Genomic DNA, 127229 nt, shown 5'->3' on the forward strand with positions numbered 1-127229 from the left:
ATATAGATATATAGATATATCCATATAGATATATAGATATATCCATATAGATATATAGATATATCCATATAGATATATAGATATATCCATATAGATATATAGATATATCCATATAGATATATAGATATATCCATATAGATATATAGATATATCCATATAGATATATAGATATATCCATATAGATATATAGATATATCCATATAGATATATAGATATATCCATATAGATATATACATATAGATATATAGATATATCTATAGATATATCTATAGATATAGATATATCTATAGATATAGATATATCTATAGATATAGATATCTATATATATAGATACATCTATAGACATCTATAGACATCTATAGACATCTATATAGATATCTATCCATCTATCTATATAGTTATCTATCCATCTATCTCTATCTATATAGATATCTATCCATCTATCTATCTAGATATCTATCCATCTATCTATATAGATATCTATCCATCTATCTATATAGATATCTATCCATCTATCTATATAGATATCTATCCATCTATCTATCTATATAGATCCATCTATCTATATAGATATCTATCCATCTATCTATATAGATATCTATCCATCTATCTATCTATATAGATATCTATCCATCTATCTATCTATATAGATATCTATCCATCTATCTATATAGATATATCTATCTATCTATCTATATAGATAGATATCTATCCATCTATCTCTATCTATCTATATAGATATCTATCCATCTATCTAGATATCTATCTAGATATCTAGTTATCTATCTAGATATCTATCTATCTAGATATCTATCTATCTATCTAGATATCTATCTATCTATATCTATCTATCTATATCTATCTATATATCTATCTATCTATATCTATCTATATATATATATATATATATCTATATCTATCTATATATATATATATATAGATATATATAGATATATATATATAGATATCTATCTATATCTATCTATTATATATATATATAATCTATATATATCTTTACATATCTATATATAGCTATATCTAAATATATAATCTATATATATCTATATATAGATATATCTATATCTATATCACACACACACACACACACACACACACACACACACACACACACACACACACACACACACACACACGGAGAAATACATCATTGCTTTGCCCTTGGGGGAAACTGGCACAATACAGAGAGTAATCCACACTACTCTGGGACAAAGCAAAGCAAGCACAGATTATGAAAATCCTTATGGGGAATACTCAAGGTATGCAATTAACTTTCACAAAGCTTTTATTATCAGACTTGAGGTCTGACATTAGCTAATTCAGTTGCTGCTTTTAAGGAAGGATAAAACCCCCTAGAGAGTACTTCCACGACTTCTGAAACGAACCCAGCTGACTGACCCCATCAAGCATGCACTTCGCAATTGTTGGCTGACCCCTTTTATGCCAGTGACATCCTTTATGCAGCTGTAGAAGGATGCTGGGATAACTCCCTAGTCACAGCAGCCAACCAAGCTACCTGCAGGCAGGAATCTGACAAATTAGGACTAATTGTGAATATTATGATGAGCATCTTCTCATATGAAAATTATGGGTTTATCATTCTCAACTATCTTACCTCTCTCTTTGGTGGTAGTGGTGGGGGTGAACGTGTCTTTTAGATTCAAGTAGTTAGCCTCTGACATGGAAATTGTGAGCAACATGTTAACACTACATGGCAGGCAGCGATAGCGATGACCTGCCTGGGAAAGTTTGGTTTGCCAAGCAGTTGTAATGCCTGCAGCCTTACTTCTAAAAGTTACTATGGATGATCCCACTCATCTGTTTTCTCATCTGTATTATACCAACACACCAGAAAAACACAGAACCGTGCACATCTGCAAATATACACCAAGTAATTACTTTCTTTTTTCACACTTTCACACGTCTCAGATATAAATTAAATTATACATACAGTCAGGTTGTCCCGTAGTAGCTGCATAATAAGGGTACTGTCTTTGTACGAATCTTCATTCAGTGTGTCCAGCTCAGCAATAGCTTCATCAAATGCCTAAAAAAAATAAACATACTTAGCAGGATTTGAACTACAGAATCTCTGTATATTTGATCACCTATTTAGGTTACATACACTTTAAACACTGCACTTATTTCTCACCCTTCAAAATCTTAGTACACAACTGGCATCAATGTAAAAATTTGTTACAGCTGGCATGCAGTTTGGTAAACATTTACAATCATAATCAACTCCCCTTCAAGTACCAGGAACCACCACCTTTGTTTAAACAGAGGTAAATAATTAAGAACCTACTACTACACAACCTGTATTATCAGGGATAGTTCTAAGTTTAAGGATGCAACAGCTGACATTTAAACCAGGGACAGATGCAAACAAAAATATGGAGACATTCGCCATAGGAGTACAGCTCTGTGTCAAATGTACATCTAAGAGTGTACATTAGTTAAGCTACAGGATACACATCACAAGTATTCTACTCTTCCAGAAAAGTACAGTTGTGCACACTTACCATAAATGTAGATGTTGAGTGTATTCACTGTTTCAGCCATCACCTGTGGGTTATCCCTGCTGTGGTAGTCCTCGGCCAGGCCAAATACCAGTCAATGTTTTTCTGTATCAGTGGTTGTCGTCTGTAGACTGACGTCAGGTCGTCCGTGCTATAAAGCAAGGCAGCGGACACCATTACATCAATTTTTCTTGCCCTAACCAGTCAGAAGCCCCAGGAAACATGGCACAGTGGTCCTGGTGGTCAACAACCACTCCAAGGAGCTTATGTCTCCCTAAGGAAAAAGGATAAAAGGGGGAAGGAGGGAGGGAAACCAGGACTGCAACAGTGAATACACTGAAACATCTACATTTGTTATATTAAGTATTCACAACTGTACTATGCTCCTTGTGTTTCACTGTTGCAGTAATCACCTGTGGGAGGATTCCCAAAGCTAAGGAGAGGTGTGGAAGGATTAGTCAGAGACCTAGTCAAGGGGAAGCAAGCCCTGCAGCATTGCAGAGGCAAACCCTGCCCTAGCCTTAGAGAAGAGGAAGGTGGTAATGCTTTGTAAAGGTATGGACTGAGGTCTAGGTGACAGCTTCCAAGATGTCCCTGGTGGGAACTCCTCAGAAAAACAGTGTAAGTGGAGGCTGCCGTAGTATAATGAGTCCGAATAGACTTAGGGGGAGGTTTCCCATGAAATCTGCAGCAGAAATGAATACAGTGTGATATCCATTAGGAAATAGTTTGCGTGGAAATGGGCTTCCCCTCTGCCCCTTGGGCAAAACGGACAATAAGCTGGTCCATTTTTCCTGAAGGGTTTAGTATGGTCCAGGTAGTACCAGAGTTGTCTGTGCATGTCTAGAGTGCAGAATTCTTTCCCTCTTGCTTTGAGGGTTCGGGAAGTAGGTGGGCAGATGAATGGCCTGGTTGAGAGTCACATTAGCTACCACCTTGGGCATAAAGAAGGGGTTAGTCCCAAGGGAAACGCTGTCTGCATGGAAAATGATGAAGGGCTCAATTGCCATCATTGCCTGAAATTCAGAAACCCTTTTGGCTGAGATTATAGCTAGCAAAAAAAAAAAAAAAAAAATTTCTTCCAGGAGAGGTATTTCAGTTCTGCTGAAGCAGCAGGTTCGAAGGGTGGTAAGGTTCGTTTTTCCAAAACGAAGTCCAGGTCCCAGGCTGGTGTGGGTGGCCTTCTGGGAGGTCTGACATTATAAGCCCCTCTGAGGAATTATTTAATCATAGGATGAGAACAGGGGCTGGTCTGTATTACAATGAGCTGAAATGGCTGAGTCGTGGATTTTAAAACAGGAGGAGAGGCCACTATTCAGTAATTCAGCTAGACAAGTCCAGTACAAGTGGGAAAGAAAGTTCTGAGAAACTGGTCCCTCTGGACTGGCTACAGGAGCAGAATAGTTTCCATTTCCCAGATTAAGACTTTCTGGTGCTGGGCCTTCTGGTCTTTGTGAGAATGTCTAGGACCCGTTTGCTTACCATGGGCGTATCCGCCATACTGACCGGTTGTGAGTCTGCAAGTCTGGGACCAACATTTCCCCCCTGTTTGAGGTCAAGATGCCGGGATCTGGGAAAGCTGCCTAGTAGGCTGTGATGTCAGGCTGCACAGGAAGGGGTACCAATGCTGTTTGGGCCAATCTGGAGTAGAGGATGGCCTTTGGTCTCCTTCCTTATTCTTATCAGTACCTTGGGAATAAGGGGCAGAGGAGGGAATGCATACATAGAGGGTGTTCTAGGGGAAGGTCAAAGCATCCACCTTCCACGCTAGGTGGTGATACTCCATGGTACAAATTTTTTTTCAGCTGATGGCTGAGAGGCGAAGCAAAGAGATCCCCACCTCCGGAGTTCCCCACACCCAAGTGACAAGTAAAAAGATTTTTGTGTATCTACCATTTCAGGGGTCCAGGGTGTTATTGATCCCTATTAGGCTATCAGATGTAGTCCCATGGAAGAGGCCGCCAGCCAGAGATTCATGGCTAGCCTGCACAGAGGATAAGATTGGGTCCCTCCCTGTTTATGTACCACATTACTGTGTCTGTTTTGATAAGGAAAACCCCTGGCTTGAGATGGGGTTTGAAGGAGGTCAGAGCCTTCTGTACTGCTATCACTTCCTTCTGATTGACGTGTAAGGGAAGGTGCTGGGCATCCCAAAGACCTTGGATGCACCTGCCTTCTAGGTGAGTGCCCCAAGCTATGCCTGAGGTGTTGGTGGTAATGGTCTGCATGGTTGGGCAGAGGGTGAAGGAAAGACCCTTGTGTTGGGCACAGGCCCCTGCCCACCAGAGAAACTTGGCCCTTATACAGGGGATCAGGGGTGGAGAGGTCTCTAGAGGTTGAGAGTGCTGACACCAAACGTTCTTTAGGTACCACTGAAGTTTTCTAATGTGAAGCCTGGCCAGAGGCATTAGAAGGATGCAAGATGTCATGTACCAAGGCTTGCAGGAACCTCCTCGCAGTGAGGTGATTTCTGGAAGCCAACTGGATAATAGAGAGACAGGAAGCTCTGCATTTCTGGGGATAGGAAGGTCATTTGGGATGCTGTGTCCACCAGTGCTCCCAAGGAAATCATCTTCCTGGAGGGTGTTTGCCTTGATTTCTTCTTGACAGTGTACCCTAAAGGAGGTTAGGAGGGTTTTGGAAAAGAGGAGGTCCTTGAGGAGCTTTTCTTTGCAATCTGCCTGAATGACGCAGTTATCCAGATAAGGGTAAATTTGCATATTTTTCTGTCTGCAAAAGGCTATGGCCGGGTCTAAGCTTTTGGTGAATACCCTAGGAGCAGTAGATAAGCCAAAGGGTAGCGCAGAGAACTGAAAGTGTTGTGAGCTTGCTCTGAAGAGAAGAAAGTTACTGCAGAATTCACTTGTGGGGATGTGGGGGTAAGGCATCTTAGATCTAGGGTAACTAACCAGGCATTTTGGCAGCATAGCAGCAGCTGCTGCAAAGTTAGCATTTTGAATTTGGGGACAACCAGGAAGGTGTTCAGAATGGATAGACCCAGGATGGGGCACAAGTGCCCTGTTTTCTGGAACCAAGTAACAGTCTGGAATAAAAGCGTTTGCCTGTTTGATCTGAAGGGATAGGTTCTACTGCCCCTTGGGATATGAGAGACTTGTTACAATGCCTCTGACCAATGATTTAGAGGCAAGTCTGGTTATCTTCTTTCAGCTTGGAGTTTGTTGAAGGACAATTTGCATCCCTGAAAAATGGTCCTTTGTTACAGAAAGGCAATTTTCTTTGCTGAGGGAGAGCTTTCCTCCTAGTTTTTGGTGAGTGAAAAAGGGGTCGGGGGGGGGGTCAGTTTTTGCCATAGACGGATGGCTTAGAATTCCCTGCCTTTGGAGTGGAAGTGGTCCACTGTTTGGTTCTCTGCTGTCCCTAGGAAAGGAGTCTGGGTGCTCTGTCCCTGCAGGGCTTAACTTGCCCCCTGTGTGCTAGGTGCAGGAAAGGACCAGTGGTTTGAGGGAAAATTCCTGCTGAACCTAGGAGGTTGTACGTGAAGGAAATCTTACTATTTGCATAGCTTGGTCTTCATCTTTTTAAGCACCTCTTCTGCTTTTACTTCAAACAACCGGCCCTTATTCAAGGGTGCATCAAGTAATTTAGATGTGACATGATCAGGGAGTGGTTATTCCTTCAACCATGCATGTCCCCTAATGACACATCCTGACACTGCTGCCCTGCTTGAGGTTTCTAGGGTGTCACATTCAGCGTAATGAGTGTTTAGCCACTTAACAAGTAGAGTGGAGTAAATCTGCTAAATCTTTCAAATTGGCAGTCAGGAAAGTTTGAAATCTTTTGTTTTAATAGTTTCAAAGTGTGTTGTTGATATTTTAACATGTACAACTGATAGAGTGCTCTGACAGCAAAGGTTGCACAGGTGTATACTTTTTCACCCTATCTGTCCAGGGCTCTGGAGTTCATCAGAAGGAATAGGACTTTTTACAAAACTAACCTTAGCTCCTTTTGGTCCCCGTGTAATGACCTCCGGGTCTGCCGCAGGATTTCTGTACAGGTATTTGAAAGGATCTGGTACTCTAACACCAGTCAGGTTTTCTGGGAGCAGGTGGGAAGGTGTCAGGAATTAGGCTGGATTCATGGAAGACATCAACCACCTCTACAATTGGAGGGATGGCCAAGGGTCTGTGCTGAGGCAGGTCGAGAAACTTAGTCTTTTCTTACAGAGGGATGTCCTTGATTCCCAGTGGAAATGTTCCCAGAGGGTGTGAAGGCCTTTCCCAAAAGGAAGATCTTCTGGTGGGGAGGCAGAAGGAATGAACTCCTCTGCATTTGAATCCTCATAAGCAATCAGAGGTTGTTCCTCTTTAAAATGTGAATAATCAGACTCCTCAGAATCCTGCTCTCAGTACTTCAGGAGAAAGGTCTCTTCCTTTTAGAAGGTGTGGCCTGACTACCCCTGATAAGGGTGATAAGATCCTATGCCATTTTAAGCATTTGAGCTTGTGGTGGTGCAGCAGGAGTAAAATGGTGGCTAGAGTAGTTTTCCTAGGAGAGGCCTTGCCTCTACACTTAAGAGTATCCATGGGTCTGAGAGAAACAGTAGTCTGAGAAGACGTCTTTTCTGTCTAGATTCGCTAGTGCGAAAAACCTCCTCAGAAGATTGTGCCTGCGTCGCGGCTCTGGATAGAACCAAGGCAGAGACCACCAAAGGCTCGGAAGACAAGATTTCAGAGGCCTGCAAAGGTATCAAAATGGGCATCAGGGGCTGCGAAGGTGCCTCACTGAAATTCAGAGAAGTGACTACCTGCTGAGTCGTTGGAAGGCTTAGCCTTGTGTGGTCTTGTCTTTATCCTTATGTTTTTTTCAGAATGTCTGACTGCTGGCTGACTGATGCCATTTCAGAATGCGAAGACAGAAGAAAATACCTGGCTTCAATACGAGCTCTACGAATGGTTCTCACATTAAAGAGAGCACAAAACTGGCAACGGGGGACGTCATGGGCTGTGCCTAAACAAGTGACTCAATATGAATGCAAGTCTGTGTGGTATTTGCTTTCCACAGGCAAGACAATTAACTTTTTTGGACATGGTTTACTGCAAGAAAAAAGGATCCCCAACTTACTTAGCTTTAGACGTTTTCAGCTGTAATTCAAACTCTGGTAGCAACAGACCGGCACACTTGCGAAAGTACAGTTGTGTACACTTACCATAAATGTAGATGTTAAGAGTATATTCACTGTTGCAGTCATTACATTTGGATAATCTGCTGGCAGGTTGCCCTCAGTCGGCCTGATTAACAAAGTCTTGGGTCCTGCGTCGGTTGCTGTCCCTTCTTCCATGACGTCAGGGGTATAAAACATGCAGCAGATGCCATTACATCAGTTTTTCTTGCCCCAGATGTCAAGTGCCCCCCTAATGGGGAGCAAATAAACAAAAACAGAAAGTATACCTCCAACCAAAAGCAAAAACACCAAAAAGGCTTTTAATCATAGTAAAGGAAAGTAGAGGTATTGCCGGAAAAGGACTAGGGGGCTGGAGGGAGGGTAACCAAGACTGCAACAGTGAATGCACTTGAACATCTACATTTATGGTAAGTTTACACAACTGTACTATGTTCTTCGTGTTTCACTGTTGCAGTCATTACATTTGGGTAGATTCCCAAAGCTATGGTTGGGAGGAGGAGTTTATACAGCATTAGGGCCAGCTATAAGGCCCTGCAAGACAGCAGTGGCAAAACAAGCTCTGGATTGAGAAAATTGGTAAATAATGCTTGGTGAAAGTAGAGAACTCCAGGTAGCAGCTTCTAGGATATCCCTGGTAGGAACACCTCTGAGAAAGGCTGCAGAAGTATTTGCAGCCCTGGTGGAGTGAGATCTGATCCCCTGGGAATAGGTTTTCCATGGTGCTTATAGCAGAAATGAATGCAATGGCTTATCCATTTAGAAACTGTTTTGAAATAGCCTTTCCCTCTGCCCCTGCAGCAAATGCTACCAGCAATTGTTCAGATTTTCTTAGAGATTTAGAACCGTCCATGTAGAATCTAAGATGTCTGTGCACATGCAAGGAATGCAGAATCCATTCCCCTTTGTTCTGTGGATTGGGAAAGAAGGTTGGCAAATGAATGGACTGATTAAGAGCCACACTGGAAACCACCTTGGGCATGAAGGATGGATTGGTCCCGAGAGATACCCTGTCTGCATGAAAGATGATAAAAGGCTCCACTGCCATAAGGGCCTGTAATTCAGATATCCTTCTAGCTGAAGTGATTGATAAAAGGAAAGCTGTTTTCCAGGAAAGAAATTTTAAGTCTGCAGTAGCAGCTGGCTCGAAAGGAGGAAAAGGGAGTTTCTCCAAAACAAAGTTAAGGTCCCAAGGCAGGGGTAGGAGCTCTCATGGGTGGTCTTAAGTTTTTTGCCCCTCTGAGACGCTGCCCGAGCAGAGGATGAGAAGAGGGGTGGTTCTGTGTTATAGTGAGCTGAAATTAGCGGAGGCGTGGATTTTAATAGAGGAAAAAGACAGGCCCTTGTGAAGCATCTCAGTTAAGTATTGCAAAATCTGAGGTAAAACGGGTGCTACTGTGCTCATCCCTAAAGATTGGTTCCAGGCACAGAATCTTTTCCATTTGTCAGCATAAGATTTTCTAGTACTAGATCTTCCCGCCTCCAAGATGACATCCATCACAGGTTTGCTGAGGGATAAAGGTGAATTTAAGTGAATAGCCAGGCTGCAAGGTTCAATGTTTGAAGCTCAGGGTGCAGAATTTGGTTCTCCTGCTGAATCAGCAGGAAAGGGGTCTGAGGCAGGTGCCAGGGAGATATTTGCAACACACTGTGCAGGAGGGGGTACCAGTGTTGGCTCGGCCAGTCTGGAGCAATCAAAATCATCCTTGGTTTGTCCTGTGACTTTCAGTAGAACTTTGCTCCAAAGGCATAGACTGATAGGTTTTTCCAGCTGAAGGACAGAGGATCCACTTTCCAGGCTTGTTTGTGGGGGGTCCTTGTGCAAAACTTGCCCAACTGGTAGCTCTGGGGGGAGGCAAATAGATCTATGTCTGGGCTCCCCCATTCTTTTGTCAACATGTTGAAAATACGTGGTCCCAGTTTCCACTCGTGTGGGTCTATGAGGTTTCTGCTTAGTCTGCCAATCTATTCAATTCTCCTGGCAGGAGTTGAGCTTGTAGGTGCACTTGGTAGCTTAAGCCTGTGTTCCACAATGCCATGGCTAGTCTGCAGAGGGGGTAGGAATGCGTAACCCTGCTTGTTTATGTACCACATAACCATGGTGTTGTCCTGGGAGAATGTAGTCCTTGAAGGCTGTCCGAGCATTCTGTAGAACTAACATTTCTTTTTGATTGATATATAGGGGCATTGATTTGGGATCCATTTGCCCTGAATGCACTTCCCTGCCAGGTGAGCGCCCCATACATAGTCTGATGCATCTGTAGTTAGGGTTTGGGTGGCAGGGGTAGTGTGAATGGTAGTCCTTTGTTTTGGTGGCATGCCTCTGCCCACCAGAGGAACTCTAGGCAAGGTATGATGGGGATCATTGTTTCCAGGCTGTGACAATGTTGACTCCATAGACTTTTTATAGATACCACTGTAGTTTCCTCATATGCAGTCTTGCATATGGAATTAGAACGCAGGAGGCCATGAACCCCAAGGCTTGCAGTATTTGTCTTGCAGATAAAGGGTTTTTGTGGCCACTTTGAAGTAAGTTACCAAATGAATTTGCTTCTCTGGCGTGAGGAAAGCCATCTGGGCAGTTGTATTCAAACTTGCACCCAGGAATGTAATCTGTTGACAAGGTACCAGTTGTGATTTCTTTTCGTTTATGGTGTACCCCACACAAGTTAGAACCCTTTTTACAAATGCCAGATGATTTAGAAGTATGCCCTGGTTTTCTGCCTGAATTAGACAATTGTCCAGGTATGGATATATTTGAATATTTCTTTGCCTGCAAAAAGCAATAACTGGAGCCAAGCACTTTGTGAATACCCTGGGTGCAGTAGACAAGCCAAAGGGCAGTGCAGAGAACTGATACTGAAAGTAGCCTGCTTTGAAGCATAGGTATCTTCTGCAAGATTCCCTGATTGGGATGTGCAGGAATGCTTCTTTTAAATCTAGAGTTGCCAACCAGGCGTCTTTGCCAAGCATAAGTAGTAAGTGGTACAGAGTCAAGCATGTTGAATTTTGGAATTTCTAGAAAGGTGTTTAGAGTAGACAGGTCCAGGATTGGACACCATGATTTGTCTTTTCTGGGTACCAGAAATAGCCTTGAATAGAAACCTTGTCCCTTTTCCTCTTCTGGTACCAGTTGAATAGCCCCCATGCTTAAGAGGGAAAGTACTTGTTTTTGAGCCTCTGCCCACTGATTTGAGGGCAGGTTTGGCCACCCGTTTGGTGTTGGCATTGTGTGGAAATTTAATCTATATCCCTGGGACACTATTTAAAAACCATTTGTCCTGGCTTAGGAGTTCCCAGTTCTTTGCATGAAGAGCAATCGTTCCCCCCCAAAGGAGTGATTAAAAGGTAAGTTGCTTGGTAATTTTAAAAGGAAGCCATTGAGACTGTTCAGCACAGGGGGTGTGTCTTGTTATTTCCACATTTCGAAGTGGAGGCCCCCACTGCTTAGTTCGGAGAGTCCCCTGGGACTGAAACCTGGGGTTTTTGCTGTGTCTGGGTTTGGCATGAGAGGATCTGGAAGGGGCTGGAAAGGACCAATTCTTAGTAGGCCAGTGCCTACTAAATCCTGGAGGTTGCACTTGAAAGAAATCTTTAACAGTTTGCATAGATTTAGCTTTATCTTTCATCTTTTTTAAAACTTCTTATAGGCTCATAGGTTGGTACTAGGCTATCGGCCCTAGGGCCTATAGAAGTCTAGCCATAACAATTCCCTGGCCATTTCTTCCCACACTATTTACTTCCCTGAACCTCTGTCTGGCAGGGCAACTGACATGATCCCTGGGGTGAATTTCCTTTCTTCCATCCAATCAAGGTTCCTTTTGAAGAGGGGCCAAAGAGGTGCGCTGCTCGACATGTATGGTCAATCTATTCCAGAGTCTGGGGAGTCTCTGGGTCAGGAACCTATCCCTCTAGCATGTTTTGTTTATTGTGAAAAGATTTAGATCCCTGGAGTGTGTGGCTGAGGGATTGGGATTTCTTTAAGTGTAGCATGTCCAAGAGCTCTGGGCTTGACACGGCCTTAAGCAGAGATCGCCTCGGAGTAGATATGCGACAGAGTATAGCTGGCGGTCAGCATAGGGCATCTGCTTTAGGCCTATGACTTAGTGAGGTATTTCTCCGGCCTTTCCAGTTGTTGCAGATGTCTTGAGAGGTACATACCAAATGGGGTGTTGGATTCAATAATGGGTCTAATGAGGGATGAGTACAGTGGGACAATGACCTCCTTTTTTCTGGATGAAAAGCCCTTAGTGATGAGGTGTGTGGATTTCCTGACTGTTGTGGCGATGTGGTTATTGAAGGTGAGACCACTGTCCACCTGTGTCCCTAAGTCTCTTATCACACTTTTGGTGTTTAGTGTACTGCCAACTATGTGGTAATTCACGGGTACATGTTTTTTCCCAAAGGGGATAACTATACATTTCTTGGCATTGAGCTTGAGCCCATGGCTCTGGCACCAAGCATCTGTTTCTGTAAGGCCCTTCTGTAGAGTAGACATCATTTGGGGATTCAATAATGGCTTCCAGTTTGCAGTCATCTGTGAACTTTGTTAGCCAGAGTCCCTTAGTGTTGGCCTGTACTTCTGAGTAGTAGATGCCAAACGAGAGGTCCCAGGACTGAACCCTTAGGTAACTCCACTTGTCACTTGTCTGGAGCTGGATTTGGAGTTGGCTACAGTGTGGGTTCTGTCAGTAAGCCAGTTGGCAAACCATCGTGCGACGTAGGGATTAATGCCCAGCTTAGTAAGTTCATCTATTATTCCAGAGTGGGGGGTGGTGCCAAAGGCCTTGGCGAGGTCCAGATAGGCTGCGTGGACTGCCTTACCCTCGTCCACAGCTCTGGAGACTGATTTGAAGAAGTCAATCAGGTTCAGGAGACAAGATCGGCCCTTTACGAACCCAAACTGGGTGGGGTCCAGTGTTTTAAGTTTGCCAATGTCTTTGTTTACAAGTTCCATGATAATACGTTCCATGGCCTTGCAGATCAGGCTCGTCAGACTGATGGGGTGTTAGTTCCCGGGGTCCAAGGTGGATCCCCCTTGTGGAGTGGGATAAAGTACAGTTTTGTACCTACCATAAATGTAGATGATAGAGTGCTCATACAGCTGCAGTCATAACAGATGGGTTATCCTGCCGTCAGGCGGGTCCTCAGTCGGCCGAATTCCAAAGTCTAGGTCCGGCGTCTGTTGTCGTCACTTCTTCCCTGACGTCAGTGCGGCAGGGGTATAAAAGAGGCAGCCGACGCCATTTTCTTCAGTTTTTCTTGCCCCAAATGTCAGGTGCCCCCAGAAGGAAGGCAATTAGAAGTTATGTACTTACCATAACGTTCCATCTGAGTAGGTGGATTCATTTGTCTGCAACCTGTGGGTTATGGATCCGATATCTGATCCAAACCGGCATAGTTTATCCAGCTATGGATCCAAGCTCTTAGCTCCTCCCCTCACCCATAATGCCCTGCTCTCCCTACATGACCTCAGATAGAGTTTGGCCTGAATCAAAATACCCTCGAAAGGGGTAACACATAATATGCAGGAAACTGACAAGGCCAGGGGGATAGGAGGGCGGGATGGTTGCAGACAAATGAATCCACCTACTCAGATGGAACATTATGGTAAGTATATAACTTCTAAATCTGAAGTAGGAGATTCATTTGTCTGCAACCTGTGGGACAGAGTCCCCAGCTACCTGAATCTTGGGCGGCCGTCATGGAAGGATATTCCGGAGCACCGCGGAGCCAAAGGATGCTCTACCCCTAGATGTGATATCTAGCTTGTAATGAGAAATAAAGGTATGAGATGAAGTGGCTGCTGAACAAATGTCATCCAGAGGAGTCCTAGCCTTAAAGGCCGCCGAGGTAGAAACTGACCGGGTCGAATGGGCGTGGACTCCCTCCGGTGCGGGCCTCCCAGAGGCTTGATAAGCTAGAAGAATACACTGCGAAATCCAGTGTGACAAGGAGACTTTGGAAATTGGCTTACCCAGATTGAATTTGGCAAAGGAAATGAACAACTGGTCGGATTGCCTATGACCAGCTGTCCTGTTAAGATAAAAACGAAGCTGCCTGTGAACATCCAAGGAATGCAGCTTGTATTCACCCTTGTTCTGATATTTAGGAAAGAAAACAGGGAGGTTAATGGACTGATTAATGTTTGCTTCTGAAGCTACCTTAGGAAGAAAGGAGGGATTGGTCCTGAGGTATACGCGGTCTGGAAGGAAGACCAAGTAAGGAGGCTTTATGGATAAGCCTTGAAGCTCCGAAACTCTTTTGGCCGAAGTAATGGCTACTAAAAAAGCAGTCTTGAGGGATAAAAAATTAAGATCTACTGAGGCCGCAGGCTCGAAGGGGGGCACGGTCAAGGCCTGAAGAACCAAAGAAAGATCCCATGGAGGAACCGCTTGCTTGACAGGGGGTCTAAGGAGAAAGGTGCCTTTCAGGAAGATTTTACACAATTTGGCAGACATAAGTGGTCCAGAGTCATGACCAACATGATAGTGAGAAATGGCCGCAAGCTGCACTTTGACCGTGGAACTACTGGCACCATCATTAAAGAGTGGTTAGGAAGTCTAGCACCAGGGGAAGGGGAACCGTGAAGGGATCTAGACCTTGCCGCTCCGCCCAAATGGAGAATCGTTTCCATTTACTGCTGTAAACTTTCCTGATAGATGGTTTAGGAGCCGCTAACCAGGATGGCCTTAACGGGGGACGTACCGGGAGTCCTAATTAGGAGTGGAACTGGAGCAGCCAAGCAGTTAGCTTCAGGTTGTCCAGATTCGGAGTTGGTAGGTTCGATGGGTGCGATATCAGATCCGGAAAGGGATCTAGAATCCAAGGTGGATTCACCGAGTGAGACCTTAGGTAAGGGAACCAGATCTGTCGAGGCCAGAATGTGGCAATGAGGATCATTTTGCACCCCAACCGAGAGGCTTTCTGAAGAACTTGGAGCATCAGAGGCAACGGGGGTAAGCGTAAAGAAGACCGGGAGGCCAAGCATGCACCAGAGCGTCTCTCGGGGAATCCCCTGGAGGGATTAGAGTGAAAAAACTGTCGCACTTGGTGTTTAAGGGAGACGCAAAGAGATCGCAACAAGGAGTTCCCCACCATGCGAAGATACATTTCGCTACTTGAACATTGAGAGACCACTCGTACGGGGATAGAATGGTGCGACTGAGCTTGTCCGCAAGGATGTTGGACCGACCCGGAATGTGCGTTGCAATGAGAAAGCGGTTAGTGGAGATCGCCCATTCCCACACTCTTATGGCTTCTCGACATAAAGGATAACACCTGGTTCCCCCCTGTTTGTTGATGTACCAGACAACAGACATGTTGTCTGACTGAATCGCAATTGTTCCCAGGGGAAGAAAGGCCTGAAGTGCTCGCAACGCCAAGAGCACTGCTCTCATCTCTAGAAGATTGATATGCAGGGAGGTCTGAGTCGTTCCACGTGCCTTGGACCGTCCAGCCTGCAAAATGCCCCCCCTCCCCACCCGAGGCGGGACGCGTCCATGGTCACCGTGGCGAGAGGGGGAGAAGCACAAAAGGGGCGGCCTCCGTGGAGATCCTGTGAGTGGAGCCACCACAAGAGGGACCGCTTGCAAGCCTTGCTGATCGCAATGGGATGATGCAGAGGTAGAGCAAGATAAGACCACTGAACTTTAAGTGTCCACTGAAGGACCCGCATGTTGAACCTGGCGAATGGAAGAGATATAGCTGCCGCCATGGACCCTAGAGCCCTCAGGACCAATTCCGCCGGAACTGAGCTGGAGTGGAGGATGGCCCGCACCTGGAGTCGCAGATTCTGAACTCTGTCGGCTGTGAGGAAGGCTCTTAACTCCCTCCTGTCTAACCTGGCACCTATAAAATCTATCAACTGAGTAGGGGCCGGGTTGGATTTTGCTACATTTATCGTGATGCCCAGGCGGGGAGCTACATGAAGAAAGGAGTCTCGCGCCAATGATAGTAGATGCCTTGTTGGGGCGGTAAGAAGCCAGTCGTCCAGGTACGGGAAGACCTGCACCCCCTGAAGCCTCAGGTGGGCCGCAACCACCGCTAATACTTTGGTGAACACCCTGGGGCTGTGGTGAGACCAAAGGGAAGGACCCTGAATTGGTAGTGACTGGCTCCCAGCCGGAAGCGAAGAAACCTCCTGGAATGTCTGTCCATGAGTATGTGGTAGTACGCATCCTTGAGGTCTATAGAGCACATCCAGTGATTCTCTCCCAGAAGGGGGAGGATGGATTGCAAGGTGACCATCCGGAACTTCTCCTTGGGAACTGCCAGGTTAAACAGGGACAGGTCTAAAATTGGTCTTGGGTACCCCGTCTTTTTTGGCACTAAAAAGAACCTGGAGTAGAACCCTGATCTGGTCTGGGGGGGGACGGGCTGGATCCCCAGCAGATGGACAATTTCTGCCGAAGCGGCCTCCCACTGACCGGGTGAAACGTCGGGGAGGGATTTTAAGGGGATCTTGTATCCTCTGGATATAACGCGGAGGACACAGCGGTCTGATGTTATGGACTCCCATGCCGCTAGGTGCTCCGAAAAACGTCCCCCGACTTCCTCCAGAATGGAGCAGTCGGGCAACCCTTCAGGGCTGCTGCGCGGGCCGTTCAGAAAAAGGTTCTCTGGACCCGAAGTTCCTGGGAGTCCCTCTGCCCCTGGGGCGGTGTCCTCCCTGTCCTCCTCTGCCACGGAAGGACTGGTTGTTCGGAGCGGGTTGGGATTGCTGCGACTTCCGGAACCACATCTTCTTCTGGCCCTTTTGGTTCCTAGAGTAGGACCTCTGGGGCACAGAAAAGCGGATTCCGACGGCAGACAGAGTCTTCCCGTCCTTTCCGCTCTGGGTCAAGGTATCGCGAACAGTCTTGCCAAAAAGGGCAGAACCATCAAGGGGGCGTTCGCGAAGGATGCCTTGAAGGGCTCCGTGAAATCGCAATGGCGGAGCCAGGCCTGGCGTCTCGTGACTAGGCCTACTCCTGCAGCTCTAGCTCAGTAGCATGGGACAGCAACCGCATAGAGGTATTCATCACGGACCGAAGAGTGGCCATACGGGTGGAGTGCAAAAGTTTGTCCTCCTCCGACATGGATTCAGGGGGGATGCAGCGTATTCTTTAATAAGATCGCGCTGCATCCTGATAACATGTGCCAGGTAGTTGAGCGCCCTCACTGAGAAGGTCGCTGAACTAAACATTCGCTTCCCCAAGCGGTCCATCATCCGAGACTCCTTGCTCGGAGGATGGACTGAGGGACTCTCCTGGGCGAGTTCCCTCTTGGTGGCTGCTGCCGTCAACATGGCATCTACCGGAGGCCCCTTACTCCAGTGGGCACGGTCTGCAGGGGGGCTAAGGATACAGTCTGGCCTTTTGGGGATTGGCTCCACGGTGTCCGGTTCCTTCCACGCCCTGGTGGTAATAAGGTCCACCAGGGGGTCGGCAGGAGGGGACACCCAAGAGGTAGACGGGCCCGCTTCGAATGCCTCCAAGAACACGGACCACCCTCCCCTTATGCGAAGCATTTCCATGATGTCTCCAAAGGAGACATCCTTGGGGGGCGATCTTGGGGAGCCTTCCCCTTCCTCCAAATCAGTGTCTTCTGTTAAAGACTCGGGGGAGTCTATGTGCCTCCTTTTACACGTATGCTTGCGAGGTGCTTCCTCGGGGGGGCTGTCAGAGGAGCCCTCGCAAGCAGTGTCTTGTTCCAATGGAACAGCTTGGGGCATTGGAGCGGGCTGCCCCGTGGCCGGATGGTGGAAGCCTGACCCAGTGCAGATGGAACGCGGGAAGGAGCCGAAGCAAGTGCCGGGGGTCCGGAAGCCCTCAACAGGGCCCTCTCTACTACATCAAAAGCCGAGGGGGAGCCAGCCTCGACCAAAGGATCCGAAAGTCGGCTCCCCCTCGGATCCGAAGAGTGGATCGGAGCCGGCCCCGAGACACTCGGATCCGAGGGGCCAGTGCGCTCCGAGACAGACTGTGCTAAAGGCACAGTGAGTCCCCAGGATCCGAAGCTCGGAGCCAGGCTCCGAGAGGTCGGAGCCGAAACACTCGAGGGCAGGGTCAGATCCGAAGTACCTAATACTATCGGAGCCGACCCACCCCCGGCTCCGAAGCTGCCCAGCTCCGAACCCGGGTAGCAGGTCGGAGAAGGAGCTATAGGCTTGAAAAATGGGGTCGAGCTCCCCCCCAAGGGGGGGGGGGGAGGAAGGAGCACTCCCATCTGCATCTGGGCCTGGATGAACCTTATTATCCGGTCCAGATCGGCGTCGGAAAGGCTATACGTAGATCTCGAAGAGGCTACAGAGGTAGGCCTTGAGTGCCTCCTCGATAGCCTCGACGGAGATCGGGTCTCCTCCTCCTCAGGCCCTGGTGAAAAGCAGACCGGAGCAGAGGAGGGGAAGAACCAGCAGCCAAAGAGGCTGGAGGAGAAGCCCGCTTAGCTGGCGGGGCCGAAACGGAGGTCTCGGCCCGCCGCTTGTGGTGCTTCTCCCTCCGGTCCTTTTTTCTTGCCTTCCTCTCCTCCAACCCAGCAGCGGGAGGTTGAGTCCCAGGTGGAGGAGGTGGAGCAGGCGAGGAGGGGACCGTAGAAACAGTACCCACTGCAGGAGCGGGAGCCGAAGCAGAGTCCGGGGGCAGAAGTCCCGCCAGGACCAGCTTCGACCTCCGCTCCTTCAATGCCCTGGGGTTGAACCCTGCACAGAGTGTGGCCATCAGCAGGGGAAAGCTTATGGCCACACTCGGAGCACTTCGAAAAAATTGCCTTAGGGGCCATTTCAGACATAACTAGTCTTTTCTTAAAAAAAAAAAAAAAAAACAAACAATAAGTGCTAACTAGCACACACACAGGCCCCAAACAGCACACACAAACAAAACTCCGAACCAGCGAGGGGAGGGAATTAAAATAAAGTTTTAAAATTAAGAATTTTAAACCAAAACTATCAAAACACTAAAGGGAACCTAATACAATCACTCAAAACTAACTACAAAAATGTAATAAAACGCTTTATGAAGGATTTATAAAGACTTGGCTGAAGAGCTCAGACGATCCAATCTGGTTACCAGCGTGGCAAACTAGATCTGAGGTCATGTAGGGAGAGCAGGGCATTATGGGTGAGGGGAGGAGCTAAGAGCTCGGATCCATAGCTGGATAAACCATGCCGGTTCGGATCCGATATCGGATCCATAACCCACAAGTTGCAGACAAATGAATCTCCTACTTCAGATACAATGTTATGCAAAGATGCAATGTTGATAAATCAAACACAGTAGTTGCAAGCAAATACACCATAAAAGAATACCCCAAAAAGGTTATATGAAAAGTGCTTGTCATCAGGCCTGTCCTAAGAGGGGATGGAGGGAGGGAAACCTGGACTGCAGCTGTACGAGCACTCTAACATCTACATTTATGGCAGGTACAAAATTGTACTATGTTCATCGTGCATACAGCTGCAGTCATAACAGATGGGTAGAATCCCAAAGCTAAGTAAGGGTGGTAGGCACTAAGTGAAACTAGGAGGGGCTAGGATGCCCTGCAGGACTGCTGTGGCAAAGCCCGCTCTAGATTGAGTATAGTGGGAGGTGATAGTGCTTGGAGAAAGTGTGCACTGAACTCCAGGTGGCTGCTTCCAAAATGTCCTTGGTAGGGACCCCCCTGAGGAAGGCTGCAGAGGTAGCTGTGGCTCTGGTGGAGTGGGATCTGATGCATGCAGGCACAGTTTTTCCATGAAATGAGTAACAAAAGCGTATGCAGTGGGCTATCCATTTTGAAATTGTCGGAAATGGCCTTTCCTTGAGCACCTGCAGCATAGGACACAGAGTTGCTCAGATTTCCTGAATGACTTTGTCCTGTCCAAATAGTAACGAAGTTGTCTGTGAATGTCCAAGGAATGTAGTAGTCTTTCCCCTTTGTTTTGTGGATTAGGATAAAAGGTAGGCAAGTGGATAGTCTGATTCAAAGCTACACTGGATACTACCTTTGGCATAAAGGTAGGGTTGGTTCGTAAGGAAACTCTGTCCTGATGGAAAATGATGAATGGTTGCACAGCCATGAGGGCCTGTAGCTCCGAAACCCTGCGCGCTGAGGTGATAGTCAGAAGAAAGGCCGTTATCCATGACAAGTACTGTAACTCTGTTGAAGAAGCTGGCTCGAAGGGAGGAAGGGTCAGCTTTTCCAATATGAAGTTGAGGTCCCAAGCAGGGACTGGTTGTTTCCTTGGGAGTTTTATATTCTTTGCCCCTCTGAGGAACTGCCTTAGAGTATGAGAGAATAAAGGATCGGTGCTGTATTGTGCAGAAATGGCTGAAGCATGGATCTTGGAGAAGGAAAGTCCATTGTTTAACATCTCAGCTAGGTACTGTAAAATTTGAGGTATATTTATTACCCAAGGATTCTGGCCCTTTTCTTGATTCCAGGCACAAAATCGTTTCTATTTGGCAGAGTAGGCCTTTCTAGTAGAAGGTCTTCTGGCCTCCAATATGACATCCTGCACCTCCTTGGAGAGGAGAAACTGTTGGGAAATAAAGGAATTCTCCATGCAGCTAGATTTAGAGTTTTGAGATGGCTGTGAAGGGTTTTGTAGTTGTGCTGGGACAACAGAAGAGGGACTAGAGGTAGGATCCATGGTGGGGAATGTGACCAGCTCTTCAGGAGCGGATACCAGTGTTGTCTTGGCCAGTTTGGAGCAATAAGAATAATTTTCGGCCTCTCTGCTCTGGCTTTTAATAGAACTTTGGGCAGCAGAGGAAGAGGCGGGAAGGCATAGACTGTCAATGTTGCCCAATTGAAGGAAAGTGAGTCCACTTTCCAGGCCTGTGGAGGATAGGTCCTTGAACAAAATTTTTTCAACTGGCAATTTCTGTGGGTAACAGATCTAGGTCTGGCTGTCCCCATGCCTGAGTTACCTTTGTGAAAACTTGAGGATGCAACTTCCATTCGTGTGGATCTGTCATATTTCTGCTTAGGTTGTCTGCCAGTGTGTTTTCCTTCCCTGGCAGGAAATGTGCCTGTAGTTGAATTTGCAATTCCAGTGCTGTGTTCCATAGGGTCATGGCTTGATTGCACAGGGGGTATGAATGAGTTCCCCCCTGTTTATGTACCACATCACTGTGGTGGTGTCTGTCCTTATCAATAGCTGGCCTGGATGCAGTAGGTCTTTGAAGGTCATAATAGCCTTTTGCACGGCTAGCATTTCCTTATGGTTGATGTGAAGGTGCTTCTCTTTTCGGGTCCATTTTTCCTGAATGCACTGATCTGTCATGTGTGCACCCCAGGCGTAGTCTGAGGCATCTGTTGTGATGATTTGAGTTGCTTGAGGTACACAGAAAGGAAGACCTGTTTCTCTTTGGCAAGCTTGAGCCCACCACAAATTCCTTTTGAAGGCATGGAATGAGTGATACAATTGCTTCCAAGCTGTGGCTGTGTTGAGACCATAAGTTTAGGTACCATTGAAGTTTCCTCGTATGCAGCTTTGCACATGGGATTAGTAGGATGCAAGATGCCATGAATCCCAGAGCCTGCAGGACTTTCCTTGCAGTTAGCCTGGTGTAAGTTGCCATTTTTCTGAAGTATTGAGACAGTTGCCCTTGCTTGTCTGGCGTGAGGTAGGCCATCTGGGTGGTTGTATCCAAGCTGGCCACCCAGGAAAATTATTTGAGAGGGTATTAGTTTTGATTTCTTTTTGTTGACTGTGTATCCCAGGAAGTTCAACAGTTTTATTACAAACGCCAGGTGCTGCAGTAGTATGTCCTTGCTGTCCGCTTGGATCAGGCAGTCGTCCAGATATGGGTAGATTTGTATCCCTTGCAGTCTGCAGAAGGCGATTACTGATGCCAGGCATTTCGTAAACACTCTGGGCGCAGTAGATAAGCCAAAGGGCAATGCAGAGAATTGGTAATGGGTTGAACCTGCAAGAAATCTGAGGTATCTTCTGCAATCTTGTCTGATAGGGACATGCAGGTATGCCTCCTTGAGGTCCAATGTTACCAGCCAAGACTCCTTGCCCAGCATGGGAGAAGCTGCTGTAATGTGAGCATCTTGAATTTTGGCACCTGTAGATATGTGTTCGGAATGGATTGGTCTAAGATAGGTCCCCAATCTTTGTCTTTCCTTGGTACCAGGAATAGTCTGGAATAAAACCTGTGACCTTGTTCTTTTGCATGTACCTCAAATTGCTTTCATGTCCATGAGAGCTGAAATTTGTTTTTGTGCCTCTGCCCTTTGATTTTGTGGCAGGTTTGGCATGCCTCTCATTTTTGGAAGGGTGTGAAAGTGGAACCTGTAGCCTCTGTCTATAATGTCCAGAATCCATTTGTCTTTTGTAACAATATGCCAATTTTTTGAGAATGTCAGTTTTCTGCCCAAAGGTGCTGCCATTAAAGCTTTGCTTGGCAGGTGTAGGGGGAAGTCATTGTGTCTGTTTTCTAAAAGACTGATCTATCTTCTCCACCTCTTGGGGTTGGTGCTTGCCACTGTCTGGCTCTGAAAGATCCCTGAGGTTGCCCTCTACCCCTTGGACGCCTGTATCTTCCCCTTTGAGGTCTGTCTGTGGCTGGAAAGGACCAATTTTTTGAAGGCCAGTTTCTGCTGAAACGTGGAGGCTGTACCTGCAGGAAATCTTTCGCCGTTTGCATTGATTTCGCTTTTTCCTCCATTTTCTTTAGCACCTCCTCAGCTTTAACACCAAACAATACATCTTTTTGAAGAGGTGCATCTAATAATTTAGCTTTGACATGATCTGGTAAGGTCTGCTCTTTGAGCCAAGCATGCCTACGTATAACAGACCCCGCAACAGCAGCTCTACATGAGGCCTCTAAAGCATCAAAACCACACTGCAAGGTATGTTTACCCACTTGCTCTGCACCATGCAACAAATCCTGCAACTCTTAAATCTGGTTCTGGTTGTGTCATCTTGCTTTTCAGCTGAGATCAAAAACTGTTGATACTTTAACATGTGGAACTGACAGTTTAATGCCCTCATGGTAAGTGGCAGAGGTGTACACCTTTTCCCCCCACCTTTCTAAAGCTCTGGAATCTCTCTGAAGGTAATGGGTTTTTAGCAGTAGAGGACTTAATTCCCTTGGGACCCTGTGAAATTGTTTCTGGGTCAGCAGTATGGCTTTTATATAGGAACTGGTGAGAATCAGGAACCCGTTAATACCGGTCTGGTTTAACAGGAGCTAGAGGCAAAGAATCTGGATTAAGGCTGGCTTCTGTGTACACATCATCCAATATATCTAAAACAGGAGAGATAGCTGGGGGAGCAGAAGAAATTCCCTGAGCCTTTTCTTGGAATCTGAGTAATCTTGGCCTTCCCAGTGAAAGTGTTCCCTCAATGTATGCAGGGTTTCCCCAAAAGAGAAGTCCTCGGGGAGAGGAATAGACTCCTCTGCATCAGAGTCTTCAAATGGAGAATAGGCATAATCCTGGTCCTCGGATAGTTCTGAGGTAATAGAAGCTTGATCTGAGGAAGGGTAGTCTTCCTCTAATCTGGGCCTTTTGTCAGGGGGGATTGAGAACCCCTGATAAGAGTAATCAAATCCTCAGCCATTTTAAGCATCTGTTTTTTAGGCATGGTGCCTTGAGAGGGGGTCTGAGGAACCTGTTTTTTTGTTTTCGTGGCTGCTTTAGATTTAGTGAAATCTAAAATGGAGAAGGAGGAAGGCCTGAAGACCCCTTGAGAAATGGCAGGCCTGTCCAAATTCTGAGTTTCCCCGCCAGGAGTGGCGTCGGGATCTGTAGTAGGAATGGGGGCCGAGGAGCCTGCAACCTCGGGTACTGAAGATACCGATAATGCATTGTCATCGGTACTCAGGGGCTGCGTAGGCACCTCGCCGAGTACCGGAGAACCGGTAGTCAGCCTTAGCGTGGTTTCAGTAGGTGGTGCGGACCTCGTACGTCGGTCCTTATCTTTGCGTTTTTTACCCAAAACTGGAGTCAGAGTATCAGACGACATAATATAATTAAATTTTTTGCCAAAAAAGTGAAGGGTGAACTCTGCCCGAAGCTTAGTGCGCTTGTCGAATCTAGCACAAAAACGGCAGGCCGAGACGTCGTGGTCTGGGCCTAAGCAAGGTATACAGAAAGAGTGGAAATCCTTATGCGGTATTTGCTTCCCACATGAAATGCAATTATTAACTTTGTCTGACATCAGTCTGAGGCAAGAAAAGTTTCCCCAATGGGGTACTTAGCTTTCAAGAAGACTTCGGCTGAAATACTTCCGTAAATCTCAGGAGCTGGCTGACCGGCACTTGCGAACTGCTTCTGCTTCGGGCACCGCGTGGCAAGAAAGACTGAAGAAAATGGCGTCGGCACAGTCAGGGAAGAAACGACTACAACTGACGCTGGACCTAGACTTTGGAATTCGGCCGACCGAGGACCTGCCTGACGGCAGGATAACCCATCTGTTATGACTGCAGCTGTATGCACGATGAACATCTGTAGCTGTGCGCCACTCAGTCGGCATGAAGCCTGAGGTGAGGGCATGATTAAACATGACACTTAGGTGAGATGCAAGTTCATTTTGTAGTTCATGTAGTACACAGCCCGGGATGTCATCTGGTCCCATGGATGCTGTATTCTTAGCTTTAGAGAGTGCATTTTTACCTGTGTGGCCATTACCAGAATTTGGCAATCTTCCGGTATTGAGATGGATCATTTAGGGGGTGAGGGGGGGGGAGTTGGCAATGAATCGATCTGCCAGGATATTGGCAATATCAGTATATTTAATGCCATTCTGTTGTAGCTCAGAGCAGATCTGAGCATTGCCATTTAGATTCTTGACATAGTTATAGAATGCCTTGTGGTTGTCTTTGGAATCTTTGGCAATTTTATTTTCGTAACTAGCTTGAGGATTTTATGAGGGATCTCAGCTTTTTACTGAGGCTGGTAAGGGAGTTTTTTGCATCCTGGGATTTTCCTCTTTTCTGCAACAGTTTCTTCCTTTTGTTGTAAAGTTTGTTTATGGCAGGGGACCACCAGATTGGCTTCCTTTTTTTTTGGAGGAGAGCATCTTGGTTCTATTTGGGATGGCACGATTCATGCACGAGTGGATGTGCTTGTACAGTGCCTTACTGTAGGACTCAGTCGAACTTTCAGTTCCCGTCTGCATGAGTGTCATGAAGTTTGTAACTTCTGACTTTAGTAGCATTAAGTTGGCTTTGGAGAAGTTTTTTAATGGAGGTTTCCTTACTGGGGGGGTGGGGGGGGGGTGAGATGTGGATGTTTAGGGTGATTAACTTATGGTCTGATCTGACCAATGAGGGGGTTCACCATAGGTGTGGAGCATCGATTTCCCACGTTGGTAATTATCAGGTCTAGGATACTGGAGCCCCTGGTGGGACTATGGATTACCAAAAAAAGTGAACAGAGCAAATGAACACAAGGAGTACCACCAGACTCAGACAGCAAAAAATAAGTCCTGAACTCCAGGAGCGTGCCCTCAAATCTGGTTGCAGTTGGAAGTATAAGTGAAATCAATAAAATGCAAGTCCAAAAAATCCAATGTTAGAAACCACAGATGGACAAAGCTTCAGCGATAATTCTTTAATTCATAAAACAGACAGAAGTTCAAATAAATCCAAGCGCTTTCGCCTGAGTAGTCTCAGGCTTTTTCAAGGTTAAATTAAGCGTGTGGCCTTACTGTTTTTATACTCAGCTTAATAGGCCTAATGAAATACAATCAATCAACATTGTAAGTGCAACAGTGCTTTACTGAACTTTTTTTCTTTCCGGTTATAAATGTTCTTCAGTCTCACAATACTTTGTATGTCATTCAGGATGCATTATAGTATTTTGTCCATAAAAATTTGATACATCTGATTAACAAGTATGTTTAAAACAGAGGAAACTAACAATTATTTAAATTTAATATACAAATGTTAAAAAATTTTAATACATTAAAAATAAACTACAAAACTTTAAAAATATATTGAACTTGTTTACTTACACTAGAAACAGAAAATAAACCATATATAAATTATGTCTGTAAATATGGTACTTCATTTTCTAAAAATTGTCCTTAAAAATTGATCAATAATAAATATCTTTCACTTAATCTGGGAATCAATATTTTATTTCATTTTGATATCCAAAGTTGATATTCTGGAAACCAAAAATGTTAAAAATAAATAAATAGATAATTTGTTTCTTTTAACCTTTAATATACTGTTGATACTGATGCAGTATCAACAGTATATTAAAGGTTAAAAGAAAATTATAATATTGATTCCCAGATTAAGTGAAAGATATTTATTATTGATCAATTTTTAAGGACAATTTTTAGAAACTGAAGTACCATATATTTATATATGGTTTATTTTCTGTTTCTAGTGTAAGTAAACAAGTTCAGTATATTTTTAAAGTTTTGTAGTTTATTTTTAATGTATTAAAATTTTTTAACATTTGTATATTAAATTTAAATAATTGTTAGTTTCTTCTGTTTTAAACATACTTGTTAATCAGATGTATCAAATTTTTATGGACAAAATACTATAATGCATCCTGAATGACATACAAAGTATTGTGAGACTGAACATTTATAACTGGAAAGAAAAAAGTTCAGTAAAGCACTGTTGCACTTTAAATGTTGATTGATTGTAATTATTTCATTAGGCCTATTAAGCTGAAAATAAAAACAGTAAGGCCACACGCTTAATTTAACATTGAAAAAGCCTGAGACTACTCAGGCGAAAGCGCTTGGATTTATTTGAACTTCTGTCTGTTTTATGAATTAAAGAATTATCGCTGAAGCTTTGTCCATCTGTGGTTTCTAACGTTGGATTTTTTGGACTTGCATTTTATTGATTTCACTTGTACTTCCAACTGCAGCCAGATTTGAGGGCACGCTCCTGGAGTTCAGGACTTATTTTTTGCTGAAATTGGCAGTTTAAAGCTCCGATTACCAAGGTTGCAGAAGTACAAACCTTTTTATCCCATCTATCCAGCGCCCTGGAGTTTCTATCAGAAGGAGTAGGATTTTTAGCAGAAGCCTCAATGCCCTTGGGCCCCTGAGAAATGGTTTCTGGATCTGCAACAGGATTTTGAAAAGGAACTTGTGGGACTCAGGAACCCTGTAATATCCATCAGGTTTACTAGCAGCCGGAGGCAGGGAATCAGGGGGCCAAAATGGATTCCGAGAACACATCAACAATGTCTAGTACAGGAGGCATAGCCAAAGGCCTATGCTGAGGGAAGAAGGAAATCCCTAAGCCTCTTTTTTGAATCAGAAAATTCCTGTCTTTCCCAGTGGAAATGCTCTCTTAAAGTATGTAAAGTTTCCCCAAAAGAAAAATCCTCAGGAGGGGAAGCAGAGAGAATGGAATCCTCATAAGTAGGTATGGACAAATCCAAGTCATTAGAAGAGTCAGAAGAAATACAATCCTGATCAGAAGATTCATAATGAAGTGCAGCCTTAGACCTCTTTTTGGGGGGGGGGGTTGACTACCCCTGATTAGAGTAATTCGATATTCAGACATTTATTTTTTTTTAGGCATAGGGGCCTGAACTTGTGGCCTGGGTGTCAATTTTTTAAACATGGATCGAGATTTAGGCCTTAATAATGAAGGCGGTGTCGATTTAATATGCAAGTCTGTAGGCCTGAATACACCCTCAGAAGCCGGTGCCTGCACAGCAGCTCCGGACCCATCCAAGCTAGTCATCCGCTGGTTTCATAGGTGAAGCATCTCACAGCATACGGGACTCCGAATGTGTCTCGGAGCCCTGCGAATCTGAAGTAGCAGGTATCAGGGGCTGTGAAATCGCCTCAGAGTACTGGCGAATTGGCGACTGGCTTAGAAGCATTGTCGGCAGTTTTGTCTTTATCTTTGCGTTTTTTCGGAATCCCAGTAGTCGGATGGCTAACAGACAACATTTCTGGATACTTAGATCGAGAACCAAAAAATTTAGAGGCAAAAATGTACAGACGGATAGTATGCTGATTAAATCAGGCACAAAACCGACAGCAAGGTACGTCGTGGTGTACTGGCACCTATGTGGTGGTTCACGGGTACATGTTTTTTCCCCAAAGGAGATAACTATACATTTCTTGGCAATGAACTTGAGCCCATGGCTCTGGCACCAAGCATCTGTTTCTGTAAGGCCCTTTTGTAGAATATCCACAGCATTTGGAGATTCAATAATGGTTCCCAGTTTGCAGTCATCTGCAAACTTTGGCCAGAGTCCCTTAGTGTTGGCCTGTACTTCAGAGAAGTAGATGCCAAACAAGAGCGGTCCCAGGACTGAACCCTGAGGTACTCCACTTGTCTGGAGCTGGATTTGGAGTCTGGTACTTTTCCAGTGTGGGTTCAGTCAGTAAGCCAGTTAGCAACCCATCAAGTGACTCGGGGATTAATGCCCAGCTTAGTAAGTTTATCTATGAGTCCAGAGTGGGGGATGGTGTTGAAGGCCTTGGCAAAGTCCAGATAGGCTGTGTGGACCACCTTACCTTTGTCCACGGTTCTGGAGACAAATTCGAAGAAGTCAATCAGGTTCAGGAGACAAGTACACTTATAGAAAATGGCATATTATATTTTCAAAGAGAATTACTGAAGTAAAATTATATTTGTGTTTACCCACTTTCTAAACTGCTGGTCTAGACAGTTTTAAAAAGATATTGGTAGTCCTTGTGAAGGATAAATATTAGTCGTGTACCTGCAAACAGTAGTGACATAGGATGCATCTCTCCAGTGATTACACATAAAGCCATCATAAAACCAATTCAACATTTTTACAAAATGCTGTCTGCTATAACTATATAGCAGAACCCACATCCAAAGGGAATGGCAGGAGCTTTACAGTTACTATGACTATGACCACATCCATAAAAACTGTCATGGTACCTTACATACACCTTAAATAACAATTTTCTTTGGAGAGGGCCAGTAACGAATAGTTGTGTAAAACTATACCATAACCATAGATGTCCTCTTCCACGTTGCAGTGTTCGTAGTGTGGGAATACCCACAGCAGGCAACCCGAATGTTCGCTCCTATACAAAAGCTTAAGCCTGGCTGCTGTACGTGCATGGGACGTCACTCACAGGGCCATAACAAAGGACCTTAAATGTGACGCCTGCAAACACAGACATCAGAACTTAAATGCCCAGTCGGACAGTCCAAGGAACTGTAACAAGATGTCAACAAGAGGTGCAAAGTGCCATATGCTGGCTAGTCTGACCCTAGTCTAGGAGAGGGCCTCAGAGTGCCTTTTAGACAGGTCAATAGTAAAAAAGGGGGATAAGATGGGTGAAAAGGAATACTGCATATTGGAAGAGAAGGACATATATGGCTATAGTAAAATATTAAAGATATTAGACAACTATTCGATGCCCTTCTATTCCTATGTTGCAGTATTCTTAATGTGGGAAGGTACCACATCTTACAGAGAAGCCTGGAAGTAGAGGTAGACTATTCCACAAAGCCCTGCAGGATTGCTCTAGCACACCCTGTCTGGGTTCTGGAGACGTGGTCCAATTTGTAGTGTCTGGTGAAAGTGTGTAAGGTGGATCAAGTGGCTGCTTCCAGGATGGGGGCTGTCTCTAGGCCTTTGAGGAAGGCTTTGCAGGTTGCCACTACCCTGGTATAATGAGCTCTTACTTCCTAGGGTAGCTTCTTGCCATGGTGGGAGTAGCAGAAGCAAACAGTTTTTCTAATCAAACAGGAAACTGTTTGTTTTAAGACTGCCTTGCCCAGGGCCCTAGGGTGGAATGATACGAAGTTGGTTTGATTTTCTGATGGACTTAGTTTTGTCTAAATAAACAGTACATTTGTGTACACTTACCATAAATGTAGATGTTCATTCAGCCATGCATGTCTCCTAATGACAGATGCCGACACTAATGTCCTTCTACAGGCTTCTAGGGAGTCATATCCACAGTGTAAGGAGTGAGTATTTGGCCACTTGACAGGCAGAGTGCAGTAAATCTACCAACTCTTTTTAACTGGCACAGTCAGGAAAGGTAGAAATCTTAATAGTTCCAAAAGTGATCCACCATACCCACTTACCAGACACTACAAATTGGACCACGTCTCCAGAACCCAGACAGGGTGTGCTAGAGCAATCCTGCAGGGCTTTGTGGAATCATCTACCTCTACCTCCAGGAGTTGAGTGCTCCGATAACCAAGGTTGCAGAGGTGTATATTTTATATATATATATATATATATATATATATATATATATATATATATATATATATATATATATATATATATATATATATATATATATTTTTTACCCCATCTGTCCAGATGTCTGGAATCCTTGTCAGAAGGAATAAGATCCTTAGCAGAACTAGTCTTCGCTCTTTTAGGTCCCTGTGTAATGACCTCTGGGTCTGCAGCAGGATTCCTGTACAGTTATTTGTGAGAATCTGGTAGTCTAATACCTATCAGATTTACTGGGAGCAGGTGGAAGGGCGTTAGGGACTAAGCTGGATTCATTGAAAACATCCACCACTTCTAAAATAGGGGGGGGTGGCCAGGGGTCTGTGCTGGGGCAGATCCAGAAACTCTAAATCTTTTCTTAGACTGGGGGAAGTCCTGAGACTCACATTAGAAATGTTCCCAGAGGGTGTGAAGTGTTTCCCCAAAGGAAAAATCTTCTTGAGGGGAGGCAGAACGGATGGATTCCTCTGCATGTGAATCCTCGTAAGCAGTCAGAGGCTGCTGTTCTTCAAAATCTAAAAACAGATTCTTCAGAATCCTGTTCTGTCAGTTTCTGGAGAAGGGTGCCTTTTGCTTTTAGTAGTTTCGGCCTGACTACCCCAGATAAGGGAGATGAGATCCTCCACCATTTTAAGCATTTATGCTTGGGTGGAGAAGCAGGAGCAAGATGGTGGCAAGAAGCAGATTTTCTAGGAGTGGCCTGGATTCTAGGCCTGACAGAATTCGTCAATTTGAGAGAAACTGTAGTCGGGTAAGACATCGTTTTTTGTCTAGATTCAGTAGTGTGAAAGGCCTCCTCGGAAGCCGGTGCCTGCATCGTGTCTCCGGACCCAACCGAGGCAGAGACAGCCAAAGGCTCAGAAGACCAAGATTTCTGCGGCATAAACTCCAAAAGGGTCTCTGTAGAGGCCTGTGTAGATACCGAATAGGGCATCAGTGGCTATGAAAGCACTTCACTGAATTCTGGAGAACTGACAACCTGCTTAATGGTAGAGTCGGAAGGCTTAGCTTTGAGTGGTCTTGTCTCTATCTTTCTCTTTTTTTTTTCGGAATGCCCATGGACTGTTTGCTGACTGACAATTCAGAATGCGAAGACGGAACACAAAAATAACTGTCTACAATAAGAGCTCTACAGCGAATGTTTCTTGCATTAAAGATGGCACAGAACCAGCAATGGGGGAAGTCGTGGTCTGGGCCTAAACAAGTGAAGCAATAAGAATGAACTCAGTGTGGGATCTGCTTTCCGCAGGCAGAGACAATTAACTTTTTCAGACATCTGTTAGTGCAAGAAAGGGTCCCCAATGGGGTACTTCGCTTTAGATGTTTTCAGCTGAAATTCAAACTCTGGTAGTGACCGACTGGCACTCATGCGAACTCTTCTGCCAAGGGGCTCCATGGCAATAAAGACTGATGTAATTACGTCAGCTGCCTTGCTTTATAGCATGGACAACCTGATGTCAGACTACAGATGCCTGCAGCAGACACAGAAAAACACTGACTCTGGTATTCGAGATGCCAGAGGGCTACCCACAGCAGGGATAACCCACAGGTGATTACTTCCAACAGTGAAACACAAAGAACATCCTTGGTTGTCTGTGCACATCCAGGGAATGGAGTATCCGCTCACTGTCATTGGTTGGAGGAAGGGAAGAAAGTGGGCAGGTGAACGTACTGGTTTACAGAAAGTTCATTGACCATTTTAGTCATGAAAGAAGGCTTAGTATGTAGGGTCACCCTATCCTTGTGGAAGGTGGTGTAGGGATAGCATGCCATTAAAGCTTGTAACTGATACCCTTCTAGTGGAGGTAAGAGCCACCAGCAGTACAGTCTTCCATGTGCACATTTGGAGCGTTACAGCACTAGCTGGTTCAAATGGGGTCAGTGTTGGTTTTTCCAGGATGAGGGGTGAGATGGGTTTTCTTGGTGGTCTGATGCTCAAGGCTCCTTTTAGGTATAATTGGGCATTTAGCCTTGCTAGTAAAGGGAGTTATAATGGTAGACAGACAAATTGCTGACAGGTGGACTTTCACTGAAGAGTAAAAAATACCAGCCTAAATGAGTTCACACACAAATAAGGATGGGGGGGGTCTGCTTGACAAGGATCCCGGTCCTTATGGAGACACCAGTTGGAGAATCTTTCCCATTTTGATAAGTAGGATCTCCCTGTAGTAGGTTTCCTGGACTCCATCTGGAATAAAAGCATGTCCTCTGAGTAGTGTGTCTGAAAGGAATTAAGTGTATCCCCCAGAGTGTTAGACCCAACATCTGTTGGTGAGGGTGAATTAGAGTTCCCTTCTGTTGTGCGAGTAGGTCCACCTTGTGGGGTAACTTGCGGTGACTGCCCTTGGCTATTGAGAGAAGTAGGGGGAACCAGTGCTGCCTTGGTCAACAGGGAGTCAATAGCAAAATTTTTGGTTTGTCCCACCTAGATTTTCAGGAGGAGATTTCTGAATGAGAGGAAAGGGTGGAAATACATAGAGGAGAAACCGCCCCTTCCATGGAACACTGAAGGCATCTACCCTCCAGGCAAGTGGAGAGTGATCCTTGGTGCAGAACTGTCTGTTCTGTGAGGAGGCAAACAAATCTACTGGAGGTATGCCCCACCGGTGGACAACGTCTTGAAAAATGCCCCTGTTCAGCAACCACTCGCGTTGTAGAGAGGATGTTCTGCTGAGAATATCCGCTTGTTTGTTGTCCTGGGAAGGGATGTATGTTGCCTGCAGTGATAAGCTACTTCTGGAGACAGAGTCCCAAAGTTGTAATATTATCCAGTAGAGGAGGTAGGCCTTGGTCCCTCCCTGTTTGTTGAGATACCACATGACTCTGGTGTTGACTGAAGATTTGAAGGGGGCCTGGTTGCAGGGCCAGAAGAACTGCAGTCATTTCCCTCACATTGATGTTTCTTTTGGAGGGTAGGGTGCCAGCCAGGTCTCCTGTACCATGAAGCCTTTCATGTTAGCCCCCCTACTCTAGGTCTGATGCATCTGTACGCATGTGCTGGGTAGGGGGGTGGGTGGTTGGAGTGGAAGGCCAGGGTTCAGTAGTATTTGTTGAATCCGCAGAACGCATTGAGGCAGGGCAGGAGTGTAATTTGGCACTCTAGGATATTGGTGTTGTGACCACACATTTAAGTACCACTGCAGTTTTCGCATGTGCATTCTGGCTAAAGGCAGCATAGGGATGGTGGCTGCCATTAGCTCCAGGATTTGCAAGAAAGTACAGTTTTGTACCTACCATAAATGTAGATGTTAGAGTGTACACCCTGCTGCAGTCATCACACTTGGGTTATCCTGTCGTCAGGTGGTCCCCGCAGCCATTTTCTTCAGTTTTTCTTGCCCCAGATGTCAGGTGCCCCCAAAAAGGTGGTCAGTAATTAGTACCAATTTAAGAAATTTTAGCACAAACACAAAATCCCTCCAGCTATAAGCAAATACATCAGGAAGGTATTGAAGAGATTTAGCCAGTTAGATCAGAGGGGATGGAGGGAGGGTAACCTGGACTGCAGCAGGGTGTACACTCGAACATCTACATTTATGGTAGGTACAAAACTGTACTATGTTCGTGTTACCCTGCTGCAGTCATCACACTTGGGTAGAATCCCAAAGCTAAGGATGGGTGGAGGAGTTAGAGGGTTAGAGGAGGCTAGAAGGCCCTGCAGAACTGCAGTGTCGAAGCCAGCTCTAGTCTTAGAGTAAAGTGGTAAGTGATGGTGTTTGGTAAAGGTGTGTACTGAACTCCAAGTTGCAGCTTCCAAAATCTCCTTGGTTGGAACCCCCCTGAGGAAGGCTGTAGATGTAGCTGTTGCCCTGGTAGAGTGGGGCCTAATGGTAGCAGGAAATGGTTTTCCATGATGAGTATAGCAAAAACGAATGCAATGTCCTATCCATTTAGAAATGGTTTGTTTTGATATAGCCTTCCCTTGTGAAGCTGTAGCATAGGATACAAAGAGCTGGTCAGATTTTCTGAAAACCTTAGTTTTATCCAAGTAGTAACGAAGTTGCCTGCGAATGTCCAAGGAATGCAGGAGTCTTTCTCCTTTGTTCTGTGGATTTGGGAAGAAGGTGGGTAAGTGGAAGGTTTGATTTAAAGCCACACTGGAAACCACCTTAGGCATGAAGGATTAGTTCGTAGAGAAACTGTCTAGATGGAAAATGAGGAAAGGTTTCACCGCCATTAGTGCCTGCAGCTCTGAGACTCTTCTAGCTGAAGTTATTGCTAGCAGCAGGGCAGTCTTCCATGATAGAAACTGTAGATCTGCAGAGAAAGCTGGTTCAAAGGGAGGTAGCACAAGATTTTCCAGAACAAAATTGAGGTCCCATGTTGGTGTTGGTGCTCTCCTGGGGGGTCTAATGTTTTTTGTCCCTCTGAGGAACTGCCTTAGAAGTGGATGTGAAAATAAGGGTGGATCTGTGTTGTAGTGGGCTGAAATCGCTGATGCATGGATTTTAATGGAAGAAAAAGAAAGTCCTTTGTGCAACATCTCAGTTAAATACTGTAGAATCTCAGGCATGTGAGGCTGAAGTGTGCTTTGGCCTTTAGCTTGGTTCCAGGCGCAAAACCTTTCCCATTTGTCCGAGTAGGCCTTCCTGGTGCTGGGCCTCCTAGCTTCCAGAATAACATCCATAACTGCTTGGGAAAGAGGAGCTGGCTGGATGCTTAGTTGATTTGCCATGCAGCCAGATTTAAGGTTTTGAGCTGACTGTAGAATCTGATTGTTTTGCTGTGTGAGCAAATGGGCAATTTGTGGTAAAATCCAAGGTGGGCCCTGGGCCATATTCCTTAATAGTGGGTACCAGTGCTGGCGTGGCCAGTCTGGGGCTAGGAGTATCGGTCGTGGTCTCTCCTTTCTGACTTTCAGAAGCACCTTTGTGAGGAGAGGCAATGGAGGGAAGGCATATACTGTCAGGTTTTTCCACCTGAGAGTGCGTCTACTTTCCAAGCTTGATGGTGAAGTGTCCTTGTACAAAATTTTGTTAGCTGACAGTTTTGGGGGCTGGCAAACAGGTCTATGTCTGGAAGGCCCCATTTCTGAGTTATCATTGCTAATACTTGTTGATCCAGTTTCCACTTGTGGGGATCCATGATGTTTCTGCTGAGGTAGTCTGCCAATGTGTTTTTTCCTGGCAGGAATTGAGCTTGTAACTGGACTTGGTAAGCCAGTGCTGCGTTCCACAAGGTCATTGCTTGCCTGCATAGAGGGTAGGAGTGTGTGCCCCCTTGTTTATGTACCACATTACTGTGGTGTTGTCCATCCTTATTGTAAGTTGCCCTGGATTTAATAGGTTCTTGAAGGCTGTCAGAGCATTCTGTACAGCTAGCATCTCTTTTTGATTGATGTGCAGATTTCTTTGATTTGCAGTCCATACGCCTTGAACGCAGTGTCCTGCCATGTGTGCCCCCCAGGTGTAGTCCGATGCATCTGTTGTCATAGTTTGCCTGGCTGGGGGAAAGGTGAAAGGCTGACCCTTGCTGAGGTGACATGCCTGTGACCACCATAGAAACTCCTGTAGGCAGGGAATGACAGATATCATTGTGTCCAAGCTGTGGCTGTGTTGAGACCATACGCTTTTTAGGTACCATTGTAATTTCCTCATATGCAGCTTTGCAAATGGTATTAGTAGTATGCAAGATGCCATGAAGCCCAAGGCCTGCAGAATTTTTCTTGCAGGGAGTTGGGTCTTTGTTACCATTGTTTTGAAATATTGAGTCAGTTGTAGTTGCTTGTCTGGCGTCAGATAAGCCTTCTGGGCCGTTTTATTCAAACTGGCACCCAGGAATGCCATTTTGTGAGGGTACTAGTTTTGATTTCTTTTTGTTTACTTGTACCCCAGGCAACTTAGAAGATATTTTACAAAAGCCAGATTTAAGAGGATGTCCTTGCTTTCTGCTTGGATGAGGCAGTCGTCCAGGTATGGGTATATTTGAATTCCTCTGTCTGCAGTATGCAACTACTGGTGCCAGGCATTTTGTGAAGACCCTGACTGCAGTAGATAAGCCAAAGGGCAGTGCAGAGAATTGGTAATGGGTTGAACCTGCAATGAAACGGAGGTATCTTCTGCAACTGTCTGATGGGGACATGCAGGTATGCCTCCTTGAGGTCCAACGTTACTAGCCATGCTTTCTTGCCCAACATGGGAAGAAGCTGCTGTAGTGTTAGCATCTTGAATTTGGGTACTTGTAAGAAGGTGTTTAGAATTGAAAGGTCCAGAATTGGTCTCCAGGCATTGTCCTTTCTGGGGACTAGAAAGAGTCTTGAGTAAAATCCTTGGCCTTGCTCTCGTGTAAGTACCAGTTGAAAGGCTCTCATGTCCATGAGAGCTGTAATTTGTTTTTGTGCCTCTGCCCATTGATTGTGGCAGGTTTGGCATTCCTCTTCATTGGCAAGGTGTTGAAACGGAATCTGTATCGTCATGAAATTATGTCTAGAACCCATTTGTCGTTTGTGACAATGTGCCAGTTGTCTGAAAAAAGTGCGAGTTTTCCTCCCAAGTGAGCTGCCAAGAGAGTGTTGCTTGGCCAGATGAGGTGCAAGTCATTGAGTTTGCCTTCTGGTAGTTTGGAACCTGTCTTCTCCTCCCTTCTATGTTGCAGTGTCCCATTGTCGAGGTTTGTATTGGGCTTGTGGTTGTCCTCTGCCTCTTGGGCATCTGTATTTACCCCTCTGTGGTCTGTCAGCAGCTGGAAAGGACCAATTCTTTGTTGGCCAATTTCTGCTGAAGCAAGAGGGCTGTACCTGTAGAAAATCTTTGACTGTTTGCATAGATTTTGCCTTATCCTCCATTTTCTTTAAGACTTCTTCTGCTTTAACTCCAAATAAAACATCCTGCTGTAAGGGAGCATCTAGAAGCTTTGCTTTAACATGATCAGGCAGAGTTTGTTCCTTTAACCAAGCATGTCTACGTATAACAGACCCAGTGACAGCTGCACTGCAGGAAGCCTCCAAAGAATCAAACCCACATTGTAAAGTATGTTTGCCCACCTGTTCAGTTGCATGCAACAGATCCTGCATTTCTTTCAATTCAGACTGTTGAGGGAGTGTGCTCATTTTTTGTTTTAACTGAGACATTAGAAATTGCTGATATTTTAGCATGTGAAATTGGCAATGTAGTGCTCTCATAGCTAGAGTGGCTGAGGTGTAAACCTTTTTCCCCCCACCTGTCTAGTGCTCTGGAGTCCCTTTCAGAGGGTACAGGATTTTGTGCCATAGAAGCCTTAGCCCCTTTGGGACCCTGGGAGAGTCTCTGGATCAGCAACAGGGCTTTTATAAAGGAATTTGTGGGAATCGGGCACTCTATAGTATCTGTCTGGTTTGGCTGGAGCAGGAGGCAGAGAATCTGGGTTCAAACTAGATTCTAAGTAAACATCATCCACAATGTCTAAAACTGGGGGGATGGCAAGTGTGCTGGGGGAGTAAAAGAAACTGAGCCTTTCCTGAGTCAGTAGTCCTTACCTTCCCAGTGAAAATGTTCCCTCAGTGTGTAAAGTTTCCCCAAAGGAGTAGTCTTCAGGAGAAGCTGAGGGAATAGAATCCTCAGCATCAGAATCTTCATAAGGGGAGAAAGAGTAATCTTGGTCCTCAGAGGAGCCTGAGGAAGTAGACTCGATCAGAGTAGGCATAATCTTCCTCTTGTCTAGGCCTTTTGTCGGGTGGGGGTTGGGAACCCCTGATAAAAGAGATCAAATCTTCAGCCATTTTAAGCATCTGTTTCTTAGCCATGGGGCCTCGAACTGGAGACTGAAGTGCAGTCTTTTTAGGTTTAATAGGAGTCTTAAGCTTAGGATACATTTTCATGGTGAGCGTAAGTCTGTCTGAAGACGCCTTCAGAAACCGAAGGTGTTTCTGCAGCACTGACAACTCTTTCTGCAGTGTCGTCGGTGGGGACTAAACAAAATGGCTGCGTCGGCCTAGCACTCTCCGCCAAAGGCTCCGACGCGGTCTCTGGTTCCAAATCTGCGGTAGTCAGGGGCTGCGTCGGAGCCTCACTGAAGACCGGTGAACCGGAGACCCGTCCAGCCGAGGCCTCGGAGTCTGGCTTGGGTCTAGGCTGCCTATCCTTATCCTTGCGTTTTTTTGTGCACGCCGGTAGTCTGTTGCTCCGACGGCATTGTGTAGTTAAATTTTCTACCGAAGTAGTGTTGTGTGAAATCAAAGCGTCTTTTTATAGTACGCTTATTAAACCTAGCACAAAAACGACAACCAGTGACGTCGTGGTCTGGGCCTAGGCAAGGTATGCAACAAGAATGAAAATCCTTATGAGGTATTTGCTTCCCACAAGAAATACAATTGTTAACTTTTTCTGACATCGGTCTGTGGCAAGAAAAGTTTCCCCATATATAGAGATATAGAGATATATATATATATATATATAGATAGATATCTAGATCTATATCTATATCTAGATCTATCTAGATCTATATCTATATCTAGATCTATCTAGATCTATATCTATATCTAGATCTATCTAGATCTAGATCTATCTAGATCTAGATCTACGTCTATCTATCTAGATCTAGATCTATCTAGATCTAGATCTATATCTAGATCTATCTAGATCTAGATCTATATCTAGATCTATCTAGATCTAGATCTATATCTAGATCTATCTAGATCTAGATCTATATCTAGATCTATCTAGATCTATCTATATCTATATCTAGATCTATCTATATCTATATCTGAATCTATCTATATCTATATCTAGATCTATCTATATCTATATCTAGATCTATCTATATCTATATCTAGATCTATCTATATCTATATCTAGATCTATCTATATCTATATCTAGATCTATCTATATCTAGATCTAGATCTATCTATATCTAGATCTAGATCTATCTATATCTAGATCTAGATCTATCTATATCTAGATCTAGATCTATCTATATCTATATCTAGATCTATCTATATCTATATCTAGATCTATCTATATCTATATCTAGATCTATCTATATCTATATCTAGATCTATCTATATCTATATCTATATCTAGATCTATCTATATCTATATCTATATCTATATCTATATCTAGATATATCTATATCTATATCTAGATATATCTATATCTATATCTAGATATATCTATATCTATATCTAGATATATCTATATCTATATCTAGATCTAGATATATCTATATCTAGATCTATATCTATATCTATATCTAGATATATCTATATCTATCTATATCTATATCTAGATATATCTGTATCTATATCTAGATCTATATCTATCTAAATCTATATATCTATATCTATCTATATCTATATCTAGATCTATATATCTATATCTAGATCTATATATCTATATCTAGATCTATATATCTATATCTAGATCTATATATCTATATCTAGATCTATCTATATCTATATCTATATATCTATATCTATATCTAGATCTATCTATATCTATATCTAGATCTATCTATATCTATATCTAGATCTATCTATATCTATATCTAGATCTATATCTATATCTATATCTAGATCTATCTATATCTATCTATATCTATATCTATATCTAGATCTATCTATATCTATATCTATATCTATATCTAGATCTATCTATATCTAGATCTATATCTAGATCTATCTATATCTATATCTAGATCTATATCTAGATCTATATCTAGATCTATCTATATCTAGATCTAGATCTATATCTAGATCTATCTATATCTAGATCTATATCTAGATCTATCTATATCTATATCTAGATCTAGATCTATCTATATCTATATCTAGATCTATCTATATCTATATCTATATCTAGATCTATCTATATCTATATCTAGATCTATCTATATCTATATCTAGATCTATCTATATCTATATCTAGATCTATCTATATCTATATCTAGATCTAGATCTATCTATATCTATATCTAGATCTATCTATATCTTTATCTATCTAGAGATCTATATCTAGATCTATCTATATCTATCTAGATCTAGATATATCTATATCTAGATATATCTATATCTAGATATATCTATATCTAGATATATCTATATCTAGATATATCTATATCTAGATATATCTATATCTAGATATCTATATATCTATATCTAGATATCTATATATCTATATCTAGATATCTATATATAGATATCGATATCTATACATCTATATATAGATATATCTATATATAGATATATCTATATATATATATATCTATATCTAGATATATCTATATCTATATATATCTAGATATATCTATATCTAGATATATCTATATATATATATCTAGATATATCTATCTATATCTATATCTATATCTATATCTAGATAAATATATCTATATCTATATCTAGATAAATATATCTATATCTATATCTAGATAAATATATCTATATATCTATATATATCTATATATATATATCTAGATATATCTATATCTATATATATATATCTAGATATGTATATATCTATATATATATATATCTATATATCTATATCTAGATATATATATCTATATCTAGATATATATATCTATATCTAGATATATATATCTATATCTAGATATATATATCTATATCTAGATATATCTATAGACATATCTCTATCTAGATATATCTAGATATATCTATAGACATATCTCTATCTAGATATCGATCTATATCTCTATCTAGATATATCTATATATATATCTATAGACATCTCTCTATCTAGATATATCTATATATATATCTATAGATATCTCTCTATCTAGATATATCTATATATATATCTATAGATATCTCTCTATTTAAAATTTTAATATATTTTAATAACAAAATTATCTTTTTATTATTAAAATTTTAAAAAAAGAAATCTAAATTTTTTTATAAAAATCTATTTAATATAAATTAATATTTGATAATTTTAATTAGAATAATTTTTAAATTATTTCTAATTTAAAATTTTAAAATTTAGATAATTTACTTTGGTTTTTTAAATATACTTTTTGAAAAATTTTTAAATATAATTTTTATAATAAAAAAAAAAATATAAATTTAAAAACATTAAAAAATATTTTTCTTATATTTAAAATATTCTTAACTATTTAAACTTTAAAATTCAATATAAAAGAAATTAAATAAAAGAAAAATTTTTAGGTTTTTTGCAATTTTTATTTTGTTTTTTTCATTTGACCCAAAAAATTTTTTTTTAAATTTTTTAAAATTTATTAAAATTTATTTTTAAAGAATAAAGATTTTTTATTAAAAAAAAATTTTAAATTTTCTTTTAAAAATTTTAAATTTAAATAATTTTTTTTTACCCTTTTCTTTTTTTCTTTTCCCAAAAAACTTTCAAAAAATCCTTTTATTCCCTTTAAAAATAAAACCCTTTATAATTTTTTAATTTTGAAAAAAAGATTTTAAGAAACCCCTACCTTTTTAGAAGGGAAAAACAAAGGAAAACCTTTTAACAGGAGGGAAGAGGGCAGGAAAATGAAGGGAACCAAAGGGGGAAGTGGGACCCAAAAAAACCTTTTTAGAAAATTTTAGAAGATAGACAAACCCGGGGTTTTAAAAAATTTGAGAATTTGAAAACCCCCTTGGAAAAAGAAATTAAATGAGAAAGGGGGGTTAAAAAGAAAAAATTTTTTGGAGTGGATTGGGGGAAATGCCCAGAATGTGGAAAATAAAAAATAGGCCCGGAAAATGGGCATGGGGAAAAGAGGGTAGGTGGGGGTAAAAGACCCGGGGAAAAAAAAATATTTTAAAAAATTTTTTTGGGGGAAAAGGTTTAAAAAATTTTTAAAAAAAAAAAATGGATTGTTTTTAGGAAAAAATTTTGGGAAAAGGGTAAAAAAATTTGTTCAATAAAGGGGAATCGTTCCCCTTTTTGGGAAAAACCCCTTTAAGGATTTTTATTTTAGGCTACCTTGGGTTTAAAAAGAAGGGTTTCGGGAACCCCCAAATGAAGACCCCGGTTTGGGGGTTTAAACCCCAAAAAAGTTAGAAATCTTGGCTGAAGACAACCCCGAAAGGGTTTTTTGGGGAAAATTTTTTTAAAGAACTTTCCCTTTTAAAGGGAAGGAGAAACCAAAATCCAAACCCAAAAACCTTTGGGGTTTAACAAAAAAATCCCTTCTTTTTTTTAGGGAAGAAGGGGCCAAAATTACCCCATTGGGAAATTTAAATAGATTTTAAACCTTGAGGGAGAAAAACCCCAGCCCGGGTAAAAAAATTGGGAAAGGTCAAGAAAACTTTGGGGAAAAAATTTAAAAAGGGAAAAAAAGGGTCTTTTTTGATATAAAAAACCCCTTTCTTTAATTAAAAGTCCCCGGGGGTTTAAAGGCTAAAACCAGAATTAGGGTTTAATGGAACGGAAGGGGGCCCCTTGGCAATTTTTGGGAAGACAGAAGGGGCCCCTGGGCTTGAGGTCAAAATTTTGGCTTAATCCCAAGGGTTTGAAATTTTAAGTCAAGTAAAGGGGCCTAACCCAAAAACCAAAGTAGGGGAACCGATTTTGCCCAAAGGGCAAAAGGTTATTTTTGCCCCAAGGGTTTTTCCCAAATTAAATGGGGAAAAGGAGGGGGCCTTTGGGAGAAAACGCCCGGAAATTTGGGCTTTTGGGGTTTTTGGGAAAAATCCATTTTTGGTAGGAAAAGCCCAATTTGAATCCCGAACCCCCGGGGGAAAATTTCTAAACAATAGGGTTTGCCCTTAGGGTTGGAAGGATCCAACCAGTTGTCCCCATGGGCCGAAACCCCGGTTGGGTTGATGGGGGAAAAAAAAAATTTCCCGCAAAGGGGAAATTGGCCTTTTTGGATATTTTCCCCCCCTTTTGGGTTTTGCAAATTTTCCCCGGGAAAAGGGGGAAAGTTTAAGGACCCCAACAAAACAAGTTTTCCAAAAAGGGGGTCAACCTGTCGGGGTTGGCGTTCGCCCCCATCTGAGAAACTCCTTGGTGGGGGGGCTTGGGGGCCAAAAGGGGGTAAAAAGGAACCGAAGGGTTTGAAACTTGTGGGAAAAAATTCAATTTAGGGTTAAAAAGACGTCCCGGGGAACCCAAGAATTTTGCAAAGGTGGGGAAAATTTGGCCCCGCCCTCCCCGGGCTTCAGGCCTTCTGGGCCTGAAGGCCCCCGGGGGGTCCGGGATGGGCTTTTGGGGGGACCCTTTTAAACCAAATCTTTCTCCTCTGGTTCCCCCAAAAAAAGGGCCCAAACCCCTTTGAGGAAATTTTAGAGGGAATTTAAAAAAACCAGAAACTCATTTTTTTACCCGGGGTTTCCCTGCCCCCCGGGGGAGCAAGGCCTGTTTTTTTGGAAAAAGGGGTTTCTTTTTTCCAAAACCCCGAACAAGGGTCAAAAGGGAAGTTTTTTTGCAGGAATGCCTTTGGAAAGGGTTTTCAAAGCAACAAGGTAAAAACAACCGGGGGGGAAAATGAAATTTTTCCGGGGGTGCTCAAGCCGCCCTTCCCCCGGGGCTTGGGGAGGAAGCCCCTTTAAGTGTTGGGGAAAAAGGGGCCCCCTTTTTTTTTAGGGATGGGCCATGCCCGAAAAGGGGAAATAGAAGGGCCGTTTAAAACCTTTTTCCCCAAAAAGGGGACCCCTGGGGAGCCCGCTTTTTACAATCTTTTTGGGCCAATCTGTCCGGTAATTTAGCCTAGGGAAGGTGCGAAGAAAAACCGTTTTTCCCCACGGTCCATTATAGATTCCATGGGGGGGCCAAAACTCCCAGACTTCCTTCAGGGGACCCCCGGCACAACCCCTTTATTCCACGCCTGTCTGTCAGAAGGGGGGCTGAGTTGTCTGGTCTTTTAGGGATTGGCTCCACGGTGTCAGACTCCTTCCAAACCCTGGTAGTAATCAAGTCTACCAGGGGATCAGCCAGGGGGGACACCCAAGAGGTAGACGGGCCTGCGTCAAACGCTTCCAGAAACACTGAATCATCGGAGGAAGGTTTTTGGGCAGACCACCCCCCTCTGATGCGTAGCATTTCCATAATGTCTCCAAAGGGACATCTTAAGGGGGTGACCTTGGGGAACCTTCCCCTTCCTCTAAGTCCGTGTTCTCCATGGGGGACTCAGGGGAGTCCATGTGCCTCCTTTTGCACTTTCGTTTGTGAGGTACCTCCTCGGAGGAACTGTCAGAGGAGGGCTCACCAACAGGGTCCTGTTCCCCTACAGGAACTGGAGCGCCGACGCAGGCTGTCCCTGGGGCCTGATGATGGAAGACAGGCCCAAATGCGCGGGAGTGACAGTTGGATCCGTAGCCCGGACCGGGGACCTGGAACTCTGACAGAACCCTCTCCACTACATCAAAAGCAGAGGGCGAACCACTCTCCCCTGCCTGCGAGAGCAGCCCCCTCGGCTCAGACGCAAGGACCGGTATCTGAGCCAATGCGATCGGACCCAAAGGGGGAGTGAGCACCGACCGCAACGGCGCTGAAGACACTCACCCCTGCGGCTCCGAAGCTCGGCTCTGCCCAGAGAGCTCAAATCTGACAAGCTTGCGGATACTGTCTGCGAAGTAGCCATCACTGTCGACGACTCCCAGAGTCCGAGACAGCTTGGATCCAAAGACTCCGAAACCAGACAGCGAATTGGAGAAGCAATAAGGGCAAAGGGGCAGGAGCACCTCTATCTGCATCTGGGCCTGCAAGAACAGACTCATCATCCGGTCCAGATCAGTGTCAGACATGCTTCTGGTGGACCTCGAAGAGGTCGCCGAAGCAGGCCGGGAAGGCCGCCTCGAGGACCTAGAAGGGGACTGGTACTCCACCTCCGGAGAAAAGCGGGAAGAATGGAGCAGAGAGGGTAGAGATCCGGAGACCCTCCTGGGAGGGCTATCTGCCTTAGCCGGTGGAGCAGAGGGATGAGACTCTGCTCACCTCTTATAACTTCTATGCCATTCCTTGTGTCTTTTCTCTCTAGAAGAATCCCCCTCTCCCTGAGAAACAGGGGGAGGACGAGTCCCAGTCAGGTGAGGGGGAACAGAAGGTAGAACAGCCGCGGCTGGAGCCTTAGAGGGAGAGGAGGAAAAATCCACGGACAAAAGGCCTGCCAGTATTAACTTATTCCTCCTATCCCTCAAAGCCCGGAGATTGAAGGCCGCACATACTTGGCAGCCAGAAGACAAGTGGCCTACCCCTAGGCAGAGAATGCACTGAGTGTGGCCATCCGCTGGGGACAGCTTATGGCCACAGTGCATTTTGAAAAAAATGGCCTTAGGCCCTTCAGCCATCACCACACGCACACAGTAAAGGGGAGGGAAATTTAAATTAACAGTAATTTAACAGTAATTTACCCAAGAAAATAAAAGGGTATACAAAAGAAACTAAGGGACTACTACTCTCACACAATGCACACAAAAAAGAAAGTTTTAGAGCTTTTAAAGTTACCCCACGCCAAGAGCTCGTTGCTGGAAGCTATCATAAGCCGAGGCAAATGAGATCCGAGGATTGGAGGGAGGTGGCAGGGCATTATGGGCAAGGGGAGGAGCTGAGAGCTCGGATCTTTTAGCTTGGAAAGCTGCCGGCTCGGATCCGAGGACGGATCCGATACCCACAGGTTGCCGAGCAAATGAAGTTAACTACTTCAGATTATCAGTTTTATATTATTGCCAGCACCAAGAGGTCTGACTTGATGGATTTCCAAATGGGGAGGCAGTGGGAGAGGAGGGCTGGCATGGGGAGGTGGGTAAGGCAGTCACGCATTGTTGGGTCCACTTCTATCATGAAAAGGCTGAGTAGGTTGTGAGGCAACTGGTCTGGAGGTGGCCTGCCACCTAGTTCCTCTCCCATGTCCGGAAGAGGAAGGGGTAGCAGAGGGGGTCCTCCTGACAGTTAGTCTTAGCAGGGTAATTTCTGTAACATTTAGGAATTGGACACTAGTAGGTGATGTCTTGAAGCGCTTTACTTTTCTCCTATAGGTTTTTGAAGAGGTCTGCAAACCGTTTACCAACAGGAGGTTATGGTCTAGTGGGGTGGCTAGGATTTTTGATGTGAAATCTTCTGGTATGGGTTGAAGGCATAGCCAAGAGCATCAGCGGAGTACTGATGCAGAAGCTACGGACCGTGCTGAGGCCTCTGCTGCATCATAACTGTAACTATCAGAATGGGTGGCTACCCGAGAAGCCAGGGACAGTTTTGATGCTATCTCAGTTTTGGTAGGGCAGTCAGGGGTGGATGACATGAGTAGAGGCTTGTGATACCAGGTCCAAGGCATATTTTATCATATGGGTTTGATGGTTGCTAGCTCTGAAAGCTAAGGTGGAAGAGGTATAAACCCTTTTCTATCCTCTCCATGGTTTTTGCTATCTTCGTCAGTAGGCAGAAGAGATGCTGATGAAATCTGTCTTGATTGCTTGGCAGGGGAATACAGCAATCAACAGGGTCTGCCAAGGGTGGTTTTACCAGGAATTTTTGTTCATCTGGAACTTTACAGAACTGGTCAGGTCTCTTAGGGGCAGGTGGTTGTGAGTCTGGGTTCTTTGATGCAGAGATGAAAGCATCAAGATGAGTGGGAATGATTGGTGGGATGGCTGAAGGTGAGGGAGGTTCCACTTAGTGTAACTCAAAGTAGCTCTCTTGAGTTTCCATCATTTGGGAAGTGTCCCATTTAAAGTATTCCTTCATCTTTGTGATAGTCTCCCCAAAGGCAATATCCTCTGGTGGAGAGCCCCCTTCTATGGGTTCCTCATCTAGTGAATAATATTAAAGTGGAGAGTCAATTTAAGATGAATAGGAGATTGATTCATCTAAGAATGAATAGGAAGGTTCCTGTTCTTCCCCTTCATGAGCAGTAGGAAGAAGCCACTTCAGAAGTAACTGCTGATGGCGTGTCCATGGAGTTGGCTCTGACATCTGGGTGCCATTGCCTGAAGCCCCTACTGCTTCCCAGGTCCCCAATCCAGGCCTTCTAAGGTCCGGCGTCAGTTGTAGTCGCTTCTTCCCCGACGTCAGTGCGACAGGGGTATAAAGGAACCAGCCGACGCCATTTTCTTCAGTTTTTCTTGCCCCAGATGTCAGGTGCCCCCAGAAGGAAGGCAATACATAAATTTGTGTAATAAAGCAGTGCAATATAATCAAAATTCAGTAGTTGCATGCAAATACACCATAAAAAATACCCCAATCAGGTTGTACGAGGATGTGTTTGCCTATAGGCCTGTCCCAAGAGGGGAAGGAGGGAGGAAAACCTGGACTGCAGCTGTATTAGCACTCGAACATCTACATTTATGGTAGGTACAAAACTGTACTATGTTCATCGTGCATACAGCTGCAGTCATAACAGATGGGTAGAATCCCAAAGCTAAGAAAGGGGTGGTAGGCACTAGGTGGAACTAGGAGGAGCCAGGATGCCCTGCAAGACTGCAGTGGCAAAGCCTGCTCTAGTTTTGGAGTATAATGGTAGGTGGTAGTGCTTGGAGAAGGTATGCACAGAACTCCAAGTGGCTGCTTCCAAAATATCTTTGGTAGGAACTCCTCTGAGGAAAGCTGCAGAGGTAGCTGTGGCCCTTGTGGAGTAAGATCTGATGCCTGTAGGTACAGTTTTGCCATGAAAGGAATAGCAAAAGCGTATGCAGTGGGCTATCCATTTTGAGATTGTCTGTTTCGAAATTGGCTTTCCTTGAGCTCCTACAGCATAGGACACAAAGAGCTGTTCTGATTTTCTGAAAGGCTTTGTTCTGTCCAAATAACGTAGTTGTCTGTGGATGTCCAAGGAGTGTAGTAATCTCTCCCCTTTGTTTTGAGGATTTGGATAAAAGGTAAGTATGGCCTGATTCAAAGCTACCCTGGATACCACTTTAGGCATAAAGGATGGGTTGGTTCGTAAGGAAACTCTGTCCTGATGGAAGATAAAAGGCTGCACAGCCATGAGAGCTTGTAGTTCTGAAACTCTACGAGCTGAGGTAATAGCCATAAGGAAAGCTGTTTTCCAGGACAAATATTGCAAATCTGATGAGGCAGCTGGCTCAAAGTGAGGCAAGGTCAGTTTTTCCAGAATGAAATTGAGATCCCAAGCAGGTATTGGTTGTTTTCTTGGGGGTCTTAGATTCATAGCCCCTCTGAGGAACTGTCTTAGGAGAGGGTGAGAGAATAAGGGTGGATCAGTGTTGTATTCGGCAGAAATGGCTGAGGCATGGAATTTGGAGGAGAATGAAAGTCCACTGCTTAGCAGCTCAGCTAAATACTGCAGTATTTGAGGTAAATTCAGTTTTCCAGGATCCTGGCCCTTTTTCTCATTCCAGACACAAAACAGTTTCCATTTTGCGGAGTAAGCTTTTCTAGTTGACTGCCTTCTGGCCTCCAAAATGACATCCTGCACCTCACTGGAGAGTAGGGTCTGTTGTGATGCTAAGGAATCTTCCATGCGGCTAGACTGAGTGTTTTTAGCTGGCTGTGAAGAGTTTTGAAGCTGTGCTGAGTCAGAAGAGGCATGAGAAGCAGGGTCCATGGTGGGGAATGAGTCAGGCTCCTCAGGAGTGGGTACCAGTGTTGTCTTGGCCAGTCCAGAGCAATGAGAATCATCTTTGGTCTGTCTGCTCTGGTTTTCAATAGAACTTTGGGCAGCAGAGGAAGAGGTGGGAAGGCATAAACTGTCATTGATGTCCAACTGAAAGAGAGCGTCCACTCTCCAGGCCTTTGGATGGAAAATCCTAGTGCAGAATTTTGTCAATTGGTGATTTTTGTGGGAGGCATAGAGAGGTCTGGCCTTCCCCATGCTTGGATTATTTCTGTAAAAACTTTTGGATGCAACTTCCATTCGTGTGGATCTGTCATATTTCTGCTTAGGTTGTCTGCCAGCGTGTTTTCCTTGCCTGGCAAGTACTGTGCTTGTAGTTAGATTTGCAAGTCCATGGCCATGTTCCAAAGTGACATGGCCAATCTGCATAGGGGGTATGAATGTGTTCCTCCCGGTTTATGTACCGCATAACTGTGGTGTTGTCCGTTCTTATCAATAGTTGACCTGGTTGCAGGTCCTTGAAAGCTATAATAGCATTTATTACTGCTAGCATTTCCTTTTGATTGATGTGAAGGTGCTTTTCTTTTTGGGACCATTTGCCCTGAATGCACCGATCTGTCATGTGCGCCCCCCAGGCGTAGTCAGAGGCGTCTGTTGTGATGACTTTATTTGCTTGAGGCTTGCTGAATGGAAGACTTGTTTGTTTGGCATGCTTGAGCCCACCACAGAAATTCCTTTTGCAGACATGGAATTAGTGGTATTATTGTTTCCAAATTGTGGCTGTGTTGAGACCATACGTTTTTCAGGTACCATTGAAGTTTCCTCATATGCAGCTTTGCACATGGGATTAGTAAGATGCAAGATGCCATGAATCCCAGAGCCTGCAGGATTTTCCTTGCAGTCAGCCTGGTGCAATTTGCTAGTGCTCTGAAGTATTGAGTTAGTTGCCCCTGCTTCTCTGGCGTGAGGTAGGCCATCTGGGTGTTTGTGTCCAAGTTGGCACCCAGGAAAATTATCTTCCGAGAGGGTCTTAGCCTTTATTTCTTTTTGTTGACTGTATCCCAGAGAGCTCAACAGCATTATTACATAAGCCAGATGTTTCAGAACAATGTGCTTGCTGTCCGCTTGGATCAGGCAGTCGTCCAATTAAGGGTATATTTGTATCCCTTGAAGTCTGCAGTAGGCAATTACTGATGCCAGGCATTTCGTGAATACTCTGGGCGCAGCAGATAAGCCAAAGGGCAATGCAGAGAATTGATAATGGGTTGAACCTGCAAAAAATCTGAGGTATATTCTGCAATTTTGTCTGATTGGGACATGCAGGTATGCCTCCTTGAGGTCCAATGTTACCAGCAAAGACTCCTTGCCCAGCATGGGAAGAAGTTGCTGTAGAGTGAGCATCTTGAATTTTGGTACGAGTAGAAATGTGTTTAGGATTGACAGGTCCAAATTAGGTCTCCAATCTTTTCCCTTCCTTGGTACCAGGAATAGTCTGGAATAAAAACCTTGACCTTGTTCGTGCGTAGGTATCTCTTGAATAGCTTTCATGTCTATGAGATCTGTAATTTGCCTTTGTGCCTCTGCCCTTTGATTGTGTGTCAGGTTTGGCATGCCTCTCATTTTTGGAAGGGTGTGAAAATGGAATCTGTAGCCTCTGTTTATAATGTCCAGGATCAATTTGTCTTTTGTGACAATATGCCAATTCTTTGAAAATAATGCCAGCTTTCCTCCTAAGGGGGCTGCCATTTGAGTCTTGCTTGGCATGCAAAGGGGAAAGTCATTGGGCTTGCTTTCTGAATGATTGCGAGTTATCCTCACCACCTCTGTGTAGGAGCTTGCCATTGTCTGCCTCTAAAGGATCCTTGGGATTGTCCTCTGCCCCTCGGGCGCCTGTATCTGCCTCTTTGGGGTCTGTCCATGGCTGGAAAGGACAAATTTTTGGAAGGCCAATTTCTACTGAAATGCGGGGGTCGTACCTGTAGAAAATCACAGTTTGCATTGATTTAGCCTTTTCCTCCATTTTCCTTAATACCTCCTCAGCATTAGCACCAAATACATCCTTTTGAAGAGGGGCATCTAGTAATTTAGCTTTGACGTGATCAGGCAAGGTTTGTTCCTTGAGCCAGGCATGTCTACGTAAGACTGATCCTGCAACAGCAGCTCTACATGAGGCCTCGAGCATCAAAACCACATTGTAAGGTATGCTTACCCACTTGTTCTGCACTATGCATCAAATCCTGCAACTCCTTCAAGTCTGGTTGTTCAGGTTGTGACATTTTACTTTTCAATTGTGATAACAAAAACTGTTGGTATTTTAGCATATGGAACTGACACTTTAAGGCCCTCATGGTTAAGGTAGCCGAGGTATATACCTTTTTTCCCCACCTTTCTAAGGATCTGGAATCTCTCTCTGAAGGTAATGGATTTTTAGCAGTGGGAGCCTTAATTCCCTTGGGGCTCTGTGAGATGGTTTCTGGGTCAGCAGCATGGCTTTTGTATAGAAATTGGTGAGAGTCAGGAACCCTGTAGTACCTGTCAGGCTTAACTGGGGCTGGAGGCAGAGAGTCCGGGTTAAGGCAAACCTCAGAGTAAACATCTAGGATGTCCAAGACAGGAGGTATAGCCAGAGGCCTGTGCTGAGGTAGTAAGAGAAATTCTCTAAGCCTTTTCTTGGAATCTGAATAATCTTGGCCTTCCCAGTGGAAGTGTTCCCTTAAAGTATGCAAAGTTTCCCCAAATGAGTAATCCTCTGGGGGGGGATACAGAAAGAATGGACTCCTCCGCATCAGAGGATTCAAAAGGGGAGTAAGAATGTTCCTGATCAGAGTGCTCTGAAGTAATGGAGCCCTGATCAGAGGAGGGGGATTCTTCCTCCACTCTGGGCCCTTTGTCCAGTGGGGGTTGAGAACCCCTGATAAGAGTAATTAAATCCTCAGCCATTTTAAGCATCTGCTTTTTCGGCATGGGGCCTGGAGATGGGCCCTGTGTAGGTTGTCTCCGAGTGCATGGCTGCTTTAGACTTAGTGAAAGCCTTGGAGAAAGAAGGTCTGAAGACACCTTGAGTGGAGGTAGACCTGTCCACATTTTGAGGTTCAACGTCGAGTGGCTTCGGTATCTGTAGTCGGGGTGTGGGCAGAGGAGCCTGCAACCTTGGGCACAGGAGACACAGCTAATGAAGTGTTGTCGGTAGTCAGGGGCTGCGTAGGTGCCTCGCTGAGAACCGGACGTGTAGTCTGCTTTGGCGTGGTGTCGGTAGAGGCCGCGGACCTTGTGTGTTGGTCCTTATCTTTGCTTTTTTTTTTTAGACAAAACTGGAGTCGGAGTATCCGACGACATAATATAGTTAAATGTTTTTCCAAAATAATGCTGGGCGAACTCCGCCTGACACTTAATGGTGCGTTTGTTGAATGTAGCACAAAAACGACAGACCGAGACGTCGTGGTCTGGGCCTAAACAAGGTATACAGAGGGAATGGAAATCCTTATGCGGTATTTGCTTCCCACATGAAATACAATTATTAACTTTGTCTGACATCGGTCTGAGGCAAGAAAAGTTTCCCCAACGGGGTACTTGGCTTTCAAGAAAACTTCGGTTTCAAAATTTTCGTAATTTCAGGAGCTGGCCGAACAGCACTTGCGAACTGCTTCTGTTTCGGGCACCGCGCGGCAAGAAAGACTGAAGAAAATTGCGTCGGCTGGTTCCTTTATACCCGTCGCACCGACGTCAGGGAAGAAGTGACTACAACCGACACCGGACCTAGACTTTGGAATTCGGCCGACCGAGAACCCGCCTGACAGCAGGAGAACCCATCTGTTATGACTGCAGCTGTATGTACGATGAACATCAAAAGGACATCAAAGGTCAACTCCTAAGGAACAGTCCCTCTAGTGGGGAGGCAGAAGACAGGGGGTCTCTGGTATAAGAGTACAAGTTCACAGCTGATGAAGTTTACCCACAAGACAGATCACTGCACTCAGCCAGTAAAAAGTTATTTCTCTTTGGGAGGATCTATTCTTCTTTTTAGAAGGGACCTCAAAAACAGTTTCTAATTCAGGTGTCAGACTTAAGGCAGGACAAAGCTTTTACCCATACTAGAGAGTCTGAACCCAGAGACTGGGCTGAGGCACTGCCTGGCCTAAAGCCAGGCAGACTTAGGCTACATCTGTAACTTTGATCATGGAAGTAAGAAGTGCTTAGACCGCTGACATCAAGGCCCAAGGTCATGGATAGGGAACTAAAACTTCAATGCAGTCACTAGGAATCTCCTCGCAAAAAGTCCTGAGGATATTACCTCACCCTTCTGAAATCATGTTAAGTGTCCCAGATGCCAAATGGTCTTTGGCTGGTGGAGGGACCTGCGGTACAGTTAGTCTAGGAGGAGATAATGGAAGAAAAAAAGGCACGAGTGATTGTGAAGCGGTTGTGCCACAGGATTTGAAGGATAAAAAACACTGGCTGGAGGCTACAAAGCACCTCAACCCACACTGGATTGCTGGGAAAGTAGGAGTCAGTCAAATCTTTGGTTTCCTATGCCCCCCCACTGCTAAATATTTTTCTTCTCTTCAGAAGCCATGGCCAGCACCATGGCAGTATGAAATCACTTGCACCACACTTTGCAAAGCACACCCCAGGATACATGTCAAAGAACTGCTCTCTGAGGAAGATGCACAGTATGGACAGGTGTCTCGTACTTTGGGCGGAGGCAAAACACCTGTGGAAATCTACTTTGCACATACCTCAATGACTATCACAACTTTCTCGGAGCTAGAATCAGATTCCAAATCTAAGATTATCTAAGACAAGAGCTCAACAAAAAGGTCACAGATAAGGTCCTGTACTGTGTACTAACCTGGCTCCCTGGAAGCAAGGTAATTGATGGACTACACACGCTGCAGAAAGTGTACACAGAAACAATGGTGCAGCAAAAAAGATCTGAAGATGGCACCTGACAATGCTCCCGTTTTACCACAGACATGCTCATGTCTGGGTTGGGGAATGAGGCCCTTTGGGTGAAGCAGTGACGGACGGAAAGCTCTGGAAGACTGGCTGGCAGCTACCTGTAGGCTGAGCCTTTTCCCCAGGAAATTTTTTTATGCTTAGGCAGAAGGGGTCAAGACTTGTAAGGATAGTTTGTTTTATATGGGTGTTTGAGACTGGTAAAATTCTTTTAGATATCATTCCTTGCCCCCACCCCCACTTTTTTTTAAAAACAAGAAATATCTATTAAATCATGTATGACCCAGGCCATTTTACATTTATGCAAATGACAAACTACAGCGACAATCTCAGTTGCAAACAAACATTTTAAACTGTGCCAACTGCAGCTGCAAACATTAACATATCCAGTCACTGACAGTCAAAAGTACAGTTTTGTACCTACCATAAATGTAGATGTTCGAAGATCCACATTGCTGCAGTCCTTACACCTGGGGTAGTCCGCTGTCCTCGGTCGGCCCGAATATCAAAGTATTAGGCTGACGTCGGTCAAGGCGCTTAAGACTGACATCAGGACGTCAGGGTACAAATGCGCACGACCGACGTCATATCCTCAGTCTTTTCTTGCCCCAGATGTCAGAAGACCCTAAACAGAAAGGTCAAAAAACAAAAGACAGCAAAAAACAACCAACCACCCTTGTACTAACCATATGTACAAAATATACAATATTCACAATATGTACAACCCAAACCACACAACCGCCTCTAACTACAGAGGGGAAGGAGGGAGGTAATTGGACTGCAGCAATGTGGATCTTCGAACATCTACATTTATGGTAGGTACAAAACTGTACTATGTTCTTCATCTCACATTGCTGCAGTCCTTACACTTGGGTAGAATCCCAAAGCAGAGATAAGGGAGGATGGCAAAACTATAATGCAGTAGGAGCTGCCAAAATGCCCTGTAAAATTGCAGTGGCAAAACCAGCCCTCGATTTAGCGTAAAGTGGAAGGTGATAATGCTTAGAGAAAGTATGCACTGAACTCCAAGTAGCTGCCTCCAAAATATCTTTAGTTGCCACCCCTTAAAAAGCTGTAGAAGTGGCAGTAGCCCTAGTGGAATGAGGCCTAATCCCAGCTGGAATCTCCTTACCATGATGGGAATAACAGAAAGCAATACAAAACCCAATCCACTTAGAAATAGTTTGTTTTGACACAGGCTTGCCCTGAGAACCCAAAGCAAAAGAAACAAATAACTGCTGAGACTGTCTGAACCCTTTAGTTCTGCTCAAATAATATCGCAACTGCCTGTGTATATCCAAAGTGTGCAAAATCTTTTCCCCTTTATTTTAGGGGTTTGCATAAAAAGTAGGCAAATGAATAGCTTGGTTTAAAGCCACACTAGAAACCACTTTAGGCATAAAGGAAGGATTAGTACTAAAGATACCCTATCCTTATGGAAAATTAAGAAAGGCTCAACTGCCATAAGGGCCTGTAACTCAGAAACCCTTCTTGCAGAGGTAATGGCCAACAAAAAAGCAGTCTACCATGATAAATATTTCAACTCAGCAGTAGCTGCAGGCTCAAAAGGTTGTAGAGTGAGTTTCTCCAACACAAAATTGAGATCCCAAGCAGGAGTAGGAGCTCTCCGTGGGGGGCTTATATTCTTTGCCCCTCTAAGGAATTGCTTAAACAAAGGATGAGAAAACAAAGGTGGGTCACAGTCATAGTGAGCAGAAATTGCTGCAGCATGAACCTTAATAGAAGAGAAGGACAAACCTTTGTCCAGTAACTCAGTAAGATATTGAAGAGCCACACTTAAATTAGGCTTAGAAACATCAAATTCCTTTGCTGTACTCCAAAATAAAAATCTCTTCCATTTATCTGCATACACTTTCCTTGTACTAGGCCTTCTGGCCTCCAAAATAACATTCAAAACTTGCTGTGGAAGCTGAGACCCTCCAGGGTTTAAAACAGAATATGCCAGGCTGTCAGGTGAAGAGAGTGAAGTTTGACATTGAGTAAATGACTGTTCTCCTGAGACAGCAGGTGTGGAATCGAAGGCAAAGGCCATGGAGGCTCCTGCACCAGACTTCTCAGTAATGGGTACCAGTGCTGTCGAGGCCAATCTGGAGCTATTAAAATCATCTTTGGCTTGTCCTGTCTGACCTTCAGGAGTACCTTTGAGAGGAGAGGCAGAGGTGGAAAGGCATACACATGAAGATTGCTCCAATTGAATGAAAGAGCATCCACTTTCCAAGCTGTGGGATGAAACCTTTTGTGCAAAACTTTGGCAGCTGGTAGTTTAGTGGAGAAGCTTAACAGATCTATGTCTGGAGTTCCCCATGACACTGTCAATTTCTGAAATACATGAGGATCCAATTTCCACTCATGGGGATCCATAATTTGCCTGCTCAACACATCTGCTAAGGAGTTCTGTGCTCCCGGCAGAAACCTTGCCTGAAGATTTAGCTGTAAACTGAGAGCTGTCTCCCACAAAATCATTGCTTGTCTGCATAGAGGATAAGAATGTGTGCCCCCTTGCTTGTTGATGTACCACATGACAGTTTTGTTGTCTGTTAGAACCAACACCTGCCCTGGAAGAAGTAAATCCTTGAAAGCTATTAATGCAAATTGGACTGCTAACATCTCCTTCAAGTTGATATGTAGATGTTGAAGTCTGGCAGGCCACGTGTCTTGTACCCACTTTCCATTTAGATGAGCTCCCCAAGCTTTGTCTGAGGCATCTGTCGTTAGAATCTGACTCGCCTCTGGCCGGGTCACAGAGAGTCCCTTGTTTAGGTGACATTCCTGAGCCCACCACAAAAATTCCTTTTGAATGCAAGGTATTATCTGAATGACAGTGTCCATATCTTGGCAGTGCTGTGTCCATACATTTGAGATACCATTGTAGCTTCCTCATATGCAGTTTGGCATTGGGAAGCACCAGAATACAAGATGCCATGAACCCCAAGGCTTGAAGGACTGTCCTTGCAGTCAGCCTGGACTGATGAGACAATTGATGGAAGTAAAGAGAAAGATTCTTTTGTTTGTCCGGGGTCAAAAAGGCCATCTGGGATGCTGTATTCAGTCTCACACCCAGAAAGCACATGTCCTGAGAGGGTACTAGACTGGACTATTTCGTTCACAGAATACCCCAGGCATCTTAGCACTGCTATCACATATTGCAAATGATGAAGAAGTTCGTTCTTTCCTTGGGCCAGAATCAGGCAATCGTCCAAATAAGGATAGATTTGTATTTCTCTTAGCCTGAAGAAAGCAATCACTGGAGCCAGAACCTTCGTGAACACTCTGGGCGCAGTAGATAAGCCAAAGGGCAATGCAGAGAACTGATGAGAAGTCCCAGCTCGAAAACGCAGATACTTCCTGCAACTTAGCCTGATAGGAACATGAAGGTAAGCCTCCTTGAGATCCAGAGTCACCATCCAGTGATCTTTGCCCAGCAGAGGTAAAAGCTGTTGTAACATCAACATTTTGAACTTGGGAATGTCCAGATAAGTGTTGAGGATAGATAAATCCAAAATTGGTCTCCACGTGTTCCCCTTCTTTGGTACTAGGAACAGGCGAGAATAAAATCCTAGGCCCACTTCTGGCAGAGGGACCGGTTTTATGGCCCCTATTTGGAGCAGCAGAGAAATTTGCTTGTGAGCCTCTAGTCTTTGCTGAGGAGGAACGTCCGGCATGCCTTTGAAAGGAGGCAAGGTATGGAAATAAAACCTGTAACCTTGGTGTATGATATCCAGTACCCATCTGTCTTGGGTAATCAAAGTCCAATTTTCCCTGAAGAGTGCCAACCTTCCTCCCAAAGGTGCTGCCAGGCAAGAAGGATCTGGCAGCTGAAAAGGTAGGTCATTGGGCCTGTTTACGAAAGGACTGGCCCCTGCCCTCACCTGAAGATTGTGCAGGAGAACTCCCTGTTCTAGGTCTGAAGGAGCTCTGAGCTCTGCCCTACCACGCCTAGATCTACCCCTAGACTGTGAATCATAAGAAGGGTATGTCCACCCCTTAGCAGGCCAATTCCTACTAAACTGGAGGCTGGACTTGCAAAAATCTTTAACAGTCTGCATAGACTTAGCCTTGTCTTCCATTTTCTTCAAGACTGACTCAACAGGTGAACCAAACAACACATCAGACTGTAAAGGAGCATCCAAAATCCTTGTCTTAACATGTTCAGATAAATTCTGATCCCTCAGCCAGGCGTGCCTGCGAAGAACTAACCCAGTGGCAGCCACCCTAGACGAGACCTGTACAGCATCAAAACCACATTGTAAAGAATGCTTACCCACCTGTTCAGAGACATGCACTAAATCTTGTAATTCCTTACACTCAATGCCTTCCGCCAGAGCATCTACCTTAGACTTCAGTTGAGAAAGAAGATAGTTCTGATATTTCAACATGTGAAACTGGCAATTCAAAGCCCTCATAGCTAAGGTGGAAGTATAGACTTTCTTTCCCCATCTATCCAAAGCTCTGGCCTCTTTATCTGGAGGAACCGGATTTTTTACCACAGAGGCCTTGACACCCTTAGGTCCCTGACTAACAGTTTCTGGGTCCGCCCTAGGACTCTTATAAAGATATTTATGAGCCTCAGGCACCCTATAATACCTATCCGGTTTAACAGGAGCAGGAGGCAAAGAATCAGGATTAAGTGAAGCCTCCGCAAACACATCTTCCACAACATCCAGAACAGGAGGTATAGCCAAAGGCCTATGCTGGGGCAAAAGCAAAAACTCCCTAAGCCTTTTCCTAGAATCAGAGAAGTCCTGACCCTCCCACTTAAAATGCTCCCTCATGGAATGAAGAGTCTCTGAAAACGAAAAATCCTCTGGAGGAGAAGCAGAAGGGGTAGAATCATCTGCATCAGAATCAGAATAAGGAGAGTACTCCTGCAAGTCTTCAGCCGAAGACTCTGAAACATCTGAAGGTTGCTCAAAACTCCCCAACTCTGGTTCCACCCTAGGCCTCTTATCTGGAGGGGGCAAAGAACCTCTAATCAAAGTAATTAAATCTTCTGCCATTTTAAGCATGTGCTTCTTGGGCACAGATCCTGAAGAACTAGGAGTGACACCAACAGAAGCTAAACCTGGCCTGCCTCTGGGAGAAGCCTTAGAAACAGAAGGAGAGGGCCTAACCACCCTAGGAAGGGAGGGGAGTACAGTAACCCGAGAAGCCCCTTCAGCCTGACCTGCCTCCTGAGAGGCCACATCCTGCAATAACAAAGTCTCCCCCTGGGACTCCAGAGAAGCCTCCGGCGGAACCACCGGTTCCACTGACGCCTCTAAAGAACCGGCGTCCGGTACGGACGACTCTTCTTGCCTGGGTTTAGCTGCCTTGTCTTTGCGCTTCTTCGAAGAAGCGGGCGTCGGAGCATCCGACGGCATCTTATAATTGCACCGCTTCCCAAAGACCAACCTGGCACAATCTAACCTTCGCTAATAGTGCGCTTATTAAACCTAGCACAAAAGCGACACCCAACAACGCCGTGCTCAGGCCCCAAACAAGGAATACACAAAGTATGATAATCTCTATGCGGTATCCGTTTCCCACAAGAAATACAGTTATTCACTTTTTCTGACATCCGGTAAACCACTGAGGCAAGAAAAAACTAAAATATTCCCCAACGGGGTACTTAGCCAACTTTGACTCGGTCTGAAACTCCGAAAAATTTCAGAACGCCGAACGGCACTTGCAACGCTGCTTCTGCATCGGACCATGCGGCAAAAAAGACTGAGGATATGACGTCGGTCATGCGCATTTGTACCCCGACGTCCTGTTGTCAGTCTTAAGCGCCTTGACCGACGTCAGCCTAATACTTTGATATTCGGGCCGACCGAGGACAGCGGACTACCCCAGGTGTAAGGACTGCAGCAATGTGAGATGAACATCCACTACACAGCTCATTCAAATCCTGCCTTCTTTTAAACCTAGTTCGTTCCCTGCATGTACTGATCTCAGTTCCCATTTCTTCCCATACAATTTGCTCCTACCCTTTTCTAAAAGATCCCAGTTCCATTTGCTGTAACTGGTACTGCAGATCAGAGTGTACTGTGATGTGTGCTCTCCAAGAAGCATGTTAGACTGTGTGCAATTCCTAGTGCCATTTTGAAAGAGCAGCCATATAGAGTGAGCATGCATGGTCGCAGTTGTTTGTATATAAGTTACTTAAGTTAAAGGTCTAAGCTTCTATACTTGTGTTGGCATAAAATAAAGCTGCTTCAACGGAACCCATGAAGACTTCTATTGCTTCCAAAGTAGGAGAGCGACATGGTGTCAGAAAGTACAGTTGTATACCTACCATAAATGTAGATGTTAAGAGTGTATTCACTGTTGCAGTCATTACTCTTGGGTTATCCTGCTGGCAGGCTACCTGCAGTCGGCCAGAATTCCAAAGTCTAGGTCCAGCGTCGGTTACTGCCACCTCTTCCCTGATGTCAGTGCGCCAGGGATATAAAAGATTCAACCAACGCCATTTTCTTCAGTTTTTTTTGCCCCAGATGTCAGGTGCCGCCAAATTAGTAGGCTGAAAAAATATGCCAATAAAAATGCATGCACAGAAATAACATTTCCTTCATCTACAAGCAAACACACCCAAATAGGTTGTATAGGATAGAGTAATGCAAATAAACCCAGCGAAGACAAAAAGGGGGATGGTGGGTGGGTAACCTGGACTGCAACAGTGAATACACTAACATCTACATTTATGGTAGGTGCACAACTGTACTATGTTCATAGTGTTTCACTGTTGCAGTCATTACTCTTGGGTTGAATCCCAAAACTGAGGATGGGTGGCTGGGCTAAATAGGATTAGGAGTGGCTAAGAGGCCCTGCAGGACTGCAGTGGCAAAGCCTGCTCTGGACTTAGTATAGAGGAAAGTGGTAGTGCTTTGTGAAGGTGTGTACTGAACTCCAGGTTGCAGCCTCCAAGATATCTTTGGTTGGAACTCCTCTGACGAAGGCTGAAGTGGCTGCTGCTCTGGTGGAATGAGGCCTGATGCCCTTAGGCACTGATTTGCCATGTTGAGAACAGAAACGGATGCAATGGCCTATCCATTTAGAAATAGATAGCCTTTCCTTGTGATCCCGTAGCATATGACTATAAAAGTTGCTCAGTCTTTCTGAAGGCTTTAGTTCTGTCCAAGTAGAAGCGTAGTAGCTGTCTGTGCATGTCCAAAGAATGCAGAATTTTCTCACCCTTTTTCTGTGGATTTGGATAAAAGGTAGGCAAGTGAATGGTTTGGTTGAGGGCCACACTGGACACCACCTTAGGCATAAATGTAGGGTTTGTCCTCAAAGAAACACTGTCTGGATGAAAAATGAGAAAAGGTTCCACAGCCATGAGTGCTTGTAACTCCGAGACTCGCCTTGCAGAGGTTATTGCTAGGAGCAGAGCTGTTTTACAGGATAAGAATTTTATATCTGTTGATGCTGGTTCGAAAGGAGGTACTGTGAGTCTTTCCAAAACATAACCGTGGTCCCAGGATGGAATTGGTGCTCTTCTTGGAGGCCTAATGTTTTTGGCCCCTCTGAGGTACTGCCTTACGGGATGAGAAAAAATAGGTGGTCCTGCATTGTAATGGGCTGAAATGGCAGAGGCATGAATCTTAATTTATGAGAAAGAAAGGCCTTTGTTCAGCACCTCAGTTCGGTATTGTAAAATCTGAGGGATATTTGATATGGACGTGTCAATGCCTTGTTCCTGGTTCCAAGTACAGAATCTTTTCCATTTTGTCTGCATAAGATTTTCTGGTACTGGGCCTCCAAGATAACATCCAAGACAGCTTTTGAAAGAGGAGTGTTCTAAATGGATACATCTGCCATGCTGCCAGATTTAGGGTCCTGAGTTGGCTGTGCAGGAGCAGATTATTTTGTTGGGTTAGTAAGTGAGAAGCTTGAAGCAATATCCATGCTGGACCTTGAGACAAGCTCTTTAGGATTGGGTACCAGTGCTGGCATGGCTAGTCTGGTGCAATCAGTATAATTTTTGGCTTCTCTTGTCTGACCTTTAGGAGTACCCTGGGAAGGAGGGGCAGTGGAGGAAAGGCATATACTGTTAGATTTTTCCAGCTGAAGGATAGGGCGTCCACTTTCCATACTTGCTTGCGATAAATTCTTGTGCAAAATCTCTGCAATTGGTAGTTGTGTGGGGAGGCAAATAGATCTATGTCTGTGCATCCCCATTTCCTTATTATGCTGAAGACTTGCGGATCCAGTTTCCATTCGTGGGGATCCATGAGGTTTCTGCTTAGATAGTCTACCAGAGTATTTGTTTTTCCTGGCAGGAACGTGCTTGCAGGTGAACTTGGTAAGCCAATGCTGTGTCCCATAAGGTCATTGCTCATCTGCAGAGGGGGTAGGAATGTGTACCTCCCTGCTTGTTTATGTACATGACCGTAGTATTGTCTATCAACAACTGTCCTGGATGAAGCATGTCCTTGAAAGCAGTCAAGGCATTTTGAACAGCTAGCATCTCTTTGATGTGAAGATGCATCTGGTTTGCAGGCCATGTGCCCTAAATACATTTTCCTGCCATATTGGCCCCCCAGGCATAATCGGATGCATCTGTTGTCAGTGTTTGCCTGGCTGTGGGTAGACTGAATGGTAGACCCTTAGTGTGGTGACAGGCTTCTGCCCACCATCGAAATTCCTGTTGTAGGCAGGGAAGGAGTGCAATTACTGTCTCCAGGCTGTGGCAATGCAGAGTCCAAACACTTTTTAGATACCATTGTAGTTTCCTCATATGCAGTCTGGCATATGGAATTAGTAGAATGCAGGATGCCATGAAACCAAAGGCCTGCAGGATATTCCTTGCAGATAAGTGGGTTTTTGTTGCCAATGTCTTGAAGTAAGTAGTCAGATGCTTGTCTGGCGTGAGATGAGCCATCTGGGCAGTTGTATTTAAGCTTGCACCCAGGAATATTATCTCTTCAGAGGGCACTAGTTTTGATTTCTTTTTGTTTACTGTGTACCCTAGGCCAATTAGTAATCTTTTTACAAATGCCAGATGCTGTAGAAGAATATCTTTGTTCTCTGCTTGAATTAGGCAGTCGTCCAAGTAGGGCTATATTTGAATTCCTTTGTCTGCAAAACGCAATTACTGGTGCCAGGCATTTTGTGAAGACCCTGGGCGCAGTAGATAAGCCAAAGGGCAGTGCAGAGAATTGGTAATGCATTGAGCCAGCTATGAATCTGAGGTATCTTCTGCAAGATTGTCTGATTGGGACATGCAGGTATGCCTCCTTTAGGTCCAAAGTTAAGAGCCAAGCCTTCTTGCCCAGCAAGGGCAGTAGCTGCTGTAGTCAACATCTTGAATTTTGGAACTTCCAGAAACTTTAGTATAGACAGGTCCAGTATTGGTCTCCAGGTTTTGTCCTTTCGGGGTACTAGGAAAAGTCTGGAGTAAAATCCTTGCCCTTGCTCGTGTTGTGGTACTAGCTGAATGGCCCTCGTGTCCATGAGGGCTGTAATTTGTTTTTGTGCCTCTGCCCATTGATTCTGTGGCAGGTCTGGCATGTTTTTTGACCTTGGTAGAGTGTGAAAGTGGAACCTGTAGCCTTGGGACACTATGTTCAGAACCCATTTGTCTTTGGTAACCATTTGCCAATTTGATGAAAAACGTGCTAGTTTTCCCCCCGCTAAGGGGGCTGCCAAAAGAAAAGTGCTTGGGTCAGGTAGAGGAAAGTCATTGGGACTGTTTCCTGTAAGGCTGTGATTTGTCTTCTCCGTTTTTGGAGGTAGGAGCACCCCATTGTTTAGGCCTGTATGTGCCTTGGGGTAGAGATCTGCCTCTGGGACACCTGTATCTCTTTGCGGCCTAACACTGGAAAGGACCAATGTTTTGAAGGCCAGTTCTTGCTAAATCTGGCTGGCTGTACCTGCAAGAAATCCTTGACTGTCTGAATGGATTTGGCTTTATCCTCCATTTTTTTCAACACCTGTTCTGCTTTAGTGCCAAACAAAGTATCATGCTGTAAAGGTGCATCTAGTAATTTTGCTTTAACATGATCAGGCAGATTCTGTTCTTTTAACCAAGCATGCCTTCTAATAACAGTACCTGTAAACAGCGGCCCTGCAAGAGGCCTCTAGTGAATCAACCACATTGCAATGTATACCTCCCCACTTGTTCAGTCGCATGCAAAAAATCCAACAATTCCTTGTTTTCTGTACTTTCAGTATTTGTCAACAATTTCTGTTCAAGTAGTGACATTAAATATTGCTGATATTTAAACATATGAAACTGACAATTTAATGCCCTTACAGCCAGGGTAGCAGAGGTGTAGACCCCCCCCCCCCATCTGTCTAGAGACAGAGAATCCCTATCAGAGGGGACAGGGATTTTGCAGTGGAGGCTTTGACACCTTTGGGACCCTGAGATATAGTTTCTGGGTCAGCTGCGGTGTTTTTGTATAGAAATTTATGGGAATCTGGGACCCTGTATTATCTGTCTGGCTTGGCAGGTGCATGGGGTAAAGAATCAGGGGACAGGCTGGACTCTGAAAACACATCTACAATGTCTAGAACATGTGGAATAGCAAGGGGTCTGTACTGAGGAAGTAGCAGAAAGTCCCTGAGCCTTTTCTTAGATTCAGAATAATCTTGGCTTTCCCAGTGGAAATGCTCCCTCATGGTATGCAGGGTTTCCCCAAAAGAATAATCCTCAGGAGGAGAGGCTAAAGGAATGGATTCTTCAGCATCAGAATCCTCATAGGGAGGCATGGAGTAATCCTGTTCAGAAGAGGAATCAGAGGAAATAGAAACTTGATCAGAAGAAATGTACTCTGTCTCTTGCCTAGGCCTCATCAGGAGGGGAATGGGAACCCCTGATCAAAGTAATTAGGTTTTCGGCGATTTTGAAGCATATTTTTTAGGCATGGAAGTCTGAGCAGGAGAATGCTGCACTTATTTCTTTGTCTTTAGAGCTGCTTTAGTCTTTGAAGCCTGCCCTGGATTTAGAGTAGAATGGCAGATGATGGTGCTTTGTAAAGGTGTGCACTGAACACCAAGTAGCAGCCTCTAAAATGTCCTTGGTAGGTACTCCCCTGAGAAAGGCTGCTAAAGTGGATGCAGCTCTGGCTGAGTGTGGCCTAATGCCCTTGGGTACTGGCTTGCCATGGTGTACATAGCAGAAATGAATGCAGTGGCCTATCCACTTTGAAATGGTCTGCTTTGAGATCGCCTTTCCTTGTGATCCTGCAGCATGTCACTAGTAATTGCTGTCTTTCTGAAAACTTTGGTTCTGTCCAAGTAGAATCTAAGCTGTGTACGTCCAAAGAATGCAGAATTCTCTCCCCCTTGTTCTGTGGATTTGGATAAAAGGTTGGCAGGTGAATAGTTTGGTTGAGAACCACAATGGACACCACCTTAGGCATAAATGTTGGGTTTGTCCTCGGAGACCCCCTGTCTGGATAAAAAATGAAAGGTTCCACAGCCATGAGTGCCTGTAGCTCAAACTCGTCTTGCAGAAATTATTGCTAGGAGCAGAGCTGTTTTCCAAGATAAAAACTTTATATCAGCAGTATCAACTGGCTCCAAAGGAGGCAGGGTGAGTTTTTCCCAGACATAGTTGGTCCCATGCAGGCATTGGTGATCTCCTTGGAGGTCTTAAATTTTTGGCTCCTCCGAGGTACTGCTTTAATAAGGGATGAGAAAAATTGGTGGCTCTACATTGTAATGAGCCGAAATGGCAGAGGCATACATTTTAATAGATGAAACAGATTGGCCTTTGTCCAGCATCTCAGTTAAGTATTGCAAAATCTGAGCAATATTTGGCACAGCTGTATCAGTTCCTTGTGCCTGGTTACAAGCACAGAATCTCTTCCATTTTCCAGCAGAAGATTTTCTAGTACTAGGCCTTTTGGCTTCCAAATGACATCCATCACAGTTTACGAAGAGGTGTGTTTTGTAGGACTACATTATTCACCATGCTGTCAGGTTTACAGTTCTAAGTTGGCTGTGCAGGATCTGGCTTTTGCTGGGACAGTAGACGAGGTATTTGAGGTAAGGTCCAAGCTGGGCATTGAGACAAGCTCCTTAGTATTGTATACCAGTACTGGCGGGGCCAGTCTGGTGCAATCAGTATCATCTTTGGCTTCTCCTGTCTGACCTTTAGGAGTACCTTGGGGAGGAGAGATAGAGGGGGAAATGCATATACTGATAGGGCGTCCACTTTCCATGCTTGTCTGATAAATCCTTGTGCAGAATCTTTTTAGTTGGTAGTTGAGGGGAGGCAAATAGATCTATGTCCGGGCATCCCCATTTCCTTGTTATGCTGAAGACTTGTGGAACCAGGTGCCACTCGTGGGGATCCATGAGGTTTCTGCCTAGTCTGCCAGAGTATTTTTCCTTCCTGGCAGGAATTGTGCCTGCAGATGTACTTGTTAAGTCAATGCTGTGTCCCACAAAGTCATGGCTAGTCTGCAAAGGGGGGTAAGAATGTGTGCCTCCCTGCTTGTTTATATACCACATGACCGTGGTTGTTGGCTGTCTTTATCAGTAGTTGTCCTGGATGAAGTAGGTCCTTGAAGGCTGTCCGGGCATTTTGAACTGCTAGCATCTCTGACTGATCTGTAGATGCATTTGGTTTGAGGTCCATGTGCCCTGAATGCATCTTCCTGACATGTGGGTCCCCCAGGCATAATTTGATGCTCCATTGTTAGTGTTTGCCTGGCTGGGGGTAATGTGAAAGGCTGCCCCTTGTTTTGGTGAAAAGCCTTTGCCCAACATCGAAACTCCTGTTGCAGGCAGGGAATGAGTAATCAGTTTCCAGGCTGTGGCAATATTGAGTCCAAACACATGGGTACCACTGAAGTTTCCTCATATGCAGTCTTGCATATGGAATTAGTAGGATGCAGGATGCTATGAAGCCCAAAGCCTGCATAATTTTTCTTGCAGATAGCTGGGCCTTTGTTGCCAACATTTTGAAATAGGTAGTGAGTTGCCTTTGTCTGGCATGAGATAAGTCATCTGGGCAGTTGTATTTAAGCTTGCAGCCAACTAGTTTTGATTTCTTTTCGTTGACTGTGTACCCCAGAGGCATGTTAGATGTCTTTTCACAAACACCAGATGCTGTAGAAGAATGTCCTTGTTCTCTGCTTGAATTAGACAGTCGTCCAATAAGGATACACTTGTATTCCTCTTAGTCTGCTGAATGCAATTACTGGCGCCAGGCACTTCGTAAAGACCCTGGGCGCAGTAGATAAGCCAAAGGGCAGTGCAGAGAATTGGTAATGCAGAGCCAGCCTTGAATCTGAGGTATCTTCTGCATATCTGTCTGATTGGGACATGCAGGTATGCCTCTGCACAAGCTAAGCATTCTTGCCCAGCATGGGCAGAAGCTGCTGCAAAGTCAACATCTTGAATTTTGGTATATCCAGGAATGTGTTCAAAATAGATATGTCCAATATTGGCTTCCAGGCCTTGTCCTTTCTAGATACCAAGAACAGTCTTGAGTAAAATCCTTGTCCCTGCTCTTGCTCTGGTACTTGTTGAATGGCCCCCATGTCCATGAGGGATGAGACTTGTTTTTGTGCCTCTGCCCACTGATTTTTTGGCAGGTCTGGCCAGCCGTTTGCCTTTTGCAGGGTATGGAAATGGAACTTGTAGCCTTGTGACACGATATTTAGGACCCACTTGTCATGGGTTATAACGTGCTAATTTTCCCCCTAAGGGTGCTGCCAGGAGATAAGTGCTTGGTGCAGGCAGGGGGAAGTCATTGGGATTGTTTCCTGTATAGGTTGTGATTGGTCTTCTCCAACTTTGGAGGTAGAAGCCCCCCCATTGCTTTGAGCGGTATGAACCTTGCACCTGGGATCTGCCTCTAGGGTGTCTGGTTATGCCCCTTTGAGGTCTGACAGGAAAGGACCAGTTCTTTGTTGGCCAGTGTCTACTAAACCTAGGTGGCTGTACTTGTAAAAAATCTTTGACCGTTTGCATAGATTTAGCTTTGTCCTCCATTTTCTTTAACACCTCTTCTGCCTTAAAGTATCATGCTGTAAAGGTGCATCTAATAATTTAACTTTAACATGATCAGGCAGATTTTGTTCCTTTAACCAAGCATGCCTCCTAATTACAGAACCTGTAAAGTAGTTTTGTACCTACCATAAATGTAGATGTTAGAGTGTATACCCTGCTGCAGTCATCACACTTGGGTTATCCTGCCGTCAGAAGGTCCCTGCAGTCGGCTCGAATTCCAAAGTCTTGGTCCGGCGTCTGTCGCTTCTTCCCTGACGTCAGTGCGCCAGGGATATACAAGAGGCATCAGACGCCATTTTCTTATTTTTTCTTGCCCCAGATGTCAGGTGCCCCCCAAAAGCTGGTCAGTAGATAGTACCAATAATAAAAGTTTAGCACAAACTAAACATCCTTCCAGCTATAACCAAATACACCACAAAGGTTGCATCAGATATTAAAGGTATTGAAAGGTTTTAGTTAGGTCAGAGGGGATGAAGGGAGGGTAACCTGAACTGCAGCAGGGTATACACTCGAACATCTACATTTATGGTAGGTACAAAACCACTATGCTCATCGTGTTACCCTGCTGCAGTAATCACACTTGGGTAGAATCCCAAAGCTAAGGATGGGAGGTGAAGTCAAACAGGGTTGAGGAGGCTAGAAGGCCCTGCAACACTGCAGTGGCGAAGCCAGCCCTAGTCTTAGAGTAAAGTGGTAAGTGATGGTGTTTGGTGAAGGTGTGTACTGAACTCCAAGTTGCAGCTTCCAGAATATCCTTGGCACCGCCCTGAGGAAGGCTGTACATGTAGCTGCTGCCCTGGTAGAGTGGGGCCTTATGCTAGCAGGAACTGGTTTTCCATGATGGGTGTAGCAAAAACGTATGAGATTTCCTATCCATTTGGAAATGGTCTGTTTTGAGATGGCCTTTCCTTGTGATGTTGTAGCATAGGACACAAAAAGCTGTTCAGATTTTCTGAAAACCTTAGTTTTATCCAAGTAGTAACGTAGTTGCCTGTGAATGTCCAAGGAATGCAGGAGTCCTTCTCCGTTCTGTGGATTTGGAAAGAAGGTGGGTAAATGGATGGTTTGATTCATAGCCACACTGGATACCACCTTTGGCATAAAGGAGGGGTTAGTTCATAGAGAAACTCTGTCAATGAAAAATGAGGAAAGGCTCTACTGCCATTAGTGCCTGTAGCTCTGAGGCTCTTCTGGCTGAAGTAATTGCTAGCAGCAGGGCAGTCTTCCATGATATAAACTAAGTCAGCTGAGAAAGCTGGCTCAAAAGGTGGTAGTTTTTCCAGAACAAAATTGAGGTCCCAAGTTGGTGTTTGCTCTCCTGGGAGGCCTAATGTTTTTGGCCCCTCTGAGATACTGCCTTAGAAGTGGATGTGAAAATAAAGGAGGCTCAGTGTTGTAGTGAGCTGAAATAGCTGAGGCGTGGATTTTAATAGATGAAAAAGAAAGCCCTTTGTGTAGCCTCTCAGTTAAATATTGTAGAATCTGCGGTATGTCCGGCTGAAGGGTATTTTGGCCTTTAGCTTGGTTCCAGGCGCAAAATCTTTTCCATTTGTCCGAGTAGGCTTTCCTGCTGCTGGTCCTCCTGGCCTCCAGAATAGCATCCATAACAGCTTGTGAATCGCTTAGGTGATCTGCCATGCAGCCAAATTTAAGGTTTTGAGCTGGCTGTGTAGAAACTGACTGTCTTGCTGTGTGAGCAGATGATTTGTGGTAAAATCCATGGTGGGCCTTGGGCCATATTCCTTAATAGTGGGTACCAGTGCTGGCGTGGCCAGTCTGGGGCAATGAGCATCATTCGGGGTCTCTCCATCATGACTTTCAGCAGCATCTTTGTGAGAAGGGGCAATGGAGGGAAGGCATATACTGTCAGCATTTTCCAGCTGAAAGTGCATCCACTTTCCAAGCTTGATGGTGAAATCTCCTTGTGCAAAATTTTGTTAGCTGATAGACCTGTTTGCCAGCCCCCAAAACTATGTCTGGGTGCCCCCATTTTTGAGTTATTGCAAATACTTGTGGATCCAGTTTCCACTCGTGGGGATCCATGATGTTTCTGCTTAGGTCGTCTGCCAATGTGCTCTTTTTTCCTGGCAGGAATTGAGCCTGTAATTGAACTTGGTAAGCCAGTGCTGTGTTCCACAAGGTAATTGCTTGCCTGCATAGTGGGTAGGAGTGTGTACCAGTGTGTACCCCCTTGCTTGTTTATGTACCACAGTAATGTGGTGTTGTCTTTCCTTATTATAAGCTGTCCTGGATGTAAGAGGTCCTTGAAGGCTGTCAGGGCATTCTGTACAGCTAGCATTTCTTTTTGATTGATGTGCAGATTCCTTTGATCTGCAGTCTATATGCCTTGAACGCACAGTCCTGCCATGCGTGTCCCCCAGGCATAGTCCGATGCATCTGTTGTCAGTTTGCCTGGCTGGGGGCAAGGTGAATGGCTGACCCTTGTTGAGGTGACATGCCTGTGACCACCATAGAAACTCCTGTTGAAGGCAGGGAATGAGAGGTAGCATTGATTCCAAGCTCTGGCTGTGTTGAGTCCATACGCTTTTTAGGTACCATTGTAATTTCCTCATGTGCAGTTTTGCAAATTGTATTAGTAGTATGCAAGATGCCATGAGAGGCCTGCAGAATTTTTCTTGCAGGGAGTTGGGTCTTTGTTGCCATTGTTTTGAAGTATTGAGTTAGTTGTAGTTTGTCTGGCGTCAATTAAGCCATCTGGGCCGTTGTATTCAAGCTGGCACCCCAGGAATGTCATTTTGTGAGGGCACTAGTTTTGATTTCTTTTGTTTACTGTGTACCCTAGGCAACTTAGGTGTTTTACAAAAGCCAGATGTTGTAAGAGAATGTCCTTGCTTTCTGCTTGGATGAGGCAGTCGTCCAGGTATGGGTACATTTGAATTCCTCTTTGTCTGCAGTATGCAATTACTGGTGCCAGGCATTTTGTGAAGACCCTGGGCACAGCAGATAAGCCAAAGGTCAGTGCAGAGAATTGGTAATGGGTTGAACCTGCAATGAAGCGGAGGTATCTTCTGCAATTTTGTCTGATAGGGACATGCAGGTATGCCTCCTTGAGGTCCAACGTTACTAGCCAAGCTTTCTTGCCCAACATGGGAAGAAGCTGCTGTAGTGCTAGCATCTTGAATTTGGGTACTTGCAAGAAGGTGTTTAGAATTGAAAGGTCCAGAATGGGTCTCCAAGCACCGTCCTTTCTGGGGACTAGAAAGAGCCTCGAGTAAAATCCTTGGCCTTTCTCCTGTGTAGGTACCAGTTGAATGGCTCTCATGTCCATGAGAGCTGTAATTTGTTTTTGTGCCTCTGCCCATTGATTTTGTGGCAGGTTTGGCATTCCTTTTATCCTTGGCAAGGTGTGGAAATGGAATCTGTATCCTTGTGAGATGATGTCTAGGACCCATTTGTCCTTTGTGACGATGCACTAGTTGTCTGCAAAAAGTGCTAATTTTCCTCCCAAGGGAGCTTCCAAGAGAGTTTTGCTTGACAGTTTGAGGTTTAAGTCATTGTGTTTGCCTTCTAGTAGTTTGGGACCCGTCTTCTCCTCCCTTCTGTGTTGCAGTGCCCAATTGGCGAGGTTTGTAAGGAATTTGTGCTTGTCCTCTGCCCCTTGGGTGCCTTATTTACCCCTCTGTGGTCTGTCAGAAGCTGGAAAGGACCGATTTTTTGTTGGCCAATTTCTGCTGAAACATGGGGGCTGTACCTGTAAGAAATCTTTGACCGTCTGCATAGATTTTGCCTTATCCTCCATTTTCTTTAAAACCTCTTCTGCTTTAACCCCAAATAAGACATCCTGCTGTAAGGGTGCATCCAGTAACTTTGCTTTAACATGATCAGGCAGAGTCTGTTACTTTAACCAAGCATGCCTACGTATAACAGACCCAGTAACAGCTGCTCTACAGGAAGCTTCCAAGGAATCAAATCCACATTGTAGAGTATGTTTGCCCACCTGTTCAGCTGCATGCAACAGATCCTGCATTTCCTTGAATTCAGACTGTTGAGGGTGCGTGCTCATCTTTTGTTTTATTTGACATTAGGAATTGCTGGTATTTAAGCATGTAAAATTGACAATTTAGTGCTCTCATAGCCAGAGTAGCTGAGGCATAAACCTTCTTCCCCCACCTATCTAGTGCTCTGGAGTCCCTTTCGGAGGGTACAGGATTTTTAGCCAAAGAAGCCTTAGCCCCTTCGGGACCCTGGGAGATGGTCTCTGGATCAGCAACAGGGCTTTTGTAAAGGAATTTGAGAGAGAGTCAGGCACTCTATAGTATCTACCTGGTTTGGCTGGAGCAGGAGGCAGAGAAGCTGGATTTAGACTAGATTCTAAATACACCTCATCCACAATGTCTAAAACTGGGGGGATAGCAAGTGGTCTGTGCTGGGGGAGTAAAAAACTGAACCTTTTCTTAGTCAGAGTAGTCCTGGCCCTCCCAGTGGAAATTTTCCCTCATGGTATGTAAGGTTTCCCCAAAGGAATAGCCTTCAGGGGGCTAAGCTGAGGGAATATCTTCAGCATCAGAATCTTCATAAGGTGGAAAGGAGTAATCCTGTTGCTCAGAGGAGCCTGAGGAAATAGACACTTGATCAGAGGATGCATAATCCTTCTCTTGTCTAGGCCTTTTGTCGGGGGGGGGTTGGGAACCCCTGATTAAAGAAATCAAATCTTCAGCCATTTTAAGCATCTGTTTCTTAGGCATGGGGCCTTGAACTGGAGACTGACGTGCAGTCTTTTTGGTTTTAGAGGAGTCTTGGTCTGAAGACACCTGAAACCGAAGGTGTTTCTACAGCACCGGCTTCTTCTGCAATGTCGTCGGTAGGGCCTAAAGAAAATGGCTGCGTCGGCCTAGAACTCTCTGCTAAAGAATCCAAAGCGGTCTGGGGTTCCAATTCTGCGGTAGCCAGGGGCTGCGTAGGCGCCTCACTGAAAACTGGAGAACCGGCGACCGGCCCAGCCGAGGCTTCGGAGTCTGGCTTGGATCTAGGTTGCCTGTCTTTATCTTTGCACGCCGGTAGTCGGTTGCTCCGACGGCATAGTGTAATTAAATTTCATACCGTAGTGTCGTGCGAAATCAAAGCGTCGCTTTATAGTTCGCTTATTGAATCTAGCACAAAACAGACAACCAGTGACGTCGTGGTCTGGGTCTAGGCAAGGTATACAATAAGAATGAAAGTCCTTATGAGGTATTTGCTTCCCACAAGAAATGCAATTGTTAACTTTTTCTGACATCGGACTGAGGCAAGAAAAGGTTCCCCAACAGGGTACTTAGCTTTGAAGACTTCAGACTGAAATTCGATTCGAAAATCTCAGGTGTCAGCCGACCGGCACTTGCGAACTGCTTCTGCACCGCGCGGCAAGAAAGACTGGGGAAAATGGCGTCGGATGCCTCATATACCCCTGGCACACCGACGTCAGGGAAGAAGCGACAGCAACCGACGCCAGACCAAGACTTTGGAATTCAGGCAGACTGCGGGACCGCCCGACGACAGGATAACCCAATTGTGAGGACTGCAGCAGGGTAACACGATGAACATCTGTCTCTAGGGCATCTTATCTGCCTCTCTGTGGCCTGTCTAACACTGGAAAGGACCAATTTTTTGTAGACCAATTTCTGCTAAATCGAGGTGGCTGTACCTGTAAGAAATCCTTGACTGTTTGCATTGATTTAGCTTTTTCCTCCATTTTCTTTAAGACCTCTGCTGCCTTAACACCAAACAAGGTATCATAATGTAAGGGAGCATCCAATAATTTTGCCTTATCAGGTAAACTGTTCTTTTAACCAAGCATGCCTTCGAATCCCAGAGCCTGTAGCTGTGGCCCTACAGGAGGCCTCTAGAGAATCAAAACCACATTGCAGAGTATGCTTTCCCACCTGTTCAATTGCATGCAACATGCCCTGCATTTCCTTACAATCAGGAACTTCAGAGCTAGCAAGCATTTTCTGCTTTGAGTCAGTAAATATTGTTGGTACTTAAGCATGTGAAAATGGCAATTTAAGGCTCTTACAGCTAAAGTAGCAGAAGTGTATACTTCTTCCCCCATCTATCCAAAGCTCTGGAATCTGTCAGAGGGTACTGGATTTTTTGCAATAGAAGCCTTAACCCCTTTTGGACCCTAGGAAATAGTTTCTGTATCAGCAGAAAGGTTTTTAAAAAGAAACTTGAGTGTCAGGCACTCTGTAGTACCTATCTGGCTTGGCTGGTGCAGGGGGCAAGGAATCAGGAGATGAGCTGGATTCCGAACACACATCATCCACAATATCTAGCACAGATGGAATAGCCAGGGGCCTGTGCTGAGGTAAGTAAAAGGAAATCTCTGAGCCTTTTCTTAGAATCTGAGTATTCCCGACTTTCCCAATGGAAGTGCTCCTTCATGGTATGCAAAGTTTCCCCAAAAGAGTAGTCCTCAGGAGGAGAGGCTGAAGGGATAGATTCTTCAGCATCAGAGTCCTCGTAAGGAGGGATAGAATACCCCTGGTCAGAAGTGGAATCAGAGGAAATGGAAACCTGATCAGAGGAATCATTCTGTATCCTGCCTAGGCCTTTTCTCAGGAGGGGGATGGGAACCCCTGATTAGAGTAATGAGGTCTTCAGCCATTTTAAGCATCTGTTTTTTAGGCATGGAGGCTTGTCCAGGAGAAGGCTGTACTTGTTTCTTTGTCTTTAGTGGTACTTTTGTCTGTTTTGATAGTAAATTGTGAATGTCTGAAAACACCCTCAGAAGCCGATGCCTGCTCAGCGGCTCCGGACCCATCTGAGGGATTAGTTTCCGTAGGCCCAATACCGTGAGTTTCCAGAGGCCTAGTTGTCTCCACGTGGGAGTCTGAGGAGGCCTGTGGCTCTGAGGTAGCGTGTGTCAGGGGCTGTGAAAGCACCTGAGAACCGGCGACTGGCCTAGATGAGGCTTTGTCATCGGTTTTGGACCTCAGATGCCTGTCTATCATTGTCCTTGCGTTTTTTCGGTAATCCGGTCATCGGATGATCCGACAGCATAGTATAATTGAACCTTCGGCCACAGTAGTGTAATGTGAAATCAAAACTCCTTTTAATAGTGCGTTTGTTAAATCTAGCACAGAACCAACAACTAGTGACGTTGTGATCAGGGCCTAGGCATGGAATATAGTAAGAGTGGAAGTCCTTATGAGGTATTTGCTTTCCGCAAGAAATACAATCGTTAACTTTTTCTGACATCAGTCTGAGGCAAGAAAAAAAGTTTTCCCAACAGGGTACTTAGCTTTATTGAAGACTTCGGTTCTGAAATTCGAAAATCTCAGGAGTCGGCCGACCGGCACTTGCGAACTGCTTCTGCTTCGGGCACCGCGCGGCAAGAAAGACTGAAGAAAATGGCATCGAATGCATCTTGAATACCCCTGGTGCTCTGATGTCAGGGAAGAAGCGACAGCAACAGACACCGGACCAAGACTTTGGAATTCTGGCCGACTGCGGGACCGTCTGACGGCAGGATAACCCAAGTGTGATGACTGCAGCAGTGTAACACGATGATAGATAGGTCCAGTATTGGCCTCCAGGCCTTGTCCTTTCTGGGTACCAAGAACAGTCTTGAGTAAAATCCTTGTCCCAGGTCTGGTACTTGTTGAATGACCCTCATGTCCCTGAGGGATGAGACTTTTTTGTGCCTCTGCCCATTGATTTTTTGGCAGATCTGGCCAGCCGTTTGCCTTTGGCAAGGTATGAAAATGGAACTTGTAGCCTAGTGACATGATATTTAGAACCCACTTGTCCTGGGTTATGATGTGCCAATTTTGAGAAAAAAGTGCTAATATTCCCAAGGGTGCTGCCAGGAAATAAGTGCTTGGTCCAGGCAAGGGGAAGTCATTGGGACCGTTTCCAGTAAGGTTGTGATTTGTCTTCTCCACTTTTGGAGGTAGACACACCCCATTGCTTTGGAATGTATGAACCTTGCGCCTGGGATCTGTCTCTAGGGCATCTAGGTCTGCCCCTTTAAAGACTGTCTGACACAGGAAAGGACCAATTCTTTGTTGGCCAGTTTCTACTAAACCTACGCGGCTGTACTTTAATATTTAACCTTGTCCTCCATTTTCTTTAACACTTCTTCTGCCTTAACACCAAACAAAGTATCATGCTGTAAAGGTGCATCTAATAATTTAACTAACATGATCAGGCAGATTTTGTTACTTTAACCAAGCATGCCTTCTAATTACAGAACCTGTAACTGCGGCCCTGCAGGAGGCCACTAAAGAATCAAAACCACATTGCAAAGTATGCTTTCCAACTTGTTCAGCTGCATGCAATATATCCTGCATTTCCTTGTTTTCTGCACATTCAGAGTTTAACATTTTCTGTTTAAGCAATGCCATGACATGTTGCTGATATTTGAGCATATGAAACTGACAGTTTAAGGCCCTTACAGCCAAGGTAGCAGATGTGTAAACCTTTTTTTCCCCATCTAGTGCCCTAGAATCCCTGTCAGAAGGGGTAGGGTTTTTTGCAGCAGAAGCCTTAACTCCCTTGGGACCCTGAGAAATAGTTTCTGGGTCTGCAGCAGGGTTTTTAAAAAGGAATTTATGTGAGTCAGGAACCCTGTAATATCTGTCAGGCTTAACAGGAGCTGGAGGCAAGGAGTCGGGGATAAGGCTAGACTCTAAAAACACAGCTACAAGGTCTAGCACAAGAGGGATGGCTAGTGGCTTGTGCTGAGGTAGCAACAGGAAATCCCTGAGCCTTTTTTTAGATTCTGAAAAATCTTGGCTCTCAGTGGAAATGCTCCCTCACGGTATATGTAAGGTTTCCCCAAAAGATAGTCCTCAGGAGGAGAAGCTGAATGTATGGAGTCCTCAGCATCAGAATCCTCATAGGGGGAAAATAATATTCCTGATCAAAAGAGGAATCGGAAAAAATGGAAACCTGATCTGAAGATTCATAGTCAGTCTCTTCCCTAGGCCGCTTATCAGGATGGGGATGGGAACCCCTGATCAAGGTAAACAAATCTACGGCCAGTCTGAGCATCTGTTTTTTTGGGCATGGAGGCCTGTCCACGTGGCTCTTGCGTTTCTTTGCCTTTGGAGTCGGTTTAATGTATAGATGTTTGGGTCTGAATACACCCTCAGAAGCCAGTGCCTGCTCAGCAGCTCCAGAACCATCTGAAGGATTAGCGTCCGAGGCTCCAATACCTTGAGTTTCCAGCGGCATGGCTGACTCCATGTGGGAGTCTGTAGTAGCCTGACACGTAGCGGTCATCAGGGGCTGCGAAAGCACCTCACTGAGAATCGGCGACTGGCTTAGGAGAAGCTTGGTTGGGTTTTGGACCTCGGCTGTCTCATTTTCTTTACGGTTTTTGTGAACTCCAGTAGTCTGATGGCTTTCCGACATTTCTGGATAATTAAACAAAGTAGTTTAAAGCAAAATCATACAGATGCTTAATAGTGCGTTGGTTAAATCTAGCAAAAAAACGACAACCCAGAAAGTTATGATCAGGGCCTAGGCAAGGAATACAGTAAGAATGAAAGTCCTTATGAGGTATTTGCTTCCCACAAGAAATACATTTATTAACTTTCTGACATCGGCTCTAGAGCAAGAAAAAAAGTTTCCCCAATGGGGAACTTAGCTTTATAGAAGACTTCGGATCTGAAATTCGAACTCGAAAAACTCGGCCGACCAGCACTTGCAAACTGCTTCTGCTTTGGGCACTGTGTGGCAAGAAAGACTGACGAAAATGGCATTGGCTGCTTCTTTTATACCCCTGACGACCTGACGTCAGGGAAGGGGCGACGACAGCAGACGCAGGACCCAAGACTTTGGAATTCAGGCCGACTGAGGGCAACCTGTCAGCATGAGAACCCAAATGTAATGACTGCAACAGTGAAACACGAAGTACAGTTTTGTACCTACCATAAATGTAGATGTCCGAACAGGATAGCATCTGCAGTCATAACAAATGGGTTGTCCTGTCAGGCAGCCCTTCGGTCGGCCGGATTCCAAAGTCTGGGTCCGGCTTCGGCTGATGTCGCACTTCACCCGACGTCATCTCTGCTGGTCTTCGGGTATAAAGGCATCAGCCGACGCCATTTTCCTCAGTGTTTCTTGCCCCAGATGCCAGTTGCCCTCTTGGAAAGCTAAATTTTGGATAAATGCCAATGTTTCCAAAAAAAATAGAAGGCAAACACAAACAATAAGCATGTATGTACATATATACAAACAAATACACCATAAGAGACTCCCCCCAGCTAGCTAATAGGAGGGTAAATACCCTAGGAGTACCACAGAGGGGAAGGAGGGTGGGTAATCCTGACTGCAGATGCTATCCTGTTCGGACATCTACATTTATGGTAGGTACAAAACTGTACTATGTCCTTCAAGGTAGCATCTGCAGTCATAACAAATGGGTAGAATACCATAGCCAACTAGGGGTGGAGGAAGAAAAATTATGGTGTAGTTAGGATCCCTTGCAGTACAGCAGTGGCAAACCCTGCTCGGGATCTAGAGTATAGAGGTAAATTATAATGCTTGGCAAATGTATGCACGGAGGTCCAAGTAGCCGCTTCAATAATATCCTTGGTTGCCACTCCTCGTAAGAAAGCTGTGGCAGTGGCTGTAGCCCTTGTAGAATGAGGTCTTATGTTCTGTGGAATTGGTTTTCCATGGTAGGAGTAACAGAATCTTATGCAATTTCCTATCCATTTGGAGATTGTCCGTTTGGAAATTGCTTTTCCTTCCCTTCCTGTTGCATAGGCTACTAAAAGCTGGTCAGTTTTTCTGTTACCTTTGGTTCTGTCCAGGTAGTAGCGTAACTGTCTATGTACATCCAAGGTATGCAGCAGTCTTTCCCCCCTATTCTGTGGATTGGGAAAGAAGGTAGGTAGGTGGATTGCCTGGTTTAAAGACACTCTGGATACCACCTTAGGCATAAATGTAGAATTAGTTCTCATGGAGACCCTATCTTGATGGAAGATTAGGAAGGGTTGTACTGCCATTAAGGCCTGTAGTTCCGAAACCCTCCTTGCTGAAGTAATTGCCAGTAGGAAAGCAGTTTTCCATGATAGGTGTTGAAGATCTGCTGTTGCTGCTGGTTCAAATGGAGGGAGTGTCAATTTTTCTAGCACAAAGTTCAAGTCCCATGCTGGTAATGGTTGTTTCCTAGGAGGTTTTACATTCTTGATCCCTCTGAGGAACTGCCTGAGTAGAGGATGCGAAAAGACAGGTGGATCGAAGCTGTATTCTGCTGAAATAGCTGATGCATGTATCTTGATGGAGGAGTAAGACAGGGCCTGTATGTAGAAGCTCTGCCAAGTACTCCAGGATGTTAGCAATATCTATGTTCGACATCTTTTCCTCTTTCAGTACTCCAAATGACAAACCTTTTCCATTTTCCTGCATAGTTCCTTCTTGTTGAAGGTCTGCGGGCTTCAAGGATAATGTCTTTAACCCTTTGGGATAGGTCTGGGTTAGTTGCTGCTATGTGATGTTTCAGGCAGTCAGTTGCAATGTTTTTAGGTTTGGGAGCATGATGTTGTAGTTCTGAGTTATCAAAGGCATCAGGGGTATTGACCACATTCTCCCTAGAGATATGCTCCTCAGCAATGGGTACCAGTGTTGTCTTGGCCAATTCGGAGCCATCAGGATTATCCTTGGACGTTCCCTCTGATTTTCAGTAGTACCTTGTGCATCAAAGGAAGAGGTGGAAATGCATATGCTGTCAGGCCTTTCCAACTGAAGGATAGAGAGTCTACCTTCCATGCAAGTGGGTGGCATGTCCTTGTGCAGAATTTTTTGAGCTGGTGATTGAGTGGGGATGCGAATAGGTCTGTTTGTGGCATTCCCCATTTCTTTGTGATGGCCTTGAAGATGTCCGGGTGTAGCATCCATTCGTGAGCATCCGAGGTGGCTCTGCTTAACATGTCTGCTAGGGTGTTTTCTTTTCCTGGCACAAACATTGCCTGTAACTGGATGTTGTAGCTCAGAGCCATATTCCAAAGGTCCAGAGTCATTCTGCATAGGGGGTATGAATGAGTGCCTCCTTGTTTGTTGATGTACCACATGACTGTGGTGTTGTCTGTCCTTATTAAATGGCCTTCTTTGAGGAATGGTCTGAATTTCTGTATTGCTAGTTTTACTGCCAGCATTTCTTTTTGGTTTATGTGCAGGTGCAGCTGGTCTTGAGTCCACAATCCTTGTATGCATTTGTCCAACATGTGCGCCCCCCAGCCTAGGTCTGAGGCGTCCGTTGTGATGGTTTGGCTTGCTTGAAAGTTGTGGAAGGGTAAGCCTGGGTTTGACTGGCATGTTTGAGCCCACCATAGGAACTCCTGTTTCAGGCATGGGATTAGTGGGATTTCGGTTTCTAAGCTGTGCCTGTGTTGAGACCATAAATTCTTTAGGTACCACTGTAGCTTTCTCATATGCAGTCTGGCATGTGGGACCAAGATTATGCATGATGCCATGAAGCCCAAGGCCTGCAGTACTTTTCTTGCTGTTAGTTTGTTCTGCTTTGTTAATGCCAAGAAGTAGAGAGGGAGTTTTTGTTTTTCTGCAGTTAGGAATGCCATTTGTTTTACTGTGTCCAAATCCGCACCAAGAATGTTCTTGTTTGGGATGGTATCAGTCTTGACTTTTGTAAATTGACTGTGTATCCCAGGGCTTGTAGTAAGCAAATGACTCTTTGTAGATCTGTTGTCAGCTTGCTTTTGTTGTCCGCTTGTAACAGGCAGTCGTCCAGGTATGGATAAATTTGTATTCCCTGTAGCCTGCAGTGAGCGATTACTGATGCCAGGCATTTTGTAAATACTCTGGGCGCAGTAGATAAGCCAAAGGGCAATGCTGAGAATTGATAATGCTCTGATCCTGCAAGAAATCTGAGGTATCTTCTGCAATTTGGTCGTATGGGGACGTGCAGGTATGCCTCCTTGAGATCTAGAGTTACCAGCCAACACTCCTTGCCCAGCATGGGAAGAAGTTGCTGTAGTGTCAGCATTTTGAATTTTGGGACAATGATGTATGTGTTTAAGACGGACAGGTCCGAGAATAGGTCTCCAACTTTTCTCTTTTCTTGGTACTAGGAAGAGTCTGGAGTAGAATCCTTTGCCCTGTTCTGTTATTGGTACTCTTTCCACAGCTCTCATCTTTGTTAATTCTGCTATCTGCTTTAGAGCTTCTGTTTTTTGATTTGGAGGTAGGTTTGGCATTCCTCTTTTTACTGGTAAGGTGTGGAAGTGGAACCTGTAGCCTTGGTCTATGGTTTGCAAAATCCACTTGTCTTTTGTGATAGTGCCAATTTTTCGAAAATAAGGCTAACTTTCCGCCTAAAGGTGCTGCTATTTGCTCCCTGGTAGGCGGTGTTAGAGCCAAGTCACTGTGAGTGTCCTGTTGTAGTGGCAGTGGTTGTGTCTGTGCTTCGGTTATTGCCTTGCCACTGTCGTCCTCTGTAGGCACCTCCTCTGGATTGATTTCTGCCTCTAGAGCGTCTATTCCTGCCTCTGAGATTTTGAGGAGTCTGGAAAGGACCAATTTTTGGCAGGCCAGTTCCTGCTAAACCTTGGGGGCTGAACCTGTAAGAAATCCTTAACTGTTTGCACAGATTTTGCCTTTTCTTCCATTTTCTTCATTACTTGCTGAGCAGGTGTACCAAATAGACTGGCCTTATCTATAGGAGCATCTAACAGCTTTGCTTTAACATGATCCGGCAAGACCTGTTCTTTCAACCATGCATGTCTTCTTATCACTGTGCCAGTCATGGCTGATCTAAATGAAGCCTCCAGTGCATCATAGCCACATTTTAAAGAATGGTTACTAACCTGTTGGATGTTATTCACCATTTCTAAAACATATTTCTTATCTAAGGAGTCAGAGGACAGCTTCTTAGTTAACTGATCAAGCATAAACTCTTGGTATTGGATCATATGAAACTGACAGTTTAAAGCTCTAGCTGAGAGAGTAGCAGAGGTGTAAACTTTTTTCCCCCATCTCTCTAAGGACCTGGATTCCCTTTCAGAAGGAGTAGGGTTTTTTGCTGAGGTCGAGGCTACTGCCTTAGGCCCCTGGGATATAGTCTCAGGATCTGCAAGAGGGGCCTTGTATAGGTGGTGATGAGTGTCTGGCACCCTGTAAAATCTATCTGGTGAGATTGGGATCCCCTAATTAAGGATATTAAATCCTCTGCCAGAGTAAGCATTTGTGAACTAGAAGTGGGCCTGTGTGAGGGGGGCTTAACAGGCACTGATTTAACAGTTTTGGCTGCTTTAGCCCTGGCAAAGGCCTTAATAGACATGGCTGCAGGAGGCCTAGCAGCACCACGTGCTGGGGTAGAGACATCCAAAGGGATGTGTCTGATAAATCACTAGGAACCACAGTAGTAGACAAAACTTCTGAGGCCGATTCAACTAAGGTAGTAGGAGCCTCAGCAGTAGTCATGGATTCGGCTGAAGATTGATCGGTATTCTCGGTTTCGGCCGAAACCGAGACTCGCGGCTTGCTTAACCGTGGTTTCGGCCGAAACCGCGGACCGCGAGTGTCGGTCTTTTTCTTTGCGTTTAACAATTTGGGAAGTCGGAGGATCCGATGGCATAATGTACGCAAAATCTGAGCCAAAAAACTGTTCAGCAAACTCAGACAGACGCCTAAGCGTTCGTCGGTTGAAGGAAGCACAGGCCGAACAGGCTGCTACGTCGTGGTTTGGGCCTAAGCAAGGCAGACAGTAAGAGTGGAAATCTTTATGAGGTATTTGTTTCCCACAAGTTAAACAGTTATTGACTTTCTGACATCGGCTGAGGCAAGAAAGAGTCCCCAACGGGGTACTTAGCTTTTTAGAAGTCTTCGAAGTAGTATTCGGTAGTAGTAATCTCTGGATCTGACCGACTGGCACTTGCGAACAGCTTCTGCTTCGGGCGCCACGCGGCAAGAAAGACTGAGGAAAATGGCGTCGGCTGATGCCTTTATACCCGAAGACCAGCAGAGATGACGTCGGGTGAAGTGCGACATCAGCCGAAGCCGGACCCAGACTTTGGAATCCGGCCGACCGAAGGGCTGCCTGACGACAGGACAACCCATTTGTTATGACTGCAGATGCTACCTTGAAGGACATCATGACAGTTTAAGGCCCTTACAGCAAAGGTAACAGATGTGTAAACCTTTTTTCCCCCCATCTATCCAGTGCCCTAGAATCTGTCAGAGGGGGTAGTGTTTTTTGCAGCAGAAGCCTTAACCACTTTGGGACCCTGTGAAATGGTTTCTGGGTCTGCAGCAGGGTTTTTGAAAAGGAATTTATGAGAGTCAGGAACCCTGTAATCTGTCAGGCTTAACAGGAGCTGGAGGTAAGGAAGTCAGGGGTCAGACTAGACCCTGAAAACACATCTACAATGTCTAACACAGGTGGAATGGCTAGAGGCCTGTGCCGAGGTAGTAAAAGAAGTCCCTGAGCCTCTCTTTAAATTCTGAAAAATCTTGAGTCTCCCAGTGGAAGTGCTCCCTCATGGTATGCAAGGTTTCCCCAAAAAAATAGTAGTCAGGAGAAGCTGAAGGAATAGATTCTTCAGCATCAGAATCCTCATGGGGGAAGAGAATATTCCTGATCAGAAGAGGAATCAGAAGAAATAAAAAACCTGATCTGAAGATTCATAGTTGGTCTCTTGCTTAGGCCTCTTATCAGGAGGGGGATGGGAACCCCTAATCAAGGTAATCAAGTCTTCGGCCATTTTGAGCATCTGTTTTTTGGGCATGGAGGCCTGTCCACATGGCTCTTGAGTTTGTCTTTGAAGGGTGCTTTAGTCTTTGCCTTTGAAGTCGGTTTAATGTACAGATGTATAGGTGTGAGAACACCCTCAGAAGCCAGTGCCTGCTCAGCGGCTCCGGACCTATCTGAAGGAAGTGTCCGTGGCTCCAATACCTTGAGTTTCCAGCGGCATAGCAGACTTCATGTGGGAGTCTGTAGCAGCCTGCGACTTAGTGGGCATCAGGCACCTCACTGAGAACTGGTGACTGGCTTAGGAGAAGCTTTGTCTGCTTTGGGCCTCTGTTGTCTATCTTTCTTTGCGTTTTTTGTGAACTCCAGTTGTCTGATGGCTATCGGACATTTCTGGATAATTAAACCTGCGTCCAAAATAGTTTAATGCAAAATCATACAGACGCTTAATAGTGCGTTGGTTGAATCTAGCACAAAACAGACAACCTGAAACGTTACGGTCAGGGCCTAAGCAAGGAATACAGTAAGAATGAAAGTCCTTATGAGGTATTTGCTTTCCACAAGAAATACAATTAACATTTTCTGACATCGGTCTGGAGCAAGAAAAAAAGTTTCCCCAACGGGGTACTTAGCTTTAATGAAGACTTCGGATCTGAAAAATCGAACACGAAAATCTCAGGAGTCAGCTGACCGGCACTTGCGAACTGCTTCGGGCACCGCGCGGCAAGACAAAGAAAATGGAGTCGGCCGCTTCTTATACCCCTGACATGACGTCAGGGAGGGGCAGACAGCAGCCAAAGCAGGACCCAAGACTTTGGAATTCGGGCCGACTGAGGGCAACCTGCCAGCAGGATTACCCAAATGTAATGACTGCAACAGTGAAACACGAAGAACATCTGAGGAATATTGGCATTGCTATGCTCATTCCTTGCTTGGTTCCAGCCACAGAATCTTTTCCATTTGCCCCCATAAGATTTTCTAGTACTAGGCCTTCTAGCCTCCAAAATGCAATCCATCACAGGTTTGCTGCGAGATGTAACCGGTGAAATTAGTTGATTAGTCCTGCTGCAAGATTCAGAGTTTGGAGCTGAGTGTGCAGAATGATAGCTCTGCTGAGACAGTAGGTAAGCTGTCAGAGGCAGGTACCACGGAGGAAGGTGTGACATTGCGTAGGAGGGGGTACCAGTGTTGAAGATGCCAGTCTGGAGTAATCCGTATCATTTTTGTTTTTTCCTGTCTGACTTAAGACTTTGGAGAGCAGAGGCAGAGGAGGAAAAGCATAGACTGATAGTTCATTTGTCCAACAGATAATTGTGGGGTGAAGCAAAAAGATCTAGGTCTGGGCTTCCCCATTTGTGTGTCAACATGCTGAAGATTTGTGGATCCAGTTTCCATTCGTGTGGGTCCATAAGTTTTCTGCTTAGTTCGTCTGCCAGAGTATTTTGCTTTCCTGGCAGGAATTGAGCTTGTAGATGTATTTGTTAAAACCAGGCCATGTTACACAATGCCATGGCTAGTCTGCAAAGGGGGGTAGGAATGGGTACCCCCCCCTGCTTGTTTATGTACTACATGACTGTGGTGTTGCCTATCAGTAGTTGCCCTGGATGAAGATGGTCTTTGAAGGCTGTCAGAGCATTTTGTACAGCTAGCATTTCTTTCTAGTTGATATGTAGGTGCATTTGATTTGGGCACCATTGGCCCAGAATGCATCTCCCTGCCAGATGCGCCCCCCCAAAGCATAATATGATACGTCTGTAGTCAGGGTTTGGGTGGCAGGGAGTGGAGTGAATGACAGTCCCTTGTTTTGGTGGCAGCCTCTGCCCACCATAGGAACTCTAGCTGCAGGCAAGGAATGATAGGAATCATTGTTTTCAGGCTGTGACAAAGTTCACTCCATAAGCTTTATAGGTACCATTGAAGTTTCCTCATATGCAGGCTTACATATGGAATTATTAGGATGCAGGAGGCCATGAACCCCAAGGCCTGCAGAATTTGTCTTGCAGATAGCTGGGTTTTGTGGCCACCTGTTTGAAGTAAGTCATCAATTGAATTGGTCTCACTGGCGTAAGGTAGGTCATCTGGGCAGTTGTATTCAAGCTTGCATCCAGGAATGTAATTTGAGGAGGGTACCAGTGTGATGTCTTTTCGTTTATGGAGTACCCTAGACAAGTTAGAAGTCTTTTTACAAACCCCTGATGTTTTAGAAAGTGTCCTTGTTTTCTGCCTGAATTAGACAATCGTCCAGGTAAGGATAAATCTGAATGTTTCTTGGTCTGCAAAATGCAATTACTGGTGCCAGGCACTTTGGGAAGACCCTGGGCGCAGTAGATAAGCCAAAGGGCAGTGCAGAAAACTGGTAATGCAAATAGTCTGCTTTGAAGCAGAGGTATCTTCTGCAAGATTACCTGATTGGAATATGCAGGTAAGCCTCTTAAGTCTAGAGTTACCAACCAGGCATCTTTGCCTAGCATAGGCAGCAACTGTTGTAAAGTCAGCATCTTGAATTTTGGAATGTCCAGAAATGTATTTAGAATGGATAAGTCCAGAAATGGACGCCATGATTTGTCTTTTCTGGGTACCAGGAAAAGTCTTGAATAAAAACATTGTCCCTTTTCAGGTACTGGCTGAATAGCCCCCATATTCATGAGGGACATAATTTGTTTCTGGGCCTCTGATTTGGAGGCAGATCTGGCCAACCATTTGGGATTGGCAACGTGTGGAAATGAAATCTGTATCCCTGAGATACATTTAAAACCCACTTGTCCTGGGTAATTAGTTGCCAGTTTCGTGCATGATGTGCCAGTTTCCCCCCCAAAGGGGCAGCCAAACGATAAGTGCTTGGTGATCGCAGTGGAAAGTCATTGAGACCGTTTAACATAGGAAGGTGCCTTGTTGCTTCCAGATTTGGAGGTGGAAGCATCCCATTGTTTTGTTCTACAAGTTCCTTGTGACTGAAACCTGTAGCCTTTGGAATGTCTGGGTTTGACCAGAGTGGCTCTGGTGGGTACTGGAAAAGACCAGTTCTTAGGCCAGTGCCTACTGAATCTGGGTGGCTGAACTTGTAGGAATTATTCTACAGTTTGCATAGATTTAGCTTTATCTTCCATCTTTTTCAAAACTTCTGCCTTATTACCAAAGAAACTGTCCTGTTGTACAGGTGCATCCAAAAATTAACATGATCAGGCAGATTTTTCTCCTTGAGCCAAGCATGCCTTCTTATCACAGATCCAGTTACAGCGGCCCTGCAAGAGGCCTCCAAGGAATCAAAACCACACTGCAAAGTATGCTTTCCAACTTGTTCAACTGAATGCAATAAATCCTGCAACTCTATTTTCCACACAGTCCGAAATCAACAACATTTTCTGTTTAAGCCCATGACATGCTGCTGATATTTAAGCATATGAAATTGACAGTTTAAAGCCCCAACTGCCAAGGTTGCAGACGTGTAAACCTTCTTACCCCATCTATCCAGCGCCCTGAGTCTATCAGAAGGGGTAGTATTTTTAGCAGTAGAAGCCTTAACGCCCTTGGGACCCTGAGAAATGGTTTCAGGGTCAGTAACAGGGTTTTTTTTAAGAGGAATTTGTGGGAGTCAGGAACCCTGTAATATGTCTGGCTTACTAGGAGCCAGAGGCAGGGAATCCGGAGCCATGCTGGATTCTGAGAAAACAACAATGTCTAGAACAGGAGGTATAGCCAAAGGACTATGCTGAGGAAGAAGGAAATACCTAAGCCTCTTTAGATGGAGAAATCCTGACTCTCCCAGTGAAAGTGTTCCCTTAACGTATGCAAAGTTTCGCCAAAAGAAAAATCCTCAGGAGGAGAAGCAGAAGGGATGGACTCTTTTGCATCAGAGTCCTCATAAGGTGGAATAGATATAATTCCTGATCAGAAGAGGAATCAGAAGAAATAGAAACCGGATCTTGATTCACAGTGTCTTGCCTCGGCCTCTTAGCAGGAGGGGGATGGGTACCCCTGATCAAGGTAATTAAATCTTCAGCCATTTTGATAATTTGCTTTTTAGACAAAGGGGCCTATGCACGTGGCCCAAGCGTCGCTTTTTTAGACATAGAAGTTGATTTTGGCCTTAGTTTTGAAGATGGCGACTGTTTAATATACAAATCTGTAGGCCTGAAAACACCCACAGACGCCAGTGCCTGCTCAGCGGCTCCGGACCCATCTAAGGTAGAGACATCCGCGGGTTCAATACTTAAGTGTCACGCGGCATACCGGACTCTGAATGGGTCTCAGTAGAGGCCTGCGAATCAAAAGTAGCGGGTATCGGGCTGCGAAAGCACCTCACTACAGGCGAACTGGCTTAGAAGATTCGTTGTCTGTTTTGGACCTCAGTCTGTCTTTCTTTGCTTTTTTTTACGTATTCCCGTAGTCTGACTGCGAACCGACATTTCTGGATAGTTAAATCTTGAGCCAAAATATTTTGATGCAAAAATATACAGACGCTTAATAGTGCGTGGATTAAATTTAGCACAAAACCGACAGCAAGGCATGTTGTGGTCAGGGCCTAGGCAAGGAATACAGTACAAATGAAAATCCTTATGAGGTATTTGCTTCCCACAAGTAATCCAATTAACTTTTACGGACATCGGTAAGGAGCAAGAAAAAGTTTCCCCAACGGGGTACTTAGCTTTAGGTTGAAGACTTCGGTTCTGAAAACGAAAATTTCAGGAGTCTGCCGACCGGCACTTGCGAACTGCTTCGGGCACCGTGCGGCAAGAAAGACTGATTAAAATGGCGCCTGCTGCATTTTTTATACCAGACAACCTGACGTCATGGAAGAAGGGACAGCAACTGACGCAGGACCCAACACTTTGTTAATCAGGCCGACTGAGGGCAATCTGCCATCAGATTACCCAAATGTAATGACTGCAACAGTGAAACACGAAGAACATCAGACTTTAGCGTATTGAACAGGGGCAGTATGAAATCTATTGCCTAAAAATAACACTACTTAGAAAGGCAAGGTATGAGTGTTAAGCCCATGACAGATTTATCTGCGCAGTTATCGTATGAATACAGGCCTTGTTCCGTTAACAGCATGGTGCATGGACTACTTTTTGAATGATGCATCACTGATAGAAAGTTTGGGCATATACTTGAGGGATGGTCAGCTGGGAAAAGGGAGCAAAATGGGCCAGATAGACTCCCTGTGGGACTGTGTCTTTAAATGCAGAGAATAGCAGTCCAGGACACAGCAGCAGGGAGTACAACGTAACTTGGTGACATTTTAGGACTTAAATAGCAGCCTAATAGACAAAAACACAAGGTACCTGCAACTTCAGATGAGGTTTAAATACTGGAGTACAAAATATAAGCAAATTAAAGAGGTACAGAATAATAAAGTGCACAGCTAAAAATATTACTGGTCAATTTCAGTCACCATTTTTCAAACACAGAACTTCAAAGCTGAGGGATGAACCAAATTATATTTAACATTAACGTAAGGGTGCACCTATGATACTCACAGTCTTTGCCAAGTTGCAGGCTTTCTCGGGAGAGTTAAGTATTTCATAATAAAACACAGAAAAGTTAAGTGCCAGTCCAAGCCTGATGGGATGTGTAGGTTGCATCTCCTTTTTACTAATTTCAAAAGCAGCCTGATAGGCTTGCTGAGACTCTGTTACGGTTTCTGAAAAAGAAAAAAGTTTAACTGTATAAACATCATTAACCTTATACATATGCAGTAAAGCTTAAATCTTTGTGAAAGGTCAACTGCAGCTGCAAAATTATTTGTGGTTGGGCTATGCCATGTGACAAGCGTGCTTCCTATGATGGGCTACAGCCACTGGGGTGAGTGCTAGTTACATATAATGTCCACAGAGTACTGGGTTAGGCACAGACATCTTTGTGAGGCTTAAAAGGATGAGCAAATATTACAAAACAAATGCTGTTTCCATTACGGACTATACAGTATGTTCAAACTGTACAAGGATCTCAATTCCACAAATTCAGTTCCCTGGTACAAAAGTCCTCTGTACCAGCCACAAGAATGAGACAGAGCAGCATTACATTTTACTGACAAAATGACACTACAGTTAGAGACATCTGTACAATCCGAATTTTACAGCAGTACAACCTAGTCTGATGGTTCTTTAACAGAGGAGTGTGATTATGGAGAAATTATACCCCCAGCTTGCTTAGCAGTAGTATGGGTCAAATTACAGGTTGTACTTTCTGCTCAGATACTCAAAATAATACATCAGAATTAAAGACATTTCTTCCCATGACCTGCAATGAACATCCAGGTTGCGAAGGCACTACAACAGTACTGCAGTAAGATTTTACAGCAAGATCTGCTTGATTAGCACTTAAAACTTGCAAAAAAGGCTAACACTAAAGTCTCAGGCTAAGCAGGGATACTGGGATGGAAGAAAGGGGCCGATTATACTCAAAAGAAGACGGATGAGCAAGGAAGGTATATTCTAACAAAGAGGGGACCGGAGGAATTGCAGAGTGGTGCTAAGTAATTTCTATATCCCTCCTAAAGCAACAAAAGTAGAGCTGAAAAGCATACTGAGGGAAGCAACTGCATTTATCCAGGTGACACTGTCTGGGAATTGGGACACTTGTCACTGACAGATCACATGAGTGGGGGTCCTGGACAAGACAAGATAATTACAAGGAAAAGAGTAAATCTTTACAAAATATGGGCTGACTGGAGTTTGGTATTTAGAATAGTGGGTATTAATGCCAGACTCCAAGACTTAACCTTCATAACTAGGGAGCAGGAGTCCATAAGGATACTGTATACCATGCAATGGTCAGTTTACGGCTAAGTGACCCTGGTCTCACTAGACATTGAAGGTTCAAAGGGGTTGGCAAAAGAATAAGATTTAAGGTGGAGATTAAATGCAAGTTGCAGGTGTTGAAAACGAAACAGAGGGCCTGGAAAGAAAAAGGTGAGATGAGATTAGAAAAAATGAGATGCAACAAAGGGAAATGCTAACTACTGATCAGGAAAGAGATGGAGAATGAAGACAATATTTGGAAAAGTCATTTATACAAAAACAGGTAGCCCTAAAAAATTTATGGCTACAAAAATTAACCCAAAACTAGAAAAGCTTAGCATTAAAATGTCAGTTAATAAACAAAACAGTTTGGAATGCAACCAAAAGGATGAGTTTAGAATCTATACATATAACAAATGGCACTAAACAAGGTTGCCCCATGTCACCGATTCTATTTGCTCTGGCTATTGAAATATTGGCAGATTCAATTCGTAACAATATAAAAATCAAAGTAATAGATGTTTACAAACAATACAATTCTAGTGCCATTTGCTGATAACATTATCTAATATAAGAGACATTAGAAGAATTAGATAAATTGACAAATTTGAGGGCGGCCACGGTGGTGCAGCGGTTAGTGTTGTCGCCTCACAGTAAGAGGCTCTCCGGTTCAATTCTCGGCTGGGGTGCCTTCTGTGCGGAGTCTGCATGTCCTCCCTGTGGTCACGTGGGTTTCCTCCCACATCACAAAGACATGCAGTAAGTGGATTGGACACTCTAAATTGGCCCTAGGTGTGAGTGTGTGCATGTGTATGCCTTCTGTGGAAGGTTGGGCGCCGGGCTGGCAACTCAACACCATAAAACTCCACTGCCAATCATGAGCGGACAGATGATCCGCTGTGACAACCCCTACCCGGGAAAAGCCGAAAGGAGATGATATTGACAAATTTCAAATGACGTCAGGACTCCATTTCAATAAATCAAAATCAACATTTTTATTTTTAAATAAAAAAAAACTGCAGACTAAGGGGATCACATCATAGGTAAACAAGAATCTACCTTAAAATATCTACAAATTGAGTTATGCAAGGATAATAATGTATTAGTCTCAAAACTACAATAATAATCAATACAATTAAAATCTCTGTGGAAAGATGGGACAAAATATTAACATTTGAAGATAAACTACAGTTAATAAAAATATAGTTTTACTGCCCATGATCTTATATATAGCCTTGGCAATACAACTGTTACCAGAAAGGAATATACTTAAATAAATTCATGCCTAATAAAATTTTTTATGATTTCCCAAAAGAAACAGAATAGCTTTAACACATCATATGAGCGGTGGTGGTGCTGCGGTAGAGTTGTCGCCTCACAATAAGACGTTGTCCTGCTCGATTCTCAGCTAAAGCATCTTCTGTGTGGAGACGTGCGTGAATGGGCGTACCTTCGCTGAAGGCTGTGTCAGGGCTAGCAACTCTGTACGTAAAAATCTACTGCCAATCATTAGCGGACCGGAGTTCCGCTGTGGCGACCCCTAACTGGGAAAAGCCCAAAGATACATGAGACCATGGAAACAAGGAGGATTAAACTTTCCTGATATAGAAGCATGTATAAAAGCATCAATATCAAACAGTCTCAGGCTGGATAAGTCAAAATGACTCTGCAAATTGGAAAGCATTACTAATATCAATAAATGAATTTGATTTAAAAATTTCAAACCGATAAAAACAACTTGCCATGGTACACATGTATTACTATGCAATATAACATAACTAAACCCACTTGTTTGTCTTTCGGCTTTTTCCCGGTAAGGGGTCACCACAGCGGAACTCCAGCCTGCTAATGAATGGCAGTAGATTTTTACAAAATGCCGAGGTGCCAGCTCGATGCCCAACCTTCAATGAAGGCATGCCCATTTACACACACATGTCTTTCGAACGCTACCCAACTGTGGGGAGGACATGCAGACTCCACACAGAAGGCACTCCCAAGCCACACCGAAAATCGAACGGGAGAACCTCTTGCTGTGAGGTAACAACGCTACCGCCGTACCACCGCGGCATTCTCCACTAAAACTCAATTACATGGACTCATTTAGGAAAATTATTAATGCAAATATAGATTTAAAATTCTGGTTTGATCTTTTAACACCATTTATAGTCACAAAGAACTTTACACATAAAATAGAGAAATTATTAATTCCTGGGAAAATAAATTGTTTGTTGGCTCCAATGCATCAAAGAACTAAAAGTTTTAGATAGGTATGCAAGTAATAAAAACATACCAAATTCGACAACAGGACTGTAACTTTACAGAGTATTCTGTCATATTCGCAAGATTTAAGTAGAATAAGCAATTCTTCATTTAAAGAAATACCTAAATTTACAAAATACATATATGAAATCATACAACTGACATGGGAAACAGTATTTCAAAATTTTACAAAATATTGATAAACTATAAAACACCCCAAACCTCATATTGGAAATATATAACAAAAGGACACTCGATACATTAACTGAAGATACTAAAACAAAGATTTTATTATCGATGAAATATATATCCTTTACACAACACTGGAAAGTATTTAATTAGAAATGCTTGCACAGAGCATTCTTAAACCCCAGACAGAATCAGTAAAATTAGCTCTTCCATAAAAGGAATATGTTGACCATGTGATCAAGTACACAATGCAGACTGGAGCTACATTTTCTTTGACTGCGTTAAAATTAAGCCATTTTGGAATGGTATTAACTTTCTACAAGCTTTATTTAATGAATCATTTTATTTAACTAAAGCTCTTGTATTATTAAATGTGAACGAAGGTCCTCATTTGAATAGGTCAAGCATGTATATTGTACGGGCTATACTTGCAATTTCAAGGAAGTGTATAACAAGAAGATGGAATACAAACAATACCAACTTTGGAAGACTTCTACAGCCTACTGAAACCACAGCACTATTGGAAATTAAAATTAAAGAATTAATGTATCCAAAACAACCCTCGGGGAAAAGTCTCATCACTGACTGACCCTATACAACTGATCAGACACTCTGATAATGGAATGGACATACTTAAAGTAACTGTATACATTAAGATCTGTTAGTGTGTCAGGCTAATGTAAATAGTGTACATAGTTATTTAAGATGTGTATAAATACTATGGAATTTATTCAAATGTATTTGAAAAATAAAAAAAATTGGAAAAAAGGGAGAGATTAACTACATGCTTTAAACTATAAGGGTACATTCAATTACCTGGACTAATTCTCACACAGAACTATATGCTAATGTTAGTTAACCATGTTTTTAAAATTAAACTAAGCATTTAGTCAAATATTACTTCAAGTATGTAGAACAGACCACTTCTTACTGTTCTATTCCCTTTGTCAAGACGATGGCTATATTGTCTGGGTTCTCATTTCATACCAACTCAACGCTGCATTAAAAACTTAAAATTATACATAGTATGTTTAAATAGACTCAACAAATGTAATGTTTTGATAACTGTTAAATGAGGTGCCTTGTGTCCATCACACCCTCTGAAAGGCCAAGAACTAGCAGTAACAGTGACTGGTCATGTAGACAAACTGAATAAAAAGAAATACAAGAACTCTGTAAAGTTAACCTAACAAATGAAGCTGGCATTGAAGTGAGTTTTATTTTTGTAGGACTTTAGGGAGACAGCTATTGTGCTCAAGCCTAATTTAATGTGACTGTAGTAGAGTCAAGTTATACAGTAATATCCAACTTTTTACATTCAAGGCTTTAGTATTCAAGCTTAAAGGGGATTGGGGATTAGGTCCAAAGATACTTTTAGGGGGATTTTTTCCTAAACAATGTCATACTCACAGTTTATTTTATCTTACCAAAGCAAGTTCTCAAAGTATATCACTAAAAGCTATAATGAAATTAATGTTGAATTTAAAACCAGTAAACTCCACATTTAAACAAATGCTTTACTTAACCTATGCAAGCTACCTATCAGATATATTGGAACATAGATTCTTGGAATGTGAGAAGACTGCAACCTTCTTAAAAAGAAAATTATTTCTCCACATGTTGCCAGTCTCGAGCGCAAATCTTAATTAACATATGACAATATCAATAAAAGTGTGCAGCTCAAAGTTACAGAAGGTAACAAAAACCAAGCAGAAGGTGCCATCTTCAAAGGATTTTTTATCGAAAGACACCAACAGAGACCCAGTCAGGATTAACCAAGGTAAGCAAATTGTTGCATCAGTTTACCATTTGCATCACTAGATCAACCCCCACTCTACTACTACTACAAAAAAAAAAAGTTAACATGCTCAAAACTTAGAAATCAATGTCTTACTAGAAAGTACAGTTGTGTACACTTACCATAAATGTAGATTTAGTGTATTCACTGTTGCAGTAATCACCTGTGGGGGTTATCCCTGCTGTGGTAGGCCTCGGTCAGCCCGAACAGCAGAGTCGATGTTTTTTTTGCATCAGCTGCAGTCATCTATGGTCTGACGTCGGGTTGTCAGTTCTATAAAGCAAGGCAGCAGATGTCATTACATCAGTTTTTCTTGCTCTAACCCATCAAGCACAAGGAGATAAGGAAAAAAAAAGTGTTCCTGGTGACAAAAAAACACTGTGGAAAGCTTATGTCCCCCTAAGGGAAGATGCTATATGGGGGATGGAAGGGGGGGGACCAGGACTGCAACAGTGAATACACTAACATCTACATTTATTAAGTCTACACAACTGTACTATGCTAGTGTTTCACTGTTGCAGTCATCACCTGTAGGAGGACTCCCAAAGCTGAGGAGAGGGGTGGAGGATAGGATAGAGTCCTAGGCATGGGACAGCAGGCCCTACAGAACTGCAGAAGCAAACCCTGCCCTAGATTTAGAAAAAAGAGGTAGGTGGTAATGCTTTGTAAAAGTATGGACAGAGGTCCAGGTGGCAGCTTCCAAGATGTCCCTGGTGGGGACTCCTCTGAGGAAGGCTGTGGAAATGGAAGCTGCCCTAGTGGAATGGGTATGGATAGACTTGGGGGTGGTGGGGTTTCCCCATGTAGTCTGTAGCAGAAATGGATACACCGATCTATTTGGAAATGGTTTGTTTGGAAATGGGCTTGCCCTCTGCCCCAAGGACAAAGTTGACAAGTTGTTCCGTTTTACTGAATGGTTTAGTACGGTCCAGATAGTATCCGAGTTGTCTGTGCAAGTCTTGCGAGTATAGAATTATTTCCCCCTTGTTTGAGGGTTAAGAAAGAAGGTGGGTAGGTGTATGGCCTGGTGAAGGGTCACATTAGATACCACCTTGGGCATAAAGGAGGGGTCAAGTCCTCAGGGAGACCCTGCCTACATGGAAAATGATGAAGGGCTCAACAGCCATGAGAGCCTGAAGTTGATACTCTTCTGGCTGAGGTGATAGTAGGAAGGCAGTCTTCCAGGACAGGTATTTTAACTTAGAAGCATCAGGTTTGAAAGGGGGTAAGGGTAGTTTTTTTCTAGAACCTAATTCAGGGCCCAGGGTGGTGTAGGTGATCTTTGGGAGGTCTGACATTAGAAGCATTTTGAGGAATTGCTTAATCAAAGGATGAGAGAAGAGGGGTGGGTCTGAATCGTAATGGGCAGAAATGGGCAAGGCATGGATTTTAGAGGAGAAAGAGGCCACTATTGGAGCAACTCTGCTAGGTAATCCAAGATAAGAGGGATGGAAGGTACTGCGCCCCTTTGGACTGGTTCTAGGAGCAGAATCTTTCCCATTTCTCTGCGTATGATTTTCTGGTACTGGGCCTTCTAGCCCCTGTGATGATGTTTAGTACCCGTTTGCTTAACAGGGACTCCTTGCTAGCTTTTACGGTGTAAGCCATGCAGAAAGATTGAGAGTCTAAATCTGGGTGCAGTATCTTCCCCCTTACCCGGGTCAAGAGGAAGCTGTTAAGATGCTTTATGGTCTGCACAACAAGGGGTAATAATGTTGTCTGGGCCAATCTGGAGCAATGAGGATGGCCTTTGGTCTCTCCTCCCTTATTTTGATCAGTACCTTGGGAATAAGGGGGCAGGGAAGGCACAGAAAGGAGTTCCAGGGGAAGGTCAAAGCACCCCACCTTCCACGCTAGCAGGTGATGCTCCCTGGTATAGAACATTTGCAGCTGGTGGTTGAGGTGCGAGGCAAAGAGATCCACTTCGAGTCCCCCACTCGAGTGATCTGCAGAAAGATTTCCCCGTGGAGCTGCTATTCGTGGGGGTCCAGTAAGTTTCTGCTTGGGTGGTCTGCCAGAGTGTTAACCCCTGGTAGGTATTGGGCAATTAGATGTAGACCCATGGAGGTGGCTGTAAGCCAGAGGCTCATGGCTAACCTGCACAGGGGATAAGACTGCCCCCCCCATTTGTTGATGTACATTACTGGGGTGTTGTCCGTTTTTATAAGGAGAACCCTTGGTTTAAAGGATGTCAGAGCCTTCTGTACTGCCATCATTTCTCACTGACGTGCAAGTGAAGTTGCTGGGCATCCCAAAGACACTGGGTGCACATGCCTGCTAGGTGAGCACCCCAAGCAATCTGTGGCGTCAGTGGTGATGGTCTGGCCAGAAGGGCGGAGGATGAAGGGGAGACCCTCATTTCTGGCACAGGCCTCTTGCCCACCAGATTAACTCTGTCCTTATACATGGGATCAGAGTGAAATAGGTCTCTAGAGACAGAGACTGCTGGCACCAAAGGCTTTTTAATTACCACTGAAGTTCTCATGTGAAGCCTGGCCAGGGGAATGAGAAGGATGCAAGATGCCATGTATCCCAGGGCTTGCAGGAGTTTCCGCACAGTGAGGTGACTTCTGGAAGCCAGCTGGGTAGAGGCAGGAAGTGCTGCTTTTCTGGGGATAGGAAGGCCACTTGGGATGCTGTCTAGCACAGCTCCCAAGAAAATGATCTTCCGGGTGGGGTTTTGTCTTGAGTTCTTCTCATTGATGGTGAACACTAAGGAAGTTAGGAGAAATTTAACAAAGAGGTCCTGGAGCAGCTTTTGTTTGCACTTAACCTGAATGAGGCAGTCGTTCAGGTGAGGGTAAATCTGTATACTTCTCTGTCTGCAGAATGCTATGACCAGGGCCAAGCATTTGCTGAATACTCTGGGAAAAGTTGATAAGCGAAAGGGCACCGCAGAGAAGTGTTGTGCCTGCTCTGAAGCGCATGAATTTTCTGCACGATTCCCTGATGGGGATGTGAAGGTAGGCATTCTTTACGTCTAGGGTCACTAGCCAGGCATTTTGTTAGCATAGGAAGCAGCTGCTTCAAAGTTAGCATTTTGAATCTGGGGACCAACAGGGAGGTGTTCAGAATGGATGGATCCAGGATGGGGCGCCAAGTGCCCTCTTTTCTGGGAATTAGGAATAGTCTAGAATAAAAGCCTATGCCTGTTTGATCTGAGGGGACAGCTTCTACTGTCCCCTGGGATATGAGAGTTTGGACCCATTTCAATGCCTCTGCCCACTGATTTGCAGATAAGTCTGGGTACCCTCTTGGAACTGGGAGTTTGCGGAAAGAATATGTATCCCTGAGAAATGATCTTTAAGACCCACTGGCCCTTTGTTACAGAAAGGAAAGTCTTTGAAGAGGGAAAGCCTTCCTCCTAATTTATAATGATATGGGAGAGGGCAGAGGGGGAGTCATTGTGTTTGCCATAGAAGTTTGGCTTAGAACTCCCCGTCTTAGAGACGGAAGTGGTCCATTGTTTGCTTCTCTGCTGGCCCTGGGATAGGGGCCTGGATGGTCTGTCCCTGTGGGGCTTACCTTGGCCCTGTCTGCTAGGTGCAGGGAAGGCCCAGTGCTTAGAGGGAAGCTCCTGCTGAATCTAGGTTGAACTTGAAATATTTTACTGTTTGCATAGATTTTGCTTGGTCTTCCATCTTTTTAAGCACCTCTTCTGCTTTTTCCCCAAACAGGCATTCCTTATCTAGGGGTGCATCAATAAGTTTGGACTCTATATGATCAGGGAGAGATTGTTCCTTCAGCCATGCAGGTATCCTAACAGATGGCTGCCTTGGTAGAGGCTTCTAGGGCATCAAATCCACATTGTAATGAGTGAGTGGCCACTTGACAAGCACAGTGCAGTAAATCTGCTAACTCTTTTGAATTGGCACAGTCAGGAAGGGTAGCAATCTTCTGTTTCAATTGTTCCAAAGTGTGTTGTTGACATTTTAATGTATGGAACTGACAAGAGTGCTCTGATAGCAAAGGTTGCAGAGGTGCATACTTAACCCATATGTCCAGAGCTCTGGAGTCCTTATCAGAAGGAAGAGGATTCTTGGAAGAACTAGTCTTGGCTCCTTCAGGTCCCTGTGTAAATGACCTCTGGGTCTGCATCAGGATTTCTGTACAGGTATTTGAGAATCCGGTACTCTGTAGTACCGGTTAGGCTTACTGGGAGCAGAAGGGAGGGCGTCAGGGGGTAAAAGCTGGATTCATGGAAAACATCCATTTTTAAAATGGGGGGATGGACAGGGGTCTATGCTGGGGCAGGTCCAGAAACACTCAGTCCAAGACTGTGTGAAGTCCAGGGATTCCCATTGGAAATGTTCCTGAGGGAGTAAAGGGTTTCCCCAAAGGAAAAGTCCTCTGGAGAGGAGGCAGAAGGGATGGATTCTTCTGAATCCTCAAGCAGTTAAGGGATGCTGTTCCTATTCAATAACTGAATAGTCAGATTCCTCAGGCTCCTGTTCTGTCAATTTCTGGGGAAGGGTGCCTTTTTCTTTTAGTAGTGGCCCGACTACCCTGGATAAGGTAGATGAGATCCTCCGCCATTTTAAGCATTTGTGCTTGGGGTGGTGGAGCAGTAGCAAGATGGTGGCTAGAAGCAGATTTCCTAGGAGTGGCCTGGCTTCTAGGCCTGAGAGAATCCGCCGGTCTGAGAGAAAGGCAAGTCGGATGCCAAGTAGCAGTTTTGTCTAGATTCGGTAGTGCGAAAGGCCTCCGAAGCCGGTGCCTGCATCGTGGCTCCAGACACAACCAAGGCAGAGACAGCCAAAGGCTCGGAAGATAAATATTTCTGCAGCATACCTGACTCAAAAGGAACTGGATAGAGGCCTGCGTAGATATGAAATCTGGCATCAGGGGCTGCAAAAGCACCTCACTAAATTCCGGAGAACTGATGACAACATCTGTTTGAAGTAGGTCAGTTGCCTTTGTCTGGCGTAAGGTAAGCAATCTTGTCAGTTGCATTCAAGCTTGCACCCAGGAATGTAATTATTTGAGAGGGTACCAGTTGGGATTTTTCATTTATTGTGTACCCTAGGCATGTTAGAAGTCTTTCTACAAATGCCAGACGTTGAAGAATGTTCTTGTTCTCTGCTTGAATAAGACAATCATCCAGGTAAGGATAAATTTGTATGCTTCTTAGTCTGAAAAATGCAATTACTGGTGCCAGGCACTTTATAAAGACCCTGGGCACAGTAGATGAGCCAAAGGGCAGTACAGAGAATTGGTAATGCAAAAAACCTGCCATGAAGCGGAGGTATCTTCTGCACGATTCCCTTACTGGGATATGCAGGTATGCCTCTTAAATCTAGAGTCACTAACCAAGTGTTCCTGCCAAGCATAGGCAGTAGATGTTGTAAAGTCAGCATTTTGAATTTTGGAATGTCCAGGAACGTGTTCAAAATCGATAAGTCCAGTATTGGATGCCAGGCATGGTCTTTTCTGGGTACCAGGAAGTCTAATAAATACCTTGTCCTTTTTCCTGTTCTGGTACTGGTTGAATAGCCCCCATATCCATGAGGGACGTAACTTATTTGAGCCTCTGCCCATTGATTTTGTGGCAGATCTGGCCAACCGTTTGGAATTGGCAAAGTATGGAAATTAAATCTGTAATCCTGGGATACTATGTTTAATACTCACTTGTCCTTGGTAATTAACTGCCAATTTTGAGCATGAAGTTGCTAATTTTCCTCCCAAGGGGGCTGCCAAAAGATAAGTGCTTGCTGAAGGTAAAGGGAAGTCACTGAGACTGCTTACTGTAGGGTTGTGCTTTGTTTCCTCCAGATTTGGAGGTGGAGGCACCCCATTGCTTTGACCTGCAAGAACCCTGTGATTGGTATCTAGAGACTTCTGAGCGCCTGGATTTACCTTGAGAGCCTCTGTTGGACACAGGAAAGGACCAATTTTTAGTAGGCCATTGCCTACTGAACCTGGGTGGCTGCACTTGTAAGAAATCTATTATAGTTTGCATAGATTTAGCTTTATCTGCCATTTTCTTTAAAACCTCTTCTGCCAGAGTATCATGCTGTAAAGAGGCATCTAACAATTTAGCTTTAACACGATCAGGCAGATTTTGCAATGAGCCAGGCATGCCTTCTAATCACAGATCCAGTAACTGTGGCCCTGCAAGAGACCTCCAAAGAATCAAAACCACATTGCAAAGTATGCTTTCCAACCTGTTCTGCTGCATGCAAGAATTCCTGCAATTCTTTATTTTCCACACAATCAGAAACCATCATTTTCCATTTCAATAAGTCCATAACATGCTGTTGATATTTAAGCATATGAAACTGGCAGTTTAAGGCCTTAATTGCCAAGGTTGCAGACGTATAAAACCTTCTTTCCCCATCTATCCAGCGCCCTGGAATCTATCGGAATGGGTTGGATTTTTGGCTGTAGAGGCTTTTACACCTTTGGGATCCTGTGAGATAGTCTCAGGATCAGCAGCAGGATTTTTTAATAGAAATTTATGGGAGTCAGGAACCCTGTAATATCTGTCTGGCTTACTAGGAGTCGGAGGTATGGAATCAGGAGCCATGCTGGATTCCGAAAACACATCAACAATGTCTAATACAGGAGGCATTGCCAAAGGCCTATGCTGAGGAAGAAAGAAATCCCCAAGCCTCTTGATTCAGAGAAATCCTGACTCTCCCAATGAAAATGTTCCCTTAAAGTATGCAAGGTTTCTCCAAAAGAATAATCCTCAGGAGGAGATGCGGATGGGACGGATTTTTCTGCATCTAAATCCTCATAGGGTGGAATTGAAAATTCCTGATCAGAAGAGGAATCAGAAGAAATGGAAACCTGATCTGAAGATTCATAACCAGTGTCTTGCCTAGGCCTCTTAGCAGAGGGGGGGGGAGGGTTGGGAACCCCTGATCAAGGTAATTAAGTCCTCAGCCATTTTGATCTTTTTTTTAGGTATAGAGGCCTGAGCATGTGGCTCATGCGTCGGATTTTTAGACTTAGATGTTTTTGGTCTTGTTTTTGAAGCTGGCGTCAGTTTTATATAAAATTGTTAAGGCCTGAAAACACCCTCAGGAGCCGGTGCCTGCTCAGCAGCACCGGGCCCATCCAAGGGAGAGACATTCACGGGTTCACTACTCAGAATCTTGCGGCATACCATACTCCGCATGGGTCTCTGTAGAGGCCTGCGACTCAAAAGTAGCGGGTATCAGGGGCTGCGAAAACACCTCACAGAGTACCGGCGGAACAGCGACTGGCTTAGAAGCTTGGTCATCCATTTTGGATGACTGTTTCTTTTTCTTTGTATTTTTTGTGAACTCAGGTAGTTGGATTGCTAACAGACGACATTTCAGGGTAATTAAATCTGGATCCAAAATATTTTGAAGCAAAAATATACAGACGCTTAACAGTGCGTTGGTTAAATCTAGCACAAAACAGACAGCACAAAACAGACAGCAATGCACGTTATGATCTGGGCTTAGGCAAGGAATACAGTGCAAATGAAAATCCTTACGAGGTATTTGCTTCCCACAAGTAATGCAATTAACTTTTACTGACATCGGTAATGAGCAAGAAAAAGACCCCCCCCCCCCCAACGGGGTACTTGGCTTTAGTTGAAGACTTCTGTTCTGAAACTTGAATGTGAAAATTTCAGGAGTCGGCCGACCAGCACTTGCGAACTGCTTCTGCTTTAGGCACCGTGCGGCAAGAAAGACTGAATTACATGGCGTCGGTGGCGTCGGCTGCATGTTTTATACCCCTGACATCATGGAAGAGGAGACCGCAACCAACGCAGGACCTAAGACTTTGTTATTCAGGCCAACTGAGGGCAACCTGCCAGTAGATTACCCCAAATGCACTGACTGCAACAGTGAAACACGAAGATCAGGTCTGTATATGGGCTCCCCCATTTGTTTCTCAACATGCTGAATATCTTTGGTTCCAGTTTCCACTCGTGTGGGTTCATGAGATTTCTGCTTAGTTCGTCTGCCAGTGTATTTAGCTTTCCTGGCAGGAACTGAGCCTGTAGGTGCACTTGGTAGCTCAAGGCTGTGTTCCACAGAGCCATGGCTAGTCTGAAGAGAGGGTATGAGTGTGTTCCCCCTGCTTGTTTATGTACCAGAACAGTGGTGTTGTCCGTCTTTACCATTAATTGCGCTGGAAGAATGTGGTCCTGAAAGGGTGTCACAGCATTCTGTACAGCTAACATTTCTTTTTGATATGCAGGTGCATTTGACTTGGGTTCCATTTGCCCTGGATGCACTTCCCTGCCAAGTGAGCCCCTCATGCATAGTCTGATGAGTGTTAGGGTTTGGGCGGCAGGGGGTAGAGCGAATGGCAGTCCTTTGTTTTGGTGGCAGGCCTCTGCGCACCAAAGGAACTTTATCTGTAGATAAAGTATGATAGGAATCATTGCTTCTAGATCCTGAGAATGTTGACTCCATAAGCTTTTTAGATACCACTGTAGTTTCCTCATATGCAGTCTTGCATATGGAATTAGGAGAAGGCAGGAGGCCTTGAACCCCAGGGCTTGCAGTATTTGCCTTACAGATAGCTGGGTCTTTGTGGCCACTAGTTTGAAGTAGGCTGTCAAATTAACTTGCTTCTCTGGTGTGAGGAAAGCCATCTGGGAAGCTGTGTTCAAGCTTGCTCCCAGGAATACAATTTGTTGGCAGGGTACCAGATGGGATTTTTTAGTTTATGGTGTACCCCAGAGAAATTAGCAATTTCTGTACAAACGCCAGATGATTCAATATGTCCAGGCTTTCTGCCTGAATTAGATAATCACCCAGGTATGGATATATCTGGATATTTCTTTGCCTGCAAAATGCAATGATTACCCAAATGTAATGACTGCAACAGTGAAACACGAAGAACATTTAGCAATTTCTGTACAACGCCAGATGATTCATTATGTCCTGGCTTTCTGCCTCTATTAGACAATCGCCCAGGTATGGATATATTTGTACATTTCTTTGCCTGCAAAATGCAACGACTGGAGCTAGGCACTTTGTGAATATCCTGGGCACAGCAAGTAAGCCAAAGGGCAGTGCAGAGAACTGATAGTGCACGCAGCCTGCTTTGAAGTGTAGGTATCTTCTGCAAGATTCCCTTATTGGGATGTGCAGGTAGGCTGCCTTTAAATCCAGTGTTGCCAACCAGGCATCCTTGCCTGGCATAGGAAGCAGCTGGTGAAGAGTTAGCATCTTGAATTTTGGGATCACCAAAAATGTGTTTAGGATAGAGGGCCAGGAGTGGTCATTTCTGGGCACCAGGAAAAGTCTTTAGTAGAAACCTTGTCCCCTTTCCTCTTCTGGAAATGGTAAGGAGGGGAAGTGGAATCTGGTTTTAAATATAGTTTCACAAGGATACAATGTGTTCTGGGTAACGAGTTCCCAAATTTTTGCCTGCAGAGCAATCTTTCCCCCTAAAGGAACAATCAGTTGTGCAGGACTTAAGTCATTGAGACAGTTTACCATAGGGGGGAGTCTTACCACTCCCTGCTCTGGAAGTGGGAACCCCCCCCCCCACTGCTTAGTCCTGTGAGTACCTTGCGGCTGAAGCCTAGGTGTTCTGCTGGTTCTGGGTTTGGACTGAAAAGGCCTGGAAGAGGCAGGAAAGGACCACTTTTTAGAGGGCCAATGCCTACTAAATCTGGGAGGCTGTATTTGCAGGAAATCTTTAACAGTTTGCATAGATTTAGCTTTTTTCTCCATCTTTTTAAGTACTACTACTGCTTCGTTGCCAAACAGGCGGTCTTGGTTTAAGGGAGCATCCAGCAATTTAGCTTTAACATGATCTGGCAAAGATAGCTCCTTAAGCCAAGCATGCCTTCTAAGTACAGACCTACTGACAGCAGCCCTGCAAGATGCCTCTAGTGAATCAAAACCACACTGCACAGTGTTTCCCAACTTGTTCAGCAGAATGCATTAAATCCTGTAAATCCTTATTTTCAACAGTCAGGAATAAACAATTTTCTGTTTAAGCAATCCAATAATATGTTGCTGATACTTTAACATATGAAACTGTCAGTTTAAGGCTCTAATGGCCACGGCTGCAGAAGTGTATACCTTCTTACCCCATCTATCCAGCGCCCTGGAATCTCTATCAGAGGGGGTAGGATTTTTGGCAGTAGTAGCCTTAATGCCCTTAGGTCCCTGTGAAATGGTCTCAGGATCTGCAGTAGGATTTCTAAAGAGGAACTTGAGAGTCAGGAACCCTGTAATATCTGTCAGGCTTTCTGGGAGCAGGAGGTAGAGAGTTAGGGGCCATGCTAGATTCCGAGAAGGCATCAATGTCCAGTACAGGTGGATAGCTAAAGACCTGTGTTGGAGCAGGAGTAAGAAGTCCCCAAGCCTCTTTTTAGAGTCAGCAATCTTGGCTTTCCCAGAGAAAATGCTCCCCAAGAGTATGCAAGGTTTCACCAAAAGAGAAATCCTCTAGAAAAGAAGCAGAGGGAATAGAGTCCTCTGCATCAGAATCCTCATAGGTAGATAAGAGTAAATACTGATCAGAGGAAACAAATTTCAGAATCCTGATCAGAAGAATCATAAGGAAACTCAGTCCTAGGTCTCTTAGAAGGGGAAGGGTGGCTTCCCCTGATTAGAGTAATAAGGTCTTCAGCCATTCTTATAATTTGTTTTTTAGGCATAGAGGCCTGACCATGCGGTCTGGGTGTCGTTTTCTAGGCATGGATCGTGTTTTAGGCCTTGAAGATGGTGTCTGTTTAATATGCAAGTCAACAGGCCCGAATACACCCTCAGAAGCCAATGCTTGCACAGCGGCTCCGGACCCATCCAAGGTAGAGACATCCACAGGTTCCACAGTTGAAGCATCTCATTGCATACCGTCTCAGTAGAGGCCTGTGAATCTGACGTAGCGGGTATTAGGGGCTGCGAAAGCGCCTCACTGAGTACCGGCAAACTGGCGACTGGCTTAGGAGAAGCGTCGTCGGCAGCTTTGGACCTATGTGGTCTGTGTTTTTTCAGAATGTCGGTAGTCAGGTGGCTTACCAAACCCATACCTGGATAATTGAACAGAGTACCAAAATATTTAGAAGGGTAAATAAACAAATAGTTTGTTGTTTAAATAAGGCAAAAAAACAACAGTGAGGTACATCGTGGTCAGGGCCTAAGCAAGGAATGCAGTACGAATGAAAGCCTTTACAAGGTATTTGCTTTCCACAAGAAATACAATTAACTTACTGCCATCGGTTTAGAGCAAGAAAATGTTTCCCCAACGGGGTACTTAGCTTAGTTGAAGACTTTGGTTCCGAAACTCAAAAAGAAAAATTTCAGGAGTTGGCCGATTGGAACTTGAGAACTGCTTCTGCTTCGGGCACTGCACGGCAAGATAGACTGATGTAATGGCGTCGGCTGAATGCTTTATACCCCTGACTACATGACATCATTGAAGATGAGAGCAACTGACGCAGGACCCAAGACTTTGATAATCAGGCCGACTGAGGGCTACTGCAAGCAGATAACCCAAATGTGATGACTGCAACAGTGAAACATGAAAAACATCTGCAGAGGCAAACCTCGCCCTACGCTTAGGAAAAAAAGAGGTAGGTGGTGATGCTTTGTAAAGGTATGGACAGAGGTCCAGATGGCAGTTTCCAAGATATCCCTGGTGGGGACTCCTCTGAGGAAGGCTGAGAAGTGGAGGCTGCCCTAGTGGAATAGGTACGAATAGATTTGGGGGGGGGGGGGGGATTTCCCATTTAGTCTGTAGCAGAAATGGATACAAAGTGATATCCATTTAGGTTAATAGGTAGGTACTAGGTTACCAGCCCTGGGGCCTATATAAGCCTAGCCATAAAGGTCCCTGGCTTTCGCCACTCAAAGTTATTTTCTTGCACCCCTGTCTAGCAGAGCCACAGAAGCGATTCCCAGGATGATTCCTATTTCCCATGGGTAGTCTGTTCCAGAGCATGGGAAGTCTCTGGGACAGGAATCTATTCATCCAGCATGTTCTGCTTATTGTGGAGGCAAGGTTTAGGTAGGTCCCTGGGGCATGTGGCTTGGAGGGATTGGGGTTTCTTTAGGTGTAGCATTTCCAACAGATCTGGGTTTGACATGGCTTTGTAGGTTAGGCAGAGGTCGCCTCCGAATAGGCGATAAGCGACAGTAGAGCTGGAGTTTTCTGGGACTGTCTGCGTATGGCATCTGTTTGAGGCCGGTAATCCTCTTAGTGAGGTATTTCGGTGGCCCAGTTGTAGATGTCTTGTGAAGTACATGCCAAACGGGGCGTTGTACTCTATTAATGGGTCTGATGAGGGATGAGTAGAGGAACAATGACTTTCTGGAGGTGAACTCCTTTGTGATGAGGTGTGCCATGTAGGAGGATTTCCCGACTACTGTGGCGATGTGATCAAAGGAGAGACTACTGTCCACCTGTGTCCCAAGGTCTCATCATACTTTCGGTGTTTAGTAGGCTACAACCTATGTGGTAATTCATGGGTACAGTGTTCTTCCTAAAGGGGATGACAATGCACTTCTTGGTATTGAGCTAGAGGCCATGACTTTGACACCAAGCATCAGTCTCAGTGAGGCCCCTTTGTAGAATGTCCACATAGTTAGGCAATTTTATTATGGCACCTAGTTTGTAGTAGTCTGCAAACTTGGTTAGCCAAAGACTTGTTGTATTAGCCTGGACTTTAAGTAGATGCCAAACAGGCGAGTACCCAGGACTGAGCCCTGTAGTACTCCACTTGTCACTAGTCTGAAGTTGGATTTGCAATCTGCTACTTTCAATTAGGTATAGACCCATGGAGGCAGCTGACAGCCAGCGGTTCATGGCTAGCTTGCACAGAGTAAGATCGGGTCCTCCCTGTTTGATATACATTACAGTGGTGTCTGTTTTTATAAGGTGAACCCCTGGTCTGAGATGGGGTTTGAAGGATGTCAGAGCCTTTTGTACTGCCATCATTCCTTTGATTGATGTATAAGGGAAGGTGATTAGCATCCCAAAAATCTTGGATGCACCTGCCTGCTAGGTGTGCGCCCCAAGCAACGTCTGAGGCGTCGGAGGTGGTCTGGCTGGTAGGGCGGAGGATGAAGGGAAGACCCTTGTTCTTGGCACAGACCCTGCCCACCATAGAAACTCGGCCCTTATACATGGGATCAGAGGGAGAGAGGTCTCAGAGGCTGAGTGTGCTGACAGTACAGTTGTGTACACTTACCATAAATGTAGATGCTACAAGTGTACTCACTGTTGTGGTCATCACATTTGGGTTATCCCTGCCAGATTATCCTCAGCCGGCCCCGAATACCAGTGGCTTAGTACTTGTGTCGGTTGGTGTTGCTTCAGGACTGACGTCAGATCGTCAGTAGTATAAAGTAAGGCAACTGACACCATTACATCAGTTTTTCTTGCCCTGTCAGGAGTCCCAAGTGGGAGTCAGGTTATGGTGGAAGAATCCCACCAGTAGAAAGTAAATACCAAAATGTTCCTTGTAGAGAGAAAAAAAAAAAAGAGGGGGATGGAGGGAAGGAAACCAGGACTAACAGTGAATACACTAACATGTACACTTATGGTAAATGTACATAACTTACCATGTTCTTTGTGTTTCACTGTTGCAGTCATCACACATTTAGGTTGATTCCCAAAGCTGAGAAAGGATGGAGGCAGTCACAATGAGACTAGGGGCTGGCAAGGATGCCCTGTAAGACTGCAGTGGCAAAGCCGGCCATGGATTTGGAGAAAATGGGTAGGTGGGTAATGCTTGGTGAAAGTGTGAACAGATGTCCAGGTGGCACTCCAGGATGGCCCTGGCGGGGACTCTTCTGAGGAAAGCTGCAGAGGTGGAGGCATCTCTGGTGGAGTGAGTCCTGGTTTCCCATGTTGCCTGCAACAGAAATTAATGCAGTGCGCTACCCACTTGGACATATGTTCGTTTGGAAATGGCTTTGCCCTCTGCCCCTGCAGCAAAGCTAACCAGTAATTGATCAGACTTTCTGAATGATTTAGTCTGTCTAGATAGAATCTGAGCTGTATGTGCACATCAAAAGTGTGCAGGACACCCCCCTTGTTTTGTGGGTTAGGAAAAAAAGGTGGGCAAATGAATATATTGTTTGAGAGCCACTCTGGACACCACTTTGGGCATGAAGGATGGGTTAGTCATAAGGGAAACCCTGTTGGCATGGAAGATGAACTCCACAGCCATGAGTGCTTGTAGCTCGGAGACTCTTGCGGCTGAAGTGATGGCCAGAAGAAAAGCGGTCTTCCAGGAGAGAAATTTTAGCTCTGCTGAGGATGCTGGTTTCAAAGTGCGGCAGGGTGAGCTTTTCCAACACAAAGTTAAGGTTCCAAGCCGGGGTGGGTGCTCTTATGGGTGGCAGCAAGTTACTAGGCCCTCTTAGGAATTGTTTGATCAGAGGGTGAGAGAAAAGGGGCTGCTTAGTGTGGAAATGAGCAGAGACAGCAGAGGCATGAATTTTAGAGGAAAAGGAGGGACCACTGTGTAGCAGGTCAGCTAGGTAAATACAGGATGAGGGGTAGGGAGGGCTGTGCCATAGCGGCTCCCTTAGCCTGAATCCAGGTGCAGAACTTTTCAATTGTTAGCATAAGACCTTCTAGTGCTAGGGCGTCTGGCCTCACCTAGACCTGGTTTACTGAGGTTGGCAGATTGATCAGTGGTTAGGGAATAAGCCAGGCTGCCAAACTGAGGGCCTACAATTGGAGATGCATGAATTCTCCTTCCCTCTGGATCAGGAGGGTTGGGGTCTGAGTGAGATGCCATGGTGGCAGTGGGGACAGGCTGCGCAACAGTGGGTATCAGTGCTGGTGAGGCCAGTCTGGAGTAATAAAAAATTATCCTTCGTTTTTCCTCCCTTATTTTGAGCAGTACCCTGGTGATGAGGTAGTGGAGGAAATGCGTAGACAGATGGATTGACCCAGGGGAAGGACAGGGCAACCACTTTCCAAATCATGCAGTGATGTTCCCTGGTGCAGAATTTGCTGACTGCTGGTGTGGGAGGCAAAGAGGTCAACCTTCGGGGTGCCCCATTTAAGAGTTATTAGGGTGAAGGTTATTTTGTCTAGCTGCCATTCGTGTGGTTCCAAAAGAGTTTTGCTTAAATGGTCTGCCAGAGTTTAGAGAACCAGGCAGGAATTGTGCCAACAGGTGGAGTTGCATGACAGAGGCTGTGTATCAAAGGGTCATGGCCAGCCTGCATAGAGGGTAGGAGCGAGTCCCTTCCTGCTTGTTGATATACCACATTACAGTGGTGTTGTCTGTACTGATCAGGAGAGCCCCTGGGGAGAGCAGGGGCCTGAAAGTTGTCAATGCGTAGACAGCTAACATCTCTTTCTGGTTGATGTGCAGATGGATTTGCTGTGGATTCCATTGGTCCTGTATACACCTGCCATCCAGATGAGCATCCCAGGCATAGTCCGATGCGGTGAGGGTCTGGATGGCGGGGGTGGTGAGAAAGGTAGGAGCATGCTGCTGCTGCCCACCAAAGAAAATCTTTCCTTAGGCAAGGTATCATTGGTATACGAGTTACCAGGTCTTGTGTGCTGAAACAAAAGGCTTTTTAGGTACCATTGAAGTTTCCTCACATGCAGTCTGGCATATGGAATGAATAGAATGCAAGATGCCATGAACCCCAGAGCTTGCAGGATTTTCCTTGCATATAACTGGGGTGTGGTGGACAGTAGAGAGAAGTAGGCTATTAGGCAAGTTTGCTTTTCTGGTGTAAGGAATGTCATCTGGAATGCTATGTCCAGGCTTGCTCCAAGGAATATAATCCTTTGGGTGGGTACTAGTTTGGATTTATTTTCATTGATAGTGTACCCTAGGGAGGTCAGTAGGGACTCTAAGGCCAGGTGCTTGAACAGCTTTTCCCTACTGCCTGAATTAGGCAGTTGTCAAAGTATGGGTAAATTTGGATATTCCTTTGTCTGCAAAAGGCGATGGCAACAGCAATTTTGTGAAAACTCTGGGAGCAGTAGATAAGCCAAAGAGAAGCGCAGAGAACTGAAAGTGCAGGGATCCTGCCCTGAAACGTAGATATTTCCTGCATGATTCCCTGATAGGGATGTGGAGGTATGTCTCGTACTGTGAGGTGACAACGCTACCGCAGCACCACCACCGCAGTTCTGTTGCAGTCATTACAATTGGGTTATCCTGCTGGCAGGCTACCCTCAGTCGGCCTGAATTCCAAAGTCTAGGTCTGGCGTCGATTGCCATCACCTCTTACCTGACAGTGTGCCAGGGGGATAAAAGATGCAGCAGACATCATTTTCCTCAGTTTTTCTTGCCCCAGATGCCAGGTGCCCCCAAAAGGGTAGGCTAAAAATAGGTCAATAAAACATGCATGCACCAAAGTATATATCTTTCCTTCATCTACAAATACACCACATAAGTTACATAGAATAGAGAAGTACAGATATAAGTTCCAGCAAAGAAATGTGGGATGGCGGGTGGGTAACCTGGACTGCAACAGTGAATACACTAACATCTACATTTATGGTAAGTGTACACAACTGTACTATGTTCTTCATGTTTCACTGTTGCAGTTATTACAATTGGGTTGAATCCCGAAGCTAAGGTTGGGAGGCTGGAGCTAAATAGCATTAGTAGCGGCTATTAGGCCCTGCAGAAAGTACAGTTGTGTACCTACCATAAATGTAGATGTTAGAGTGTATCCACTGTTGCAGTCATTACTCTTGGGTTATCCTGCTGGCATGCGACCCGCAGTCTGCCGGAATTCCAAAGTCTAGGTCTGGCGTCGGTTGCTGTCGCCTCTTCCCTGATGTCAGTGCACCAGGAGTATAAAGGATGCAACAGACGCCATTTTCTTCAGTATTTCTTGCCCCAGATGGCAGGTGTCCCCAAGTCATTAGGCTGAAAAGATATGCCAATAAAAATGCATGCTCAGAAATTACATTTCCTTCATCTACAAGCAAATACACCCAATAGGTTGTATAGGATAGAGTAGTGCAGATAGACCCAGTGAAGAAAAAGGGGGAAGGTGGGTGGGTAACCTGGACTGCAACAGTGAATACAACATCTACATTTATTGTAGGTACACAACTGTACTATGTTCATAGTGTTTCACTGTTGCAGTCATTACTCTTGGGTTGAATCCCAAAGCAGAGGATGGGTGGCTGGGCTAAATAGGATTAGGAGAGGCTAAGAAACCCTGCAGGACTGCAGTGGCGAAGCCTGCTCTGGATACATTCTAAGTGGTAGTGCTTTGTAAAGGTGTGCACCGAAATCCAGGTCATAGCCTCCAAGATAACTTTGGTTGGTATTCCTCTGAGGAAGGCTTCTGAAGTGGCTGCTGCTCTGGTGGAATGAGGCCTGATGTCCCTTAGGCACTGATTTGCCATGTTGAGAATAACAAACAGATGCAATAGCCTACCCATTTAGAAAAAGTCTGTTCTGAGATAGCCTTTCCTTGTGATGCCGTAGCATACACTAAAAGTTGCTCAGTTTTTCTGAAGGCTTTAGTTCTGTCCAAGTAGAAGTGTAGCGGTCTGTGTATGTCCAAAGAATGCAGAATTTTCTCACCCTTGTTCTATGGATTTGGATAAAAGGTAGGTAAGTGAATGGTTTGGTTGAAGGCAACACTGGACACCACCTTAGGCATAAATGTAGGGTTTGTCCTAGAGAAACCCCGTCTGGAGGAAAGGTTCCACAACCATGAGAGCTTGTAACTCAGACTCGCCTTGCAGAGGTTAATGCTAGGAGCAGAGCTGTTTTCCAGGATAAGATTTTTATATCTGCTGTTGATGCTGGCTCGAAGGGAGGTAGTGTGAGTTTTTCCAAAACATAATTGAGGTCCCAGGCTGGAATTGGTGCTCTCCTTGGTGGCCTAATGTTTTTGGCCTCTCTGAGGTACTGCTTTATTAAGGGATGAGAAGCGGTGGCTCCGTATTGTAATGGGCTGAAATGGCAGAGGCAAGAATCTTAAATTGATAAGAAAGGCCTTTGTTCAGCATCTCAGTTAAGTTTTGTAAAATCTGAGGAATATTTGGTACGGATGTGTCAATGCCTAGTTCCTGGTTCCAAGCACAGAATCTTTTCCATTTGCCTGCATAAGATTTTCTAGTACTGGGCCTCCTGGCCTCCAAGATAACATCCAAGACAGCTTTAGAAAGAGGAGTGTTCTGAATGGCTACAATATCTGCCATGCTGCCAGATTTAGGGTCCTGAGATGACCGTGCAGGCAATATCCATGCTGGACCTTTAGACAAGCTCTTTAGGATTGGGTACCAGTGCTGACGTGGCCAGTCTGGAGCAATCAGTATCATTTTCGGCTTCTCTTGTCAGACCTTTAGGAGCACCTTGGGAAGGAGAGGCAGTGGAGGAAATGCATATACAGTTAGATTTTTCCAACTGAAGGATAGGGCGTCCACTTTCCATGCTTGCTTGTGATAAATTCTTGTGCAAAATCTCTGCAATTGGTAGTTGTGTGGGGAGGCAAATAGATGTATGGGCATCCCCATTTTCTTATGTTGAAGACTTGTGGATCCCAGTTGCCATTCGTAGGGATCCATGAGGTTTCTGCTTAGATCGACTGCCAGAGTATTTGTTTTTCCTGGCAGGAATTGTGCTTGCAGGTGTACTTTGAAGGCCAATGCTGTATCCCATAAGGTCATTGCTTGTCTGCAGAGGGAGTAGGAATGTGTGCCTCCCTGTTTATGTACCACATAACCGTAGTATTGTCTATCAGTAACTGTCCTAGATGAAGGATGTCCTTGAAAGCGGTCAAGCCGTTTTGAACAGCTAGCATCTCTTTTCGATTGATATGAAGATGCATACGTTTTGCAGGCCATGTGCCCTGAATACATTTTCCTGCCATATGGGCCCCCAAGCATAATCTGATGCATCCGTTGTTAGTGTTTGCCTGGAAGTAGGTAGGCTGAATGGTAGACCCTTGCTGTGGTGACAGGCTTCTGACCACCATCGAAATTCCTGTTGTAGGCAGGGAATGAGTGTAATTACTGTTTCCAGGCTGTGGCAATGCCGAGTCCAAACACTTTTTAGATACCATTGTAGTTTCCTCATATGCAGTCTGGCATATGAAATTAGTAGAATGCAGGATGCCATTAAACCCAAGGCCTGCAGGATATTCCTTGCAGATAAGTTTGTTGCCACTGTTTTGAAGTAGTCAGATGTTTTTGTTTGTCTGGCGTGAGATAAGCCATCTGGGCAGTTGTATTTAAGCTTGCACCCAGGAATATTATCTCTTGAGAGAGCACTAGTTTTGATTTCTTTTCGTTTACTGTGTACCCTAGGCCAATTAGTAATCTTTTTACAAATGCCAGATGCTGTAGAAGAATATCCCTGTTCTCTGCTTGAATTAGGCAGCTGTCCAAGTAGGGATAGATTTGAATTCCTTTGTAAAGACCCTGGGCGGAGTAGATAAGCCAAAGGGCAGTGCAGAGAATTGGTAATGCATTAAGCCAGCTATGAATAGAGGAATCTTCTGCAAGATTATCCGATTGGGACATGCAAGTATGACTCCTTTAGGTCCAAAGTTACTAGCCAAGTCTTCTTGCCCAGCATGGGCAGTAGCTGCTGTAGAGTCAACATCTTGAATTTTGGAACTTCCAGAATTCCAGAAAGAATAGACAGGTCCAGTATTGGTCTCCAGGTATTGTCTTTTCGGGGTACTAGGAAAAGTCTGGAGTAAAAACCTTGCCCCTGCTCGTGTTGTACTTGCTGAATGGCCCCCATGTCAATGAGGGCTGTAATTTGTTTTTGTGCCTCTGCCCATTGATTGTGTGGCAGGTCTGGCATACGTTTTGACCTTGGTAGAGTGTGAAAGTGGAACCTGTAATCTTGGGACACTATGTTCAGGATCCATTTGTCTTGGGTAACTATTTGCCAATTTGATGAAAAAAGTGCTAGTTTTCCCCCTAAAGGGGCTGCCAAAAGAGAAGTGCTTGGGTCTGACTTGTTTCCTGTAAGTCTGTGATTTGTTTTCTCCGCTTTTGGAGATAGCAGCACCCCATTGTTTCGGCCTGTATGTGCCTTGGGGTCGAGATCTGCCTCTGGGACGCCTGTATCTGCTTCTTTGCTGCCTGACACTGGAAAGGACCAATTTTTTGAAGGCCAGTTCTTGCTAAACCTGGGTGGCTGTACCTGTAAGACATCCTTGACTGTCTGCATGGATTTGGCTTTATCCTCCATATTTTTCAACACCTGTTCTGCTTTAGTGCAGAAAAAGTATCATGCTGTAAAGGTGCATCTAGTAATTTTGCTTTAACATGATCAGGCAGATTTTGTTCCTTTAACCAAGCATGCCTTCTAATAACAGTACCTGTAACAGAGGCCCTGCAAGAGGCCTCCAGTGAATCATAACCACATTGCAATATAGGCCTTCCTACTTGTTCAGTTGCATGCAATAAATCCAACAATTCCTTATTTTCTGTACTTTCAGTATTTGACAATTTCTGTTTAAGCAGTGACATTAAATATTGCTGATATTTAAGCATATGAAACGGACAATTTAAAGCCCTTACAGCCAGGGTGGCAGAGGTACAGACTTTTTCCCCCCATCTGTCTAGAAGCCTAGAATCCCAATCAGAGGGGACAGGGTTTTTTGCAGTGGAAGCTTTGACCCCTTTGGGACCCTGAGATATAGTTTCTGGATCAGCAGTGGGGTTTTTGTATAAAAATTTATGGGAATCTGGAACCCTGTTGCATCTGTCTGGCTTGGCAGGTGCAGGGGGTAAAGAGTCAGGAGACAGGACGGACTCTGAAAATACATCTACAATGTCTAGAACAGGAGGAATAGCAAGGGGTCTGTGCTGAGGAAGTAGCAGAAAGTCACTGAGCCTTTTCTTAGATTCAGAATAATCCTGGCTTTCCCAGTGGAAATGCTCCCTCATGGTATGCAGGGTTTCCCCAAAAAAATAATCCTCAGGAGGAGAGGCTGAAGGAATGGATTCTTCAGCATCAGAATCCTCATAAGGAGGCATGGAGTAATCTTGTTCAGAAGAGGAATCAGAGGAAATGGAAACCTGATAAAAGAAAGGTACTCCGTCTCTTGCCTAGGCCTCTTATCAGGAGGGGGATGGGAACCCCTGATCAAAGTAATTAGGTCTTCTGCCATTTTGAGCATTTTTTTAGGCATAGAAGTTTGAACAGGAGAATGCTGCACTGGTTTGTCTTTCTTAATATATAGCTGTGTAGGTCTGAAGACACCCTCAGAAGCAGATGCCTGCTCAGTGGCTCCAGACCCATCTGAGGGAATGATTTCAGAGTGTCCAATACCTTGAGTTTCCAGAGGCCCGGTCGGCTCCACGTGGGAGTCTAAAGCGGCCTGTGGCTCTGAGGTAGCGGGCGCCAGGGGCTGCGAAAGCACCTCACTGAGAACCAGTGACTGAACTAGAAGAGGCTTAGTCTGTTTTGGACCTCGGATGCCCATCCTTTTCCTTATCCTTGCGTTTTTTTAAATACTCCAGTTGTCGGTTGGTCCGATGGCATTGTATAATTAAATCTTTGGCCAAAGTAATTAAATGCAAAAATCAAACAGACGCTTAATAGTGCGCTGGTTGAATCTAGCACAAAACAGACAGCTAGCAATGTTGTGATCAGGGCCTAGGCAAGGAATACAGTAAGAGTGGAAATTCTTATGAGGTATTTGCTTCCCACAAGAAATACAATTGTTAACTTTTTCTGACATCGGACTGGAGCAAGAAAAAAGTTTCCAACGGGATACTTGGCTTTAATGAAGACTTCAGTTCTGAAATTCGAAAATCTCAGGAGTCGGCCGACCAGCACTAACTGCTTCTGCTTTGGGCACCGCGCGGCAAGAAAGACTGAAGAAAATGGCATCGGTTGCATCCTTTATACCCCTGGCGCACTGACATCAGGGAAGAGGCGACAGCAACAGACGCCGGACCTAGACTGGAATTCCGGCCGACTGCGGGTCGCCTGCCAGCAGGATAACCAAAGAGTAATGACTGCAACAGTGAAACACGAACATCTGCAGTGGCAAAGCCTGCCCTGGATTTAGAGTAGAGTGGTAAGTGATGGTGCTTTGTGAAGGTGTACACTGAACTCCAAGTAGTCGCCTCTAAAATGTCTTTGGTTGGTACTCCCCTGAGGAAGGCTGCTGAAGTGGCTGCTGCTCTGGTCGAATGTGGCCTAATGCCCTTAGGTACTGGCTTGCCAGGTTGTAAATAGAAACGAATGTAGTGGCCTATCCACTTTGAAATAGTTAGTTTTGAGATAGCCTTTCCTTGTGATCCTGCAGCATATGCCACTAGTAATTACTCCGTCTTCCTGAAAGCTTTGGTTCTGTTCAAATAGAAGCATAGCTGTCTGTGTATGTCCAAAGAATGCAGAATTCTCTCCCCCTTATTCTGTGGGTTTGGATAAAAGGTAGGCAGATGAATATTTTGGTTAAGGGCCACAGTGGACACTACCTTAGGCATAAATGTCGGGTTTGTCCTCAGAGAAACCCTATCTGGATAAAAAATAATAAAAGGTTCCACAGCCATGAGTGCCTGTTGCGCTGAGACTAATCTTGCAGAAGTTAATGCTAGGAGCAGAGCTGTTTTCCAATATAAAAAGGAGGCGAGGAGATTTTTATAACTTTGGTCCCATGCAGGTATTGGTGATCTCCTTGGAGGCCTTAAATTTTTGGCCCCTCTGAGGTACTGCCTTAAAGGATAAGAAAGGATTGGTGGCTCTATTGTAATGAGCAGAAATGGCACAGGCATGAACTTTTATAGATGAAAAGGATAGGCCTTTGTCCAGCATCTCAGTCAAGTACAGCAAAATCTGAGGAATATTTGGTACAGCTGTGTCAATTCCTTGCGCCTGGTTCCAAACGCAGAATCTCTACCATTTTCCAGCATAGGAATTTCTAGTACTAGGCCTCCAAAATAACATCCATCACTGCTTTAGTGAGAGGTGTGTTTTGTATGACTACATTATCCGCCATGGTGCCAGATTTAAGGTCTTGAGTTGGCTGTGCAGGATTTGATTATTCTGCTGGGACAGTAGATGGGGCACTTGAGGTAAGGTCCAGGCTGGGCATTGAGAAGTTCCTTAGGATTGGATACCAGTACTGGCGTGGCCAGTCTGGGTCAATCAGTATCATTTTTGGCTTCTACTGCCTGACCTTTAGGAGTACCTTTGAAAGGAGAGGCAGAGGAGGAAAGGCATATATTGTTAAGTCTTTCCAGCTGAAAGATAGGGCATCCACTTTCCATGACTGTCTGTAATAAGTCCTTGTGCAGAATCGCTTTAGTTGGCAGTTGTGAAGTGAGGCAAATAGATCTATGTCCGGGCATCCTCATTTCCTTGTTACCATGCTGAAGACTTGTGGATCCAATTCCCACTCGTGGGGATCCATGAGGTTTCTGTTTAGTCTGTCAAGAGTATTTATCTTGCCTGGCAGGAATTGTGCCTGCAGATGTACTTGGTAAGTCAATGCTGTGTCCCACAAAGTCATGGCTAGTCTGCAAAGGGGGTAAGAATGAGTGCCTCCCCGCTTGTTTATATACCACATGACCATGGTGTTGTCTATCAGTGGTTATCCCAGATGAAGTAGGTCCTTGAAGGTTGTCAGGGCATTCTGAACAGCTAGCATCTCTTTTTGATTGATATGTAGATGCATTTGGTTTGCGGACCATGTGCCTTGAATACATTTTCCTGCCATGTGGGTTCCCCAGGCATAATCCTATGCATCCGTTGTTAATGTCTGTGTGGCTGGGGGTAGAGTGAAAGGCTGTCCATTGTTCTGGTGACAGGCCTTCCGCCCACCATCGAAACTCCTGTTGCAGGCAGGGGATAAGTGTTTCCAGGCTGTGGCAATGTTGAGTCCAAACACTTTAGGTACCATTGAAGTTTCCTCATATGCAGTCTTGCATATGGAATTAGTAGAATGCAGGATGCCATGAAGCCCAAAGCCTGCAGAATTTTTCTTGCAGATAACTGGGCCTGTTGCCAACAGTTTGAAATAGGTAGTCAGTTGCCTTTGTTTTCCTGGCGTGAGATAAGCCATCTGGGCAGTTGTATTTAAGCTTGCACCCAGGAATATGATCTCTTGAGAGGGTTCTAGTTTTGATTTCTATTCGTTGACTGTGTACCCTAGGCATGGTAGTAATCTCTTTACAAATGCCAGATGCTGTAGCAGAATGTCCTTGTTCTCTGCTTGAATGAGGCAGTCCAAGTAAGGATATATTTGCATTCCTCTGTCTGCAGAATGCAATTACTGGTGCCAGGCACTTTGGCTTATCTACTGCGCCCAGGCTTTTCACAAAGGGCAGTGCAGAGAATTGGTAGTGCATTGAGCCAACTTTGAATCTGAGGTATCTTCTGCATGTTTGTCTGATTGGGACATGTAGGTATGCCTCGTTTAGATTTAAAGTCACAAGCCAAGCCTTCTTGCCCAACATGGGCAGAAGCTGCTGTAGTCAACATTTTGAATTTTGGAATATCCAGATGTGTTTAGAATAGATAGGTCCAGTATTGGTCTCCAGGCTTTGTCCTTTCTGGGTACCAAGAACAGTCTTTAATAAGATCCTTGTCCCTGCTCTTGTTCTGGTACTTTATTAATGGCCCTCATGTCCATGAGGGATGAGACTTGTTTTTGTGCCTCTGCCCATTGATGTTTTGGCAGGTCTGGCCAACCATTTGCCCTTGGCAGGCTATGGAAGTGAAACTTTTAGCCTTGTGACACTGTTTAAGACCCATTTGTCCTGGGTTATTGTGTGCCAATTTTGAGAAAAAAGTGCTAGTTTTCCCCCTAAAGGTGCTGCCAGTAGATAAGTGCTTGGCGCAGGCAGGGGGAAGTCATTGGGACCGTTTCCTGTATGGCTGTGATTTGTCTTCTCCAGTTTTGGAGGTAGAAGCACCCCATTGTTTAGACCTGTACGAACCTTGGGCTGGGATCTGCCTCTAGGGCGTCTGTATCTGCCCCTTTGTGGCCTGACACTGGAAAGGGCCAATTCTTTGTAGGCTAGTGTCTGCTAAATCTTGGTGGCTGTACCTGTAAGAAATCCTTGACTGTTTGCATAGATTTAGCTTTGTCCTCCACTTTCTTTAACACCTCTTCTGCCTTAACACCAAACAAACCATCACGCTGTAATGAGCATCTAATAATTTTGCTTTAACAGGATCACGTAGATTTTGTTCCTTTAACCAAGCATGCCTCCTAATGACAGAACCTGTAACTGCGGCCCTGCAGGAGGCCTCCAGAGAATCAAAACCACATTGCAAAGTATGCTTTCCAACTTGTTCAGCTGCATGCAATAATTCCTGCATTTCTTTATTTTCTACACATTCAGAATTTATCAACATTTTTTGTTTAAGCAGTGACATATGAAACTGACAATTTAAAGCCCTTATGGCCATGAGGGAGCATTTCCACTGGGAGAGCCAAGATTATTCAGAATCTAAGAAAAGGCTCAGACTTTTTTACTACCACAACACAGGTCCCTATCTATTCCACCTGTGTTGCATTGTAGATGATGTATTTTCAGAGTCCAGTCTGACCCCTGACTCCTTACCTCCAGCTCCTGTTTAAGCCGGACAGGTACTACAGGGTTCCTGACTCAAATTCCTTTTCAAAAACCCTGCTGCTGACCCAGAAACTCTCTCTCCGGGTCCCAAAGGGGTCAAGGCTTCCACTGCAAAAAACCCTACTCCCTCTGACAAGGATTCTAGGGCACTGGACAGATGGGGAAAAAAGATTTACACTTCTGCTACCCTGGCTATAAGGGCTTTAAATTGTCAGTTTCATATGCTCCAATATCAGCAATATATTATGTCACTGCTTAAACAAAAAATGTTGATAAATTCTGAATGTGCAGAAAATGGGGAAATGCAGGAATTATTGCACGCAGCTGAACAAGCTGGAAAACATACTTTGCAATGTGGTTTTGATTCTCTGGGGGCCTCCTGCAGGGCCGCAGTTACAGGTTCTGTCATTAGGAGGCATGCTTGGTTAAAGGAACAAAATCTACCTGATCATGTTAAAGCAAAATTATTAGATGCTCCATTACAGCATGATGGTTTGTTTGGTGTTAAAAGCAGAAGAGGTGTTGGAAAATGGAGGACAAAGCTAAATCTATGCAAAAAGTCAAGGATTTCTTACAGGTACAGCCACCAAGATTTAGCAGACACTGGCCTACAAAGAATTGACCCTTTCCAGTGTCAGACAGGCCACAAAGGGGCAGATACAGATGCCCTAGAGGCAGATCCCAGCCCAAGGTTCGTACAGGTCTAAACAATGGGGTGCTTCTACCTCCAAAACTGAAGAAGAATCACAGCCATACAGGAAACAGTCCCAATGACTTCCCCCTGCCTGCGCCAAGCACTTACCTACTGGCAGCACCTTTAGGGGGAAAACTAGCACTCAAAACTGGCACACAATAACCCAGGACAAATGGGTCTTAAACAGTGTCACAAGGCTAAAAGTTTCACTTCCATACCCTGCCAAGGGCAAACAGTTGGCCAGACCTGCCAAAACATCAATGGGCAGAGGCACAAAAAAGTACAGTTTTGTACCTACCATAAATGTAGATGTTAGAGTGCTAATACAGCTGCAGTCATAACAGATGGGTTATCCTGCCGTCAGGCGGGTCCTCGGTCGGCCGAATTCCAAAGTCTAGGTCTGGCGTCGGATGTCGTCGCTTCTTCCCTGACGTCAGTGCGGCAGGGGTATAAAAGAACCAGCAGACACCATTTTATTCAGTTTTTCTTGCCCCAGATGTCAGATGCCCCCAGAAGGAAGGCAAAACATAAATGTAATAATGCAATGCAATATCAAAAACAGTAGTTGCAAGCAAATACACCATAAAAGAATACCCCAATCAGGTTGTATGAGGAGGTGTTGGCCATTAGGCCTGTCCCAAGAGGGGAAGGAGGGAGGGAAACCTGGACTGCAGCTGTATTAGCACTCTAACATCTACATTTATGGTAGGTACAAAACTGTACTATGTTCACCGTGCATACAGCTGCAGTCATAACAGATGGGTAGAATCCCAAAGCTAAAAAAGGAGTGGTAGGCACTAAGTGGAGCTAGGAAGAGCAAGGATGCCCTGCAAGACTGCACAAAACTGTACTATGTTCACCGGGCATACAGCTGCAGTCATAACAGATGGGTAGAATCCCAAAGCTAAAAAAGGAGTGGTAGGCACTAAGTGGAGCTAGGAAGAGCAAGGATGCCCTGCAAGACTGCAGTGGCAAAGCCCACTCTAGATTTGGAGTATAATGGTAGGTGATGGTGCTTGGAGAAAGTATGTACAGAACTCCAAGTGGCTGCTTCCAAAATATCTTTGGTAGGAACCCCCCTAAGGAAAGCTGCAGAGGTAGCTGTGGCCCTTGTGGAGCGAGATCTGATGCCTGTAGGTACAGTTTTACCATGAAGAGTAACAAAAGCGTATGCAGTGGGCTATCCATTTTGAGATTATCTGTTCGGAAATGGGCTTCCCTTGAGCACCTGTAGCATAGGACACAGAGTTTCTCCGATTTTCTGAATGGCTTTGTTCTGTCCAAATAACAAAGCTGTCTGCGAATGTCCAAGGAATGTAGTAGTCTCTCCCCTTTGTTTTGTGGATTAGGGTAAAAGGTAGGTAAGTGGATAGCCTGATTCAAGGATAGCCTGATTCAAGGCTACCCTGGATACTACCTTTGGCATAAAGGAAGGGTTAGTTTGTAAGGAAACTCTGTCCTGATGGAAAATGATGAAAGGCTGCACAGCCATGAGGGCTTATAGTTCCGAAACTCTGCGTGCTGAGGTGATAGCCACAAGGAAGGCTGTTTTCCATGACAAATACTGCAGTTCTGTTGAAGCAGCTGGCTCAAATGGAGGCAGGGTCAGTTTTTCTAGAATGAAATTGAGGTCAAGCAGGCACTGGTTGCTTCCTTGGGGGTTTTATATTTAGCCCCTCTGAGGAACTGTCTTAAGAGAGGGTGAGAGAATAAAGGAGGATCAGTGTTGTACTGAGCAGAAATGGCTGAGGCATGGATTTTGATGGAGGAGAATGAAAGTCCACTGCTTAGCATCTCAGCTAGGTACTGTAATATTTGAGGTAAATTCAGTATTCCAGGATTCTGACCCTTTTTCTGATTCCAGGCACAGAACGGTTTCCATTTTGCGGAGTAGGCTTTTCTAGAAGGCCTTCTGGCCTCCAAAATGACATCCTGCACCTCCTTGGATAGTAGGGTCTATTGTGAATTTAAGGAATCCTCCATGCGGCTAGATTGAGTTTTCAGCTGACTGAAGAGTTTTGAAGTTGTGCTGAGTCAATAGAAGAGGCATTAGAGGCAGGATCCATGGTGGGGAATGAGTCAGGCTCCTCAGGAGTGGGTACCAGTGTTGTCTTGGCCAGTCTGGAGCAATGAGAATCATCTTTGGTCCGTCTGCTCTGGCTTTTAATAGAACTTTGGGCAGCAGAGGAAGAGGTGGAAAGGCATAAACTGTCATTGTTGTCCAACTGAAAGAGTGCGTCCACTTTACCGATTCTCTGCACTGCCCTTTGTGAAAAGCCTAGGCACAGTAGATAAGCCAAAGTGCCTGGCACCAGTAATTGCATTCTGCAGACAAAGAGGAATGCAAATATATCCTTACTTGGACTGCCTCATTCAAGCAGAGAACAAGGACATTCTGCTACAGCACCTGGCATTTGTAAAGAGATTACTACCATGCCTAGGGTACACAGTCAATTAATAGAAATCAAAACTAGAACCCTCTCAAGAGATAATATTCCTGGGTGCAAGCTTAAATACAATTGCCCAGATGGCTTATCTCACGCCAGGAAAACAAAGGCAACTGACTACCTATTTCAAACTGTTGGCAACAAAGGCCCAGTTATCTGCAAGAAACATTTTGCAGGCTTTGGGCTTCATGGCATCCTGCATTCTACTAATTCCATATGCAAGACTGCATATGAGGAAACTTCAATGGTACCTAAAAAAGTGTTTGGACTCAACATTGCCACAGCCTGGAAACAATAGTTACACTTATCCCCTGCCTGCAACAGGAGTTTCGATGGTGGGCGGAAGGCCTGTCACCAGAACAAGGGACAGCCTTTCACTCTACCCCCAGCCACACAGACATTAACAACGGATGCATAGGATTATGCCTGGGGAACCCACATGGCAGGAAAATGTATTCAAGGCACATGGTCCGCAAACCAAATGCATCTACATATCAATCAAAAAGAGATGCTAGCTGTTCAAAATGCCCGACAGCCTTCAAGGACCTACTTCATCTGGGACAACTACTGATAGACAGACACCATGGTCATGTGGTATATAAACAAGCGTGGAGGCACTCATTCTTACCCCCTTTGCAGATTAGCCATGACTTTGTGGGACACAGCAATGACTTACCAAGTACATCTGCAGGCACAATTCCTGCCAGGAAAGAAATACTCTGACAGACTAAACAGAAACCTCATGGATCCCCACGAGTGGAAATTAGATCCACAAGTCTTCAGCATGGTAACAAGGAAATGAGGATGCCTGGACATAGATCTATTTGCCTCACCTCACAACTGCCAACTAAAGCGATTCTGCACAAGGACTTATAACAGACAATCATGGAAAGTGGATGTTCTATCTTTCAGCTGGAAAGACTTAACAGTATATGCCTTTCCTCCTCTGCCTCTCCTTTTGAAGGTACTCCTAAAGGTCAGGCAGTAGAAGCCAAAAATGATAGATTGCCCTAGACTGGCCACACCAGTACTGGTATCCAATCCTAAGGAACTTCTCAATGCCCAGCCTGGACCTTCCCTCAAGTGCCCCATCTACTGTCCCAGCAGAATAATCAAATCCTGCACAGCCAACTCAAGACCTTAAATCTGGCACCATGATGGAGAATGTAGTCATACAAAATACACCTCTCACTAAAGCAGTGATGGATGTTATTTTGGAGGCCTAGTACTAGAAATTCCTATGCTGGAAAATGGAGGAGATTCTGTGTTTGGAACCAGGCACAAGGAATGGACACCGCTGTACCAAATATTCCTCAGATTTTGCAATACTTGACAGATGCTGGACAAAGGCCTATCCTTTTCATCTATAAAAGTTCATGCCTCTGCCATTTCTGCTCATTACAATAGAGCCACCAATCCTTTCTTATCCTTTAAGGCAGTACCTCAGAGGGGCCAAAAATTTAAGGCCTCCAAGGAGATCACCAATACCTGCATGGGACCTCAGTTATAAAAATCTCCCTGCCTCCTTTTTATATTGGAAAACAGCTCTGCTCCTAACAATAACTTCTGCAAGACGAGTCTGAGCAACAGGCACTCATGGCTGTGGAACATTTTATTATTTTTTATCCAGACAGGGTTTCTGAGGACAAACCCGACATTTATGCCTAAGGTAGTGTCCAGTGTGGCCCTTAACCAAACTACTCATCTGCCTACCTTTTATCCAAACCCACAGACTAAGGGGGAGAGAATTCTACATTCTTTGGACATACACAGACAGCTACGCTTCCATTTGAACAGAATCAAAGCTTTCAGGAAGACAGAGCAATTACTAGTTGCTGCAGGATCACAAGGAAAGACCATCTCAAAACAGACCATTTCAAAGTGGATAGGCCACTGCATTCATTTCTGCTATTTACAACATGGCAAGCCAGCACCTAAGGGCATTAGGCCACATTCAACCAGAGCAGCAGCCACTTCAGCAGCCTTCCCCTCAGGGGAGTACCAACCAAAGACATTTTAGAGGCGGCTACTTGGAGTTCAGTGTACACCTTCACAAAGCACCATCACTTACCACTCTACTCTAAATCCAGGGCAGGCTTTGCCACTGCAGATGTTCGTGTTTCACTGTTGCAGTCATTACTCTTTGGTTATCCTGCTGGCAGGCGACCCGCAGTCGGCCGGAATTCCAAAGTCTAGGTCCGGCGTCGGTTGCTGTCGCCTCTTCCCTGACGTCAGTGCGCCAGGGGTATAAAGGATGCAACAAACGCCATTTTCTTCAGTATTTCTTGCCGCGTGGTGCCCGAAGCAGAAGCAGTTCGCAAGTGCTGGTCGGCCGACTCCTGAGATTTTCGAATTTCAGAACTGAAGTCTTCATTAAAGCCAAGTACCCCGTTGGAAACTTTTTTCTTGCTCCAGTCCGATGTCAGAAAAAGCTAATTGTATTTCTTGTGGGAAGCAAATACCTCATAAGAATTTCCACTCTTACTGTATTCCTTGCCTAGGCCCTGATCACAACGCTGCTAGCGGTCGGTTTTGTGCTAGATTCAACCAGCGCACTATTAAGCGTCTGTTTGATTTTTGCATTTCATTACTTTGGCCGAAGATTTAATTATACAATGCCGTCGGACCAACTGACAACTGGAGTATTCAAAAAACACAAGGATAAGGAAAAGGATAGGCATCAGAGGTCCAAAACTGACGAAGCGTCTTCTAGGCCAGTCGCCAGTTCAGTGAGGTGCTTTCGCAGCCCCTAGTGCATGCTACCTCAGAGCCACAGGCCGCTTTACTCACACGTGGAGCCGACCGGGCCTCTGGAAACTCAAGGTATTGGACACTCTGAAATCATTCCCTCAGATGGGTCTGGAACCGCTGAGCAGGCATCTGCTTCTGAGGGTGTCTTCAGACCTACACAGCTATATATTAAGACAAACCAGTGCAGCATTCTCCTGTTCAAACTTCTATGCCTACAAAAAATGCTCAAAATGGCAGAAGACCTAATTACTTTGATCAGGGGTTCCCCATCCCCCTCCTGATAAGAGGCCTAGGCAAGAGAGAGTACCTTTCTTCTGATCAGGTTTCCATTTCCTCGGATTCCTCTTCTGAACAAGAGGACTCCATGCCTCCTTGAGGATTCTGATGCTGAAGAATCCATTCCTTCAGCCTCTCCTGAGGATTATTTTTTTTGGGGAAACCCTGCATACCATGAGGGAACATTTCCACTGGGAAAGCCAGGATTATTCTGAATCTAAGAAAAGGCTCAGGGACTTTCTACTTCCTCAGCACAGACCCCTTGCTATTCCTTCTGTTCTAGACATTGTAGATGATGTATTTCAGAGTCCTGCCTGTCCCCTGACTCTTTACCCCCTGCACCTGCCAAGCCAGACAGATACAACAGGGTTCCAGAATCCCATAAATTTTTATACAAAAACCCCACTGCTGACCCAGAAACTATATCTCAGGGTCCCAAAGGGGTCAAAGCTTCCACTGTAGAAAACCCTGTCCCCTCTGATAGGGATTCTAGGCCTCTAGACAGATGGAAAAAAGTCTGTACCTCTGCCACCCTGGCTGTAAGGGCTTCAAATTGTCAGTTTCATATGCTTAAATATCAGCAATAATTAATATCACTGCTTAAACAGAAATTGTCAACAAATACTGAAAGTACAGAAAATAAGGAATTGTTGGATTTATTGCATGCAAATGAACAAGTGGGAAGGCATATATTGCAATGTGGTACTCACAGTACCACCACTGCCCTTCTTTCCTTTATAGAAACTATCAACAAAAATCGCAACAATAATCCTCTCTTCTGCTCTTTTCATTGATCTTTCAAAAGCATTCGACATGGTCAACCACTCTCTTAGCAAACATTCTTGAATCTCTCTCATTTGATAACCTAGCCATGAAATGGTTTAGATCATATCTTAGCAACAGACAACAAGCAGTTATATGGGAAAACCATATCTCCCCTTTTGCCCATTTCCATCGGAGTTCCTCAGGGCTCCATTCTTGGTCCACTTCTTTTCTCCCTCTTCATTAATGATCTTCATTCTGCAATCCCACAAGCAACCTGTATTCAATATGCAGACGATTCAACCCTTATTTGTACTGCTCCATCCACTACAGAACTGATCTCACTTACCCAAAATATATTCAAGACAGTTGAAACATGGTTCTCCCAACGGTTCCTCCTACTCAATGCCAAAAAAACTAAACTTCTCCTTTTTACCCCTACTACTCGGACCCCCCCACTAGACTTCTCCATCTCCTCAGACAATGACACCGTCATCTCACCTGATTCGGCAACAAAATTGCTAGGAATTACCATCGACAAACTCTTTCAATCAGCACATTAACAATACCATCAAGTTAGTTAACAGAAAAATGGGATCCCTATATCGAATTAAACCCTTTCTAACACCTTCTACTAGAGCCAAGATTGCCCAATCCCATCTTCTATCTACTCTACTATATGCCTCCACTATTTATACCAACCTTAGGAAAAGCAATCTCAAACTCACAACATGCTATAACAATATAGCCCGCTTCGCCACTGGTAACCCCTTCAGAACCCACCATTGTCTCAACTTAAAACTACTAGGCTGGCTTGAACTCCAAAACTACCTGCTTATTCCTCAACTCTCTACTGCCCATAGTGTACTATATCAACCTGACAAGACCCCTATTCTCTCTCAACTGATAATCCCTTATAACAATCTCAACTCCCTTCGCTCCTCCCATAAAATCATGGTCAGATCAATTAAGTCCAATAACTTTCCTGGTGACTGTCTTTTCACTAATACAGTAGGTAAAAATTGGAATCTTCTACCTAGTGACATAACTGA

At 44.6% G+C, this 127229-nt stretch overlaps 1 long non-coding RNA gene across 1 annotated transcript; it reads right to left on the reverse strand.

Annotated features, from left to right (window-relative positions):
- Positions 1–2015: 2015 nt before the first annotated feature.
- Positions 2016–88451, reverse strand: LOC122817364. Its single transcript, XR_006367222.1, has 2 exons — positions 88287–88451; positions 2016–2065 (listed from the first exon to the last, which is right to left on the reverse strand). It is a non-coding gene; the product is annotated as an uncharacterized LOC122817364 (long non-coding RNA).
- Between the last annotated feature and the right edge of the window lie 38778 nt (positions 88452–127229).

The sequence above is a fragment of the Protopterus annectens genome, chromosome 12.part0 (genome assembly GCF_019279795.1).
Source record: "Protopterus annectens isolate FY-2018-M chromosome 12.part0, PAN1.0, whole genome shotgun sequence".
NCBI classification, from domain to species: domain Eukaryota; kingdom Metazoa; phylum Chordata; order Ceratodontiformes; family Protopteridae; genus Protopterus; species Protopterus annectens.